This window comes from Carica papaya, chromosome 6 (genome assembly GCF_054855325.1).
Source record: "Carica papaya isolate Zhongbai chromosome 6, ASM5485532v1, whole genome shotgun sequence".
Classification (NCBI taxonomy): domain Eukaryota; kingdom Viridiplantae; phylum Streptophyta; class Magnoliopsida; order Brassicales; family Caricaceae; genus Carica; species Carica papaya.
The window spans coordinates 16,833,601-16,977,779 of NC_142314.1; the positions used below are offsets into that span (position 1 = coordinate 16,833,601).

Sequence of the window (144,179 nt, forward strand, 5' to 3'; positions counted from 1 at the left end):
TGTTAGTTGGTTAATAGATCTCCATCTACAACTATTAAGTGTAAAAATCCTTTTAAGGTATGATCTGGTTCACTTGTTGACTATTGTTAGTTGAGAGTGTTTGGTTGTCTTGTTTTTGTTCATGTGAGGGATGGTAAACTTGAGCCAAAGGCAAGAAATACATATTTCCAGGGTATGTCATGTGATCTTGAATTACTCAAATTTAAGTCCAAGAATGCAATCCTACATCAAGGAAGAATCACACGGTGATTAAGATTCTTGTAAGATAATTACCTGCGAGTCTACAACCATATGAAAAGAAGGATGTACAATATGCACGAGCATGCACAAGGATGTTGCGTAAGCACGCCACACAGCAGACGTATATAGACCCCCATGCACGTTGTGCATGTAAGAAAATGGATGATTTTTTTTACTGTAAAGATCCTCACGAGCCCCATTCCAAAAAGAAAGCAAAGACAAGCCTTGGCCCAAAAGGAAGAACTTAGTTGGGAAGCCCAAGAAAAGGCCCAAAGAGGGACATTCGACCAAGAAGGCCCGCGGACAACATGTGTCGTGCACGTGAGTCTTCTACCTTACACGTGCGGGCGGCCACATGTGCAGGAAGGATGACTCGCACATGCGACATAACATCACACACGAAAAAAACTAGACGTATGGGAGGATTTTCATGCATGCAGGGGGTGTGCACTTGTGCGAACAATAGCTACCGCATGCCTATAGGAGCTTGCACATGCCTAACCAAGAAAAAATGAGCGCTTGTGCAGAATGTTCCAGCCGCACGCACTAGATAGCCTCGTGCCCGTGCATGGAAGCTTTTTGTGTGCGCCAGTTGCATGTAGGCAGCCAGCTAGCGCACTTAAATAGCCTAGATAGTAGCTCTCCTAGGCTAATTCCACTTTTTTTCCCTTTTTTTCCCATATGATCAATATGTTGAATTCAAAGAAGAGTTCTATTCAAAGAATGAGATCAATTAAAAGGATTAAGATGGCTTAAGGGGTCGACTAATGGAGGAAGGACTCTGCTTCAAATAAATTAATATTATTTTATTAATTTAATCTTAGTTTTGGATAAGTATTTAATTATTTAATGAATTTCCAACAAGAGTTTTAGTCAAATTTTGTTTAAGTATTCAAGTAGGAAATTGTAATCCTGCTTCGCATTGGATTAGAAAATAAAGGTATATATATAAGGACCTTAGTCCTTAGGTTGTAATGAAAATTCACCAAATCAATAAAGTTCAAGATTTTGTTTTCTTTAAAATTAGTTTTGCTAATTTTGTGAGTGTTCTTTAACTTTTTTAAGTTGGGAAGCTTTCAAAAGTCTTGTTGAGATAGGGAATTATGATTGACTTATTAGGTAAGCTATGATGTTCTTTATTTTCCTTTTTATTTTTCTAATTATCTTGATTATTATATTCCATATTGGTGGGTGAAATTATCACATAGAGAGGGTGAATTAGATAGTTAAAGTCTTTTAATCATATGTGGTGTGAGATTCTAGGAGTATTACGATCCTTCCAAGTCCTTCCCGTGTCAGTATGCATATGGAGCAAAATGTTACAGATTATGGTATGGTAATCCAAAATCTCTAGGGTGTATTATCAATAAAGATGTGATATTAATAAGTTTACTTAATTAGATAATCAAAAGGAGAAAGTAATGGTACAATTAGGTCACAATGTTAGAGAACGAATAAAATTAAAGGTTGGTACTCTAACAATTTAGTCCAATAATTAAGAGAATGAGATGCAAGATCTTAATCAATAAGGTGATGATGGTGCACATGATCAACAACAATCATATAAGCATTGCAACGGGCAAGGAGAGAAGAAAACTTAGACCACTATAGATATATGAAAATCTAGTTGCATATGCCTTATTAGTTATAAAGACAGTTTATTTGCAAGAACCTACAAGTTACAAAGAAGTTATTTCTTATTCAAATGTAGATTAGTGGATTAGTATGATGGGTGAAGAAATTGAATCACTTCACAATAACTAGACTTGGGAACCTGTGTCATTATTTAAGGGGCAAAAGGTGGTAGGCTGTAAATGGGTTTTCAAGAATAATGAAGGTACTTCAGGGGTAGAAGTACCTCAATACAAGGCTTAGTATGTAGCTAAAGGATTTACTCAAAGAGAAATGATCAACTTTGATAAAGTGTTCTTTCTAGTTATGAAACACAGTTTTATCAGGGTCTTACTTACTATGATAGCTTTTTATGACTTAGAGCTTAAACAGTTAGATATGAAGACTGCCTTTTTACATGGTAAATTGGAGGAACATGTTTATATGACTTAGCTTGAGGGATTTTTCATTTCAAGTATGAAAAATCATGTTTGATTACTTAAGAGGTCTGATACATTCATGATATCGAATAACTTACTCGTAATGCTTATAACAATTTCTTTTATCACAAGAGGCTCTTACATCTTTTTTATCCATTTTTTATTGTATGTGGATGACATGTTTATTACTACTAAAGGCACGCCACAAATGATTTTTTGAAAAAGTAGTTGGGTGATAAGTTTGAGATGAAAGATTTAGTTACTGCATAGAAGATATTGGGAATAGAGATTAATTGGGATAGAAGTGTTACAAAGTTTTTTTTTGTCTTATCAATCCTATATTCAAAAGTTATTGTAGTAGTTCAACATGAGTAATGCCAAGCCCATGATTGTTTCATTTACTACCCATTTCAAGTTATCTATAGATATTTCCCCAAAGACAAATGAGAACATGGAGCATATGTCTACTGTTCCTTGGAAACAACATTGACAAGCAGTGAAATGGATTCTAAGGTACTTAAAGGGTATTACATATATGGGTTTGACTTTCAACAAACATAAAATAGGTGACTCAGTTGTAGATTATGTGGATTCAAACTATGTAGGGTATTTAGATAGGAGGAGATCTCTAGTACGTTACTTGTTTACTCTTTCTGGTAGTGTTAGTAACTGGAAGGTGACTTTGCAATCTACAGTTGCCTTGTCTGCGACAAAGGTTGAGTACATAACTCTAATGGAAGTAGTAAAAAAGGCTATTTGGCTATAGGGTTTGGTGAGTGACATTAGGTTGATACAAAAGATGCATTCAGTGATAGTTAAAGTATCATACATCTTACCAACAACCAGATGTTTCTGGGCGGACCAAGTATATTGATGTTAGATATCATTTCATTTAGGATATTGTATCATAAGGCACTATAATTGTGAAGAAGGTATCTACACATGAGAATCTTATAGATATGATGATCAAGGCAATCCTAGTTAACAAGCTTATACACTACCTAGACTTGGTTAAGTATGTAATACTAAATAACGCCATTATGAGGGTATTTTGGTAACAGTGTAATGAGATGGTTACTCTCTTTGTTGATGTTGATATAGGGAATTCAAAGTAAAGAAAAGATTTGTTGATGTGGTTTGATCCTATGTGGGAATACTCCTATATATTCTTGGAATATTTTAGTTGATGTAGCTTCATTCTGTGCATATTTGAAGAATATTCCTCTATATTCTAAAAATATGCTAGTATATTCTAGGAATATTATAGAAGAAATCATAGTAAGCATCCTTACCGAATCATGTAAACCTTGTAGTTTTTCTTCTTTTACTCTTTATGTGATTGTGTGCATGATTGACATTAATTTTCACAACAACAAAAAAATTGATTCTTTTGGAATTCAAAATTTCTCTACTTTATATAATATGTTTCTTCTAATTAGAAATAGGTAAAAAAATATATCCAATTTTAACACGATATTTCAAATGATATTTTGACAATAAATATTTAGCAATTTTGCGTATTTATTCTTTGAATTTTTTTCTTACTAAAATCACTACCAAATTTAATTTTTATCATTTTCTATTCCTTTGTTAGGAAATGATTTTTCAAGTGAATTTGTTTTTTGTTTAAGCATAGAGAGTGTATTATATTGTGGTAGAACATAATGACATTCATGCTTCTACCAAATCACCTACTTTCTTATTTGGGACATGGAGATCATTTATAATTACATCTTAAGTATCAAAACTCAAAATTTGAATAAAATTTTCATTCTAACTTTCTAATAATTATAATTTGTTATGCAAAAAAAGATGGCTTAGAGGTAGAATGATCTTCTTCAAACACGGTACTGTAAGGCATTTGTTGAAAGATAATTAAGTTAAAACCAAAATAAAGATTTTGTTTTGATACTAATTATTAGTTCAAGTATGTAAGTCAATTCAAAAATGGGGATTAATTAAAATTTGAAGATGTAAACAACTACAAGAAAAAAAGTAAGTAAAATAAGAGCGAAGTATTTAAACAAGTAAAACATAAATCACAACTTGTAATTCAAATACAATGTATAAATTTAAGAGAGTAAAAAAGAGGATTGCAAGTGTGGTTAATAGAGTTTTGACCACTATAATATGTTATTTAACTCTTTGCATGGAGTAGTAGCGATTCATTATGGCACATCACATAGCCTGCACTTTTGAAGTATATGGAAGTTGGAAGAAATTTTTTTGACCACTATAATATGTTATTTAACTCTTTGCATGGAGTAGTAGCGATTCATTATGGCACATCACATAGCCTGCACATTTCTCTATATGTGGAAATTGTATGACAAATTTCCACATGTTACATGGCTACATGGTCAAAAAAATTTCTTCCAACTTCCATATACTTCAAAAGATCTTTTTTAAAGTAAGCTACTCTTAAGCACTAAGAAGTACTAGTTCTAACAAATGGTAAGGGGGCATGAAAGCCAAATAGAGTCAATCGTATACGAATTAAGTGAAAATTTTAGCAGAATCACCCAAAAGAGATGAAAACTAGTAGGCACAAGTGGGTTAGGAAAATATAAAAAAGCATAGATAGAAATGTGAAGAAACTAAAACCGATTAAAATCTATTCATTTCTTATAATAACGACTTAATCATGACTATAAGATATAGCGCATTGATGAAAAAATACAAATGATACAATTAAAGGTTTTACATCCGCAGAATTGCGAAGTAGACGTTTTGGCATGGAAAAAATTGCATGTAGATAGTAATTAATCCATGATGAGACTTATATCCATTTATAAAACAAAATGGGTAAAAATTATATTTAAATTCTAAAATAATTACACGTATAATTCAATTAAGTATTTGAGTAACTCATAATTAAAAAATAAAAATATAATTTTATATTTTAAAATTAAAAATTAAAAATTTTAATGAAGTTAACTAAACCATACATAGAAAAGTACAAATTTATAGATAAATAATTAATATTAAAAATAGTCCTCATGGACTAAAACCAAAATGGCTTCTCTGTAAAAACAAAGGAAAAACCATTTGCGAATTACCGAACGCCTTGATTTAATTTTCGCCTCAACAGGATTTTTGACTTCTTTCTCGATCACAAATACAGCTAATCTCGTTCTTTTATTCAGAATATTTACTTTTACAAAACAAACGTAAGAGACAGATACAGATTACAGCATAGTATTATTACATACAAAAGAAATGTGAATTACCACACCTAAAGCATATTATATCTAAAAAGCACATGATACAAATTCCTGGGACAAGTTATCTTCTCAAACTGGTTAACGTCATATATATACCTATATTCCTTCTGGAATGGCCGGCCTCTTCTTGTTCAATTTGGGTGGATGTATCTTATATCTCATGGTTGTGACCCAAGTGCCACCAGACTTATAATATCAGCAAAATACTTAATTTTAGAATATATCCATATCCATGGAACTAACAAGCACGCCATCATCTTCCCACCCTACATCTTTGCCCTTCACATCTTTTCCAATTAATTTAAGAGGAGTCTCTAACGGTGGCGGCATCTGCACCAAAAAGGACATACAAGAAATACGCAAGTTCAAGAAGCAAATCAATATTGAGCAAAAATATGGGAAGTAGCACTACCATAGAGCGTATTAGAGGCCAATTAATTCCACGGAAGAAAGGATGTTGTTTAATTTCGTTTGCACCCATAATTGATCCTAAACGGCAGCTAGGATCTCGGTTCAATAATGCATTAATTAATTGCCTGGCTGCAAGACTAACCTGCAAAATAAAGGACTTCAAAATCAGCAGCTATCTTGATGAATGACTTCTGAACACTAAAATGTTAATTCTTGTGGCTTTAGCTTTGGCTGAAACCAAGGATAAAAGGCACCAAAACTTAGCATCACCAGAATGCTAGTTTTACCATCAATATATCAGCATCAATAAAATGAAATAATTCAACTTAAACAACAAGAACACAATTTAATGCACAAGTAGCAACTTGAATATTCAAAAAAAAAAATTACCGGGATGCTACTCGGAAATGTGAGATCTTTGTGCAAGATGTTGTAAAATGTTTTCTGCCTATTTTTTCCCCTAAAAGGTGTACGGCCATAGAGCATCTCATACAAAAGAATACCTGAACACCAATAACAAATGAATCCAAGCCAAGACTAGAAGCGACTAGCATAATTATCCATAACGACACCCAGCATTCAAGATCAAAAAGAAAATGCATTGACCTTCCATTGAAGTGAGAGAGAGAGAGAGAGAGAGAGAGAGAGATAGAGAGATAGAGAGAGAGAGAGAGAGAGAGGAGGTAAGGAAGAGAAGGAGAGAGAGAGAGAGTTAATTTAACTGCATCTTCACTCAATCAAATGAAAAAGCAATAGTATTGTTGCCATTTTCTTACCTAGAGCCCACCAATCAATAGCACTACTATGACCTGCACCAGTGATAATCTCCTGAAATCAAGTAAGTTATGAGAGCTCCAAAATGAAAAACATGGGGTAAAGAAGAAGTTAACGTGAAACATTTGACAATGAGTCCTGATTTTTAATCAAAACAAAAAAAAAAAATGGCTGGTGAAAACTAATACAGCAGCCAACATTATCGGAGCCAATATAATCTTTTGCTGAAATTTCCTAATACATAAAAATCCACCATTTCAACTTTCCATATCCACTTATTATAGTCTATAAATATTTTTCCAGCCACTACAAATTGTTTGTTGAATTTGGATTTTTCTTCAACCAGGACTTGTCTCGGATCCGCCAAAGCACACATTAAGTTGCAGTGGAAAAAATGACTGTATTTCTATGCATGATCTTGGATAGAGGCAAATAAATAGGAACGAGCATTTAAAACCTGTCTGAGCAGCCAACAATAAAAGAGTCCGAAATGGCCAAGAAGTATTGACTTTTTCCAATTCAAGCATGTTTTACTTCTATTGAATGAATGACATTAATTTCATACAGCATTAAAACATGTGCCAAACTTGTTCTGGAATTTAATTAGATATTGAAAAACTATACTTTTATCTGAAGCAATAATCTAGATGTTCAAAGAAATGTGATAATCATAAACATAAATGATTAACATATTCACCATACAGGCGCAATATATTCCTCGGTTCCAACGAACGAATTTGAATGAGTGTCTGGTTCTGCAACAAATATGGGTGGAGGTTGACTCCTAGATCTTCTTCTATTCGGTGCTGGAGGCTTTAATATCTGCATGGGGCAGACAAAATGATTAGAGTCCTATATATGGAGATCACATATCTCATTTTGCTAAAAGTACTACTGATCCAAACTTTTTGGGCCTAATGCACTGATCTTTAAGTTATTGATAATTTAAAATTTAAGTCTCTATATAAAATTCAACAATTACATATTCTTTTAATGTAAAATTAGAGTATTACAATATCCATCACCCGAATCCTTCACATCTTAATCAAGGTAGTACATCACAGATCCAAGCACGTATAAGGTCCAAGACCACATCAGCGGAATTTATGAGGCTGACATGTGCTCTGACATCATTTTAATATTCCCAGCACAATCACTGATCAAATTCAAATTGTTGCAGTAGGTATTTGAACTTTTATGTGTAACTTAACAATCATATAAATGTTTGATATAAGATTTGGCTATTATAACCATAAATAATCATTAAGTCAAGCTAAATCCGAGAAAAAAGAAATACATTCCCTTAATTGAGTAAAACACAAGTGGATTTCCATTCCGTATCATAGTCTCATAATTATTGACTAAATTATGATCTCAAGCACAAGTTTTTAAATGAAAGAATAATCTCATAAATCTTAACAATGAAAAAAATATGCTTTTCTGATAGGAACAGCATAACATACTTGGGGTTTGCAGGATGTCAAAAATGATAAATCAAAGTCAGTTAAGACAACATGCCCATCCTTCTGAAGCAAAATATTCTCAGGCTTCAGGTCCCGATAGACAATTCCTGTATGAATTCATCATAGAGTGGGGAAAAGAGGGTTAGAATTAGCACAGGACATAAGCAAGCCGTACCTATAATATAAAAAATGATTAAGCTATTCTCATTGAGAAATAAATAAGACAGAAAATGAGTAGCTCTTGCTGTATCATTTATATTCAATAATTATGAATGGTCATTTTAATTAGTAAAAGATATATGTTTGTATCATTAGAAAACTATTTCTTGTGTTTTTGGACAGCACTCCTTTCTCTTTGTGTTGACCAGAAGTCATATATTTATCTTCTCTTTCTATTAACCAAGTGGGTTCAGTGGTCAAGTAAGGATTTTGGGATCTGGGGTTCAATCTCCATGTTATAAAATGAAAATCCTTTCGTATTCCTCTTAGTTAACATAGCAGGCAGTGGCGGAGTGAATCCCAAATTAATATCTATATACCATGTACATATAAAATATTGATAGCCCTCTAATTTTTGTAAGATTAAGAATATATAACTAAATAAAACAAAAATTTCTGTAACCTCTTACTTTTCCCTAGTTTTTTCTTACATATGTTTTTCAAATGAAGTTATAGAAAATTATTAGTTAGGATAGTGAAATCATATAAACTGCAATTTATTTATTATAAAAAAGTAAAAATAATAGTTAAATACTATAAATAAATTAATATTAAATCTATTAATTAGAAAAAGGTGACAATTAGAGTTTACTGTACCGACCCATTTATTTTTTGACACATTTTTTTTCTTTTGTTCGCCACTTAAAAATTCTGTCTTTGGCACTGGTGGTAGGAATGGGGAAAAAGCTAATGAAGTGAATAAACTCTACATTTTCTACTGATCAGATTACCCAAACAATGAAGATATTCCAAGCCAATGACAACCTCTGCTGCATAGAACCTGGGGAAGTAATAACAGTGAAAAATGATAAAATTGTACATATACCAGGATTAATACTCAAAATTATGTAAACCTGCTTCTCAGTGACAAGTATTATGGGTCAGGAAAAAACCCAATGCTTGATACCATCAAAGAAATAAATAATGACTAAAAGCCAACCACATATGTTATGTTACAAATTGAGTTAAATTCCAAAATATGTGATTTTTGTATTCTGATGGGCAGAAGACTTACAATCTCTCAGTAATTTAAGGCAATAATTGGAATACCTGGCAGATTCCTCTTTAAATATTTTCATAGGCTGTCTGTCAAGCAACGCGAACAATTCTCCCCCAGGACAAAAGTCTGTTATCAAACAAACGTGCGTAGAAGTCTGAAGAGGTAAGGAAAAATCACTTACTTTAATTAGTATCTCTTGTCAGAACAAAAGAAAAGAGAAGACAAAGATCTTTGATGCAAGCATAAGTAGAAGCAAAAAAAAAAGTGAAAAATATATGAGAGGCAACACCTAAACGAGAGGGTTCAACTTCAAACAGAAAAGTGTTTAGACATTCTGATTGAATTTACTACTCTTAGGGTAATAATAGTTCTTGTATTTGGGCAAAGACTTCTTAGTTAGAGTTTTGCTCATCAATTATGAACTCAATTAACCAGTTAATATTCCATTTAAATCCTTCAGCACTTTTATGTGAAACTGCAACATATAGAACCCATCCCATAATACTAATGCAAGACATACCAAAATAGGCATGCGGTATGTGCAATATATCCTGTTTTATGGAAGGTGAGAACTCATGTTTATAACAAACAAATAATGGGTGAAAGCATAGAGCCTTTTGAGGACATAAAGAGAATAAAAGAAGATGCAAGAGATTTCTTTAAGCCATTTAGTATGTATCAGTAAAATGGACCAATATAACTCAAGAAAAAGGATTTTGCTAGAGGTAATAATGGAATTCCAGTTGCAGGTATCTGCTATGGTTAAAGAACTATAATACCTTAATCAGACATGCAGGCATGCTTATGTAGATAGTATTAAAAACACGCAATATTATTGAACAGAAAAAGAGACGTTATGGCAATGAAAATGAGAATACCTGAAAGGAAACATATAGTGTGGGAAGGAAAGGATGATCCAGTTGAGAAATAATTTCCCTCTCAATGCATGCACGATGAACCTGTACATCAATCAGTGGGATATTATTTTCCATAAAGAATTACTACGAACACTGATATTCTTCTCCACAAACCAAAACTGTTCTGGATGCTCAAAGCCCTTTTGGTTCAATGGCACCCTCCTCATTTCTGAAACTCAATGATGCAGTTCCAACCACCCTTACCATCCTGACCTAGCATTTGTGATCTGTGAATATTTATATATATATATATAGATAGAGAGAGAGAGAGAGAGAAGGAAGAGTTTATGGCTTCCACATGCAAATTAGAGTCTCACATGCAGGTGAGGCAAAGAGTTTCATGTGTGCTGCTTTATATGTTTAGTTTGTTTTGACTAAACCTCACAGTTTTTTGGATAATTGGCAAACTAGCAGAGCATTTCTTGCATATTAATTACCTTTCTGATCATATAAATAGATATAGAAATTCGCCTATATATAGACTTCCAGGGAAACTGACATGAAACAAAACAAAAATTTTACCTTGGAGAAGCAAATAATTTGTCCTTATATAGCAATACCTTGTTACGATTTAACATGACAGATTTCTCCATTGCCTTCATAGCATACAGTTCACCAGTTCCTTTTAGTTCAACCAAATGAACACTGCATCAGAAAAGAAAAAGAACAAGAGGTGATTTAGGTGAAGCTCAGGACGACTTATTTTAGTATTGAAAAGTAATAACTATAACATGGAGATGGTGAAGCTTAGAAAGAAGTAACAGGAATGTTGCTGAGCAGTCATAAAGCAATCATGCTAGGACACTGATGAATATGATAGTAGCATATATCAATGTAGATAAGTCAGGTAGTTCGAACAAGCTACAGAAGATACCTTTCTCTTATTTCTGTTACTATTGTGAATGTAAATAACAACCAATAACATAGAAGAAACCAGAAAGCAAGTTTCTCATAATAACAATGATTGAAAGGCACCATAATTAAGATTCTAAAGCTGCTCTCTCCACTATTGGAGGTTGAATGTGAGGAAGATTTTCAGAATGTAAATATACAAGTTCAAGCTTTGATGTTAAGAGAATATGTTACCACCTTTATTTAAAAGTAGCATAAAAAAACCAACTTTGAGAAAACAAGCGTTCATAGCAGATGGGTAATTATATATGTTGACAAGCTCTAATGTCAGCTTATGGAGGGAGACAAACCTAAAGCAACATTACTAAACTATCAGATCTCACTGTCAAATCCAGCAAAAATTTCTATGTGGAGTTACTTAAGTCAGTTAAACTATGCTTGAAATGTATGGAAATAGTACCTGCCAGTATCACCACAACCCAAGGGTTTTATGGGCTTGAAATTGTGTAGTCCAATTTTATCTCCACTTGCGCTTATCTAGAACGCTCAGGTCGATAAATTAGCCAGAGGGAGAGAGAGAGAAAGAGAAAGAGATAATTATACTAAGACTGCTCTGAGATGCAAACAGAGAGTCTACAGAGAAACTTTATACTGAGTCCAACAGACTGTAATCCCTGAAGTTTCAATTGCACCAAACAAAGTAAACATTCTAATAATAAGTTTGAATGGTATGCTATCAGATAAATTTAGAGCAGGATACTCGATCTGTAATTATTACCTTTTGCATTGCTATCCAGGAAGAGCTTTCCTTTCGGTGAGGCCGTGGGAAAACTGGTTGAGAATGGATTGCCCACAAGTCTTCTGGTCTCTGCAAAACAAATTAAATAAAGATTGCTTTAACTGTTCCCCAATGTACCGGCTGAAAATATAGCACTTTTCTTCAAAAGCGTAGTAATTTGTGTTCCTCTGCTGCAAAAATAAGAAGTAGCAATCAATAGTATTGAGTCAAACATCAACTATTGAAGATTGGTATTGTTCTCATAAAACTTCGATGATGCCTCTTTTTTTCTTCTTTAGAGAATATTAATATACACATATATTCTCTTAGTTGTTTCAAGTTGCCAATATTTGGAGGCTATTAAACTTAAGAAAATTTAAAACAATTGTAGAATGTACATATGTAGAAATATATATATACATGTATACTTACACTAGGGATAACTTAGTTTTTTTTCAAGTTGAAAGAACTGTTGGGTATTCTCTCCACTAACTTTTTAGCCTTTTGTTAGTACCTTTTTAATCGTTTTTGTTTTGGCCGAAGGCCTATATAATGGCACATTTGTGCCCATGAAATCACAAGGAAAATCAGAGGAATTCTCTTCTTTTCATAGAAACTTCTTCTTTTATTCTCTTCATGGTATCAGAGCAGCAACTCAGATCCAGAATCATTCACCATCCAACTCAAGCCAAAATGGCAATGGATGAGCAAAACTCCTCTCTCCCTGACGTTATCTCAGGTTTTTATAATCCAATGCCAATCTCACGTCGACTAAACACCCTCATTTGTCACTGGACACAGGCTGAATGGGAGTAATTATCTCCAATGCTCATCATCCGTCCTCATGTTCATCCGAGGAAAGCGTAGAGATGAATATCTTACAGGAGAAACCGTTCAACCATCAGCAGATGATCCAGGAGCCCGTTAGTGGAAGGTCGAAAACAACCTTGTAATGTCTTGGTTAGTCAACTCAATGACAACAGAGACTGGAGAGAACTTCTTACTGTATGAAACTGGGCATGACATCTGGGTGGTCGCACGCGAGTTCTACTCCAGCCGAGACAATACTTCAGCCATCTTTGAAATCGAGACTCACCAGCACGACTTGCGACAGGGAGAGCTCACCGTGACTCAATACTACAATGCACTTACTCGGAACTGGCAGCAGCTCGACGTCTTCGAAGAACATCGATGGAGCTGTTCCGAGGACTCCAAACTCTTCAAAACTCTCACTGAATGAAAAAGAGTTTTCAAATTCTTGATGGGTCTCAAGAAAATTTAGATGAAGTTCGTGGTTGCGTTCTAGGTACCAAACCGTTGCCAAGTCTCAAAGAAGTTTTCTCTGAAATCCATCAAGAAAAGAGTAGGAAGAAAATCATGATGGGGGATCCTTACTCTGGCCCGAACTCGACGGAGATGAGCTCTGCTCTTGCTGCTCAGAGGAAGTCGCTGCTAAGTGAATCCCAGCTTGCTGCGCTAAAACCCGAGCAGGCCTCTACTCTCGTCGGGCGTGCTTCTGAAATAGGAGGAAGGAAAGGGAGACCTTGATGTGACTATTGCAAAAAATCGGGTCACATTAGGGATAAGTATTGGAAATTACCTGGTAAACCAACAGATAAGAAGAATTACAAAAATGACACTTAGGGCAATATGGTAATTTCATAATCATCCCCTGCACCCATACCTACCAGAGCTCTCCTTTCAGTCCAGCTCAGAAGGAAGCTCTTCTACAAATGTTTTCTCAAAAAAGTATTCTCGGTAATGCATCCATTGCTCAGAGAGGTAATTACTCACTCAGTTTATCTGCTTACTCTGTGAAAAAGCAAATATGAATTATTGATTCAGGGGCATCCGATCATATGACCGGAGATATCACACTTCTTCATCAGTATAGTAAATGTAAGGATATTTTCTCCATCAAGATTGCCGATGGAACCAGTTCTAAAGTAGTAGGGGTTGGCTCAACCATTATATCACCAAATTTGATATTACAGTTTGTTCTTTATGTGCCTAATCTAAACTGCAATCTGCTATTTGTAAGCAAATTATGTAACGACATGAACTATGTTGTTAAATTTGACAGTAGTTCATGTGTTTTTCAGGACTTGACCACGAGGACGATGATTGGCAATGCTAAGAAGGAATCAGAACTTTATCTTCTACCAATCACAATCTCACCCCCATATGGACAAACTTCAAATGCAGTATGTGCTAACTCAGTATCTGTAGGATGTTCTAATGTTGACTAATCTATTATATTATGACATTATAGATTAGGATATCTAAACTTCATGTACTTAAAATAACTATTTCCTACTTTATTTAGAAATAAAAATTCAAATTTATTTTAATGTGAAGTATATCAATTCTCTAAACAAACCTATAATTCATATTCCAGTCTTGTTTACAAACCCTCAAAACCCTTTACATTAATTCATAGTGATGTTTGGGGACCAATACGGGTTAAAAATCTTACTAGCACAAAATGATTTGTCTCCTTTATTGATGATAACACTAGAGTAACTTGAGTCTATCTGATGAAAGAAAAATCTGATATTGGTCAAAAGGGTGTGAAGGTTTAACTTAGCTCGTTTGTAAAACTGAAAGTTGGTGTTAAACTCCCTAACCAGTTCCACGTAAGCGGCTACATCCACAACAAAGAAATTGGCTAGCCAATGGCATAGATCAATTTCAAAATGCCAATTATGATGTTGAGAGTGTCGAACGTTGGGTCATGGATGGATTTACCTGGAATAATGGGTAGTTTGCAGATTTCCTCATGTCGTACCTTTTTTAAATCATTTTTTAAATTAAGATATCCGTGGTGGTCTATTTCCGCTGGTTGGTGGATGGGTTATTCCAGCCGGACCTGAGCTCTCTTTGGGGCTCGTGCTAGAGTTTCTTCTTCTTCAGCGATCATACTAGAAGTAGGCAGTGGAGGGAATATTTTGCATCTAACCTAGGCAAATTGCTTACTGAACAAGGCATTATCCATCAAAGTCCTTGTCCTTACACTCTCCAACAGAATGCTGTAGCCGAAAGAAAAAATAGGCACATACTTGAAGTATCCCACTCACTTATTTTTACCACAAATGTCCCTAAATTTCTTTGGAGAGAGGCTATCCTCACTACGTAGATATCTTATCAACTGGATGCCCTCCCGTATACTTCAGTTCAAAACACCTTATGACTCTCTCTTTCAAGCCTTCCCAACATCACACATCCTTCACACAATTCTGTTTAAAGTCTTTGACTGATCTGCCTATGTTCACATTTACAGTCACTTTAGAGGGAAACTCAATCCTAGAGCCCTCAAATGTGTTTTTATCGGGTATTCTACTTCTCAAAAAGGTTACAAATGCTTTTGTCCAGTAACCCGCCAGTTCTATAACACTATGAATGTCACTTTTTTTGAAAACCGACTCTTTTATCCCACTCTTGATATTCAGGGAGAGACATCTGAAACTCAAGAATATCAATTGTGGGATGTGAATATACTTCCACTAACAGACTCCATTGACAACTTCAGAAAAAGAACATGTCCATAAAACCACCAAAGAACCTGAACCTACCACAGAGACTGATAGCAAATTATCTGCAGTTAGTAAGTTACGTGTATATACCAGGAGGAACAAAACTTAAGTTAAAGATAAAGTACCTGAACCAACTATACACTGTCATGACTCAACTCCTAGACCAAGCACCCAGAATAACACAGTTAATAAGATCTCTGACTAAACTGATGATATTAATTTACCTATTACTTTACGAAAGGGTGTTCGTTCTTGTACTATGCATCCCATACAGGATTATATCTCTTATGGCAAGCTGTCTTCAAAGTACCATGCACTTGTGAGTAAGTTTGACAATACTCTTCCTGAACCAAGAACAGTTCATGAAACTCTCAAGATTCCTGTATGGAATGCTGCTATCCAAGAAGAAATTTCAGCCCTTGAGAAAAATTGGACATGGGAGTTATCTGATCTACCTCCAGGGAAGGCTCCTGTAGGATGCAAGTGGATCTTCACTACTAAGTACAATTCTGATGGTAGTGTAAGCCGCTATAAAGCACGACTTGTCGCTAAAAGGTTTACTCAATCATATAGAATCGACTATCAAGAGACATTTGCTCCTGTTGCCAAGTACAATACAATTCGGGTATTATTCTCTTTGGTATCTAATCTTGATTGGCCTCTCTACCAACTTGATGTGAAAAATGTTTTCCTTAATGGTGATCTAGAGGAAGAAGTGTATATAGAAGTCCCACCTGAACTCGAAATGAATCTCCAAAAGGTGTGGAAACTAAAAAAGACATTGTATGGTCTCAAACAGTCTCCAAAGGCATGGTTTGACAGATTCACCAGGGCAGTGAAACATATGAGATATGAACAATGTCACTCCGATCACACTCTGTTTGTCAAGCATTGTACCAGATGAAGAAGAACTATGCTAATTGTCTATGTGGATGATATTATCCTAACAGGTGATCATAGTGAAGAAATTCAAAAATTGAAAGATTTTCTATCTAGAGAATTTGAAATAAAAAACCTTGGGATACTCAAGTATTTTCTTGGAATTGAAGTTGGCAGATCCAAGAAGGGAATTTCTATATATCAGCGGAAGTACATCTTAGATCTCCTAGATGAGGCAAGTATGCTTGGTTGTAAACCTACAGAGATTCATATGGAAATAAATGCTAAACTTGGTTCCAAAAATGACAGTAAACCTGTTGATAAAGAGAGGTATCAAAGACTTGTAAGCAAACTTATCCACTTGGCTCACAAAAGACCTGACATCAGTTTTGCTGTTAGTCTGTGAGTCAGTTCATGTCTCAACCTACTGAAAAACACATGAGTGCTGTCTATCGTATTCTGAGATATCTAAAGATGACACCTGATCAGGGATTATTCTTTCAGAAAACTATGATCAGAGATATTGAGATTATATTGATGCTGATTGGGCTAGATCTATGAAAGATAAGAGATCCACATCTGGTTATTGCTCTTATGTTTGGGGTAATTTAGTCACTTGGCGCAGCAAGAAACAATCTATTGTGTCAAGGAGCAGCGCTGAATCTGAATTACGATCACTTGCACATGGCATATGTGAAGGAGTATGGTTTAAAAAGATCCTACTTGAACTAAGATTTTCTGCTCCCACTGCAATGAGGATCTGGTGTGACAATCAATCAATTATTAGCATGGCCAAGAATCCTGTCCACCATGACAGAACTAAACATGTTGAGATTGATCGTCACTTCATTAGAGAGAAAATTGAAAGTCAAGATGTATCACTTCTATACATTCCGACAAATCAACAAACTGCAGACATACTCACCAAAGCTCTATCAGAAAGGGAGTTCAATAATCTTGTATCTAATATAGGGTTACTTAATATTTATGTAACCTAAATTGAGGGGGAGTGTAGAATGTACATATGTAGGAATGTATATATACATGTATACTTATACTAGGAATAACTTAGTTTTTTCTCAAGTTGTTAGGACAGCTGATATTGTTAGGACAGTTGGGTATTCTCTCCACTAATTTTTTAGCCTTTTGTTAGTACCTTTTTAAACATTTTTGTCTTGGCAGAAGACCGATATAATGGCACATTTGTACCCATGAAATCACAAGGAAAATCAGAGGAATTCTCCTCTTTTCACATAAACTTCTTCCTTTATTCTTTTCAACAATGATAAGTAAACTAGAAGATTGAATCATTTTCAAATAGGTCTAGGAAAAGTCTTGAAGCAATTTTAATGTCTTAAGTTGTTTATTGGTTCTAAAGATTAAACAGAAAAGCTATAGGGATCAATTAATTGCTCAGAATGACATATGCGGCCATAAGTCTAAAAAAGTTCATTGCCCTCATTCCTCATGTTACCTTCGGGTCTATTGGTGAGAGAGTAATAGCAGAGTTCTAGAGGGAGTCAGTCTGTAATATTGATGGTTTAAGAGGTCAATGCTTTCAAACTTAAGTATTTCTACAGAGGCTATGCTCTCATTCATCTGGAAGATCTTGGGGGTAACTCACTGATTTTGTTATATGATTCTATTTTATAAGGTTGCGTCTTTTATACTTAGCTGGCACGGCTGTTAATATGACAATTTTTTCCTCAAAGCAAAAGATTAAACAGAACAATCATGGAATTTTTTTCAAGTGGCATCCTACTTTCTACAGAGAATGGGACGAAAAGAAGGTAGATGGTTGACTAGGTCCAGTCCCATTGCTGCATGTGCTAAATAATTTGAGCCCAGTTCTATTATCATATTCTACCATACACGCAGAATAGTGGGAAGAAGAAAGAGTACCTTACCAAATTCGCATCAGGAAGTTCTCTAACAGCTTCATCAACATTTTCTGCAGTAGCTTTAACCTGAAAGAAGAGGATCAAATGTCAAAGCATCAAAGCCTGAGAAGAAAAGGAGCCATCTACCAAGTAAATATATAAATTGTAAACATTTTAGAAAATTTCCGGTATAAAAAGATGCACAGACATAACATTGAAGCATTCACATTCTTTAATCCCCTTAAAACTTAGGCACATCGGTGTCAAGTTAAAATAAGCAGGCAGATGCTAAGTCGACATTTAGATATGGAAATTATGGGTTAAAATGATAGTTGTATTTCATAGAGAATTTGAAAATATTGCCTACCAATTTGGCACTTTGCTGCTCTGTTTTTTCAGAGAGTCGGTTTCGAAGAGGTTCAACATGATCACTGCCATCAAGTTGGACACCAATGAAATATTGAAGCTCACCCTAGCAAAAACAAGGAAAGCAACAATAAGGGTTCCATTTGAATTCGCAACAATGTCCTCTTGAAATGGAGACAGCCATCTGAAATAAGCATTGTAGTACTACCTTCTGATCACGCATGGGTTGCAAATGGAATAAGTTCCAGAATTTCTTTCCTGCAAATCATTATAATCAGCGATCGACATTAGAAACATAAATCAAATGTAACATCTTCATAAGCTTTATTTGGTCTTAAAGGAAAACATACGTTATAATGAAAGAGAAAAAGATGTTATAGAACTCTTAACTAATTCCCGACTTTTTTTTACACAAAGCATTGAGAAACTTGGGTTAAATAATGGTGTAAATGAGCCGAACATAATTTTTCAATAATTCATATCATGCAAGCAGTGTAAGGATCTACAAACCACTCTTAGTGTAGTTGATCAGCTGAACAGTGATTTCCCTTTGTTCTCTGATAGCATCTCTTATCTTTGAGACAGTAGCTTGATCGGTTTCGGGGCCCTGGAGAAATCTGCAAAAAAAAAATTTACTCTGCTGTTTTCATTTGATCCATATAACAGTCAAGCACCAAAACTTATGGACGAGGTGACCAAACTTTACTATTGTATTTTAAATTTCAATTCTGGTTTTTATTTAAAAAGACGTGACTGCATAGACTTAATGTGGAAAAGGATAAAGAACAACCCTGATGCAATCTGGATATAACAGAGGCAACAACCCCAGAAATAATGCCTCTAAAGTAATCATTTTCATGTCACCCACACTATGGGGCACCCTAAAAAGGGAATAACAATAACATCAATACATGGAAGAACTTTAAAAGCATTCATATACTCAATATAAGATTCTTGCAATTCAACCACCACATGTAGAATAACATGGGTCTTCCTAGATACATGCAAAAGTCAGCAAAGTAGCAACAAGTTGAATATCATACCGACAGTTTCTTCCCAAAATTTCTTCGCGTGTGTACTCTGTCAATTCAAGAAAGGTATCAGATGCAAATATCTGCAAAAAATTTGACATTTATGTTAATTATTGCAGATGTACGCTGCACCAGTCCATGATTTCAACATACTTTACGACATGATGGATGAAAGTGTCATCAAGGTAAAATTCTAAAGAACTGCAGACAAGATACTAAAACTGGTTAAGGAATTAAGATCAGTAATCGAGCCTACGTAATATATATGCTCAATAATTTTGCATGAGATATGTTCAGAAAAATCTTATATGTCTTTAAGGCATTATCTTACAATAGGATTATCAGGAAGCCTTGGATCAGTGATCACAAAGTTCTTCTCGATCCGCTCCAAAGTGGTTGCTAGATCAATCCCTTGGCGTATATCTCTTTCTCTTTCAGAACGCTCCCAACTGTCGGAATGTTCTATATCTCTTGTCATCAAAATTTCTGGTTCAATTTTTGGTTGTTTTTCCTGCTTTGGAGCATAACTCATAGACTTGCTTTTAAACCTGCAAGGAATTACCCAACTCACAGCATAAAGTATTACACAAATTTAGAAATCATATACATGTGGTAAATATTTTCGTTTGTAACCTTGAGACTTAAACATCTAGGCACAAGAAGCCCATTGCTGATTATATCCTTGGTTAATTATCCATTCCTGCTTTTGAGCTTAAGCTTGGAATTTAGACGGATCAAATTGCTAAGGTGAATAATGGGTTAGCACTAAATCAATCTGTGGCAAATTGATACACCTATTTTCGTCATTATCAAAAAGAAGTAGGAAATAAATGGAGCCCAAGTTTTCCAAAGTGCAGTCTGTTGCGTTGTTGGCAAGGGTCAATACCATATTACGTCTATAGGAAGGATATTTGAGTTCAGAGAAAAACATGGATTTTGATCTGATCCTAGCAGCGGTAACGGAACCATTCAGTTGAAAAGGGAAGGAAGTAGAAAATAGTGTTGTTATTGAGGACAATTGAAAAGTTTGGTATGAAAAGCATGCATGTGACCCAAGTATATGGTGAATGGTGATGAAAAATTGGTGAGAGGTCCAGTTAGTGGAGAAGTGAAATAATCCATCAAGAAAATGCTGAATTAATCAGAAAAGAGAAATGGAAAAATCAAACTGCCGAGACTGACCCCATTAGGGAAATGCGCGCGGAATTTCTTGATTTCTTTGCTGAATCGTGTAAACAAGTTGAGGAGTCTAACAGAGGAGTTTGAGTGGCTGGCATGGGGAGACTATCGAGCTGAGCAGAGTTAGGCAGCACATAATCAAGGTTGAATTTCTCCAGCTCTTCATGCCTGCTAAGGGCATCATGACTTACAGTCCTTGTATGAGATCGAGGGTGCTTTATAGTTTGTACAACCTCCGTGATGGAACCCAAAGCCTCCTCCTTCTGACGAGCTGATAAATCAAAAAAGAAGTGAGCATGACTATAAAATAGAGAGCAAAATAAAATAGTAAACAAGAAAGCAAGAATACCATCATAGCGAATTAAAGACTTGGGCAACCCATTTGGCCTCAATGCGTTATCATTTACACCTTCGGTGTACTTGCTTACCTCCACCTGCATTCTGCACAAGATCCAGATGTTGACGATGCATAAGAGGAAGTCAAATTCGTTAACAGAATGAAGATGAAAATGGGGGGGAGGGAGAGAGAGAGAGAGAGAGAGAGAGTGAGAGAGAGACCCAATGAACTTGATGGTGTTGCCTTGATCGTCTTTGATGGGGGTGACAGTGAGGAGATTCCAGAAAGGAGTTCCATCCTTTTTGTAGTTCAACAGCCTGCCGCAGTAGCTTCTCCCATTCTTTACGGCTTCTCTGATCTTGTTCACCTCTCGCTGGTCTGTCTCTGGTCCCTGAAGAAATCGGCTGCATTACACATACATGAAAAAAATTACTCTCAATTTATGAGCTATGTGTACACAAAAACAAAATACAGGTAAATATGCGTTGCGTACCAGTTCCTTCCAATAACCTCCTTGGAAGAGTAACCAGTCATGGTGAAAAAACCAGTGCTAGCATACATTATAGGGCAGTCTGGTTTAGTAGCGTCTGATACAACAAATGTTTGCTGAAGATTTGCCAAAGCATCCTTTAGCTCCTGCGATACTCTTGGAAATGCACCTGAATCTCTCCCAAAATTGGATTCATCTGACGTTCTCGTTGACTCCCCTGCAAATCTCTCCGATAATGCCCTAAAATCCGACTTCACAACCACTCCCCATTCTGCAGTCCTCTCCTCTATACTTGCTCCTGTTAAACTATCATCACACGGCGCTCTCTTAGAATCATTCAACCTCTTACCTGCATCAAATGCCATCCACTTGTTCCCACTAGGAACTTCCTCTACTTGATGACTAGCTGTTGCTTCAAGTTCACCACCAGGATTAGCCTCTGCAGATGATTTTGAACTCGGTGTATCCATCTCCAAAAGATTATCTCCCTGTCCACTTCACTTGAACTAAGCAGAGTGAACGAGAATTTCATCCATTACAGCTCATTCCAGGTATCGGCTCTGGAAAGAAAGGAAAAGAAATTTTGAATGGATGTAAATTGAAGCCCGTAAGAAATAGAAAGAGTGGTGAAGAGCAGGGCGTTTTTTGAATTTTGACAGGTTGAGATCAAAAATGATTTTTCATGAAAGAAAAATGTGTGTCCGTGTCTGTGTGTGTGTATATATATTTGTAGATGTAAAGAAAACTGAAGAAATGGTTGGAAAAACTTATCACACTTTTGAGGCTACGAATACACAATATAGCATTTTTCTTCTTTCTTGTAATAGTAACAGCGCAGGACCACAGCACTATAAAGTACGACGCTCTGCACAACTTCCACGTCCAATATACGACGTCGTGTCCCAAATCTCAGGCTCATCCATCTCTTTCATGCCGTAACTCTGGCCTCTTACGCTTCTATAATTTACGGATAACACTGATTTTAATGCAATCATCATTATCCCCCTTGTTTTATACTAAAATTTGTTAAGTTTTATGTTTTATAATTACTACATGTCGTTTTTCTTAGAACATAAAAACTTTATGTCATATTAATTCTGCATATAAAGCAAGTGTTAGTTATGGTTGTCCTTGAAATTCATGTGAAAATTTTTATCTCAGATATTTTAAGTCCGAAATATTAGTCTTAAACTTATATATTATTTCATATTTTAATAATAAATCAACATTCACTTTTTTTATATTAAATTTTTTTTGCAAAACGTAATCAATTAGATATTTATAAAAGAAATGGGATTGTTGTGTTTCAAATGCTTTGGAGTTTATGATTTCTTATTATTATATATAGTTTTATTAAGTAAATTGAAGTTTAATTATTTTTATTTACCCATTACCATACATTACAATGACATGAAAAAGTAAAAATATACATATATATATATATAATAATAATAAGATAATGTTTAAGTGGGTCTATCAAGGACCCTGTGTTTGATGATAGAAAGAAGGTAGCAATTGCAGCCACACAAGCCACTAGCCTTCACGTGGATACGTGTCCACATGTAGTACTCAAACCTACACCAACAATTGCCACCCAAAACCACAACCTTCTTTCTTCATTTTACAAGGTACATTGACTAATATTCATAATATTTTGTAGACAACTAATTAAACTCCTTCTAAATAGCCTTGTTCCACCAACGATGCAATGCAATCATCAAACATCTCCTCAATCGATTTGAAATTCAAGCCTAACTTCTTAAGTTTTGACGTGTTAAATTCGTAGTAAGGTCTGTCCAATTGATCGAAACTGAAATTTCAAAATAATAAATAAAATAAAAAACTTTATTACTATAATGAAGTGAGTTTATGAAAATAGTAGTTGTTTACCTCTTAGGGATAGAGAGTGATGGATAACGTGTTATTAAAATGGATACTAGTTCAGTATTATCTACAACAGTTGAAGAACAAAGATACCGTCCTTTTGCTTTTTCATTCTCATAAACAAGGATGTGGGAGGTTGCAACATCATCTATGTGAACGTAACCCATCCTTCCATGCCATTTAAATCTTTCTGTTTCCCCTACACCAATTCACAATTTTAATATAGAATCATTTAGTAAGAATTATTGATGTGAGAGACCAATTCACAATTTTAAAATATATATATTTTTTATTATTCCTATCTTAATTATAGAATCATTTGGTAAGAATTATTCTTTTTCTTTTTGCCTAAATGAAAAAAAATACAGAAAAATAAATTATCGTTTGATTAATCAATTCTAATTGTTATTATAATTATTTATAAAGAAATATAGAATAAAGTTAGCCAAGACTTTTACCACTCTTATAGGGCCTAAAGAGATGCAATAAACTCATACTCCTAGGTGATTAGTGCATACTCCTAACTTGATTGATGTGAGAGATTTGGACTTTCCAACAACGAGAGAAAATCTCTCAAATATGAATATCAATGGGATTTATTATTCTTTTTACGCTTAACGTTAACCATAAAAATATAAATTCGTCTAAATAAATATTGAAAAGACTATCAATTTTTACCACCTCAACTACTCATTAAGTGGTTTGTTGTAATTTTTAGTATTTATTAAAGAAACATGTACCTTTTAATAAACCAAGCGCATCGGATGCTGTTGAACATAATTCCGGAGGCAAACTAGGCCCAACTACAAATGAGGGTAGGACGGTGACTAGGTCAATTCCATTCTCTTTGCAAAATTCCCAAGCAGCATGCTCAGCCATAGTTTTTGATAAAGCATACCAAACCTTTTTAAACATAAGTGTATATATGAATACAAAATATTAAAATAAATACATGTCATCTAAGTAAGTTCGAGTAAATAACTAATATGATATTTTATTAAGGCATATTTTCATTTTATAAGATTAATGTATAAGTAAGTTTAGGTTTTCTTACACGGAGGTACAAGTAAAAAAAGTTAAATATATTTTTATTTCTAAAATTATATTACTTAAAACTTGATAAGATTTAAGTAATCTCAAAATTAGAGTATGAAAAAGATATCACACCATAATTTTCAAAAATTTGTTAAAGTGAATTTAGATTCATATACAATTTCACGAGCCATATATTTTTTTCATATGATTTATTTTTGTTACTTGTTAATCGTGCAAAGAAAGTTATGTTCTATTAAAAATATACATCATCAATAAAACTAATTGAACAGAGAAATAATTTGTTAAAAAATTTTAAATTGTTCTTTTTCTTCAAATTATTAAACTTCATGGGATATTAATAAATTTAATCAATATTGTATTTAACAATTTCATTTTATATGTTTTAGAAAGAAACAAAAATAAAAATGAAAAAGAATAATTGATTAAAAACTTTGAGGAGAAAAAGTTGTATTATTTACCTGAAGAGTTTCACAGAGTTGCAGAGAGCTCCAAGATGACTCATCAAGAGGAATTTGAGGATCAAAATCATGTCTTACTCTTACAGCCGAAGAAGATGATGTGAAGACCACGCGCTTCAGACAAGAATTCTTCTTACAAGATCTCAGTACATTCAATGTTCCTTGTACAGCTGGTTCTAGAATTTCTGTCTATAAAATTTTGACTATTATTTCAAATTTTAAAAAAGTTGGGTAAATTATTATTTTTAATCTTCAATTATTTATCATGATATATTTTAAAAACTTTTTAAAAATAATTTTACTCTTATATTTATAAAATTATTCTCATTCATAATTTTTTTTTTTAACAAAAAATAATAATTTTTATTTTTTTAATAAAATCTTATGTTATTATGTTTCAAGATTAAACTTAATTAAAAAATAAACAATACTATAATAGTACTCAAGATTTAAGGACAAAAAATGTCTAGAATAGTAGTTTATAATTTTTTATTTAATTTCAAATTCTGAAAAAACATGATATGTTTTAAATTATTAATTTACATTACTCAAAAGTAATTCAGTAAGATTTTTATTACTTCTTTAAAAATATTAGTAAAAATTATATTCTAAACTAATTTTAGTATGATTAAAATTTTTAGAAGAAAATTACAACAAAAACTTAATAATGAAAATGAAGGAAGAATTTTGAAGGAATGCCTTTGGATCGAGAGTGAGTTTAAGAACTGGAGAAGCAGTGTGGAAGACTCCTTGGCAACCCATGACTGCTTCGTCAAAGCTCTCCTCTTCCATTAAATCAGCCTTCACCAACTTGAGTCTCTCCTTTGCTCCCTTCAGCCGCCATAGATGCTCTAATTTCTTCTCGTTCTCTGTTCGTCAGTCTATGCTGTAATGTAATATACATGCATATATAAATAAATATATATCTATTTATATATATATATATGAAGTGTGAACCTGGATCTCTAACTGTTCCGACCACATGATAACCCTCCTCCAGAAGCCGCTTAACAAGCCAGGACGCCAGGAAACCTGAAGCTCCGGTCACACAGACCTTGCCTTTTGTTTGCTCCATTATAAAATCCTATGGTCTTTCGTTTCCTCATATACACAAATATATAGCTGTGAGTGACTATAATGATTTTTTATTTTACTGTAAATAATATTTGAAAATTTTTACTATTTATGGAAAATAGTTTTGTAAACCAAAAAAAAAAAAAAAATGTAGGAACCATTTAGCCAATGGAAGAGAAGGTTGATCATCCCATCTTTATGCATACAATAAAATGTTACCGTGAAACTACAATTCAAGGTTGGCAGTAGGTTAATCACTCAATTGAGTCATGCGCAAAATAATAATAATAATTTGTTTACCATTGGCATGTTTATTTATGAATTAGGATGGATTATTCTTTTTCTCTCTCTCCTTTTTTTTTTTTTTTTTTCTCTTTTCTTAAACTCACACGTTAGTAACAATAACATATATACTAATAATATTAATACAAATAGTAATAATAATAATTATTATTCAAAACTTATTCACAACTAAAACAAAATTAATCCACATATATCACTTCTAAATAATTTTCCTTCATGATAGACATTTTCACTGATCTCATTTGAATATTTTACCCCAAATATTCTAACTTTATAAAATTAATTAAAATTAAGATTTTGTACTCTCATCTTTTTTGTTTTCACTAAAACTCCATTATTTTGAGAGTTTAATATATTTCTCTCTCTTTCGCACTAAACCTCGAATGATTAATGAGATAATAAGATTATTGAAAAACTCATTTATCATAACTATATGATAAATTAATAAGTTGACTAATAATAGACTGATCACTTTAATTGGAGTCTACTAAACCATTTACCTATTAGAAAAGTCATAACATAAGGTTATATTAAAATGATTTTTAATTAAAGAAAAAAAAAAGTCAAACATTAATATTTCAATCTACAATAAAGATATAAGTCTAAATATAAATAATCTTTTTATTTACATTATTTTAAATCATAGGTAAAATAGGTAAAACTCTTCTTCGTGTCTTGCTTACTCAAATTCTTCTTTATGGATTTTGTAAATTAAATAAAATTAACAAATAAAAAAATGTAAATTACACCATTTAATCTATCAAATAGAACATGTTCATAGTTAAAAAGTTTGTCTACTTTACATGATGAATTCGAAGAGTACTCATAATTTTTAGCACATAATTCCTTAATTGTTTCTGTTATACTATACTCAGCTCAACATATTTTTTGTCCAAAGCAAAGGTCTACTAACTTTTCAGAAAACACAAAATTTTGAGCAAATGTGAATCCTCATATTCATCATTATTTCTTCTAACACAATTTGTACTTTTTTTAACTTTGATAACGCATTTTGAAAAACAATTCACAACTTCTTGAACAATAAAAGCTTCTATAATTAACCCTTCAGGATGAGCTTTATTTCTCATATATGATTTCAAAAGGCGTACAAAAACATTCAATTGGATAGATCTATTGAGTTGCAATTGATTTTTTGAGTTGATCGAACTTATTCAGATATAAAGTCTTACCACATGATTCATAAAAAAATGATTACCTAAAGTAATGCTTCACAAACCTCTTTACTTAGCACACATTTTAGTCCATAAATCTTACGCTCTTTATGTTTACACACTAAGAAGTATTAGACAAATAACGATTTAGAACTTTCAAGTTGGCCAAAAACTCACAAAATACTTGGCTCATCAAGTGACAAAAAGGTACATATAGGATTAAACAAGTATTTACCATAGTAGTAAGAATGGCATGAAGTTCAAGTCGTATATCCATATATTATAAATCAAAACAAGCATTTATATGGTCTTTTATCTTTCCTTAAGTAGTGTTCCAAGAGACTTTTACACATGTTTTTCTGAACATGCACAACATCTAAATTATTTTGAAGTTTAAGATCCTTATAATATTTTTAGTTTAAAATAATTTTTTTCTTCCAATTACCTAGCAATAGTGATGTGAGCATGAATGGTTTGAACTATTCAAACAACCAACTAAGTCAACGAAAGAATCGGCCAATAAAGAGTCCAAAATTGCATAACCCATGAGAGACTTTTTCCTACTCAAGAGAGATCTTTCTCTCAACAATAAAATTTTTTTTTTCTCTCCATATATTTCTCAACTGGAAAAAAGGAAACCATGATCAAGGAATTTTAGAAATCCATCAAGGGAGAATTAAAGTAATATTTTTTCAAGTTTCCAAGACAAGATCATTTATAATTGTGTATTTCATACGCAATCAGGATTGTTTTTGCTTTAGTTTTTGTTAGTTTTGAGTAATTTTTATTAGTTTTTCATTTAATTTTAGTTTATTTAGTCACTTTAATTTATTTTATGAATTTTAGGTGATCTTGGGAGAATTTGAAAAGTTTTGGATGAAGGTACAAAAGGGTAGAAACCTGCACTGGCAGATGCATACTCATAAAGTTAGTGATGCACATCAGTCTTGGAGCCTCTCCACATAGAATTTTGAAGGTAGAAATTCGCATGAGCAGGTGCATGGTCATGCAGGAAAAGCAAAATTTTTACTTTTCCTAAATTGCATAGGATGCCTTATTCTCTTTCTTATTTCACTTAGGATTTGTATTTAGGGTATTCTGTTATTTACCCTAATATATATAGGATATATTATTAGTATTATAGAGAGCTGCACTTTTCTACTTTGAGAGATTGTTCTAAGTTAGAGAATTTCTTCTTCTTCTTCCTGAAAGACTAAAAACTCCATTAGAGAGGAGATCAATCTCAAGAAGAAGACACAATCTAGAGTTGGATTTTATTTTACCATTTTTTTAGTTAGTTTTTGCTTTCTAGATTTAATTATAGAGTAGATTTATTTTTATTAGAAAAAATATGATCTCTAAACTATGAGGGGTATTGATTTTGATTAATGATATTTGAGTTAGTTTTTATGTAAATTCATTGAGCTTAATGCTTGTATTGATATTTTGATGATTGAATTTTTTAATGATGTGTCGAATAGAGAAGTTCGAGTTTTTAATCAATGGAATATCAATGCATGGTTATTAATATTTGTATAACAAGTTTAATAATAGATTTTTTCGAATAGATAATCTAAAATTGACTTGTGGCATGTATTCGTGTTCCTAAATAAGGTCGAATAAATGGGTTGATTATATGTAGATTTCTATGGAAGTGTCTGAATAAGAGTTTCATTTAAATTTATGTCCTCGAATAAGTTTAATCAGATTTTAGTATTAACCCACCAATCTTAACTCAGATTTCATTATAAATATTGATATCTAGACAAATTTAGGAGAATTGTGGATTCTAACGTTATTTTATTGATTAATTTATCTTTGATTTACTGTGATTATTTAATTTTCTATAATTTTATTTAGTTTTTTATTTTACTTTAATTTACTTTCATTCAATTATTATTTCTCAAATAATAATTTTTAATATAATAATTGGTTTATAAAATTTGGTCGTCATGGGAGAATATTCGAATTCACTTATTTGTATTACTGATATGACTAATGCACTTATTAGTGTTGTTTAGGATACATCAAGTTTTTGGCGTTGTTGTCGGGGACTCAAGATTTATTTAGAAATTATTCTATTGTTATTAGTTTTTAATTTAAGATTTTTAATATTTAATTTGTTTTTCTTCTATCTCAATATTTGTTAGTGTATGACTAGAAATTCTAAGGAGCCACTAGCAAAATTTGATCCGAAACTTAAACAAACTCTTCATTCAAGAAGCAGAGCAAACCGTCAACTCAATATAGCAGAGAATCAAAACAATCATCTTGAAGGAGGCGAGAACAATAATGGTGCTAGAGGTGCTCAACCTATTCACACCATGAGAGACTATGCCATGCCATCATTGAAAGACACAAGTCCGAGCATTTTGAGACATGTTGTTCAAGCTTAACAACTTTGAGATCAAGCCAGCAATATCTATAGTTGATCCAACAGACTTGTCAATTTGGAGGATTGCCTAGTGAAGATCCACACCAACACATAGCTAGTTTCCTTCAAATTTATAATACTTTCAAGAACAATAGAGTTTTTGAAGATGCAAAGAGACTGAGGCTATTTCCTTTCTCTTTAAGGGATAAAGAACAACACTAGTTGCAATCACTACCATCGAACTCCATAACTACTTGGAATGCATTGGTATAAAAATTTCATAGTAGGTATTTTCCTCTTAAAATTGCACAATTAATTAATGAGGTTGTTAAATTTTTACAGAGAAATCCAGAGACCTTATATGAGGCATGGGAGAGATACAAGGATATGCTAAGAAGATGTTCTTAAGAAGAATTCTCTATTTAATAGAAAGTATAAATCTTCTACAATAGAATTAATAGCCAAGTCAGAAGTATGATAGACACTTCATGTGGAGGTTCACTATATATGAAGTCACCTTAAGAAGCTTATGAATTGATAGAGGAGGTGGCTACTAACTCAAGTGAATGGCTTATTGAAAGACAATCTACAAAGAAGGTAGGTGAAGTTTATAATATAGATATTTTCATAGCATTGATAACTCAAGTGAAAGCATTGGATAAGAATCTATAAAGGCTACAATTATAAAAATCAGTTGTAATGGCAGATGTTTGTGGTTCTTGTGGAAGAGGGCACTCAAATCAAGAGTGTCAAACAAGTAACACATTTACTCCTAATAATGTGCCTGAACAAGTTAATTTTGTTAATAATTTTTGCAAGAAAAATGATCATTTCATCAATACTTACAATTCTGATTGGAGAAATCACCCAAATTTCTTATGGAAGAACAATAATAATCAAGGGAGAAAACCATCACCAGGATTCTAACCTTAACAACATCCTCCACCATAAGAAAAGAAATCTAACTTGGAGGAGTTGATGAAAAAGTTCATTAACTCTATTGAAGCAAGGTCACAAAATTATGAGGCTTCCATAAAAAATCTAGAGACACAAATTGGACAGCTTGCCAATGTTATTGTGGGTCGAACTTAAGGGTCATTACTAGGCAACTCAGTGACAAATCCCAAGGAGCATGTTAAGGCCATTACACTAAGATATGGGAAGGTGTTTGAGGAGCCAAAGCAAAAAGTAAGAACTGATAAGGTGATTCAACCAAACCCAGTTGAGGTAAGTGTAGAAAAATAAGGTAAAAAAAATATTAACTCTACGATTCTCAATTCAAACTATAGTGTAGATATTAATAAGTTTCCTTTCCCATATAGAATTAGGAAGGATATGAATGATGCTAATTTTGCTAAATTTTTAAAGATCTTTAAGAAATTACAAGTTAACATTCCATTTGTTGAGGCTTTGATACAGATGCCACAATATGCAAAATTTCTTAAGGATATCATTTCTAATAAGAGAAATATTGAGGAATATGGCACAATAATACTTATGAAGAGTATAGTGCCATTCTACAAAATAATTTGCCTATAAAGCTTAAGGATTTAGAGAGGTTTTTTATACCTTGTGAACTAGGTAATTTTAAATTTAAAGAGGCCCTATGTGATTTGGGTTGTAGTATTAACCTAATGCCATTATCTGTTTGTAGGAGACTTAACCTTGGGGATATGAAGGAGACACATGTGGTTTTGTAGTTTATAGATAGAACTAAAAGACGTGGGAATCATTGAAGATATTTTGGTAAAAGTAGGAGAGTTTATTTTTCCTATAGATTTTGTTATACTTGATATGGATGTTGAGTTTGATTTATTATTGATTCTAGGTAGACCATTCTTAGCCACAACTGGAGCATTAATAGATATAAAAAGTGGTAAGTTAACCTTTAAGTTCAATGAGGAAGAAACAGTCTTGATATCAAGAAGGCAATGAAAAATCCTTATATTAATTTGGATAAGATGTGTTGTGCAATTGACATTATTGATAAGTTAGAGAGATGAATAATAACAAGCTATTTTCATAGAGGATAATTTAGAGAGATGTCTTGGACTATCAAGCACAACTAAAGATGAAGATCTTGGTTACAAAAGGAAGTGATAGAGTTAAAAAATGAATCTCTATCAAACATTGTGCTTGGAATAAAGAAGGAGCCATATGTGGAGACAACAAAAATAAAGCTTAAGTGATGTGAAGATAGATGAAGAAAAGACTTATAGAAAATAAGAGGTCCATGAGACTTCTAAAGGAAGAAAAAAGCTAAGCAAAATGAACTTCCTAGACATATCTGTAAGCAATCCTAAACAGACAATGACCAAGATAAATCGGTATAAGTTCTAGACTATAAATCATAGTTGAATATACCTGGGACCTTGGTCCCAAATAAAAGGTAGCATCGGAAGAGACGAGAAAATAAGAAGTTGTTAGGCTTAATAGTTAAAGAAAGACTCGACAAAAAATCCCGGTACAAGAAAAAGCCCAAAGAATAGTGTGGGTGTGGGTTCCCGTAGTCTGCACATGGATAAACATCTATCTGTATGACACATGGTTCCAATACATACTAGCATATAACCCACACATCCCAACACCATGGGCATCCGAGCAGTAGTGGCCACCTGCATCTTTGTCCGTGCCGACGACTACCAGGCGTAAGCTGCATGCACCGCCTGCAAGCATGCGTGGGTAAGATGTCTTGCACATCCCATGCGTGTGGGCCCACGTGCTGGGAATGCGCAACATGCATGCATCCCTAGCATGCACACTACAAATGGGTCACACGCCTCGCCCCTTGTGCATGTGCGACCCAAGCACAGTCAACAGGCCCGAGCGACCAACCACGAGCCTGCGACCCGGCCTACAAGGCCCAATGCCCAAACTGCACACAGTCCAGCCCATATGTGCTGTTGGGTTTTCTTAGTCATTTTTGGACTCCAAATCACTATTTTTCTTAATTTTACAAGGTATTCAAGTTTCTTAATTTCTCCATGTGCAAAATATGCTAATTATGAAGGTGGAATTCTACTCAAGGTTGGAGAGAAGACGCCCTTGAAGAATTAGGAAGAGAAAACCATTATTTAATATTATTTTTTTAGTATTTTAATGTGAGCCTTATCCATATGATTAATTTATTATTATTTTGGGATTTGGATAAGGATAAATATTTATTTTATGTATTTCAAATTCAAATTAGAATAGAATTTAATTATTTAATTAATTAAGTATTTGTTTTTTAGTTGGAATAAATCCTATAACTAGATAGAATTTCTAAATCCTATTCCATATAGGAGTAGTAATTAAGAGCCTATATAAAGGCCTTATCTCAAGCATTGTAAATACAATCTTTTGAGAATTAATAAAATTAGGCTTTGAACTTTTATTAGCATTGTGCTAATTTTTCTATTCAAATTCTTTCAAGCTAGGTGAGCTTGTCCAAGTCTTGATTGAGCCGAGGAGTTAGGATCAATTTATCGGGTAAGTTCGGGGTATTTTTCTTTTCCTCATTTTTATTTCCCTAGTTTTTGTTTTTACATTCCTAATTTTTAGAGTTGTGAATTCAATTGGAGGGAGGGGTTTAAATTAGGCAGTTTGAGTTAAGATTTTGTTAGTCAAAACAATCTTCTCCATACTCTCCTGTGTCAGGTCTTATCAGAGCTTAGACTTCTAGTGAACCTATTTATGCTAAATATTTTAGCATTCTAGTGAATTAATTAATAATTCAGATTAATTTTTGATTTGTTAATTCATATTGCATCCCACTTGAAGTTATATCTATTCGTTTAATTTAAGTGGTTCGTGTTTATTACAAAAATAATTACAAAATTAAAAATATAAAAATATCTCAATTGTATACCATAAGGCAATTGGCACGATGTTACATATTGCATTCAAAAGCAGAGCAACCACCTAGTAAGTGAGATTGGAAAACCTTTATAGATTTAAAGGCAAAGTAACTCACTTAATAGGTGCATGCGAAAGCTTTTGGTTTCCATTACTTTTTCATCATTCATTTACATAAAGAAAAAAGGAAGATTAGCCTACCCACTATGAGTGAAAACCTTTTCTGCTTCTCTAATTAATTGATCGTTTCGTATCTCGAAATTTTGGCTTAATGTTGCATAAAGAAACTCAACCATTCATAGAGCGTAATTGGTATTGGGTAGTGTAATTAGAATACACCTTCTGGTTATATCCATCGGGATTAATAAGATCCTTACACAGTAGATTTTAACTTGTTTTCTTTGTGTTCTACGTTTCTATTATTTCATTGTGCTTTTGTTCCATTACATAACTAAGTGACTAATGGATCCTACCTACTTAGTGTATAAATAAAAGTACACCCATCCTTCTTTTGTGTTCTAGTTCGAGTTTCTATAAAATTAGATTCCTTTTGGATTCTTTATGTGTCAAAAGAGACTAACGTGCAGATCCGATCTAAAACAAATTCAATTTCGAATGCTTAACTCGACAGAGAAACTACAATTTGAGGGATTGTGAGGTAAATCTGAGCAAAAACAAGGGAGTGTTTAATTGATTTAACTAATTTTTATCTTTGCAAGAACCACATCATGTCTCACCACAACACCCATAGTATGCCCATCCCCATAGAGGAAAGGGGCTTCGACATGTTTACTTAATTAAGTGTCCAGATGAGGAACCTGACTGTATGAATGGATTTTCTATAGCAAGGTAGCCATCATAACTAAGCTTGACGCCACATCATGCAAGAGGAGACAAGGTTTTGTGGCAATGATGCAGATGATCGACAGGGAGGTTGCTAAAAGGAGGCAGATGGGGATCTTCGTGATTTTAAATTGCAAGTACCAACCTTATAAGAAAAGAATGACACCGAGGCCTACCTTGAGTGGGAACAAAAGGTCGATCGCATTTTCAGCTATTAGAATTATAGTGAAGAAATAAAGCTCAAGTTGGCAGCCCTTGAATTCATAGAGTATGCCTCTGTCTGGTGGGATCAGTTAATAGCTTTTAGGGAGCAAAATAATGATGCACTAGTCACCACCTATAGATAACTGAGGTCCATCATGAGGAATTGCTTTATACCAACTTATTTCGATAAGGATATGAACATAAAATTACAGCACTTGACTCGGGGTTCCGAAATAGTGGAAGAATACCACAAGGAGATGGAATTGACCATGATTTGGGCTAGGGTTGAGGAACGCTCGAAGACCACCATGGCTTAGTTCCTATAAGGCTTGAACAAGGAAATTACCAATATCTTCGAATTGTAGAACTATGTCGACTTAGAAGAGATGACACACAAGGCTACTCAAATTGAGAGACAGTTGAAAAGAATAAGAACTAATAAGGGATTTATCAGTACCAACCCTTCAACGACTCAAAGATGGGTCCAAAAGGAGGAAGTCAAGAGGGTTGAGGATAGAAAGGGAAAACAATCTGTTACAAATCCCACCAGCAATCCTAAGGCACTAGCCATTAGGTAAAGCACCATTAAGTGTTTCAAATGTCTTGGGGTTGGACATGTTGCTTCTCAATGTCCTAATCAATGTGCTATGATCTTATGGATTGATGGGGATGTCATCAGTGGCTGTGAAGATGAACTGGAAGACATGCCATCATTCGAGGCCAGTGAAGAGAGTATCACCCAGCCAGTACAAGGACATGTGTTTGTAGCTCAACGAGTGCTGAATATACAGGTCAAGTTTGAGGACAATGACAAAAGAGAGACCATCTTCAATTCCAGATGCTTGGTGAACAGAAAATTTTGTAATATGATTATTGATGGTGGCAATTGTACTAATGTTGCCAGCACCTTATAAGTCGACAAGGCATAGTTGACGTGCGTTCCACACCCCAGTCCATATAAGCTACATTGGTTAGATGACAGTAATGAGATTAGTGTCACAAAATAGGTACAAATTTTGTTCTCTATTGGTAAATATGAGGATGAGATATTATGTGATGTCGTTCCTATGGAAACAGGACACTTACTACTAGGGGCAGCCATGGCAATATGATTGAGATATCTGTTACATTGGTGGGGCAAATCGATGTTCTGTACGCATGAGTGGTGTCACCCATGTCTTGATGCCCTTGTCCATAAACGAAGCGTACGAAGATCAACTTAAAATCAAGGAATCTTACGAGGAGTTTATAGGACAATAGACTAAGGAAGGAAGTGTCCCTATAGGGACTAAGAAATACTTCTTGGTACAAGATTAGACTCAAGTTTCTACTTTAACTGGAGATTACTTGGTATTTTCCTTAGCATCTATGTCATTAAATGTGAAGATACCAGAGAATATAGATTCGAGGGCGAATCCTCTCAAAAAAAGGGGATGATATGAAAATACCGACGAAAAGGCTTGCAAAAAACAAGAGGTCCACAAGACTTTTGAAAGAAGGAAAAAGCTAAGCATAGCTGAACTTTCTAAACATATCCATAAGTAATCTTGAACATATAGTGAACAAGATAAACTAGTACAAGTTTTAGATTACAAATCAGAGTTGAATACATGGGGAACTCAGTCTAGAAAAAGGCAACATTGGATAAGAAGAAAATATAAAGTTGTTTGAACTAACAATCAAAGAAAGACTCGATCCACAAATCCCAGTACAAAAAAAAAGCCCAGAGAATGGTGTGGGTGTGGGTTCCTATAGTCTATACATGGTTAGGCATCTATTTATATGACACATGGTTCCCACACATACCAGCTTACAAACCACACATCCCAACACCATGGGCACCCAAACAGCAGCGGCCACCTGCATCTTTATCCGCTCCTGAGAGATCCATGTGCAGGTTGCACATATCGGTAATTTTTTTCTTCAAGTTCTTCCAAGTTAGGTGAGGTTGCCGAAGTCTTGATTGAGCCAAGGATTTGGGCCCGACTTATCAGGTAGGTTTGTGGTGTCTTTCTTTTCCTCATTTTTGTTTCCATAGTTTTTGTTTTTACATTCTTAATTTTTAGGGTTGTGAATTCAATTAGAGGGAGGGATTTAAATTAGGCAATTTGAGTTTTGATATTACACGAGATTGGGTTAAGGTTTTAGGAGTCAAAACGATCCTCCCCATATCCTCCTGCATCATTAAGTTTTTACCTGATAATTTAAAATATATGTTTCTTGAGGAGGAGTCTAACCCAGTAATTATGTTTATTTCTTTGATAGAGTTAGAGAAAGAGATGTTGGTTGAAGTCTTGAGGAGGCATAAGAAAGCAATTGGGTAGCTGATCTCTCATATTAAGGGAATAAATCCAACTGTTTGCATACACAAGATTCTCATAGAGAATGATTTCAAGTTGACTATTCAACCACAAAGGTGTTTAAATCTAGCCATACAAAAGGTAGTGAAAAAAGAAATGATAAAGTTACTTGGTGCGTGTATTATCTATCCTATCTCTGATAGTTTTTGGGAGATTGTTGGGGATATAAGTGTCATGCTCACGATCTAATAATTCGTGTAATATATTGAATACATTATTATTTGATAATTTATTTTAATATATGATAATAATATTTTATTATCATATCGTTTAATTTATGTGATAAAGTTCTTAATTAAATTTGCAGGTTTTACATCAAGTTGGAGATCTTGATAATGAGAGTAAAATCTTTTATAATTTAATTTAAAATGTTCTTAGTCATTAGATCATCAAAATGGGACATTAATGATCCAAAAAGACTAATATATATGTGATAGTCTCTATAAGATAAAAATTAGTTGATCTCATTAATTAAATCATATATATATGATGCATATGGAGATATGATCATTGAACCAACCCAATTGAGAATTTATAATGGTTAATATTATCTTAAACTGTCAATAGAGTATTCTCTTATTTTGATAAAATGTAAGAATTTCTTTATACCTGAGATCATCATGGTAATTGATAATTCATTTATTATACTTTGATTCTGGATGTAACGGCCCCGGAAATTTAAAATGAAATGCATATTAAAAATATCAAATGCGGAAGCGAAGTCAAAATTCGATTAACATCCCTTACGCTAAAACCAAAAACGTGCTCACAAAATATAAAAGATCAAACTACCTAAAGGAGAAACTTGAAAGTAAAAGCTACGAATATGACTATGGAGTCTTCAGGCGTCCCCTTCGTCGTCCTCCTGTGGAACCGGCTCGGGAACGATGTCTTCCTGATCTGAAATGATTAAATAAGGAATGAGCTACACTAGCCCAGTAAAGACATCACGATATCTCACCGTCACAGAGGTAAAGGTGGGTAGAAAACACAAAAAGACCAATGGAGCATAATTTACAACAAATTCTTTTATCAATAATAAATCCTTCACCATCCACTTACCTCGATGGAATCCATAAAACAGTATACGAAAGCAATAACATTATCATCATCATGAAATCATATATGAACTGTATAACATAATACTTATCAAGTATTTTGTAATTCAATCGTTACACAACATATTTTTCCTCTTTTATCAGCCCACTAGTATCCATGGGGATCCATAGGGGTCCCGCTACCCGTTAACCCTTAACACTTGAAATCATATTCCAGGGCCGTCCCCATACCCCGTCCGGTATAGGCGCCAAAACTATAAACTTCATTACCTCGTCCGGTATGAGGGTGAAACGGGCCGTCCCCATACCCCGTCCGGTATGGGCGCCAAAACACATAAGATCTCCATACCCCGTCCGGTATGGGAGACCACAATCCCGGTAGGGTTCCCTACGGACCTGGTCCGTCCACCATCTCCCAGGATATCTAGTCAGGCTGACCACATTATGCAATTACCCATTTACATAATCTATCATTCTCTTTTCCCTCAGTCAGCATCATCAATCCACATACAAACAAGCAAAACAGTAATTTATGCCAAACAGACAACATACAGCATCAATATCCCAGTCATTCAATCCATAACCGGTAAAACAGTAAAATATACACACGAAACTATAAAATGAAAACATCAAACCTCATACTACTTTTAAAACTGTAAAACATGACAAATAATAATTAACTGACAACCACACTAGACTCGGGCTCCATTAGCGACCTTAAGCAATTTCACACATTCGTTGATTCATGAAATACCATTTTATCATTTATTGAACTTTAATACCATGATAGGAAATAGGGTGAAGGGTCCTTACTCGTTTCGGGGTCCGAACACAGCTTCACAGTGCGCCTACAGGCTGTCCCTAATTTTCTCTGAATTTTTTTCAGGGAACTGAAACGCACTACTGGTACCTGCACGTGTTCCAAAAAATCCCAAATTAGGCCCAGGGCCCCTTTTTGGCCAATATCGCAATTCCGGCACAGCGGCTCCGTCGTGCTCCGGCAAGCGGCGGCGATTCACCTCGGTTTGGCCGTTTTCGGCCGAATTCGGCCACACTTGCATCGATTCTTGCGATTAAACAACCCTAGGGCCCTCGGGGGGCCAAAAAATTACAGAAAACCGAAGCTTACCGGCGGCGGTGCTCTCGGGTGCGGCGGCTCTCCGGTGAAGTTCATGTTTTGGTGATTCGGCTCCAATCAACCTGTAGAGAAAAGAATGGTGATCATGGTGATATAAAAATTGCATTAAACGGAGGCTGGGAAGGGCCTCATCGGAGGCAAAAACCGAGGAGGGGCGCGGCAGTGCCGTTGGGTTTCGGCCGTGTTTTCAGGTCGTTTGGCCGGGATTTTGGCTCCGATTTGGCCACAGGGGAAATCAACGTAAAAAAAACGAGTCGGAGGTATGAAATTTACCTCGATCGACGGTCAGGAATCTCCCCGGTGCGGCGGCGGGTGGCGGCGGCCGGCTTCTGGTTCGTCTTCTCCGGTGAGGACAGGCGGCTAGGGTTTTGTGGTTTGGTGTGGGGGTTCTATTTATACCCTTTTGCCTTTTGATCTCAGCCGTCCATTTTGATTTAATCTGGGCCGTCCGTTTTTGATTGAATCTGGGCCGTCCGTGCGATTGCATATGGGCCGTCCGATCGCACGCTTGATCTGGACCGTCTAATCGCGCATACGCGGGTCGCCAACGTGGCCCGTCCCGGATTGACGTGGTCTTGCCACGTGGCAGGTCCCGGTTGGCAGGGACTGCTGACTGGGTCTGCTGACGTGGCCTTTTTTTTTTTTCTTCAATTTCCCGGGCGCTACACTGGACACCTATGATCATAGAACTGTAGTTGAAAAGATATTGAGTGTGATTAAATGCTTGTAGAATTAATGATTGGTCAAGACGAAATCTGTTAACTTGGGTAATAAGTTTAAGCTCTATGTTGTCATTTATTGTAATAACTAAATTAAAACCTTGACCAGAGCAGTTGAATGAAAGAAAAAAAAAGTTTCTTATATCATTCATCAGTCAATTATAATTGACATGAAACATAGTTGGTTACTTATTGGAATTTGACGGTTAAACCATATCCTAGAGTTAATCTGGAACAATAATTACGGAAGAAAATATTACATATTTTTTTAGCAGGTTCTTGAGAGTAATTGTACATTTCATACTATTCAGTCGTTGAGAATTGTTGCTAGATATCAACTTTAATTAGTAAATTAGTTTGACCAATTTGCTACCGGTTTAGTGTTAAACCTATGAGGTCGCACACTAATGAGTATTCTGACTTTTGTTAAATAGATTAATTATTTGAAAATTAAATTAGAGAATTTAATTTAATCAAATAAATAAAATTTTTGGTCTAAATAGAATATTATTATATTCTTTACTAGCACCGAGACTATAATTAATATTATATTATTAGTGTGTTATTAATGTAATAATATAATATGTGTGGTTATTATAATAATTGAGATTATTATAAAATTTAATTTGAAATTAAATTAGTTTATAAAATTATTTTGTTAAATAATAATAATTAAAAAGGATAAATATATATATATATATATACACGAGATATATATGTAAATATTTAGGAGTTATAAAAAAAAGGAAAGTAGAAGAGTGCAAATAAAATTTGGACGTTTACAGGAAGAGTCCAATAGGGACTCCTCCAGCCATGCCACCTATATATATATATATATATGATATATATATATATGTGTGTGGGGTTTTTGAAGAGTGAGAGAAAAGAAATAAAAATCTGGGGCACACTAAAACAAACATCGGTGAATTCTCTATTAAGATTTTGTTAGAAAATTTAAATATATTTATATTGTTTAATTTATCTGTAGGTTCTGTTAATAAAAAAATTGAACAAAAAATATTAATTTTGGTGTGGGTACGTATAAAATATTCAAAATTTTAAATAATTTTAATTTAAAAATTTATTGTTAAATATATTTTAAATTTAATCTTTAATTTATAATATAATTTTTAAATATAAATAAATCAAATTAAATTATTATTTTTATATTTTGCTGCATGTTATGCATATATTAAAATCCATCATTATAATCAGACCGTTCACCAATCTTTCTTTTTTTAGAGTTGATTTTTATTTCTTTTCTCTCACTCTTCAAAAACCCCACACACACACACATATATATATATATATAGGTGGCATGGCTGGAGGAGTCCCTATTGGACTCTTCCTGTGGACGTCCAAATTTTATTTGGACTCATCCACTTTCCTTTTTTTTCCATAACACCTAAACATTTACCTATATCTCATATATATATATATATGTTTTCCCTTTTTAATTATTATTATTTAACAAAATAATTTTATAAACTAATTTAATTTCGAATTAAATTTTATAATAATCTTAATTATTATAATAACCACACATATTAATACACTAATAATATAATGACCAAAATATAAATATTAATTTTTTATTTTAAAATAGAAAATTTTAATTTATTTACAATATTAATTATATTTTCAGTACTAATAAAAAATATAATAATATTTTTTTTAGATTAAAAATTTTATTTATTTAATTAAATTAAATTTTTTAATTTAATTTTTAAATAATTAAAATAATTAATCTATTTAATAAAAATTAAATCATTCGTTAGTATGCGAAGGTTATTAATTAATTTAATTTTAATTAGGATGACAGAGAATAAAATAAGTAATCAAAGACGTAAAATGTAAGCTTTGTGATGGCATTAGTAAAATTAAATAATAATTAGTGGATGACCATCCAGAGCAACTCTCCTAATTAAGCTGGCGGCAAATTATAATGGTATATATGTTTACAGACCCACAAATTATAATGGTGTGTGTGTATATATATATATATGGGGTGTATAGCAGGGACCCACATTTTTATCATTTTCCTTTTTCTCGTGACACATCATCAATCAATTCTTGTCAGAATTTTAATAATTAATTTTTTTAATGATGATTTTGAGGAGGAGGTTAAGATTACAATCAAGGGATTTTTTTTTTATTTTTAAATAGAATAAAAAAATCTAATTACACAAAAATATTTTTATAAAAGAAATATGAAGTGTTGTGCTATTATACGGAGGTTAAAAACATAATTGAATCTTAAGTCATTACTACTATTATAAGTAACAGAATTTACTTATATTAAAATAATTTAATTAATTTAAAAGTGTAATAAAATCGTTAATATTAAATTTAAATTAATTATTATAACATTATTAATGTGTTAATAAATTAAATTATTAATTTTATTTATTTAATAATATAAGACAAATTAAAATCAGAATTAAAATATGAGAAGGCGTAGAAGATGCATTTAAGAAAATGTGGATTTTATTCAATTAAAAACACTTTTAATCCTTAAAACACTAAAAAAAAATGAATTGATAATTTCAAACAACTAATAAAATTTTTATAAAAAATATTGGATATGGAAGACAGAGAGTAGTAAGAAATATTTTTAATTTAGAATTATTTATAAAATTTGTGTCGTAATATATAGTTTTGATGTGTATTATAAAATAGCTATAATCAAAATATGATATAAAAATTATATAATAATAACTTAAACTTTTAACTCTACTATCAACTTAATAATGTTTAATAAAATCTGGTTAATTTTATCTTTTTCGTTTCTAATCATATAATTTTGAATTAATTGCTAAGTGAATCAATTAACTTAGTTGATAGTTATCTTAATTTAGTTGAAGATATCTATACTTAATTTTTATGTATTTTTGAATTATGATAATTTAATATTTTAAAATTAATTATCAAACTTTATTAAACTACCAATTAAATTAATTATATTTTAAAATAATAATATATATTAAATTGTGCTCATATATTAAAATTTTTTTAACAAATTATTCATTAGATGTCTCAGTTAATATACACAATGTATATATACATATATATATATATAATTTAGGTTGAAATGGGTGATAATCAGTTTTGGTTTAGTGTTTGTTTATAATTATTAATAATGAAGATAAATAATTTATAAAAAAATAATAATAATAATAAATAATGGAGAGAAAAGAGTTTATGTTGGTCAAGGGATAAGGCAAAGGGAGACAGAGAGAGCAATTTGCGACAAGAAGAACTGTTGGTTGGAATGACATCCACCATTCCATTTATATCATGTTTTCTGTCTAATCACCATAAAAGCCGGATTAATCAGACCATGTATGAACCCTACTATTATTAATTAATTAATTAATCAATCATTTCTACACCCTACTTGTAATTAGATCTCAATTATTTATGCAATCTCTGACCTCATTACAAAATTTCCATCAAAATATATTTATGTATTTATAAGCATTTTGGGTACGTGAATTTTAATGATATTGAGTTTGCAAAATCAAAAATCTAGCAAGTAGGTTTATGATGATGTGGGGAAATCTTGGAGGTGTGAATAATGTAAATTGGGAAGTGGGAATTTTAGTGATTTAGGTAAAGTTAACAACTGGGTAATGGGAATATGCGGTCCAAATACTTTTTACTTTGTTTTTTAGTCGTGTGGTGAATTGATTGGGTTGTAAGTTTTATTTAAAACAAAGCAGAAATGAAAAGCAAAAGTAAAATTTGGGGTTTAAATTAGTAACTAAAGAAATGGGAGTCATTGTCCAAAAGTCTTGAAAATACCAGGCTAGATATGTTGGAAAAATAAAGGGTGATATGTAGAAATAGCATAGAGAAAGAGAAGGCGGTACTAAATTATAAGTGGGGTTTTAATCAATCAAAGACACAAATAATTAATTCCAGAAAATGAAAGGAAGGAAATGTTTGGAATATAAAATACCAACAATTTTGTACCAAAGATTTCATACCCACATCTTTTATTCCTTTTCATTTTATACATTATTATTATTATTATTATTATTATTACTATTACTATCATCATCAACAAATCACAAAATATATATTATATATATATATATATTAATGTAGATTCTTACTATTTCTTTCCGTCATTATTGTTCCGGATTAACCCTAAAATATGGTTTAACCGTCAAATCCGAGTAGGTAACCAACTATGTTTTATGTAAATTATAATTGACTAATGAATGACATAAGAAACTCTTTTCTTCTTTCATTCAACTGCCCTGACAAGTTGAAAGATTTCGTCTTGACCAATCATTAATTGTACAAGCATTTAATCATACTCAATATCTTTTCAACTACAGTTCTATGACCATAGGTGTCCAGAATCAAAGTATAATAAATGACTTATCAATTACCATGATGATCTCATATCTAAGAAAATTCTTACATCTTATCAAAATAAGAGAATACTCTATTGACAGTTTAAGATAATATTAACTATTAAAAATTCTCAATTGGGTCGGTTCAATGATCATATCTCCATATGTATCATCTATATATATGATTTAATTAATGAGATCAACTAATCTTTATCTTATAGAGACTATCACATATATATTAGTCTTTTCGGATCATTAATGTCACATTTTGATAATCCAACGACTAAGAACATTTTAAATTAAATTATAAAAGGTTTTACTCTCATTATCAAGATCGATGTAAAACTTACAAATTTAATTAAGAACTTTATCACATAAATTAAACGATATGATAATAAAATATTATTATCATATATTAAAATAAATTATTAAATAATAATGTATTCAATATATTACACGAATAATTGGATCGTGGGCACAACACTTATATCCCAAATAATCTCCCACTTGCACTAGATCTAATTTGTCATGTACTTCATTCCTAACTTCCACTTATGCTTGTCAAACTTTTTTGCACTAAGAGCCTTAGTGAACGGGTCAGCTGCATTATCTTTTCCATCAACCTTGTGAATTTTAGCGTCCTCATGTTCAATGATTTCTCTAATCAAGTAGTACCTATGTAAAATGTGTTTGGGCTTTTGATGCAATATCGGCTCTTTTGCTTGAGCAATCACTCCAGTATTGTCACACAATAATAGAACTGGACCTTTTATTAAAAGAACCACACCAAGTTTAGTTAAGAACTTCTTCATCCAAACAGTTTCCTTAGTAGCTTCACTTGCCGCTATATATTCTGCTTCAGTCACTGAATCAGCTACCGTACCTTGTTTGAAATTTTTCCAACTCACTGCACCACCATTTAAGATGAACATATAACTAGATATAGATTTGCTATTATCTTTATCTGAAGAAAAACTTCATCGGTATAACTTTTCAGTTTTAACTCAGATTCTCCATAGATGAGGAATTGATCTTTAGTTCTTCTCAAATGCTTAAGAATGGCCTTTACCACTTTCCAATGTTCTTCACCAGGATTTGCCTGATATCAGCTAGTTACTCCTAGTGCATAAGCCACATCAGGACATGTACATGTAATGGTATACATGATAGCTCCCACTACATTAGCATACGGGACTCTATCCATTCTTTCTCTCTCTTCAAAGGTCTTAGGGCAATTCTCTATACTTAGAGTGATTTTAGTGCCTATCAGTAGATAGCCCTTTTTAGAATTTTCCATATTAAACATCTTCAGAATGGTGTCAATGTACATAGACTGGGAAAATCCAAGCAACTTCTTAGATCTATCTCTATAGATCTTTATTCCCAATATAAAAACTGTTCTCCCAAGTCTTTCATGGAGAACTGTTCAGATAGCCAAATCTTTGTATTTTGTAATACTGGTATGTCATTCCCAATGAGTAATATATCATCTACATACAGCACCAAAAAAATAATTGTACTCCCACTAATCTTTTTGTACACACAAGGTTCATCTTCGCATCTAACAAAATTGAACTTTTCAATTGTTTTGTTAAAACGAATATTCTAACTTTGAGATGCTTGCTTTAATCCATAAATGGATCTTTGTAGCTTACAGACTTTGTCATGATCGGATGGGGACATGAAGCCTTCAGGTTGTGTCATATACACATCCTCTTCCAACTCACCATTTAGGAAAACTATTTTCACATCCATTTGCTATATCTCATAATCATAGTATGCAGCTACAGCAAGTAGAATCCGAATTGATTTGAGCATTGCTACAAGGAAAAATGTTTTGTCATAATCGATTCCCTCCTTTTGACGATACCCTTTAACAATAAGACAGGCTTTATAGGTCTCCACCTTTTCGTCTGCTATAATCTTTTTCTTAAAAACCCATCTACAACCAATAGGTTTTATATCTTTGAAGTTTCAATCAAAGTCCAAACTTTGTTGACCTTCATGGATTCTATTTCAGATTTCATGGCCTTTATCCATTTTTCATAATCAGAACTTTGCATAGCCTCTTCATAGGTCTTGGGGTCATCATTATCATGATTAACCTCATTTGTTACATCATCTTGCACTAAAAGATTTAACCTGTCTGATGCACGACATTGTCTACCAGACTTTCTAAGAGGTTCGTGTACAACTAGCTCACTTTATACTAGATTAGGTTGCTGTTCAATATGATTTTGAACAGGTTCATTAACTAGTCTTTGAACAACGTTTGTTTCTTGAATTTCAACCATTGGAGATGACAACTTCCTTGTCATTTTCAAATTATCTAGTAAAAGTTGCTCAACTTGCTTCTCATGATCCTCTTTTTGTATTGATTCATTAGTTTCTTGAACTTCATCAAGTTCAATTCTTTCACCATAATTTCCTTCAAAAAGAAATTCACTTTCCAAAAAGGTTGCTCCCTTGGCCACAAACACTTTATGGTCAGATGGATGATAGAAATAATATCCCATTGTTTCTTTAGAATACCCAATGAATCTGCACTTATCAAATCTTGAGTCAAGCTTATCAGTTTGTAATCTCTTAACATAAGCTGGACAACCCCAAACTTTAACGTGCTTAAGGCTCGGTTTACATCCTTTCCATATCTCATAAGGTATTTTAAAGACTGACTTAGTGGATACTTTATTTAAAAAATATGCTGTAGTTTTTAAAGCATATCCCCATAAATTAATTGGAAGATTTGTAAACCCCATCATTGATCTCACCATATCTAATAAGGTTCGATTTCTTCTTTCGGACACACCATTATGTTGTGGTGTTCCATGAAGGGTCAATTGTGAGAGAATCTCATTCTCTTTGAGATATCTAACAAAATCTTAACAGAGAATTCACCAATATTTCTTTTGATGTGCGGCTGATTTTTAATTATTTTCTCTCACTCTTCATAGGTCTTGTTCAAGTAGTTCCTAAGAACGGAGGTATGACTGTAGTTAAGAATGAGAATAATGAATTAATCCCTACTAAGACAATAACAGGGTGGCGAGTGTGTATAGATTATAGAAAATTAAATTCAGCCACTAAAAAAGACCATTTTCCTTTACCATTTATGGATCAAATGCTAGAAAGGCTAGTAGGTAATAGGTTTTATTGCTTTTTAGATGGTTATTCCGGGTATTTTCAAATTTCTATTACCCCAGAAGATCAAGAGAAAATAACCTTTACTTATCCTTATGGTACTTTTGCTTATAGGCGTATGTCTTTTGGATCGTGCAATGCACCGGGTATATTTTCGCAGTGTATGATGTCCAGCTTTCATGATATGATTGAAAAATTTATGGAGATTTTTATGGATGATTTCACTCTTTATGGATTATCATTTGACTCTTGTTTACATAATTTACAGTTAGTTTTGTAGAGATGTGAGGAGACAAACATGATGTTAAATTGGGAGAAACGCCACTTCGTAGTTACAGAAGTAATAGTTCTTATACATAAAATATCTAAAGAAAGAATTGATGTAGACATAGAAAAAATGGAGGTGATACTAAGGTTGCCACCACTAATAGATGTCCAAGATGTTCGGAGTTTCTTAGGCCATTCGGGTTTTTATAGAAGATTTATCTAGGATTTTTCTAAAATAGTCAAACTTTTAAGTAATTTACTTATGGAGGATATTAAATTTCACTTTGATAATGATTGTTTGTAACATTTAACATATTGACAAAGAAGTTAGTGACAATCCATGTGATTGAAGCATCGGATTGGAGTGAGCCTTTCGAGCTTATATGTGATGCTAGTGACTATGCAGTAGAAGATGTCTTTGGGCAAATGAGAGACAAAGTTTTTAGAACCATTTATTATGCTAGTCATACTCTAATAGGCCCACAACTCAACTATAGTACAATTGAAAAAGAGTCTCTATCAATTGTTTTTGCATTTGAGAAGTTTAGATTATATTCAATAAGTTTAAAAATAATTGTTTTCATTGACCATGCAGCTTTGAGGCATCTATTTGCTAAAAAGGACTCCAAATCGAGATTGATTCATTAGGTATCGCTACTACAAGAGTTTGATGTCGAGATTAGAGATAAAAAAAGAGCGAAGAATCTAGTAGCTGACCATTTATCGAGATTAGAGAATCCATTACCTACAAAAGAGGAGATTTCTGAACTTTTTCCTAATGAGAAGTTATATATTGTTCTATCTCTTCTAAGTTGCCATGGTATGTTGATATAGCTAATTTCCTTGCAGGAGGGTGGATACCAAAGGATTTTAGTTTTCAACAAAGGAAAAAAATAATTGCTGAAGCCAAGTACTTTATCTAGGATGACCCTACTTATTCAAACTTTGCCCAGATAAAGTGATTAGGAGATGTGTGCCTGAAGAGGAATTTAATTCCATTGTGAGTCATTGTCATGATAGGGAGGCAGATGGTCACTTTAGAGCAAATTGAATAACTACAAAAGTGCTTCAATCAGGTTTCTTTTGGTCTACTCTATTTCATGATGCAAAAAGGTATGTCTCTAGTTGTACTCATTGCCAACATACAAGTAATATCTCAAAAAGGGACGAAATGCCCTAAACCAATAATCTTGTGTGTGAAATATTTGATGTTTAGGGTATAGACTTTATGGGATCTTTGTTATCTTCATATGGGAATGAGTATACTCTTGTAGCTGTTGATTATGTGTCAAAATAGGTAGAAGCCATAACTACAAGAATCAATGACTCGAAAATAGTAGTTTAATTCCTTAGACGAAATATTTTTACAAGGTATGTAACCCCTAGAGCTATTATTTGATGGTAGAAAACATTTTCATAATCACCAATTCAGAGAGTTGTTAAAGAAATACGGGGTTAGACATACAATTTCTACACTTTATCATGCACAAACGAGTGGGCAAGTAGAAGTTTCTAACCGAGAGCTAAAAAGAATTTTAGAGAAAATTTTTATTACTTTTAGGAAAGATTGGGCAATCAAATTAAATGATGCATTATGGGCGTATAGAGTTGCTTTCAAAACACCCATTGGTACATCACCATTTAGGTTAGTTTTTGGTAAAGCTTGTCACTTTTCAGTTGAACTTAAGCATAGAGCTTATTGGGCTACTAAGTTTTAAAATTTTGATATTCAAAATGCAGGTGATAATGATTTATTACAACTAAATGAATTGGAAGAGTTTCATCAATGGGCATATAAAAATGCAAGTCTTTACAGGAAGAGGACAAAGAATTGACATGATAAGCAAATTGTTAAATAGGAGTTCATACCAGGTTAAAAGGTGCTACTTTATAATAGTAAGTTGAGGTTATTCCCTAGTAAAATTAAATCAAATAAAGAGGACCATATGAAGTGATAAGTACTTCTGAATTTGGAGCAATTGCGATTAAACATAAAAAATATGGAGATATTTTCAAAGTTAATGGGCATATGCTTAAGCCATATTTTGAAGGGTGGTTCAATCCAGCAATTGAAGCCTTCAAATTAAGAGATTAAACTCCAAAAGAAAGTCAAGCTAACAACTATAACTTAGAACTACTTCTCTACCCTTATATTTAATTATGTTTTTTCTTATTTTTTAATTTCTAGGAGTAATTATTCGTTGTTTTTTATACATTTTGTCAATTTTAAGTGTTATATTTTGGTTTACACATGGGATTGCTTCTTGGATTTGTCTTATGGGATAGTCTAAGTTTTTCTCACTTGGCAGGGTTTTAGAGGTGTTAGACATGATAAACAACATAGAGCAATAAGTTGCATGAGCATATACATGGTCATGCACACAGTCATGCAAAATGCGATGGACAATGAGTTTCGGGGCAACAAATGACATGGGCAACTACATGCCCATGCCATTCAACTTTTTTTTTTCAAAAAAAAAAACATAATTTAATTTAATTAAAAAATTAAAAATTAATTTTAAATATTCAAAAAAAGACAAAAACCCTACTATTCTTTTCCATTTTGCTCTTTACAGTTAATACCCACAAGACCAACAACTACCACCGTTAATTAATTCGACCGCCGTCCACTAACACCTCACAAATATTTTTAGGGAAGTATTCTATACTATTATGCTTCTATTTCTATTATCTCATTTGCTTATTTTTCTTAGAATTGTGGACAATGCTTATCCTAAAAGTGTGGGGTGGGATAATCGAAAATTTTGTGAATTCATGCATACTTAGCATTGTCCTTATCAGGCTTGAGCTTGTTGTTGAATTATTAAACTTAAGTGTTCGAGAAATTTTATCTGATAGCTAAAATCCTTTATTTCAATCTTGTAGGTCTAGTACATTCTATGGATTTCATCTTTATTCCAAGTGACTTAAATTTTCTGAAAGTTTTAGAATTTCTTGTATTATATTGATGTAGAGATTAACCTTGTGAACACTGTAAGTAGTATTAATTATACTTTTTAATAACTTTTGTGTTCCTTATACTTTATTAGTTGTCCCTCTATTCTAAAAAAAAAGATGAAAAAAGAAGCATTATAATAACTTACTCCATTAATCACTCAATTTTACACCACCAAGTGGCATAACTTAGTAGTTCGGCACTATGCTCCCTTAACCAGATGTCTCAAGTTTGAGCCCTGAGAACGCAACTGCCTTTGGTAGGGAGGGCTTACTCCTTAGTGGACTGATTTGGCTTAAAAATTAAAATGGTGGTTATGAGTAAAGCTAGTAGCCATCTAGAGTTGTAATTAACTGAGTAACTGGATGTCGGCATCACCAATGTATGTCCCCACGTCAAAAGATTGGATGACACTTTAAGCAAGCCAATAAGGTGCTAAAAATAAAAAATAAAAAAATAGAGACATCAAAATAAAGAAAAGAGGTTAATTTTGAAGGTTAGAGGGCATGACTATTAATGATTTGCGATTCTTGTATGCTTACATATGAATGAGGCTTTTTTTCTATGTTAATATAATCTTTTCATTCTCTAGCTTTCATTTAATTTAGTTTTTATGGAATTTTGTTGATTGAAGTTGAGTATGACTCCTATGTTATTGAATTTAAAAGTTTAATTTTGTGTTAAGATCTTCACTTTGGTTTAATTTTAACTTTACTCGACGACGAACAAAGAGCTAACTGTGGGGTGTTTGATAATTGTATATTTTATACACAATCAAGATTGTTTATGCTTTAAGTTTTATTAGTTTTGAGTAATTTTTATTAATTTTTCATTTAATTTTAGCTTATTTAGTCACTTTAATTTATTTTATGAATTTTAAGTATTTTTGGAGATTTAAAAAGTTTTAGATGAAGGCACAAAAGGGTAAAAACCTGCACTAGTATATGCATGCTCATGCAGGTGGTGATGCACATTAGTTCTGGAGTTTCTCCACGTTGAAGTTTGAAGGTAGAAATCTGCATGAGCAAGTGCATGGTCAGGCTGATGGTTTTACAGGAAAAGTAGAATTTTTACTTTCCCTAAATTACTTGGGATGCCTTATTCTCTTTCCTAGTAAATAACATAATACCTAATACAAATCCTAAGTAAAATAGGAAAGAGAATAAGGCATCCCAAGTAATTTAGGGAAAGTAAAAATTCTACTTTTCCTGTAAAACCATCAGCATGACCATGCACTTGCTCATGCAGATTTCTACCTTCAAACTTCTACGTGGAGAAACTCCAGAACTAATGTGCATCACCACCTGCATGAGCATGTATATACTAGTGCAGGTTTTTACCCTTCTGTGCCTTCATCTAAAACTTTTTAAATCTCCAAAAATACTTAAAATTCATAAAATAAATTAAAAATTCTATTGGAGAGGAGACCAAGCTCAAGATAAAAACACAATCCAAAGTATGATTTTTTTACCATGTTTTCTTTTAGTTTTTGTTTTTGTTTTCTAGATTTAATTATAAAGTAGATTTATTTTTTGATAGAAAAAACATGAACCCTAAACTATGAAGAGTATTGATTTTAATTAATGATATTTGAGTAGTTTTATGCAAATTCATTGAGCTTAATGCTTGTATTAATATTTTGATGATTGAATTCCTTAATGATGTATTGAATAGAGAAATATGGGTTTTCAATCAATGGGATTTCAATGCATGATTATTAGTATTTATATAATAAGTTTAATAACAGATTTCTTTGAATAGATAATATGAAATTGACTTGTGGCATATATTCATGTTCCTGAATAAAGTCGAATAATTGGGTTGATTATATGCAAATTTTTATGGAAGTGTTTGAATAAGAGTTTTATTTAAATCTGAAAGGTTATGTCCCTGAATAAGGCTAACAAGGCTTTAGAATTAACTCATCAATCTTAACTCAGATTTAATCATGAATATTGATATCTTTGTGGGATTGTGGACTCTAAAGTTATTTTATTAATTGATTTATCTTTCATTTACTGTGGTTATTTATTTTTCTGCGGTTTTATTTAATTTACTTTCATTCAATTATTATTTCTCAAATAACAATTTTTAGTACAATAACTGGTTTATAAAATTTAGTCTTTGTGGGACGACATTCGTATTCTCATATCTACATTACTGATATGACTAGTACAAATGTTGTCTAGGACAGACAATTATATCTTCCTAAAAGATCATATTCACATATGAAAAAAATCAAGAGAGATCATAGATGGATTTTAGGCATTTATCACAAAATCATGGATGAATTTACTTTCCTAAGGAATAAAAAAATATTCTTTAAATTAAGAGATTTTCAAAAGATCTTTTTAAATTAAGAAATCTTCAAGAGATCTTCCTTCAATTAAGAGATCCTTATTATTTAAGAGGTTTCCTCTAATGGATGACATATCTACATTATTATGGTTATAATCTTCCTAATTATAATTTTATCCTATTCTAGTTTTGATTTGATTTTTTATGTAATTTCTACAATTAGTTTAAGAAATTTCTTTTCTTGTAATGCACATGGCCTACAATTATAAATAGACACTCAATTCAGAATTGTAATTATTCAAGTTTTAAGAAAAAAATTACAAAACTTTAAACTTATCAACTTGTCAGGTGTCTTCATCCTTCTTGTTGAGTGAGAAATTGATGTTTACTTATCAAGTTCACTTATGGTATTTTCATCAGTCTCTTTATTGAATTGATTTCAATTTATCGAGGTTTTTCTTGTAGTATTCTAATCAATTCGTTTATCCTTATTACCTTAGTTCCAATTACAGGTAGATTGTATGTTAAGTATGGAGAGTTTATCTAGGGATTAAGTTTTTGGTACTAATTGTGTATGTGTGAGTTTTTGATCACATTATTGATCTTGGGTTCTACATCAAATAAATTATCCCAATATTCTCTTTTCCTTGTTTCTTTATCAAAGTTACTTAATTATTCAACATAAATGATGGAGATAGTAAAAATAGTTTATGATAGGCAATTAAAAGTTGAAACAATAAATAATGATTAATTCAAATTATTACCTGATCAAATTATTTGGAATGTTTAATGATGTCAAATCTTGATAATCATTAAAGAGTGAAATGTCATTTTCTTATACCATCAAATGATTTTGCATCATTTCTCCATTTATGATGTTGTAATAAGAAATGTTAATGACCCATATAAGATGCTTTTTGATGATTTAGAAGTCTAAAAGAGCAAGTTTCTGTTTGATAACAAAGACACGCTAATTTTATTTTAATACTCCATCTTGATAGGTTAGCATAGGCAAAAAAATCATTTATAGTCCAAAATCTAGCTGCATGCAGTTGAAAGTTACTTTTTGATTTTGCATCATAAGTCTCAACTCATTTTTCCCATAAATCCTTTAGTTCATCTATTAATGGCTGCAAGTACACATCAATATCATTTTCTAGAACTTTAAAACTAGGAAGTAACATTGATAGCATGAAATGAGGGCTCCTCATGCACATTTAGGTTGTTAAGTTATAAGTAACGAGAACAACTAGTCATATATTATAACAAGTACTCATATTCCCCAATGAGTTAAAACAATCACTTAAAAAGCCGAGCTTGATATTGCATGATTCTGCACTAAATGAAGGATAGTTTATATTCTCAATATGTAATCAATTTAATATACTTTTACAGGTGAAGATAGTTAATTCACTAAAAGGTATAATGCTAGCAAAACTCAAATCAAACCATGCATACAACCCTTCATGATTAGCATCATACTGAGAGTGAACAATTTTTTAGTTTGGCTACTGAACAAGAGCAAGAAATTGTTTAAGCAAATTTTTTTTAAAAATTCCTATTTTGTATAATTGTACACTAATTTTAAAATATATATAATTACCTTTGACAGGCAAGATGTGGAAGTTCTAGTAGCTCACAAGTTCCTTTTTTTCATTTTGCTAAACCAATTTTATATTTCTTATGTTTTAATAATGCAATATTAGTTTTAGTTAATTTCGAGTTATATCTTATCAACATGATATGCAAGATTTATACAACATTTTATCTTATGGTTTTTAATTTAGTCATGTGCATATGATAGGTTAGGTTAGTTTATAAATATATTCCAAATTTTAGTATTTTGAGAAATATAAACCTTACAATTAGATAGAAATAAATTTTAAAAATGATAAAATCTACTTTTCAAAGAGTGAAAAGAAAATAATTGAATTTCATCATTATTAAAGCCATTTGTCAATTCATGTCTATCTTAGTTTTGGTGTTTTATGTATAAATTAATTTTGTTAAATTTCTTAGTGGAACTATACGCCATTCGGTTTATTAGATTTATAAACATACTTAATATTTGTATGAAGTTTTGTGTTTTTTCTAAAGACTTTGAAATGTTTAAGAAGAAAGGACATGGACCTACACTTAATAGAAATTTTCATGAGAAGGACAAAGACATACACTTTCCCCAACATATGAGGAAGAAACATGCCCAGTTATTCAAATTAGAAGTAACAATATGCAATAGAAAAATGGCTCCTACTCAACTTAAAAATTAGAATAATATATCATATCAATATCGTCATGCAATGTGGAGATTTTTTAAGGATAGAATATCTTAATTACTATAAATATTTTTTATCATCTGATATAATCTAATACTTAATATTAATTAGTTTTGATTCGTAATTAATATTACACTTTTATATCTTTTCATACCAAGTGAAATTTAGAATAAGAGATATTCATGATTTGTTGTAGTACAATCTTAATATAGAAGTCATTTTTATAACTTACATGAAAAAAATATATAAAAGATAAGAGTTGTCTAAAGAAATCACTTATGAAGATTGAAAATAGTTAATAGTTAAGAAGTGGACAATAAAAGAGTTTAAGGTATATTTTTTTTCATGAATTTATTATCAAAATTAATTTCTTAGCAAATATTCTTAATGTAATGTCATTGAATTTACACACACGCACACACACACACACACACACACACACGCACACACACATATATATGTAATTTAGGATAGAAGTGCCAAAGATGCGGCTAGTAAAATGGAATAAGAGATTGGGTCTAGTACTAGAACAAAATCAATACATTGGATAGCTCACGAATCGGTAAGTTTTATATTTATTATTTCTTTTTTAATAACCAATAGAATTAAATTACTGTACTATATTTTTTCTCTTAAATATTTATTAAGATTAATTAGAAGGTATTAAGATTAGTTTGTGTTAAGCTAAAATTAGTTTATTGTTTGTAATGTAACTGTTTTTGTTTTCTTCTGCCATTTGTTGTACAATGGCAGTATATATTCCATTAGGCTGTAAAAGTGAACTCAGAGAGTATTTTTTTCTTCATCATGCTGCTCTCTCTTTTGCTCTCTCTTCTCTTTTTCTAACATGGTATAAGAGTGGATTAATTAATTAAACATCCTTAGCTCAGTGATTGAGCTTCAAACATTTAATCTTCAATGGCTAGAGAGCAATAAGATGATACCCAAAACCAGTTCTTCCTTCACAGTGCCAACCATCCCGGTTTAGTCTTGGTATCCAATCTTCTCAATGGCAACAATTACAACACATGGGAGAGAGCAGTCAGAATAGCACTGAACGCCAAAAAAAATTGAATTTCATAAACAGAACCTACGATCAATCGAACAACACTGACTCCACTACCGCAGCTTGGTTACGTTGTAATAACATGGTAACTTCTCAGTTTCTGAATGCTGTAACAAAGGAGATAGCCGATAGCTTGTTATATACCATGAAAGTGCACGATCTATCTAGACTGATTTGCGGCTTCGTTATCAGTAGAGCAATGCGCCGCATATCTACCAACTGAAACAGATCATGAATAACCTTGCTCAAGGGTCACTCAGCATCAACGCATATTATACGCAGATGAAAACAATCTGGGACGAACTCAAAACTTATCAACCAGCTCCAACCTGTCATTGTGGAAACATGAAGGCGTGGAATGATTATCAGGAGCAAGAGTTTGTCATGACCTTTTTAATGGGATTGAATCCTTCCTATGCTGCTGTTAGGGCCCAAATTCTGATGATGGAATGTTCTCCATCCATTTTGAAGGCCTTCTCGCTGGTGGTGCAAGAAGAGCGGCACCGTGCAATCGGCTTCGACGCATACACAGAAACAGCTCAAGGGTCTGGTTCTTCTGTTGCCCTAACTCAAGGTAGGAGATGACCCACCTGTTCACACTGTGGACTTGTGGGCCACACTGTGGACAGGTGTTACTGTCTGCATGGCTACCTACCGGGCCTCAAGCTCAAGCCCAAAATACACTCACCTGTTTTTAATGATGGACATGTCCAAACACAAGCCCAAGCCCGCAATGCCTCAGCTCAGTCTCGGCCCACTCCTGGAACCAGATCATTTAATTCAACTGGCCCTCAATCCAGGCCCGGTTTTTCTTCTACCCACTAAGCCTTGGCCCACGAAGAGTTTTTTCCAGAACACAGGTCTTCTTCCTCTTCAGGCACACACCCGATTATGCGACCAGCGCATAATTTCATTGCCTCCGTCGACGCCTGCTTACCGGCACTTAATTTTGCTGCTCCTGTCGATGATTTAAGCACATCGCAAATTCAGAACATTATTGCCCACTTAAGTGCACGTCTCCACCACCCGAGCTCCACCATCTCACCGGACAGCCTCTCTCACCCCACCAATCATGCCACTTCTAATCTTCACGAGGCAAGTATATCCTCCACACCCTTCTGCCTTTCCAATTTCACACACACACTTACCTCTAAATGCTCGATCATTGACTTTGGAGCCACACATCACATATGTTGCACACCCACCCTTTTCACAAATCTTAAACATATTGCACCCATCCCAGTCACTTTACCAAATGGTAGTTCAGTGCTAGTCAATCAACTTGGAAATGTACTCCTCACCGATACCCTAACTCTACATGATGTTCTATTTGTTCCTCATTTTTCCTTTAACCTTGTCAGTGTCAGCATGTTGACCACCACCCATAACTGTACGGTTAATTTTTCTCTTCATTCTTGTGTCATCCAGGACCGCACTCATGACTTATTGATTGGGAAAGGTAGACACATTAGCAACCTCTACTATTTAATTACTACATATTTTCTTTTTCCCGCTGTTCATTATGTTTTCACTAACTCTAAAAGTAGCCTATGACACTTTAGAATGGGTCATCATTCCTATGTAAAACTTCAGTATATTAATAAAGATTTACAGACTTCGAATATTTCTCATTGCGAAATTTGTCATTTGGCTAAACAACGTAAATTGTCTTTTATTTCTAAACATAAATTATCTGACCATCCATTTGATTTAATCCACATCGACATTTGGGGTCCCTTTTCTACACCCACTATCAAGGGATACAAATATTTTCTTATAATTATTGATGATTGCGCTCGAGCTACTTGGGTGAATCTCCTTCGTCAAAAGTCCGAAGTTCTTACCATTTTTCCTGACTTTTATACTTTCATCCTTAAAAAATATAAAACTCCCATTAAATCTATGAGATCTTACAATACGCATGAGTTGAATTTTCATTCATTTTTCATGTCAAAAGGCATTGTTTCTTATCATTCATGTGTTGAGACTCCCCAACAAAACTCTATTGTCGAACGCAAACATCAACACATCTTAAATGTGGCACGTGCCTTACTGTTTTAATCCCATGTTCCCATTGTCTATTGGGGCGATTGCATCTTGACTGCTGTTTACCTAATCAACCGTACACCTTCCCCCTTGTTGTCTAATAAAACTCCATTTGAACTATTAACTCACAAAAAACCATCCTATGATCATTTGCGTACCTTTGGTTGTCTATGCTACTGCTCCACTCTCGATAGTCATCGCCATAAATTTTCACCTCATTCTAGGGCTTGTGTCTTCCTCGGCTACCCTTCGGGTTACAAAGGATACAAACTTCTCGACATCGAGAACAATTAAATCATCATCTCTCGTAACGTTATTTTTCATGAACATATCTTTCTGTTTCTTTCATCCCACTCACCTAGGAATTCACAGTGATCTTTTTCATGACCGTGTTTTACCTCTTCCTCTCCATACACCTACATAATCATCAGTTTCTCTTGATACACCGCATGAGTCTTCCCAAACACTATCATTTCGCCCTTTGCGTGTAACACGACCATCTTCTTATTTGTCTGACTATCACTGCTACCATACATATATACATGCACTTTATCCCATTTCCTCATTCCTTACTTATACAAAACTTACACCTCAGTATCAAAACTTTATTTGTGCCATTTCCTCCCACACTGAGCCTACCAACTTTTCTGAGGCTATCCAGTCCGATGTTTGGATGAACGCTATGAATGTGGAGCTATATGCCTTAGAGAACAATAACACTTGGTCTATTGTTTGCCTCCTACCTGGGAAGAAAACTGTTGATTGTAAGTGGCTTTATAGAGTTAAATATCAAGCCGATGGGACCGTAGAAAGACACAAAGCCTGTCTGGTTGCTAAGGGCTACACACAACAATTTGGCATTGATTTCATTGACACTTTCTCTCCTGTTGCAAAATTGGTTACTGTTAAAATTTTGCTTTCACTGGCTGCTATCCATGGTTGGAGTCTGACTCAGTTGGACGTCACCAATGCTTTCCTTCATGGTGACCTTCATGAAGAAGTTTATATGACTATTCCTCCAGGCTATTCTCGTCGAGAGGAGGAGACTCTTCCACATCAACCTGTTTGCCGACTACACAAGTTAATCTATGGGTTGAGACAGGCTTCCCGACAGTGGTTTCATAAGTTCTCACAAGTATTACTTCAAGAAGGTTTCCATCAGTCACAATGTGACCACTCCTTATTTGTCAAGCAGCAGGGTAATGTTTTTCTAGTATTGTTGGTGTATGTTGATGATATTGTTCTTACTGGTAATGATAATCAGGTTGTCGAAGAACTCAAAGTTACATTCAAATAAAAATTTAAAATGAAAGATTTGGAGGACTCTCCGATATTTTATTGGACTTAAAATTGCAAGAAATGACACAGGAATCACCTTATGCCAAAGAAAATATGCGTTGGATCTGTTAACTGAAATTGGATATCTTAGTTGTAAACCCTCATCTACTCCCATGGAACCCAATATTACGATGTCTAAAGATGACGGAGAACTTCTGAGTGATATCACAAGTTATCGGTGACTGATTGAAAAATTATTGTACTTAACCATCTCTCGCCCTGACATATGCTATTCTGTCAATAGAGTGAGTCAGTTTCTTGCTGCTCCCAGGACCAGTCACCTTCAAGCTGCTTTACGGATTCTTCAGTATATCAAGAGGACACCTGGACAAGGTCTCTTCTTCCCTTCATCATCTATCATGCAGATTAAGGCATTTTCTTATGCTGATTGGGGCACATGTCCTGACACTAGAAGATCTCTAACTGGTTATTGTGTTTTTCTTGTCTTCATTAGTCTCATAGAAATCAAAGAAACAGCAAGTTGTATCTCGGTCATCTGCAGAAGCCGAGTATCATTCCATGGCCAACACTACTTGCGAAATAGTATGGATTCTGAAATTATTACGAGATTTAAGGGTGCAACATCAAGGTCCTGCATTACTTTACTGTGATAATCAGGCAACTCTACACATTGTTTCAAATCCAGTATATCATGAGAGAACAAAACATATTGAACTTGACTGTCATTTTATTCGTGAAAGGATTCAAGATGGTACCTTGAAGACGATACATATATCCACTCGGAATCAATTGGCAGATTTAATGACAAAGGTACTTCATCCTACGCAGTTCGACAATTTATTGAACAAGATGGGTACAATAAATTTGTACTCTCCATCTTGAGGGGGAGTATTAAGATTAATTTGTGTTAAGCTGAAATTATTTTGTTGTTTGTAATGTAACCGTTTTTGTTTTCTTCTGCCATTTGTTGTACAATGGCAGTATATATTCCATTAGGCTGTAAAAGTGAACTCAGAGAGTATTTTTTTCTTCATCATGTTGCTCTCTCTTTTGCCCTCTCTTCTCTTTTTCTAACAATATTAAGAGAAATAGCCACTCAAAAATGGCCAGATGTTGCAAAAGTTTGGACAAGTAGTTGACTAAAGCCAAATGAAACTTGGACTACTTCCATAAGGGAAGTTGTAAAGGTAAGTAGTATTATGCATTTTAATTTCAGTTTATCTTAATATATTATAGTTATTTCTTATCCCTTCAGTCATTTTGTAATAGTATTTATTTATGAGATAAAATTAATAAAATTCACTTTATGGATGATCAAAATGGTCAAGGCAACTTCTTAGCATTACGAATAAACTCCCAATTGTAATATTTTTTTTGAATTCGCTAAAATGTTTAATTAAACTTAATGATATTTAGTATTTTTTTCTACACACATGTTTTTGTTTTAATTTAAATATTCTAAAATATTCTTTTAAATATTTATTTTTATATTAAACAATTTAAGATTGTTTTGAGAAGAATAGTATTAGAATAACTATTTTCAATATAAAAAATAAATTCAATCACAAGTTGAAATTTTTTAAAAAAATAGATTATATTACTTATAGAAACTAACATATAACTTAAGGAAGAAAGAAAAGCCTATGGTGAATAAGAAGAAGCTTGATATACAAAATTATTTCACCATCAACATCTAAATAGCCGCTCTATTTTCATGTGGTGTTGGTGGTGAAATAATTCTTTCCATTCCTCAAATTAACCCTAGCATTAAATAGCTTTTTGCTAATATATAATGTTTTTCGTTTTTAGAGTTGAATTGCTTCATTAGCTTTAAAGATTTTATATACAATTTCATAATATACTGCCTAATAATAATTACCCATATTTTTCCTCTATATATTTTTATTTAGTTCTTAATATATAATACTCTTTAACACTTATTCTACTTATTCTACATATTAATATTAAGAGTTGCATAGACATAGAAAAAGCACGTCTATCTCCGTAATTGATAGCTAGTAATAATTATCCATATTTGCCTCATATATGGTAGACCTATATATTTATTTAGCTCTTTATATTTAATACTCAACACTCAGTTCTTTTTATCTCCATAATTTATTTTAAAAATATTGAAAAAAAAATATTTATTGAATACAATAAATAATCTAAACTAATACAAGAAAAATATCTTTAGAAATTAAATGTTATTAAAATAACATTTGTATCAGTATTTTAATAAAGCACTTTCGTATTATATATATATATATATATCTAAACCCACTTAAAAACTATCATCACCATTTTCTTCACTCTGGCCCGTTCCTCTTCTAAAATGAAAACCCGTTTAAAGCCCAATGCAGCCCAACTTAGTTGTTACTGTTAACTTATTCATAGAAAACCCCACCTTTACTCCAGAACCACTTGACCAACTTGAACTTGTAGTATTAAGCCACGCCGTTTTGGCAAAGCGAGAGACTTACTTCAGATGTTCTTCGAGAAACCAGAAGGCACGCGATAGAGCATGGCGGATGGAAGCACTGAAAACGGGGAAGGGGCAAGAATCTTGGCCGAATAAACAGAGCTGTTTGTAAAGATGATGATTAAAGCCGAGCATAGGGATTGAATGAGGACCCGGAGCAGAGGACCGCAACTTCAATGAAGAATATTGAGCAGTTATGGGAGAGTTGACATGCGAGAATCCGGGAGGAGGATCAGGGTTTGGAAAATTGAAGCATTGCCTTCAACCAAGGGCAGCGAATTGAAGAAAAGGTTTAAAAGGCGGTAAGCTGCTTATTTTGGGGGACTTGATTCGGGAATTGGGGTTTTTATAGAAATTTCTTTTGAGTGGAAGTAGGGAAAAAAGTTAGGAGTTGATCTGGGCCTGACTAGGAGCCTAACAGGGAGAGAGAAAATTAGTAGTTTTTCTGAACAGATAAGAGCTTGGGGCATGTTACCTTTAGAATTAAATTGCAGCTTTCTTGATTGATTGTGGACTATGTATGGAAAATTTGAAAAGTTAATCTCATCTGTAAATCATTGATAGCATTGACTGCTACAGATAAAAATTTGGTGCCTGTAGAGTTTATACATGGATTGGGGGCGACGGTAGCATGAAATCTCACTATTGAACTTTTTTATTTTGCTGATAGCTGTGAAGTTGTTGTCATCATGCTATGAACATATCTTGGGCATTTTCCAGTATATGAACATATATGATCCATACTGCTTGGTGAAAATGATTTCTTTTGGCATCATTAATGTAATTTTTCATAGTCTTGTAAGCCATTTTTCATAAATTTGAAAGTTATGTTTCTCTTTAATATCATTGAGAAGATTTCATGAACTTGCACGGATTCAAATAAAAAATCACTTCAAAAAGTGACTCACAAATTGTTTGTTACTATCTTTTGAGTTTTAAGCATTATGACCTCATTCGATATATGTTATGTTCCTCCAAGCACAAGAAGACTGGTGTACCTTGTTTCATTTCTATTTATTACCGTCCTAGCCTGTTCTGCTCGTTTTTATTGAATCTTCTATTTGCTATTCCGCCGCATTCATTCTACTTTGCAAGTTTCTGGACTGCTGGCCAGAGGATAACCAGAGAATATTAGATCCATCTGTGCAGATGCCTTGTGAATGATATGTAAAGACGGGTTTTGCTTCAACTGGCAGGAAGTAAGGTGATACATACTGCTTGGTGAAAATAATTTATTTTGGCATCAATGAAGTAAATTTTCATGGTCTTGTAAGCCGTTTTTCATAAATATGAAAATTATGTGTTTTTAATTTCCTTTGGCATCATTCAAGTAATTTTTCATGGTCTTCTAAACAGAAGAAGAGCTGATGCAATTTGAGCAGGGAGTACGGCTGGTGTACCTTGTTTTGTTTTTATTTATTACCATCCTAACCTGTTCTGCTCGTTTTTCTTGAATTTTCTATTTACTATTGTGCTGCATTAATGCTACTTAGCAGGTTTCTAGATCATTAGATCCATCTGTGCAGGTGCCTCCTGAATGATGTGTAATGACAGGTTTTGTTTCGACAGGCAGGAAGTAGGGTGTTTTCTTCCTTCTCTGCTCCTGCAGGTTGTCTTGGGAGGTTACATCTTTCTTTGGGGTTTTTTGTTATGGTCTTTATTTCTCTGTTCGTACTTGGGTTTGGAAGAGGTGCCTGGTGTTATATTTTAGCCTCCCCCGAATTAAGAAATGTGATGAGTTCTACGTGGGTGTTGTGATGTCTGTTTGTGGGTGGTTTTGGTCAAGGTGTGTCCTATTTGAGCTTGTCTTTGTGCAAGTGAGTCGAGATGAGGTTGTCACCTATTGTCCATCGATGTTATGCTCTTTCTTGAGGGACCTTTTTTTTTCTTCCTATGACTGTCTATCCTTTTTGGAAGTTTCATATTTGGCCTCATCATTGAGGTTGGGAAGGATTTAATGTCTGCTGCCGCCTCCGATCATCCTGCTTTACGCCCTTGATCCTTAGGCCCTAGCTCCTCGTTCACAGTTTCCTTGCAGACGTTGTAGTTTCAATGCCAGTCATCCAAAAGCTTCATAAGAATGGGTTAAAGTTGACAGTTAATAGCTTTAACGACTACCTTTTATGGCCGAACTCCTATTCGATATCAACTCTAGCTGCAGCTGCTAGACATATATGTTGTAACACCCCGCTTATTACCATGCTAAAATGTATTTGGAAAACCTTATTTACTCAAGTTTTAAGGTCACATTGAACTCATTTAATTTTATTTCGCAATTTTATATCGTAATTCATAAAATTATGCCGATTTTGTTGTTTTATTTTATTTTTTATTTTATATAATTTTATCTAATTTTGTTTTAATTTATTATTTTATTATTATTATTTTTAAAATAAACAATTTTCAAGAGAAAACGGAAAAAAGGGAAAAAATCCTGCGAGATGTGCGCACAGTGTGCATGTCTCATCTGTGCGAGGTGCGGGGCTAGATTTGTGCGCGCGTCGTCCACGCAGTAGGCCTGTGCAGTTGGGGCCTGTGCCCCATAGGCCCTGCGTGGGGCAGGGTAGCCTGGTGCCTATAGGCTAAGCTTGCAGTGAGTGCTAAGTGCCACCGCTTGGGGTGTGCTGCAGCCGTGGAGGAAAATTCTCCTTTTTTTTGTGCCACGTCAAATCAAGCAACTTTTTCATTTTCAACACTTTCTTTCACCGGATTTTGCTACTTAGCGCAAATCTAACTGTTACATCCCAAATACTAATTAAGACATGTGAATGTCAGATACACAAACAGAATTACTAGTGTATGATGAAAATTATATGCATTGGAGTAAGTTAATATAAATCTTTTACAAATATATGAGTTCCAATTACATATATATAACTGAGGTTAGAAGTAGCTACAAAATATAATGTTAAAATACAAAGAGGATCACTTCTTTCACTATATTATTTGAGTCATCAGAGTGCGAGAACGATCGTGCACTCAAGTTTTGCGGATCCCCAAGATCCTCATAAACTTAAATGGGATCCTCATAAACTTCAATGGGTAGGTCAGCTAGCGATTCCTCATTATCTTCCTCATTGGGGGGCATGGAAAGAGTGAGTTACATATGCTCAGTAAGGAAAACAGTATTTAAATAACATTGTAAAGTTCTAAAAGGTGAATTATTTAAACATAAACATAAACATAAACATTTACTATTTAGTTACGCCATAAACCTATCTTGCCTCATGAAAATAATTTATTTATTTAATAAAAACATCACGTTATAATCAACAATCAAAATAAACACACAACATACTAAATAATAGAGAAAATCAAATAAATAATGAAATGCTCAGATTTTCGTGTCATATTTTGCGAAGTCGTTACAACTTTTATCTCTGAAGGTAGATATAGAATTTTGACTACCCATGTGAAATGACCAGATCATATACAGGTAACGACAATTTGTTCAGGTATATTTCCAGCTTGCTAAACCATGACATAATCTATGACCATGGCCTTATCAACTATAGTGGTCATATCAGATATTTTATGGTCACGACAGTACTTAGTCAAAGGTGACCCCTAACAGATATTTGCATCACCACTGTCGTTAGAGGGTATGCCGCCATCACAGGAAACGATTCTCTTACGTCTTTGTAGATCAGATGGGAGAGGAAAAAACATACCTTGGATGGAGATAGGGGAACAGATATCCATCAGAGATAAAAAGTCTGACGAGACACTTGATGCGTTATGCATGTCAATACAGATACATACTTCGGGTCATTTATGCTTCATTCCACTTTTTTTTTTATTTTTTTTTATTTTTCAGATAAATTTATCGGTTTTATATTATTTTAATTACATACAAATTATCAAATGCCTATCACTCACATAACATGTTTGAAATGATGAACAATTCAACTTATTAAGTATACAAACACAAAGCATGCAAAACAGGTAAAATTACAGAATTATCAATTTAATCTTTTCTTTTTTGTTTAAAAATACCCCTCAAGACGTTTAAAAAAATACTAAATTCTTTATTGAAATCTTGATAATTTCATATACACTGTTTTTCTTATCTTCATCTCCTTCTCTCTCTAAATTACTTTCTCTATCTCTCTCTAACTCTTGAACGGTGGAAGAATAGAAGTGTGGTGTAACGGCTCCGGAAATTAAAAGGAAATATATATATATATTTATTCTAAGTGTGGAAGCGAAATAAAACAGATTATGATTAACATCCCTTACACAATAACCAAAACGAATTAAACTATGAAAGAATAAACTAACTTAAAGGAAATACTATGAAAGAATACTGTAATGAAAACTAAATAATTCTTTTGCTTCTACTCGCCGTCTTCCTGTAGAACGGGCTCGGGAACCAAATTTTCCTGATCTGAAATGGTTAAGTAAGGAATGAGCTACACTAGCCCAGTAAAGACATCACACTATCTCACTGTCACAGAAGTAAAGGTTGGTAGAAAACGAAAACGACCAATAGAGCATAATTTATAACAAACTTATTTACCAATAATAAAATTCTTTACTGTCCACCTACCTCGGTGAGATTCATGAAAACAATTACATCATAAATATCATAAGATCACGCACACTCTGCAACATAACATATATCATGCTTTTGTATTTCAATTATCAGGCAACAATTTTCTTCTTTATCAGCCTACTAGTATCCATGAGGATCCATAGGGAGTCTCCGCTACACGTGAACCGTTCATATTAATAACTTAATTCCAGGGCCGTCCCCATACCACGTCCAGTATGGGCGCCAAAATCATAAACCTCAATACCCCATCCGGTATGAGAGTGAAACGGGTCGTCCCCATACCCTATCCGGTATGGGCGCCAAAACACATAAAGTCTCCATACCCTGTCCGGTATGAGAGACCACGTTCTCAGTAGGGTTCCCTATGGACCCGGTCCGTCCACTATCTCCTAGGATATCTAGTGAGGCTATAGACATTATCCATTATCAATTCACATACATTTTTACCATTTTTCTTAATCTCAATTATCCATTCAAAAACAAACATGTAAACCAGTAATGAACACCAAATAAGGCAACATAACATCGGGTTCACAATAATTCAAAGCATAATAAATGAAACCGTGATTCATGCATACGAAACCATAGAATAAACACATCAGGCACCATACTGCATTCAAAACTGTAAAATAAATCAAACAACACTTGACCAAAAATATATCAGATTCGGGCTCCATTAGCAACCTTAATCAATTATACATATCTATTAATTCATAAAATATCGTTTTATCATTTATTAGGCTTTAATGCCATGATAGGAAATAGGGTGAGAGATCCTTACTTCGGAGTCTGAAATCGGTTTCTCACTGCACCTACGGGCAGTCCCTAAATTCCCTGAATTTTTCTCCGAAAACTGAAATACACTTCCGGTACCTGCACGTCTCCAAAAAACTCCAAATCAGACCCAAGGCCCTTTCGGCAAATTTCAGAATTTCGGCACGGTGGCGAAGCTCTCGGGTACGGCAGCTCCTCCGGTGCGAGTTACGATTCGGTATTTTACTTCGGTCAACCTGTAGAGGAAAGGACGGTGGTCACAGTGGTATAAAAATTACATCGAACGGAAAATGAGAAGGGCTTCATCGGAGACAAAAACTGAGAAAACCCGCGGCGGCGCCACTGGACTTCGGCAGTGTTTTTTGGCCAATCAACTGGTGGTTTGGCTCTGATTTCGCTACAGGGAGGTTCGACATCGAAAAACGAGCAAATGAGAGAAATTTTACCTCGTTTGGCGGCCGAAAAGTCCTCCGATGTGGCAGCGGGTGGCGGCGGCCGGTTCCTCCGATGGCTGGGTCGTCTTCTCTGGCGAGGGTTCTGGCGGCTAGGGTTTGGGGTTGGGTGTGGATGCGATTATTTACAACCCTCCCCTTTTAATCTGAGTCGTCCACCATGATTTAATCTGGGCCGTCCGATCGCAATTAAATTGGGAATAAATCTAGGCCATCCGCACGCGTGAGATCTGGGCAGTCCACGCGCGCCTTTGATCTGGGCCGTCCGTGCGCACGGGAACGGATCTGGACCGTTTGATCGTGCACACGCGGATCGCCAACATGTCTCCGTCCCGCGTCAGTGTCCCTGCCATGCGGCGCGTTCTGCTTGGCTTGGGCTGTTGACCGGGCTGATGCCGTGGCTGCTGATGTGGCGCTATTTTTCTAAATTGTATTTTGACCCCCGATTTTTGATTTTCTTTTCAAAAACACCAACAGAATCTAAATTTTCACCCATTTTCTCCAAAATCAATTTCAATTAAATCCCAAAAATAATTTTACCATATTTTATTATTATTATTATTTTTATTTCTATTAAATTAAATTAAATTAAATTAAAACCTTATAAATTAAATATTTAAATAGAATAAAATTAAACAAAAATTCCAATAAAATTAAAATAAATTAAAAAAATAAAAATAAAATAAAATACAAATTTTTTGGGTGTTATAACTCTCCCCCCCTTAAATAAATTTGGTCCCCCAAATTTGCCTCTTACTCTTGGTCGAACAACTGTGGATACTGAGCTCTAAAATTTGATTCTAGCTCCCAGGTAGCCTTCCTTAGCGAGTGGTTCTGCCACACTACCTTTACAAATGATAATTTCTAGTTGCGGAGTATTCTGCTCTTTCAGTTCGTGATACCAACTGGGACTTCCTCATAAGATAAGTCATCTTGGAGTGGGAGCGATTCATGAGCCAAGACATGAGAGGGGTCTGGGTTGTACTTACGTAGCATGGATACGTGAAACACATTGTGGACCTTGGAGAGCTCTGGAGGCAGTGCTAGTCTGTAAGTGGCAGTACCAATCCTATCTAAGACTTCATATGGTCCAATAAATCGGGGGTTCAGTTTTTCCTTCCTACCGAATCTACTAATTCTTTTGAAATGAGTGACCTTAAGGAACACCCGGTCATCTTGTTCAAACGCTATATCTCTCCTCCGGGTGTCTGCATAACTCTTCTGCCTGCTCTGAGCCGTCTGAATGTTCTTTCTGATTTTACTATTTTAGACGTGGTCTCCTCCACCAACTCTGGGCCGAACAATTTTCTGTCGCCCACTTCTTCCCAACAAATCGGTGATCTGCATGGGCACCCATATAACGCCTCATACGGAGCCATGCCAATGCTCGCTTGGTAACTGTTGTTGTAGGTAGATTCTATCAGGGGTAGATGGTCGTCCCAATTGCCCCCAAAGTCAAGAACACAAGCTCGGAGCATATCCTCAAGTGTACGGATTGTCCTTTCTGATTGTCCATCCGTCTGAGGATGAAAGGCAGTACTGAGAGACAGCTTTGTTCCCATGGCCTGCTGAAAGCTACTCCAAAATCGAGAAGTGAACTTGGGGTCCCTGTCGGATACCACTGTCACTGGAACTCCATACAATCTGACTATTTTCCGGATATATATTCTTGTCAACTTGTCAAAGGGATCGGTCATCCTGATGGCCAGAAAGTGGGAAGACTTGGTAAGCCGGTCAATAATTACCCAGATGGCGTCATGTCCTGAACGTGCCTTGGGTAATCCCGTTACGAAGTCCATGGTGATATGTTCCCACTTTCACTCCGGGATCGGTAAGGGCTAAAGTAACCCGCCTGGGCGTTGATGCTCTTCCTTGACTTGCTGACATACCAAGCATTTAGATACAAAGTCAGCTATGTCCCTCTTCATCCAATTCCACCAAAACCGGGGTCGTATGCTTTAGTACATTTTGGTGCTTCTGGGATGCATGGCAAACGTAGAGCTATGGGACTCTGCCATGATGTCTCTCTTTAACTCACTGTCGTCTGGAACACACACTTTGTCCTGGAACCGGAGTAACCCATCAGTAGAGACTCGAAATTCTGAGCTTACTCTCTGTTCTGCATCATTCTTACGGGCTACTAGGGTGGGGTCGACTGACTGGGCTTCCCTTATTCTCTGTATTAACTCGGGCTGGACGGTCATACGGCCCAAACATGCGACTCTCTTCAGGTCCTGAAGTCGAACCTGTTGTGTGGCCCCAATTTGCCTGTGTTCTGAAACCATTAAGTGGGCTAAGATACTTGCACTTTTCCTGCTGAGGGCATCTGCCACCACGTTGCCCTTACCCGGATGATACAAGATATCACAATCATAGTCTTTAAGGAGTTCCATCCACATTCTCTAACGCATGTTGAGATTCTTTTGAGTGAATATGTGCTTCAGACTCTTATGATCGGTATAGATCTGGAAGGTCTCTCCGTATAAATAATGGCACTAGGTTTTTAAGGCGTGTATGATTGCAGCAAGTTTCAAGTTATGGGTGGGGTAATTCTTCTCATGATTCTTTAACTGTCTGGACCCATAGGCTATGACATTCCTATGCTGCATCAGGACACAACCCAGGCCTAGATAGGAGGCATCACTATAAACTGTATATCCCCCCAATCCACTCGGTAAGGCCAGTATGGGTGCAGTGGTTAGCCACTCCTTTAATTCTGAAAAACTTCTCTCACAGTATTCATTCAACTCAAACTTGGTATTTTTCTTTGTGAGCAAGGTTAGGGGAGCCGCTAGACTAGAGAATCCTTCGACGAACCTGCGATAATAACTTGCCATCCCCAGGAAGCTACGGATCTCCTTAACTGATGTCAACTTTTCCAAGCCAAGTACCGCTTCAACCTTTTCGAGATTCACTAATACTCCTTCCTTCGATATAATGTGTCTTAGAAAGGCAGTCTGCTCAAGCCAAAATCCACACTTACTCAACTTTGCATATAGCTTCTTTTTTCTGAGGACCTGCAAAACTTGGGCTAGATGGTGAGCATGCTCTTCTCTGCTTTTTGAGTATACCAAGATGTCATCGATGAACATAATAACAAATTAATCCACGAATTCTCTGAAGACTCTGTTCATCAGGTCCATAAAGATGGCTGGGGCGTTGGTTAGCCCAAATTGCATGACTAGGAACTCATAGTGTCCGTACCTGGTTCGAAAGGTCGTTTTGGGGATGTCTTTTGTTCTTATTTTCACCTGATAGTAACCTGATCGTAGGTCTATTTTGGAGAAGACCTGCGCACCCTGCAGCTGATCGAAGAGGTCGTCAATTCTGAGGAGGGGATATTTGTTCTTAATTGTGACCTTGTTCAATCCTCTGTAATCAATACACAATCTTAACGTTCCATATCTCTTTCTGGCAAACGTGACTTCGGTACCCCAAGGAGACACACTGTGTCTAATAAAACCACTCTCTTGCAATTCAGTGATTTATTTCCTCAGCTCTTCCATCTCAACGCGGCTCATGCGGTAAGGAGCAACCAAAATGGGCTGGGTGCCTGGTTGTAGGTCTATAGTGAACTCAACTTCCCTGTCCACTGGCAGTCCAGGCAGTTCGTCTGAAAATACATCTGAAAGTCTTGGACTACTAGAATCTCTTGGATACAAATTTTCTTCTTGGGCTTGCCTAGTTAGAGAAAATAGCAAGGTTAAAGTACTTGAAAATTAAGAAAACTTGCCATCAAGGAATAAGTATCAAATGATTTTATTAATTTGTAAATGGCTCCTCATTAGGAGGATTGAATACAATCTTCTTATTAAAGCAATCTATGGTAGCGTGATACGCCGCTAGCCAATCCATCCCTAAAATTACATCAAAATCCCCCGTGTCTAACCCTATTAGGTTTACACTCAGTTTCCTATTTGCTATCTCCACGGCACAAACAAGCCCTATAGACAACTTCTCCTAATAGTGTTTCACCCCCAGCATTAGACACAAATAACATTGAATCAAGTTTATTTGGTGATACATTAAGTTTGGATGCAAAAACATGTGAAACAAATAAATGCGATGCACTAGTGTCAAACAAAACATGAGCAATATAGTCACAAATAGTGTACATACCCTGTACCACGTCCGAGTCGGCGTCGGCATCTTACTGGGTGAGGTTGTAAACCCTGCCCTTAAAAGGAGGTTTTCCTTGGTTCTGGTTCCTCAGACACTCTCTCGCATAGTGTTGGGCACTACCACATATGCGACAGGTGTTGCTGAGGCGATAGCATGGTCGGTCCCCGTGGTCCCTGCCGCAGTGCTGACAGATCTTGCCACGTACTGCCCCTGGAGCCTGAGGGGGAGCCTGGATCACCGGTCTGGGTCTCTTATTTTATTGGACAGGCGTAGTAGGTGCTGGTTTGCGGGGTGGAACTGAGGGTCTGTGACTCCCTGATGACTGGGAAAGGGTGTTGAAACTCCTCTCCACGATCTGCGCCTTTGCCAGAATAGTTGAATATGTCTTGAGCTCTAGTACCAACAAGTGCAGCTTGATCTCTGGACGGGGGCCCCACTGGAACCTCCTAGCCTTTCTGCCCTCATCCATCAATGTCTCAGGGGAGTATCGGCCCAGCTCTAGGAACTTACGAGCATACTCCGACACTGTCATGTTTCCATGGACCAGCTGAACAAACTCCGTATCCTTTAAATGTCGGATGTGCTCGGGGAGGTACTTAACATGAAAGGCTGCTAGGAACTGCTCCCAAGTGACAGGTGTGGGCAGGGTGGTCTGCTTGAGCTCCCACCAACGATCTGCTTCCCCCACAAGCATGTAGAAAGTAAGAGTAACCCTCTGCTCAGGAAACACTCCTAAGGTCTTGAAAGCCTTCTCTGTCTTTGCCAACCAGTACTGGGCATCTTCGAAAGAGAACTCTCCTGCAAAAGTGGAAGGGTTTAGTCTCATGTACCTCTCTATGTAGCCTGGGTCAATCAGGGAAGGAGCTGGGTCCCGTGGAAGAGGGACTAGGGGGCCTTGTGGTGGCACCTGCTGATATAGTGGGGGCACCAGATCATACTGTGGTGGTGCCGGGCAATACTGTGGCTGAGGCACCAGATTATACTGTGGCAGTGGTGCCGGGTGGTACTGTGGAGGAGCAGGCTCTTCCCGGGGTGGCTCGGGATCCGCCCGTTGTAGCGGTGGCTCAAACTGTGGTAGTGGGGGAGGGTCGGGTAATTCCCTTCTCTCCTCTTGACCTTGTTGAGCAGCCATGATCTTTTCGAGCATCTCAAATATTCTGTCAACATCCTCCCGAAGCGAATCATCTCGGGCTACTCGGTTTAGTGGGGGTCTCCTTCTCCTCATCTCTCTACACCTGCATTTCACAAGGAAGGGTTGAGTAATAATTCTCAGTTTGGTATTCCTCTAAGTATTATTGTGTAAGGGACGGGTCCGAGGAACGCGGCTCTGATACCAACTGTAACGGCCCCGGAAATTAAAAGGAAATGTATATATATTTATTCTAAGTGCAGAAGCGAAATAAAACAGATTATGATTAACATCCCTTACACAATAACTAAAACGAATTAAACTATGAAAGAATAAACTAATTTAAAGGAAATACTATGAAAGAATGCTGTTAGGAAAACTAAATAATTCTTTTGCTTCTACTCGCCATCTTCCTGCAGAACGGGTTCGGGAACCAAATCCTCCTGATCTGAAATGATTAAGTAAGGAATGAGCTACACTAGCCCAGTAAAGATTGGTAGAAAACGAAAACGACCAATGGAGTATAATTTATAACAAACTTATTTATCAATAATAAAACTCTTTACTGTCCACCTACCTCGGTGAGATTCATGAAAATAATTACATCATAAATATCATAAGATCACGCACACTCTGCAACATAACACATATCATGTTTTTGTATTTCAATCATCAGGCAACAATTTTCCTCTTTATCAGCCTACGAGTATCCATGGGGATCCATAGGGGGTCCCCGCTACACATGAATCGTTCACATTAATAACTTAATTCCAGGGCCGTCCCCATACCCCGTCCGGTATGGGCTCCAAAATCATAAACCTCAATACCCCGTCCAATATGAGGGTGAAACGGGCCGTCCCCATACCCCGTCCGGTATGGGCGCCAAAACACATAAAGTCTCCATACCCCGTCCGATATGAGAGACAACGTTTCCGGTAGGGTTCCCTATGGACTCGGTCCGTCCACTATCTCCCAAGATATCAGTGAGGCTGTAGACATTATCCATTATCAATTCACATACTTTTTTACTATTTTTCTTAATCTCAATTATCAAATCAAACACAAATACGTAAACCAGTAATGGATACTAAATAAGGCAATACAACATCGAGTTCACAATAATTCAAAGCATAATAAATGAAACCGTAATTAATGCATACAAAACTATAGAATAAACACATCAGGCAGCATACTGCATTCAAAACTGCAAAATAAATCAAATAACACCTGACAAAAAATATACCAGATTCGGGCTCCATTGGCAACCTTAATCAATTATACATATCTATTAATTTATAAAATACCGTTTTATTATTTATTAGGCTTTAATGCCGTGATAGGAAATAGGGTAAGAGATCCTTACTTATTTCAGAGTCTGAAATCGGGTTCTCACTGCGTCTACGAGTAGTCCCTAAATTTTCTAATTTTTTTTCCAAAAACTGAAACACACTTCTGGTACCTGCACATGTCCCCAAAAAACCCCAAATCAGACCCAGGACCCTTTCAGCCAATTTCAGAATTCCGGCACGCCGGCAACTGCCTTGGGTTGGCCGTTTTAGGCCGAATTCGGCCAAAATTGCATTGGTTCCTGTGATAAAACACCCCTAGGGCCCTCGGTGGGCCAAAAAATTCCAGAAAATCAAGACTTACCGGCGGTGAAGCTCTCGGGTATGGCGACTCCTCTGGCACGAGTTGCGATTCGGTGTTTTGCTCCAGTCAACCTGAGAGAAAAGGACGGTTGTCACAGTGGTATAAAAATCACATCAAACGGAAAACGGGAAGGACCTCATTAGAGGCAAAAATCGAAGAAACCCGTGGCAGTGCCACTGGACTTCGGCGGTGTTTTCTGGCCAATTGGCTGGTGGTTTGGCTCCGATTTGGCCACAGGGAGGTTCGACATCGAAAAACGAGCCAAGGAGAGAAATTTTACCTCGTTTGGTGGCCGAAAAGTCCTCCGGTGCGGCGGCAGGTGGCGGCAGTCGGTTCCTCCGGTGGCTGTGTCGTCTTCTTCGGTGAGGGTTCTGGCGGCTAGGGTTTGGGGTTGGGTGTGGATGCGATTATTTATAACCCTCCCCTTTTTATATGAGCCGTCCATCATGATTTAATCTGGGCCGTCCGATCGCGATTAAATTAGAAATAAATCTGGGCCATTTGCACGCGTGAGATTTGGGCCGTCCACGCGCGCCTTTGATCTGAGCCGTCCGTGCGCACTGGAACGGATCTGGACTGTTCGATCACGCACACGCGGATCGCCAACGTGTCTCCGTCTCGCGTGGCTTTCCGCGTCAACGTCCCTGCCACGCGGCCTGTTCTGTTTGGCCGGAGCTGCTGTCGTGGCTGCTGACGTGGTACTATTTTTTTAAATTACATTTTGACTTCCGGTTTTCGATTTTCTTTTCAAAAACACCCCCAGAATCCAAATTTTCACCATTTTCCCCCAAAATCAATTTTAATTAAATCCCAAAAATAATTTTGCCATATTTTATTATTATTTTTATTTTTATTTCTATTAATTTAAATTAAATTAAATTAAAACCTTATAAATTAAATATTAAAATAGAATAAAATCAAATAAAAATTCCAATAAAATTAAAATAAATTAAAAAAATAAAAATAAAATAAAATACAAATTTTTTGGGTGTTACATGTGGAGAAAATGGGAGGAAGAACCCGTATTTATAGAAATTGTAAGCTATTGGATTTGCGCTATGAGGTGAAATCCGGTGAAGAGAGAGAGTAAAAGATGTTTGGCATAAAAACAGAGGAAAAAACCCTCCCCCACCGGTGGCGGCACGCAACTCGAGGTTGGCGGTGGCAATGGCCTTAACCCACCGTCGTGCGCGCTACAAGCCTAGCCTGCAAGCGCTGAGCTGCCCTGCTGCGTGCAGGCCTATTTGCATAGGCCTGTTGTGCAGACGGCGCGTGCACAGTGTGCGGTGCCCGCCTGTCTGCCCTCGGACGAGTCTTGCCCGTGAGCGAGAAGACGCATGCGCAGGTCTGTCCTCGGCATCGCGCGCGATGGGAAGTGCGCACATTTTGTGACAATTGCGTGCGCGCACTCGCTCACAGGCACCCACATAGGCAGCCCATTCTCGTGGGATTTTTCTCGTGGGCTTTTTTCCCCTGTTTTTCATTTTTCCTGAAATTTGTTTATTTTAAAAAAATTGACAATTAAATAATTAACTAAAATACAATCAAATAAAATTAAATAAAATCAAATTAAATAAAAATCGACATAATTTACGAATTACGATAATAAATTGCACAATAAAATAAATGAGTTCAGTGTGGCCTTAAGGCCCGAATATTTAGGATTTTTCAAATACAAATTAAACACAATGGTGAGCAGGATATTACACTAATAACCCCCATTTTTTATAAATAAGGGGCCACTTCTCCAATTTTCTCCTCACTTTCATTCTTCCACATTTCAAGAGTTTAGAAGGAGAGAGAGAAAAAGTGATCTAGAGAGAGGAGAGGAGGAAAAACTATCGAGGTTTCAGTAAAAAATCTAATATTTCTTTAAACGTTTTAAGGAGTATTTCTAGAAAATTAAAATAATGGATATGTGATTTTGTGTAATTTGCATGTTATATGTTTAGTAGTTGTTAATAAAGTGAATTATTCTTGATTTCAATCATGCTATGTGATTTCTAAGTACTTGATGATTTACATGTAAATAAAATAATATAAAACTGGTAAAGTTATTTAAAAAATAAATATACAAAAAAAAGGAAAAAAAAAGTCAAATGAAGTCTGAAAGGTCTTAAGAATGTATCTGTATTGACATGCATAATGCATCAAGTGTCTTGTTAGGCTTTTTATCTATGAGGGGTATCTATTTTTTCAGACCAGATAACGTAAGAAAATCGCTCCCTGTGGATGATGGTGTACTTTCTGACGAGAGTGCTGACGCAAATATCTGTTAGGGGTCACCTTTGTCTAAGTATTATCGTGACTATAGAATATCTGATAGGACCACTATGGGGGGTACGGTCGTAATCATAAATCGTATCATGGTTTGACAAGCCGAAAATGTGTCTGAACAAATTACCGTTATCTGTATCTAATCTGGTCATTCCACATGAATAGTTGAAAATCTGTATCTACCCTCAGAGATAGAAGTCAGAATAACTTCGTGAAGCATGACACGAAAATCTAAGCATTTCATGATTTATTTGATTTTCTCTATTGTCAAGTATGCTGTTTGTTTTTAATTATTGTGATTATAACATGATGTTTCCTTAATAAATAAATTATTTTTATAAGGTAGGATAGGACTCTGACGTGACTTAATAGTAAGTGTTTATGATATAATTATTTACCTTTTAAACCTTACGATGTTATCTAAATATTATTTTTCTTACCTCCTGGATGAGGAAAATGGCGAGGGACCGTTAATTGACCTACCCATTGAAGTGTATGAGGATCTCGTGGATCCGCAAACCTTGAGTGCATGATTATTTTTGCACTCTGATGAGTCCAATAACATAATGATAGTAGTGACATTTTTTTTTTGCATTTTGACATTTGTATTTTGTAGCCACTTTTGGTCTCAGTTATATGTATATTTGGAACTCATATATTTTGTAAGAGATTTGTATTAATTTACTCCGTTGCATATAATTTTTATCATCCACTAGTAATCTATTTATATATCTGACACCCACATACCTTAATTAGCATTTGGAATGTCACATATGTTGTACTTTTTTTTTGTTGTTGGTGAAAGCTATTGGTTGTGCCATTAATTGTTTTGGTCTAGGGCTATTATATATACAAAAAAACTGTACTTACAATTGGTAATTGCTCTGTGTTGTCTTCCTTCACCCTACTAGTTGTTTACTGCTGACTATCACATGTGGTTTCACATTTCACCTTTTGGTGTTCTTTGGTTAGTTTTATGGGCTTTGTTGTGCTTTAGATGCATTTATATTGAAGATGGGCGTTTGAGCATGTGTTTTATACCTTGGTGTGTGGTCTTGTCTGTTTAGGCATGCCAATGGTGTGAGTTTTGAGCTAGTTTTACCCAAATTCAAATTCAACTCCTATGAAGAGCAAATTTGAACTCGCCTCGAACTCAGAATGAATTTGAATTTTTTATTTTTTTGAATTGTGTTGGGTTCATAGGTTATTCGACTTGAATCTGATTCAATTTTTTATTATATTAATATAAATTATAGTTATAGTTATATTAATAAAAAAAATTAAAAATATACTTATTGATGTAAATATAAATTTATGTATAATAATAATAAATCAATATATATATATATATATATATATATAACGGATCAGGTTGAGATGAGTTTTCGAAGGTCAACTTTGAACCCTCTGAGTCTTAAACAGACCTTTCATCGCCAACTTAAATCCAAACTTTAATAAAAAATTTCATACCATATTAAGTTTGAATGGGTTGGATTAAGTAGATTTTAGTGCAAAATTTTGTTCCTATATAATTTAAGAAGCTTGTGCAGTTTTGGTAAATGTTTGATATGGCTATATGTGATGTTATATTTCTTTATGTATTGAACTCATTTTTTTTTTAAAGTAAATTATTATTTTAGTTCTCAAATTTTGATATATTTTTTATTTCAATTCTAACCGTATTTTTTGTTTCGAATTAGTCCTTAATTTTTTAATGTTTTTTAAAATACTAATGTCATTAAAAAATAAATGAAAAAACTCAAAGCCAATGGGGCATTGTTTGGTTTTCTCTCCCTTCTTGTGTATCATCTCTTTTAATAACAGAAAAAAGAAAAACCCAAATTTAAATTTATAGTCTCTTTTTAATATCATCATGTAACTCTCTCCATTTTAATGTATTCAATAGGAAATTTTCTCCAAGCAAAATTCTTAAATTCATTGTTTTTATTTTTATTGTAAACATCATGAATACTAGTTCAATATCTTATAAGTTGTTTCTCATAATTTAAAATATGAGAAAGTTAAAAAATTGTAAGAAAACAAATTAAAAAATGTTTTAAACCCCTATAATTGGTATCAAGTGATTGCCAAAATGTTGGTATTAGCGAGTATCAATCATTGGACAGTACATAATTGTAATTGAATTATACTAATATCTAAAATGGTATGGATCAATATGATATTTAGTACATTTGAACTTGTTTTGACTTCATACTTTTGGGTCGTCATTTATTATCCTCAGAAGATATTGGAGAGGTTGTTGATATGCTCATTGATATATAAAATCCTTTCCTAAATGGGCAGTATCCCTTTGTTCTTTTTTACACTATTCTAACTTTTATCTAAAAAAATGATATTTACTACCTTATTCTCGAATTTAAATTAGGACTAGAGATTCCTAGTTTTAAGAGCTTCACACAAAATAGTAAGTATAACACCGACTAGATTTGCATGTGTTGTTATATCAGAAATTTTTTGATAGTCTGATTATTTGCTCTATTATGTTATATATACAATATTACTAAAATAACTAATTTCATCCTCAACTTTTAAAAAATGTTCAAATTACACTTTGGTTTTCTTTTAAATTAGTCTTGAACTTTTGGAAATGTTCGAGCGACCCTTTTGATGATAGTACCAATTAACACTATTAAAGAAGAATGCACGCGAAGATGATGTGTATAAACCAAATTCATGTGGATGCCATGTCGATCACACATGTGATCCACGTGGACTCACTTAAAAACCATGAACTTCTTCCCCACGTGTGCCCTAGAATGAAAGAAGCTCCATCCCCAATTGGCCACCATCTTCTTCCTCACCAAAGAGTGTCACATTGATCACTTCACCGGTTGCATATGGAGTAGAGTTTCCATTAGCATCATCAACTTTGATTCCAAGGAAACCCAGTTTTAAACCTATTGCTACCCTTTGCTCTTGAGGAAAACCACTTATTTCCTTGTTGTCGGGATCTTCATGCTTTTTTCACCCGAGGAGAACACACCTAGAAACTCAGTGGGGATCAATGAAGTAGAAAGAAGTGGAGCTTGGAATTTTATTTATGTTTTACTCCCTTTTTTCCATATCTACTTTGTGCAGGAAATCCATGTATTCGTAAGCAAAGTTTGGAATTTCAACTATGAGCCCCGAACTCGAGTCTGCTTCTTCATATGCTTCAAACTCAAGATTTTTCTTAACAAGTTCAAAAATTGAGTACTTTGATGATACCACTAACATTTATTTTTTATATTTCTAGAGAGACAAGCTCCTTTTTAGCTATCACAGTGAAATGGATCTCTAAGCCTAGTAACTTAGCCATGTCCATAGTGATTGTTATTCTATACATGCTTGGCTGACCCGCTACCAGGACAAAAGCAAACTTTTTTATGGCATGACGATGGAAGGTGATTGACGAAAAGAGAAGAAAACATTAGCAAAGGCACAATCTAAGAGGTAAAAGAAAATTCCTTTGTGACATCGCAATAGAAGTAGCTGAGTGCTTGGTGATATCTGGGGTCAAGGCATTAGTTAGGGCATGAGATTCTGAATTGGTGCACGTGAATGCCATGTGTTGATGATATGACATCCATGTGGTATCTATTTACACACGATAACAAACACACGTGGCCACTACTGACAACATAATGGGTGATAATGGTCAAGAATGCAATTTGAGTATTTTCAAAAGTTGAAAGTTAATTTTTTTCAAAAAGTTCATAATGCAATTTGAATATTTTTTAGAAGTCAAAGGTGAAATAATGTATTTTGGCATATAGGATATTGTACACACATAATAATACTAATAATAGAACTATGTAATAATAATTTTTTTGAAAAATAATAAACTAATTAATTTGACAATATATGTTAAACAAAAGTAACATGTTTTTAACATAAATCATGAATATCTAAGTAAGTAGTTTACAGAAATACCTTATAAAGGTAAAATATAAGATTTAAAAATAAAAATTAATATTAGAATATATAAAAAAATTAACCTAAGATTTTAATTTTTAAGTAGAAAAATAAATTCAAAATTAAAGTTTAAAATTTATAGTATTTAGTTGGTATCAACAATACTAATATTGGCCAGTCAAACATAATTTGTCAGTATTGACTAATGTTTAACTCCATACATAATTCCATATGTAATCTTACCTACATTAACTAGTCATTTTACATTGGTTATTCTAGCCAAGTTTTCTCCTTGCTTCTCTCCTCATTGTTTTCTTACTCTTTATAAGGATTTTGGCCTCTCTTCTTCTTCTTCTCTTTTCCTCCATATATAACCCTAGCTACCACCTTCTATAGTCCTATTTCCTCATTTCTAGCTGCTCACTCAAAATTTCTTTTTCAAGGTGTTGTTCGTTGTGAGAGCCTCACTTACAAGGTCAAAACGGTGACATTAATGCTGTATTTTGTTATATAAATTCATTGCATATCGTGTGTCATATCACCATATCATTGTATTGTATGTTCTATCTACTCTTACACCATCATCAATCTCCTTGCATGTGTAGTCGATGAAAATTCAATTTTTATCTCGAAGCTTACAAACTAAAGGTCTACATATACCTTAGTCATGTTTTCTTCTTTTGTGCTTTACGAACAACAATATTGTGTAATGATGAGAGAGTTCGCAAGTGTACAAAATAGTTCAAGTAATATAGTAATGAATAGAGTACGTCCCACAGGGATTGCGTACCAAGTGCCAAAATTGTAGAAATTATATAATAATCTAGAAATCAAAATTAAATTTATCAAGAAATTTTTTTTAAAATAATTTAATCAAAGCAGAATAATTAAATTTAGGAAAATTTATCAACAGAAACGCAATAAAATAATTGATTTCACCTAAATCTTTGGTATATTCGCGTTTTTGATTTCGCAATCGATTTAATCTAGTCTGCAATGGTCGATTATCCTAATGTATTTTTAGTTTCCTTCCTAATATTTCCTAGGTTTATCAGTTAACAACTGTTAATCTTTTATAACAATTATTAATTTGATTCAATTAAATATGTGATAATTTGATTGATCTGCATTAATTTAACTATATTAGTCCCGTTTAAGTCTTTATTAATATTTAACAATATATATCTAATTGATGAAATTTCACTCCCATTACTCTAAAACCATCACTCACTAATAAAGTTATGAGCTATCTATTTCTCACATTCTAATTAAGTTCAATATTACTAAATTGCAACTAAAATAAAATTAAAAATTAAATCTCAAATTTACCTTTGATTTAGGTTATGCCAATTATTATTGCAAAAGAAATTTAGGTAGACATGGTGGTTTGAGCAACACAAAGTATATTTGAGAAAAAATAACTCATGTAATTAATTAAAAATAAATGTATGAAAAATATCAAACGTTAGCATTCATATTTCATCATAACATCCTAAAAATGTTTACACAAAAATAAGTTAATTGAAAATAAAATAAATAAATTACAAGATAATTTTTCTTAGCTTCTCTCTCTCTCTCTCTCTCTCTCAACCACGTCTGCTTCCTTTCACCTCTGCTTGTGCTTGCAGTGCTGCTTTCTCTCTCTAACCCTATCTCTTTTTGTCCAAGTTTTCTCTTTTTTTCATCCTTTTTGTTGCCTCCCCTTTTTAATAGGTGGCTGCAAGAGAGATGTCGTTTTCTCTTTTTTTTAAACCTTTTTTTCCTTTTCAGCCCCTTTTCCTTCTTAATTGATTATTATTCTTTTTTTTTTTTGTTAGTCTTCAACCGCTTGTTTATTTTCCTCTTATGCTTTCTACAATTTTTTTTTTCTTCTTTTCTTTGATTGATGTGGTTGCTGGGATGAAGTGTTGAATATTTGGCCTTGGGCTTTTGGCTTCTTATTCTCTTATCAGATTCTTTTTTCTCTTTTCTTCAACAATATCACATGCATCAAAATTTTACTAATTAATTTATTTTTAACTTAAAATTATTTCAAAAATTATTCCAAATTTAAGTAAAAATGATATTAAAAATATTATAAAAATACGATACATCAAATTACCCCAAACTTAAATTTTTGCTCATGCTCAAGTAAAAGACTGAAAAGAAACAATTACAAGCAAACTTTTCTATCATGTTCATCTATTCAGCTTGATAGTATTAAAATTCTATTTTTTTTCTTGTAATTGTTAGTTAGTTAAAAATTCAAAAGGAATGTTGTAAAATATAAATAGACTATTAGCTCTTATACTTGTAACGGCCCCGAAAATTTAAATGAAATATATGTATTAAAAATGTCAAATGCGGAAGCGTAATAAAATTTTTGATTAACATCCCTTACACAATAACCAAAACGTACTCAAAACATGAAAGAACAAACTAACTAAAAGAGATACTCGAGATAAGAACTATAAATATAACTATGGAGTCTTTAGGCGTCCCCTTCGCCATCTTCCTGCGGAACGGGCTCGAGAACAATGTCTTCCTGATATGAAATGGTTAAATAAGGAATAAACTACACCAACCCAGTAAAGACATCACACTATCTCACTGTCACGGAAGTAAAGGTGGGTAGAAAACAAAAATGAGCAATGGAGCATAATTTATAACCAACTCGTTTATTAATATAAAAACCTTTACTGTTCACTTACCTCAGTGAGAATCATGAAAACGACATATGAAAGCAATAACATTATCATCATCATGAAATCATATAAATTGTATAACATAACACTTACCACACCTTTGCATTTCAATCATTAAACAACATATTTTCCTCTTTTACCAACCTACTAGTATCCATGGGGATCCATAGGGGGTCCCCGCTACCCGTGAACCATTAAGATTAATAACTTGATTAAAGGGCCGTCCCCATACCCCGTCTGGTATGGGCGCCAAAACCATAAACCTCCATACCCCGTCCGGTATGAGGGTGAAACGGGCCGTCCCCATACCCTGTTCGGTATGGGCGCTAAAACACATAAGGTCTCCATACCCCGTCTAGTATGAGAGACTACGTTCCTAGTAGGGTTTCCTATGGACCCGGTCCGTCCACCATCTCCCAGGATATCTAGTCAGGCTGTCCACATTATCCCATATCAATTCACATAACCTTTTTGCCCTTTTCATTGGTCTCAATCATTCAATCATACACAACATGTAAACCAGTAATTGACACCAAACAAGACAACACAGTATCGGCTTAATCATAATATCAACCATAATAAAAGAAACCATGATTCATGCATACGAGACCATAAAATAAATACATCAGACATCATGCTGCATTTAATAATGAAAAATAGATCAAACAATAACAGACCAACACTGTGTAAGACTCGGGCTCCATTAGCAACCTTAATCAATTATACATCTATAAAGTCACAAAGTACAGTTTAATTATTCATTTAGCTTTAATACTGTGATAGGAAATAGGGTGAGGGGTCCTTACCTGTTTTGGGGTCTGAATTCGACTCTACAGTGTGCCTACAGGTTGTCCCTAATTTTCCTGAATTTTTTTTGGAAAACTGGAACGCACTACCGGTACCTGCACGTGTCCTAAAAAAATTCCAAATGAGACCTAGGGCCCCTTTCGGCCAATATCAGAATTTTGGCACGGCGGCGATTCGCCTCGGTTTGGCTGTTTTCGACTGAATTCGGCCACACTTGCATTGGTCTCTGCGATAAAACAACCCTAGGGCCCTCGTTGGGCCAAAAAATTACGAAAAACTAAAACTTACCAGCGGCGGTGCTCTCGGGTGCGGCGGCTCCTCCGGCGTGAGTCGCGTTTTGATGTTTGGTTCCTATCAACCTGTAGAGAAAAGAACGGTGATCACAGTGGTATAAAATTTGCATCGAACGGAGGCCGGGAAGGGCCTCATCGGAGGCAAAAACAGAGGAGGGATGCGGCAGCGCCGCTGGGCTTCGGCTGGGTTTTTCGGCCGTTTGGCTGGTGGTTTGGCTCCGGTTTGGCCATAGACGGACTCAACATTGAAAAATGAGCCAGGGAGAGAAAATTTACCTCGATCAGCGGTTGAAAACTTCCCCGGTGCGGCGGCGGGTGGCTCCTCCGGCGTCTAGTTCTTCTTCTCCTGCGAGGCACTGGCGGCTAGGGTTTTTGTGGTCAGGTGTGGGTGGGGTTATTTATACCCTTTGCCTTTTAATCTCAACCGTCCATCAAGATTAAATCTGGACCGTTCGATCGCTATTTTGCACGCACAAGGAAACAAATGACGGGAGGGGGAGGGAAGGAGAAGGAGTGTATGTATTTGCAGCGCAAAATGAAACATTTGCGATCATACCATCACTAATTCACCGAATCAAATCAGTACTTCGGAGTTAAGTGTGATTGGGCGAGAGTGGTACTAAGATGGGTGACCTCCTGGGAAGTCCTCGTGTTTCACCTATTTTTTTACAGATGGGTCATTCGACGTTACGCGCGACTGAAACTATGGTCTGCTGGTTTATTCGCAAATGTGAGTGACGGCGCCGGAGTATTTTACTTGATATTAGAACGAGAAAGAGAGGTGTAATTTGCACGCAAAAGGAAACAAATGACGGGAGGGGGGAGGGTAGGAGAAGGAGTGTATGTTTTTGTAGCGCAAAATGAAACATTTGCGATCATACCATCACTAATTCACCGGATCAAATCAGAACTTCGGAGTTAAGTGTGCTTGGGCGAGAGTAGTACTAGGATGGGTGACTTCTTGGGAAGTCTTCGTGTTTCACCCATTTTTTTATAGATGGGTCCTTCGACGTTACGCGCAACTGATACTATGGCCCGCTGGTTTATTCGCAAATATGAGTAACGGAGCTGGAGCATTTTACTTGATATTAGAATGAGAAGGAGAGGTGCAGTTTGCACGCAGAAGGAAACAAATGACTGGAGGGGGGAGGGAAGGAGAATGAGTGTATGTATTTACAGCGCGAAATGAAATATTTGCGATCATACCATCACTAATTCACCGGATCAAATCAGAACTTCGGAGTTAAGTTTGCTTGGGCGAGAGTAGTACTAGGATGGGTGACCTCATTAGAAGTCTTCGTGTTTTACCCATTTTTTTACAGATGGGTCCTTCGACGTTACGCGCACTGAAATTATGGTCCGCTGGTTTATTCGCAAGTGTGAGTGACGGCGCCAGAACATTTTACTTGATATTAAAATGAGAAGGAGAGGTGCAGTTTGCACGCATAATGAAAGAAATGATGGGAGAGGGGAGGGAAGGGAAAGGAGTGTATGTATTTGCAGCGCAGAATTAAATATTTACGATCATACCATCACTAATTCACCGGATCAAATCAGAACTCCAAAGTTAAGTGTGTTTGGGCGAGAATAGTAATAGGATGTGTGACCTCCTGAGAAGTGCTTGTGTTGCACCAATCTTTTGTGGACATGGCATCAAATGTTACGCGCGACCGGAGCCATAGTTTGCTGGTTCATTTGCCGGTGTGAGTCGCCGCGCCGTGGCATTTTGCTTACTTTCTTTTGTGCACTCATTTATAGTCCACCACGTGATAAGAGAGTCAATACAAGCATCTTACACAGTAGAACAACAAAAAAAAAAGGTGTCACAGGTGGTCCTTTAATCTTGGCATAATCCGAGGCGCTGGGGCATTTTGCTTGATATTAGAACTAGAAACAGAGATGAAGTGTGCGCGCACAGCAAAAAAAATGACAGGAGATGGGAGGAAATGAGAAGGGGTATATGTATTTGCAATGGGGAATGGAAGGGGTGCAATCATACCAGCACTAATGCACCGGATCCCATCAAACTATGCAGTTACGCATGCTTGGGCGAGAGTAGTATTATGATCAGTAACGTCCTGAGAAGTCCTCGTGTTGCACTGTCTTCTTGCAAACGGGGCGTAAAACGATACATGTGGTCGGAGCCATAATCCGCTAGTGTGAGTCGCGTCGCCAGAAAATTTTGCTTACTATTTTTTCGTGCATTCATTTATAGTCTACCACATGATAAGAGTGTCATTACGAGCATCTTACATAGTGCAATAAAGAAAAATGAGGTATGGCGGGAGGTCCTTTCTTCTGGGCGTGAGTCGAGGTGTCAGGGCATTTCGCTTGATATTAGAACTATAAACAGATGTGCGGTGTGCGTGCATAGCGAAAAAAAGACGGGTGGGGGAAGGGAATGAGAAGGGGTATATGTATTTGCAGCACGGAATGGAAGGGGTGCAATCCTATTAGCATTAATACACCGAATCCCATCGAACTCTGTAGTTAAGCGTGCTTGGGCGAAAGTAGTACTAGGATGGGTGACCTCTTGGGAAGTTCTCTTGTTTCACCCGTCTTTTTGCAGACGGAGCATCAAACGTTATACGCGATCAAAGCCACAGTCCGCCAGCATGAGTAGCGACGTTGAAACATTTTGCTTAATATTTTTCGTGCATTCATTTATAGTTCACCATGGGATAAGAGTGTCATTACGAGTATCTTACATAGTATAACAATGAATAATGAGGTACGGCGGGTGATCCATTCATCTGGGCATGAGTCGAGGTGCCAGGGTATTTCGCTTGATATTAGAATTAGAAACAAAGGTGTGGTGTGTGCGAACAACAAAACAAATGACATGAGGGGGGAGGGAAGGAGAATGGGTATATGTACTTGCAGCGTGGAATTGAAGGGGTGCGATCATACCTGCACTAATGCACTGGATCCCATCGAATTTCGTAGTTAAGTGTGTTTGGGCAGAAATAGTGCTAGGATGGGTGACCTTTTGGAAAGTTCTCATGTTCCACTCGTTTTTTTGCTGACAGGACGTTAAACATTATGCGTGATCAAAGCAGTTGTCCCTTGGAGTGAGTTGCAATGCCAAGACATTTTTCTTAATATTTTTCGTGCATTCATTTATAGTTCGCCACGTAATAAGAGTGTCACTACGAGTATCTTACATAGTAGAATAACGAAAAATGAGGTGCAGGGGGTAGTCCATTAATCTGGGCGTGAGTCGAGGAACCGGAGCATTTTGCTCTATATTAGAACTATAAGCAGAGGTACGGTGTTCGCTCATAGCGAAACAAATAACGGGGGGGAGGGAGGGATAAGGATATATGTATTCGTAGCGCAAAATAGAAGAGGTGCGATCATACTAGCACTAATGCACCGGATCCCATCGAATTCCGTAGTTGAGCGTGTTTTGATGAGAGTAGTACTAGGATGGGTGATCTTTTGGGAAGTGCTCGTGTTGCGCCCGTCTTTTTACGAATGGGGTGTTAAACGTTATGCGCAATAGGAGCCATAGTCCGCCGGCATGAGTCGTGGCGCCAGAATATTTTGCTTAATATTTTTCGTGCATTCATTTATAGTCCACCACATGATAAGAGTGTCATTACGAGTATCTTACATAGTAGAACAATAAAAAATAAGGTACGACAGGCGGTCCGTTTATCTAGGCATGAGTCGAGGTGCCCAGATATTTCGCTTGATATTAAAACTAGAAACAGAGGTGTAGTGTGCATGCACGGCGAAAAAAATGACGGGAGGGGGGAGGGAAGGAAAAGGAGTGCGATCATACCAACACTAATGCATCAGATCCTGTCGAACTCCGTAGTTAAGCGTGCTCTGGTGAAAGCAGTATTAATATGGGTGACCTCCTTCGAAGTCCTCGTGTTCCACCCGTCTCTTTATAGACGGGGCGTTAAATGTTCCTCGTGATCGGAGCGACAGTCCGTCAATGTGAGTCGCGGCATTTGGACATTTTGCTTAATATTTTTCATGCATTCATTTATAGTCCATCACGAGATAAGAATGTCATCACGATTATCTTACACAGTAGAACAATAAAAATAGAGTTGTGAAGGGCGGTCTGTTCATCTGGGCATGAGTTGAGATGCCTTGGCATTTCGCTTGATATTAGAACTAGAAATAGAGGTAGGGTGTGCGCGCACAACAAAATAAATTATGAGAGGGGAGAGGGAAGGAGAAGTGGTATATGTATTTGCAGCGCAGAATTATTTGCAGCGCAGAATGGAAGGTGTGTGATCATACCAGCACTAATGCATCGGATCCCATCGAACTTCATAGTTAATCGTGCTTGGGCGAGAATAGTACTAAGATGGGTGATCTCCTAGGAAGTTCTCATGTTGCACCCTTCTTTTTGCAAATGGGGGATTAAATCTAGGCCGTCCATCGCAATGCAATCTGGGCCGTCCGTGCCTGATTGAATCTGGGCCGTCCGTGCGTGTGAATCTGGGCCGTCCCTGCGCACGTTTGATCTGGGCCGTCTGTGCGTGCGGGAACGGATCTGGGCCGTCCGATCGCGCGCACGCGGATCGCCAACGTGGCCCGTCCCCTGGTCAGCGTTTCCTTACCACGCGGCGTGTCCTGGTTGGCCGGGGCTACTAACCAGGCCTCTGACGTGGCTGCTGACATAGGTGCTGACGTGGCATAACTTTTCTAAATTGCGTTTTGACCCCTAGTTTTTGATTTTCCTTTCAAAAACACCCCCAGAATCTAAATTTTCACCCATTTTTTCCAAAATCAATTTCAATTAAATTCAGATAATATTTTTATCCAATTTTATCATTATTATTATTTTTATTTTCATGAAATTAAATTAAATTAAATCAAATTAAATTAATTAAAAATCTAAAAAATTCAAATAATTAAAAAATAAAAATAATAACACTTGGGTGTTACAACTCTCCCCTCTTTAAGAAATTTGGTCCCCGAAATTTGCTTCTTACTCTTGGAAAAACAAATGGGGATACTGGGCTCTAAATTCTGATTCTAGCTCCCAAGTAACCTCCCTGGGCGTGTGGTTCTGCCACACGACCTTTACAAATGATATTTTCCGGTTGCGGAGTATTCTGCTCTTTCGGTCCGTGATACTGACTGGTACTTCTTTATAAGACAAGTCCTCTTGGAGTGGAAGCGGTTCATGAGCCAAGACATGAGAAGGGTTCGGGTTGTACTTACGTAGCATGGATACGTGGAACACGTTGTGGACTCTGGAGAGCTCTGGAGGCAGTGCTAGTCTGTAGGCAGCAGTACCAATCCTGTCTAAGATTTCAAAGGGTCTAATATATCGGGCGTTTAATTTTTCTCTCTTACCGAACCTACTAATTCCCTTGAAATGAGTGACCTTAAGGAATACTCGGTCGCCTTTCTCAAACGCTAGGTCTCTCCTCCGGGTATCTGCATAACTCTTCTGCCTACTCTGAGCTGTCTGAATGTTCTATCTTGGACGTGGTCTCCTCTACCAACTCCGAGCCGAACAATCTTCTATCGGCCACTTCCTCCCAATAAATCGGTGATCTGCACGGGTGCCCATATAACGCCTCATATGGAGCCATGCCGATGCTTGCTTGGTAGCTGTTGTTGTAGGCAAACTCTATCAGGGGTAGATGGTCATCCCAATGGCCCCCGGAGTCAAAGACACATGCTCAGAGCATATCCTCAAGCGTACGAATTGTCCTTTCTGATTGTCCATCAGTCTGGGGATGGAAGACAGTACTAAGAGACAACTTTGTTCCCATAGCTTGCTGGAAGCTACTCCAAAACTGAGAAGTGAACTTGGGATCCCTGTCGGATACTACTGTCACTGGAACCCCATGCAATCTGACTATCTCCTGGATATACATCCTTGCCAACTTGTCCATTGAATCGGTCATCCTGATGACTAGGAAGTGGGAAGACTTGGTAAGTCGGTCAACGATTACCCATATGGCATCATGTCCTGAACGTGCCTTGGGTAGCCCTGATACGAAGTCCATGGTGATATGTTCCTACTTCCACTCCGGGATCGGTAAAGGCTGAAGTAACCCACCTGGGCGCTGATGCTCTGCCTTGACCTACTGACATACCAAGCATTTAGATACAAAGTCGGCTATGTCTCTCTTCATCCCATCCCACCAAAACTGGGGTTGCTTGCTTTGGTACATTTTGGTGCTTCCTGGATGCATGACAAACTTCGAGCTATGGGACTCCATCATGATGTCCCTTTTTAACTTACTGTCATATGGGACACACACCCTGTCTTGGAAACGAAGTAATCCATCGGCAGAGATTTGGAATTCTGAGCTCCTTCCCTGTTCTGCATCCTTCTTGCGGGCTACTAGGGCGGGGTCAACTGTCTGGGCTTCCCTTATTCTTTGGATTAACTCGGGCTGGACTGTTAGGTGGTCCAAACATGTGACTCTCCTCAAATCATGAAGTCGAACCTGTTGCGTGGCCCCAGTTGGTCTGCATTCTGAAACCATCAAATGGGCTAAGATACCTGCACTTTTCCTGCTGAGGGCATCTGCTACCACTTTGCCCTTACCCAGATGGTATAAGATGTCACAATCCTAGTCCTTAAGGAGTTCCATCCACCTTCTCTGACGGATGTTGAGATCCTTCTGAGTGAATATGTGTTTCAAATTCTTGTGATCAGTATAGATCTGAAAGGTCTCTCCGTACAAATAATGGCGCTAGGTTTTCAAGGCGTGAATGATTGCGGCAAGCTCCAAGTCATGGGTGGGATAGTTCTTCTCATGATTCTTTAACTGTTCGGACCCGTATGCTATAACCTTTCCATGCTGTATTAGGACATAACCCAGGCCCAGATAGGAGGCATCACTATAAACTGTATATCCTCCCGATCCACTCGGTAAAGCCAGCACGGGTGCAGTGGTCAGCCGCTTCTTTAATTCTGAAAAAACTTCTTTCGCAGTCTTCCTTCCACTCAAACTTGGCATTCTTCTTTGTGAGTCGGGTTAAAAAAGCTGCTAGACTGGAGAATCCTTCAACGAACCTGCGGTAATAACCTGCCATTCCCAGGAAGCTACAGATTTCCTTAACTGATGTCAGCTTCTCCCAGCCAAGTACCGCTTCTACCTTTTCGGGATTCACTGATACCCTTCATTCGATATGATGTGTCCTAGGAAGGCGGTCTGCTCAAGCCAGAATCCACACTTACTCAACTTCGCATATAATCTCTTGTTTCTAAGGACCTACAAAAGTTGGGCAAGATGGTGAGCATGTTCTTCTCTGCTTTTTGAGTAGACTAAGATATCATCGATGAACACGATGACAAATTGATCCAAGAACTCTCTGAAGACCCTGTTCATCAGATCCATAAAGATTGCCGGGGCATTGGTTAGCCCAAATGGCATGACCAGGAACTCATAGTGTCCGTACTTGGTTCGGAAGGCCGTCTTGGGGATGTCTTTTGTTCATATCTTCACCTTATGGTAACCTGATCATATGTCTATTTTAGAGAAGACCTGTGCATCCTGCAGCTGATCAAAGAGGTCATCAATCTGGGGAAGGGGATACTTATTTTTGACCGTAACCTTGTTCAATCCTCTGTAATCAATGCACAGTCTCAACGTTCCATCTCCCTTCCTTGTAAGAGTGACTCCAGCACCCCAAGGGGACACACTGTGTCTAATAAAACCACTGTCTTGCAATTCAGTGATCTGTTTCCTCAGCTCTTCCATCTCAATGCGGCTCATGCGGTAAGGAGCAACCGAAATGGGCTGGGTACCTGGCTGTAGTTCTATAGTGAACTCGACTTCTTTATCCACCGGCAGACCGGGTAGTTCATCTGAAAACACATCTGGGAAGTCTCGGACTACCGGAATCTCTTGAATACAAATTTCCTTCTTGGGCTTGCCTAGTCAGAGAAAACAGCAAGATTAAGGCACTAAAAGTTAAGAAAACTTGCTATCAAGGAATACGTACTGAATAATTTTATTAATTTGTAAATGGCTCCTCGTTAGGAGGATTAAATATAACTTTCTTGTTAAAGTAATCTATGGTGGTGTGATACGCCGCTAGCCAATCCATTCCTAAGATTACATCAAAATCCCCCGTGTCTAACCCTATCAGGTCTACACTCAGTTTCTTATTTGCTATCTCCACGGCACAAGCCCTATAGATAGCTTCCCCTAGTAGTGTTTCACCCCCGGCAGTAGACACAAACAACAATGATTCAAGTTTATCAGGTGATACATTACTTTTGGAAGCAAAAGCATGTGAAACAAAAGAGTGCGATGCACCAGTGTTAAATAAAACATGAGCAATATGGTCACAGATAATATACATACCCTGTACTATATCTAGGTCAGCGTCAGCATCCTGCTGGGTAAGGTTGTAAGCTCTGCCCTAGATAGGAGGCCTTCCTTTATTCTGGTTCCTTGGGCATTCTCTGGCATAATGCTGGGCACTGCCACAAATGCGACAAGTGTTGTTGAGGCGGTAGCAGGGTCGGTCCCCGTGATCTCTGCCGCAGTGCTGATAGATTGTCCCACGTGTTGCCCCTGGAGCCTGAAGAAGGACCTGGATGGCTGGTCTGGGCCTCTTATTTAGTTAGGCAAGCGCAGTAGGTGCTGGCCTGCGGAACGGAGTTGAGGGTCGGGAACTCCCTCCTGGCTGAGGACGGGTGCTGAAGCTTCTTTCCACGATCTGTGCCTTTGCTAGGACTGCTGAATATGTCTTGAGCTCCAGTACTAAAAAGTGTTGCCTATTTCTGGGCGAAGACCCGATTGGAATCTCCTAGCCTTTCGGCCCTCATCCATCAATGTCTCCGGGGAGTATCGGCCCAGCTCTAAGAACTTACGAGCATACTCTGATACTGTCATGTTTTCTTGAACCAGTTGAACAAACTCCGTTTCCTTTAGGTGTTGGATGTGCTCAGGGAGATACTCCGCATGCATGGCCGCTAGGAACTGCTCCCAAGTGACTGGTGTAGGCAGGGTGGTCTGCTTGAGCTCCCACCAACGTCCTGCTTCCCTTACCAGCATGTAGGAAGCAAGGGTAGCTCTCTGCTCAGGAACTACTCCCAAGATCCTGAAAGCTCTCTCAGTCTTCGCCAGCCAGTACTGGGCCTTTTCAAAAGAGGATCCCCCTGCAAAGGTGGAGGGGTTCAGTTTTCTGTACCTCTCTATGTAGCCCGGGTCGATCAAGGAAGGAGCGAGGTCCCATGGAGGAGGGACTGGACCCGGCTGGGGATAGACTGGGGGGTCCTGTGGTGGCACTTGCTCATATGCTGGGGGCACTGGGTCGTGCTGTGGCGGTGCTGGGTAGTACCGTGGCTGGGGCACTGGGTTGTACTGTGGCAGTGGTGCCGGGTGGTACTGAGGAGGAGTAGGCTCGTGCCGAGGTGGCTCGGGATCAGCCTGCTGTAGCGGAGGCTCAACCTACGGTAGTGGAGGAGGGTCGAGTAACTCCATTCTCTCCCCTCGCCCTTGCTGGGCGGCTATGAATCCTTCCATCATCTCAAAATAACCTGTCTACATCCTCCCGAAGTGAATTATCCCGGGCCGCTCGGTTTAGTGGGGGTCTTGCTCTCCTCATCTCTCTGCACCTGCATTTCATAAAGAATGGTTGAGTAACGGTTTATCAGTGAATATTTCTCTAAGCAATATTGTGTAAGGGATGGGTCTGAGGAACGCGGCTCTGGTACAACCTATAACGGCCCCAGAAATTTAAATGAAATATATGTATTAAAAATGTCAAATGCGGAAGCGTAATAAAAATTTTGATTAACATCCCTTACACAATAACCAAAACGTACTCAAAATATGAAAGAACAAATTAACTAAAAGAGATACTCGAGATAAGAACTGTAAATATAACTATGGAGTCTTTAGGTGTCCCCTTCGCCGTCTTCCTGCGGAACGGGCTCAGGAACAATGTCTTCCTAATCTGAAATGGTTAAATAAGGAATGAGCTACACCAGCCCAGTAAAGACATTATACTATCTCACCGCCACGGAAGTAAAGGTGGGTAAAAAACAAAAATGAGCAATTGAGCATAATTTATAACGAACTCGTTTATTAATATAAAAACCTTTACTGTTTACTTACCTCTGTGAGATCCATGAAAACGACATATGAAAGCAATAACATTATCATCATCATGAAATCATATAAACTGTATAACATAACACTTACCACGCCTTTGCATTTCAATCGTTAAACAACATATTTTCCTCTTTTACCAGCCTACTAGTATCCATGGAGATCTATAGGGGGTCCCCGCTACCCGTGAACCATTAACATTAATAACCTGATTCCAGGCCCGTCCCCATACCCCGTTCGGTATGGGCGCCAAACCATAAACCTCCATACCCCATCCGGTATGAGGGTGAAACGGGCCGTCCCCATACCCCGTTCGGTATAAGAGACCACGTTCCCGGTAGGGTTCCCTACGGACCTGGTTCATCCACCATCTCCCAGGATATCTAGTCATGCTGTCCACATTATCCCATTATCAATTCACATAACCTTTTTGCCCTTTTCCTTGGTCTCAATAATCCAATCATACACAACATGTAAACCAGTAATTGACACCAAACAAGACAACACAGTATCGGCTCAATCATAATATCAACCATAATAAAAGAAACCATGATTCATGTATACGAGACCATAAAATAAATACATCAGACATCATGCTGCATTTAATATTGAAAAATAGATCAAATAGTAACAGACCAACACTGTGTCAGACTCGGGCTCCATTGGCAACCTTAATCAATTATACATCTATAAAGTCACAAAGTACAGTTTAATTATTCATTTAGCTTTAATACCGTGATAGGAAATAGGGTGAGGGGTCCTTACCTATTTTGGGGTCTGAATTCGACTCTACAGTGTGCCTACAGGCTGTCCCTAATTTTCCTGAATTTTTTCCAGAAAACTGAAATGCACTACTGGTACCTGCACGTGTCCCAAAAAAATCCCAAATCAGACCTAGGGTCCCTTTTGGCCAATATCAGAATTTTGGCACGGTGGCTCCGCCGTGCTCCGACGAGGGCGCCGCCGCTTGCGGCGGCGATTCACCTCGGGTTGGCCGTTTTCAGCTGAATTCGACCACACTTGCATCGGTCCCTGCGATAAAACAACCCTAGGGCCCTCGGTGGGCCAAATAATCACGAAAAACGAAAACTTACCGGCAGCGGTGCTCTCGGGTACGGTGGCTATTCCAGCGTGAGTCGCGTTTTGATATTTGGCTCTGATCAACCTGTAGAGAAAAGAACGGTGATCATAGTGGTATAAAATTTGCATCGAATGGAGGCCGGGAAGGGCCTCATCGGAGGCAAAAACAGAGGAGGGTCGCCGCGGCGCCGCTTGGCTTCGACAAGGTTTTTCGATCGTTTGGCCGGTGGTTTGGCTCCGGTTTGGCCATAGGCGGACTCAGCATCGAAAAACGAGCTAGGAGAGAAAATTTAACTCGATCGACGATCGAAAACTTTCCCGGTTCGGCGGCGGGTGGCGGCGGCTGGCTCCTCCGTCGTCTGGTTCTTCTTCTCCGGCGAAGCACTGGCGGCTAGGGTTTTTGTGGTCAGGTGTGGGTGGGGTTATTTATACCCTTTGCCTTTTAATCTCAACCGTCCATCAAGATTAAATCTGGGCCGTCCATCACGATGCAATCTGGGCCGTCCGTGCTTGATTGAATCTGGGCCGTCTGTGTGCGTGAATCTGGACCGTCCGTGCGCACGTTGGATCTGGGCCGTCCGTGCGCGCGGGAACGGATCTGGGTCGTTCGATCGCGCTCACGCGGATCGCCCATGTGGCCCGTCCCCTGGTCAGCGTTTCCTTGCCACGCGGCATGTCCTGGTTGGCCGGGGCTGCTGACCGGACCGCTGACGTGGCTGCTGACATAGGTGCTGACGTGGAACAACTTTTCTAAATTGTGTTTTGACCCCTGGTTTCTGATTTTCTTTTCAAAAACACCCCCAGAATCTAAATATTCACCCATTTTACCCAATTTTATCATTATTTTTATTTTTATTTTCATGAAATTAAATTAAATTAAATCAAATTAAATTAAGTAAAAATCTAAAAAATTCAAATAATTAAAAAATAAAAATAATAACACTTGGGTGTTACAATACTACTAAACAAAATTTGTATAATTACAATACATAAGTTCCATCTCTAAGTCTCTACTCTTGATTCATAAATTATATTTTGTTTAACCTTACATTTTTGCTAATTCAACGAAGGTAGAGAACTTAACACTTTTTACTATATGTCTATATATATATATACACATATATATATTTTTACTTTTTTTTTCTTTTGAGTTTTACGCTCCATCTCACACTTTTGCCTCAAATATATTTTCACGAGTGAGTGTGTTTTACGTTCCATCTCACCATTTTACTTAAAGTATTTATTATTGTATTATTATTATTACTTTTTCTCTAGTGAGTGCATTTTACACTCTATCTCAACCGTCACATGTTAACTAATTTATCTTATTCCCTTAAACCTTAATTTATGACTAGTTAAAAGGTAGAATCAAACTCAAATTTTCTGTCACAAGTGTAATGCCTTAAATTAGGTTCCTATGCAATGGTCCTTAATCGATTAAGCTAAGGGAAATAATTGCTAATTAATCTAATTATTATTTGCAAACATATCATATTTTTTTTTTAAAATACTACAATTTTGTCAGGATAAAATCTCAATTCCATCATGCTTCATGAACTACTTATGGTGGAAAGCTTAGCCCTTTAGTGTATAAAAAACAAGAGATAAATTAAAAAAAATGACAATTTAAACCCTAAAGACCAAATTCCTCTAAACTTATTTCAAACAGTGTTCTCTCAGTTTACAAACACATTATGCTCAGGAAAATAAAATTAAATAGTGAAGAAACTAAATACCCCCCTTACATGGTGCCTATGTAGCCTCCTCTGAAAGTAATCGCTAGAATTTTTTCCTGAGAGCTGTTTTAATCAAAAGCAGATATCATCAACATCGAAAAACATATTGGCTGTGTAACACACCGCTAACCTTCGCGCTAAATTTGTATTTGAAAACTCTTATTTATTCGGGCTCTAAGACTACTTGAACTCTTTAAATTACCTTGTAATTTTTATATTGTAATTCGTAAATTTAAATTCATAATTTTAATTTTATTTTTAAAAAATTATATTTTATGATTTTGTTATTTTTTTTAAAAAATAATTTTTAGGAGAAAAGACAGAAAAAGAGGTAAATCTCGCGGGAAAAACCCATGCGCGCGGGCATCGTGCGCCGTGTGCACATGCGTGCACACGTCCCATTACGCAGCGCTGTGTGCACGTGCATGCGCACGTCCCATCACGCGGCACCGTGCGCCCTATGCGCGCACCATTAGCACAGTAGGCCTGCGAGGGGCAGGATAGGTCGGCACGCCTGTATGCTAGACTTGCAACGCGCGACCGACTTGGGGAGGCATGCTGCTGCCTCGGGCAGTGTGTTGCTGCCCCTTGAGCGTTATCAGCGGCCATGGGCAGTGTGTCACGGCCGGTTGAGAGGTTCTTCCTCTATTTTTTGTGCCGCTATCGCGTCGCATAACATCACTCTTTTCACATCAACTTTCTCTCTCCTCACAAGATTTTGCCACTTAGCGCAAATCTGACGATCCCCATTTTCTATAAATAGGGACGCATCTCTTCCATTTTTTTCGTCACTTCCATTTCATTCTTTAGTTCTTCAAGAGCTTAAAGAGAGAGGGAATGATCTAGAGAGAGAAGGAAATGAGAAAATGAAGAAAGGTGTAGGAAAACTTTAAAGTTTTGGTAAGAAATTTAGTATTTTCTTAGACATCTGAAGGGAAATTTCTAGAAATTAAAACTATTAAGCGTGAAATTTATGATTTGCATGTTTTATGTTCAATTGTTCAAATAAAGTGAATTTTACTTGATAAAGCATGTTATAAGATTATATAGGCATTTGGTGATTTGCATGTGATTTAACTAACATGAATTTGGTGATAATTTTCTAAAACAGGTAAAGGAGATTGAACATGAAATGGTATAAAAAATATGTATCTGTATTGACATGCATAATGCATCAAGTATCTCGTTAAGCTTTCTATCTCTAAGAGATTTATGTTTTTCCCTCCCCTATCTGGTTTAGAAAGACGTGAGATGACCCCTCCCTATAGATGATGGGGTACTATCTGACAAGAGTGTTGACGCGAATTATCTGTTAGGGATCACATTTGGCTAAGTACTGCCGTGGCTATAGACTATCTGATAGGACTACTGTAGTTGACACGGTTGTGATCATAGATCGTGTCATGGTTTGGCAAGCTAAAAATATGCCATGAGCAAATTGTCATTATATATATGATCTGGTCATTCCACTTGGGTAATCGAAAATCCATATATGCCCTCAATAGATAGAAGTCGGAACGACTTCATGAAGTATGATACGAAAATTTGAGTATTTTATGATTTATTTAATTTTTTCTATTTTTACCATGATTGATTTAATTGTTGTGACTATGAAATGATGGATATGATATTTTCTTTAATGAATAAATTATTTTTCATAAAGTAAGAAAAGATCCTGACGTGACCCCTGATGATAAGTATTGATGATATAATTATTCATGTTTAAAATCTTACAATACTATTTAAATACTATTTTTCTTACTGAGTATATGGAACTCACCCCTTTCTATGTCCCCCTCAGATGAGAAAAATAGTGAGGAACCGATTACTGATCTACCCTTGAAGTTTATGAGGATCCCGTGGATCCACAAACCTTGATTTCATGACCTGTCTCGCACTCTGATGAGTCCATTCACATAATGAAAGAAATGACTCTTTTTGTATTTTGATATTTTGTATTTTGTTATCACTTCTGACCTCAGTTATATTTGTGCAATTGAAACTCATATATTTTGGTAAGGGATTTGTAATAATTTTCTCCGCTGCATATATTTATTTATTATGTACTCGTAATCTGCTTCTATATCTAGCACACTTATGCCTTAATTAGTATTTGGGATGTCACAGATGGTATCAAAGCAGTTACGCATACCAAATCCCTTACAACTGAGGGTATAGATAGAAACCCTTAGGTTATCTAGAAAAATAAGTAATCTTTTCTAAAACTAAACCGCCAGCTCATGTCTTCATTTTCTTTTATAGGAACGACATGAGGGAGACCTTCTGTAGAGCGAATTGAAAAACTTGAGGCCCAGGATCATTCGAGCAGGGCCGAGTTTACCAAAATCTTCTGAGCTATCCTACTAACTGTAGCTGTAGGACAAAACTAAGCCAACCATTGTCAACACCCTGCGCCATAATACCATATAGTTGAAAGTTCTATCTCTCATAACATAACAGAGTTTAGGAAGCTTAATTCGCTACTCTTCGAAAGTGGCTCTAACCCCTTAGTAGCTAAAACCTGGATCCTCTAGATAGAGAAGCTTTTATCTGTTCTAGATCTAACTGAGGAACAGAAAGTCCCCTTAGCAGCCTTTATGCTGACCAGTGAAGCAGGACACTGGTGGTGATTTAAGAAGGAAGTCCTACCTACCCCTACCACCTGGGAAGTTTTCATGAATGGTTCTTTGATAACTTTTTTCCAACCTATGTTCGAGAGAAGAAGGAGGAGGAATTTCAGGACCTCTGTAAAGGAAATCTGACGGTTGCCCAATATATAGTCCGATTTATCCAAATGTCTAAGTTTGCTTCTCTAATAGTCACCCCCAAAAATTGTAAAGTTAGGAAGCTTTTGAAAGGCCTTTGTGCTGATATCTATAATTGCATCGCGATGTTGAGAACTGGCTCGTATGTTGATGTGCTAAAACATACTCAGTTGGCCAAAGACCTTATCTTAGTTAGGCACTATGCATTGCCCAAGTCCGTACCCAGCAACAACAACACCAACCCTAATAACCCAGAAGAAGACTACCCGACCCAGTAAGTAGTTATCTCGATAAACGAACCAGATTTGCCCCTCCCATGCTCTGTCTTCACCTACTCAACAGCCTGCCCAACCTTTTCAACCATGTCAGTATTATGGTAATTTGAATGGTGAATTACTTAGTAAGTAGCCACCTATTATCAGTACGGAAGCACCTAACACCTTATAAAAAACTGGCCTCAACGGCCGAAGGATGTGACCAGACCTGTAGCCCAAGGTTATGTGTATCACTTCAATGAGCCCGGTGCCCTCTCCACTCTTGTCCTTATCCAGGGTATGCTTTCTATCTATGATACTTTTGCCAGAGCTTTGACCGATACAAGTGCTACCCATTCTTTTATCTCTTATGCATTTATTTGTAAATTAGATATTGGGTTTAAACCTTTAAAAGAAACTTATGTCTGAGAGAAGAAGGAGGAATTTCAAGATCTCTGCCAAGGAAATCTGACGGTTGCCTAATATACAACTTGATTTGTCCAACTGTCTAAGTTTTCTCCTCTAATGGTCCACCCCAAAAATCATAAAACTAGGAAGTTTCTAAAAAGCCTTTGTGCTGATATCTATGATCGCGTTGCAATGCTGAGGCCCAGCTCATATGTCAAGGTGCTAGAACTTGCTCAGTTAGCCAAAGACCTAATCTTGGTCAGGTACCAACGCACTGCCTATGTTCGTACCCAATAACAATAACCCCAACAACCCAGAAAAAGATTGTCCGACCCAGTAAATAGCCACCTTGATAAATGAAACTGAGTTGCTCTTTTCCCTGCTCTACCTCCACCTACTGAATAGCCTGCCCAACCTTCCCAACCATGTCATCATTGCGATCATTTGCATGGTGAATTACCCTGTCAGCGTATCAATCACGTTTGTTATCGGGGTAGAAGCACCCAACACCTTATAAAGGATTGTCACTCAAAGATCGAAAGACATGGCCAGACTTATAGCCCAGGGTCGTGTGTACCACATTGATGAACCCGGTGCCCTCCTAACTCCTGTCCTTATCCAAGGTATGCTTTCTATGCATGATACTTTTGCCAAAGCTTTGATTAATATAGGTGCTACCAATTCTTTTGTCTCTTGTGTATTTGCTTGTAAATTAGATATTAGGTCTGAACCTTTAAAAGAAATATTAACTATAGAGACTCCCTCTAGGGGATTATTAGAAGCTCGCTACATGTATAAAAATTTTCAAGATAAAATCTTCAAAAATATAAGTATTTATAGACTTAGTGCTTTTAGATTTCTTAGAGTTTGACGTTATTCTAGGAATTGATTGGTTAGAAAAATATAGGACAATTATTAATTCTGAAAATAAAGTTATAACCTTGCGAACTTCGAAAAAGAAATAAACTCTATTTTTATACTCTAATAATTGAATAAATAGGAATATGAATTTTCATCCTACTGTGTATTTTATTCCCATTATTTGCAACTTTTTAGGAGTGTTTCCAATCAAATTACCTGGTTTACCTCCCCCATGAGGGATAGAGTTTTCTATCGAACTGCTTCCTAGAATCCAACCAATCTCGAAACCTACCTATCACATGAGTCGTGCTGAGCTCATAGAACTAGAAGACCAATTTTTTGAGCTTCTTGGCCAGAAGTTTATTCACCATCCTCACTCCCCTTGGGGAACTCTAGTGTTATTTATGAAAAAGAAAGATGGGTCCCTCAAACTATGCGTAGACTACTGAGAACTCCACTGAGTAACAATAAAAAGCAAGTATCCTCTACCTCGTATCGAAGATTTCTTTGATCAGTTGCAAGGAGTCACAGTCTTATCCAAAATTAACCTTAGATTGGGATACTACCAGCTGAGAGTCAAAGAAGAAGATATTTCAAAGATCATTTTTCAATATAGATATGACCTATACAAGTTCAAGGTGATACCATTCAGGTTAACTAATGCCCCTGCTGCCTTCATGGATCTCATGAATAGGGTTTTTCAGCATGCACTAGATCAATACATCATCGTATTCATTGATGACATCTTAGTGTACTCCAAGAGTCTGGAGGAACATGCAGTTCACTTGTCTGAAGTATTGAGGACACTTAGTTGGAACCAACTGTTTGCTAAACTTAGCAAATGCTCATTTTGGTTGGATCAAGTTTTGTTTCTTGGTTATGTGATTTCAAGTGAAAGAGTTTCTGTGGATCCGGCGAAGGTTGAAATGGTGATCAATTAGAACTCGCCCACTAATGTAGCTGAGGTACGTAGTTTTCTTGGCTTGGCAGGTTATTACCGATGATTCATCAATAAATTTTCTAAGATTGATACATCATTGACTCGACTCACTCGAAAGGGCATACCTTATGTATGGGATTACGAATGTGATGAAAGCTTTATAGGATTGAAGCATCATCTTACCTCTGCTCCGGTGTTGATCCTCCCTAACAACATTGTAAGATTTTAGGTTTAATGTGATGCATCTCATATTGGTTTGGGATGCATTTTGATGTAGCATTATAGAGTTGTCACTTATGGATCTAGAGAGTTGAAACCCCATGAGCGAAACTACCCTACTCACAACTTGGAGCTGGCGGCCCTTATCCTTACCTTGAAGATATAACTTCATTACCTGTTTGGTCAGACCTTTGAAATTTATACTGACCACAAAAGTTTAAAGTATATTTTTTTTGTAGAGGGAGTTGAACATGAGACAGAGATTTAGGATGGACCTCCTTAAGGACTACGACTATAAGATCATTTACCATCCCAGTAGAGAAAATGTAGTCGTTGATGCACTTAGCCAAAAGAAGTCAACTGTGTTGGCCCAAACCATGGCCTCTAGTTGGAAGTTAGTAGATGCTATGCAGGCACTCTGCCTCAACCACTATGGCAATGGTGCCTATCTCGCTCAGATCCAAGCTTTGACTTATCTTTTCATGAAGATTTGGGAAGCTCAGTCCACAGATTAAGAAATCACCAAAATTTAAGTTCTCTTTTAATGAGTTTTCTAATTTCAGACTCTCAGATGATGGGTTGTGTAGATTTCAGGACTGAATTTGGGTCCCTGTTGCTGTCAGGACAAATGTTCTAAAGGCTTCCCATGCCTCTAAATTATCCATCCACCTTGGGAGTACCAAGATGTATCGGGATCTAAAGCGTCAATATTGGTGGTCGGGAATGAAGAAAGACATTATTGATTACGTCTTCTGATGACTTATTTGCCAGTGAATTAAGGCTGAACACCAGAGACCCGACGGTTTGGTTTAGGAACTCCTGATCCTAGAATGGAAGTAGGAGAATGTAACCAAGGATTTTATCATCGGCCTACCCAAGACCTATTCTAGTCGTAAGGCTATTTGGGTCATCATTGACAAACTAACCAAGACTGCCCATTTCTTACCCATCAAGATTACTGACTCCACCAGCAGATTAGCCCACCTTTATGTTGATGAAATTATTCGACTCCATGGTGTTTCCTCATCTATTATATCCAATCAAAATCCTCAATTCACCTCCTACTTTTGGGACAGCTTTCAAGAAGTGCTTGGGTTTGGATTGTACTTCAACATTACTTATCATCCCTGAACCGATGGTTAGTCTGAATGCACTGTCCAAACGTTGGAAGACATGTTGCATGCTTGCATCCTCAACTTTGGCGATAACTAGTATGAGTATCTTCCCTTGTGTGAATTTGATCATAATAACAGTTATCACTCCAACATCGGCATGATTCTGTATGAAGCCTAGTACGGTACGCCCTATCATTCTTCCACTTGCTGGAGCAAAGTTGGAAACCAGCGTCATTTGGGACCAGACTTGATCCAAGAGACTATTGAGAAGGTTGTAATCATCCATAGGAACTTAGCTACTGCCTAGAGTTGGCAGAAGAGTTATGTTGATGATCGTAGAAGAACTCTAGAATTTGTTGTTGGAGACAAAATCTTCCTCAAGATTTCCTCTTACAAAGGAAAAATACGGTTCAAAAAAAGAGGAAAGTGGAGCCCCAGTTATGTGGGACATTTTCAGATCGTGGAGTGTATTGGACCTGTAGCGTACTGTCTTACTGTGCCTCGAGAGTTTGTGGGTCTACATGATGTTTTCCACGTCTCCATGGTCAAAAGGTACCACCTTGACCCTTCTTATATCATTCGTCATGATGAGATGCAGGTACAACCGATATGACTTACAAGGAACTCCTTGCAGAAATTCCTGGTTAGACTGATAAAGTTTTACACCACAAGATGATCCCCACAGTGAAGGTGCAGTGGCAGCACGACACTCCGGAAGAGACAATGTGGGAGTTGGAGGGCGAGATAAGAGAAAAGTTCTTAAAGTTATTCAAAAAACATTTAGGAGACCAAATTTTTTAAGGTTTGGGGGGTGATGTAACATCCCCCTCACAATCGCGCTAAATTTTTACTTGAACTCATTTAAATTTATCTCGTAGTTTTATATCGTGTTTCGTAATTTTAATTTATTCTGATTCTATTATTTTATTTATTTTTATTTAATTTTATTTACTATTATTTTTTTATTAAAAATGATTTTCATGAAAAAGACAGAAAAAATGGGCAAAATCCTGCGGGAAAATACTCACGGGAAATACTAACCCACCCGAGCATCTCACTTTGTGTGCGTGTGTGCACGCACAGCCACCACAAGGTGTGCGCACTGTGCAAATGTCCCATCTGCGTGCGGATAGGGCAAGGTATTGTGTGCCTTGTGCGTGCACTATCCACGTAGTAAGCCTGCACGCAGACTTTATGCACGGTCGGCCTGGGGAGGCACACTGCTGCCTCAGGCAGTGTGTCGTCGCCTCTTGGACATTGTGTGCCACCTTAGGCGGTGTGCCGCCATCGCCTTTGGTAGAGAGACACTGTCGGTTGAGGATTCTTTCTCCATTTTTTGTGCCATCATTGCGTCACGTCAAATCACTCAACTTTCTCTCTGCTCACCAGACTTCACCACTTGGCACAAATCCAACGGTCCCCATTTTCTATAAATAAGGACCACTTTCTTCCATTTTCCTCATCACTTCCATTTCATTCTTTCGTCCTCCAAGAGCTTAGTGAGAGATGGAGTGATCTAGAGAGAGAAAGAAATGAAAAGAAGAAGAAAAGTGTAGGAAAACCTTAAGATTTCAGTAAGCAATTTAGTATTTCCTTAAATATCTTAAGAAGTATTTCTAGAAAATAAAAAATTATGAAGTATGTGTTTTGTGTTTTGCATTATTTATGTTTAATAATTCCAATAAAGTGATTTATTGTTGATTTTAAGCATGCTATGTGATTTTATACGCACTTGATGATTTACATGTAAATTAAATAACATGAATCTGATGATAATTATCTGAAAAATATATTAAAAAAAAAAAGAAAAAGAGAAAGGGAATAAGCCTGAAATGGTCTAAAAATAAATGTATCTATATTGACATGCATAATGCATTAAGTATCTCGTTAAGCTTTTTATCTCTGAGGAGTTTATGTTTTTCCCTCCCCCATTTGGTCTACAAATGCGTGAGAGGACTGCTCCTATAGATGACAACGTACCCTCTGACGAGAGCAGTGACGTAAATATCTGTTAGGGATAACCTTTGGTTAAGTACTACTGTGGCTATAGAATATTTAATAGGACCACTGTGGTTGGTACGGCTGTAGTCATATATTGTACCATGGTTTGGCAAGTTGAAAATGTGCTTAAATAAATTGTCGTTATATATCTGATATGATCATTCCACATGGGTAGTCAAAAATCTGTATTTGCTCTTAGAGATGGAAGTCAGAACGACTGTGAAGCATGACACGAAACTATGAACATTTGATGATTTATTTGATTTTCTCCCTGACGTGCCTCGATGGTAAGTATTAATGACATAATTATTTACTTTTAAAATCTTACGATATTATTTAAATATTATATTCCTTATTAAGTTATGAACTCACCCTTTCTATACCCCCCTAGATGAGGATCATAATGAGGAACCGATTGCTGACCTATCCCTTGAAGTCTGTGAGGATCTCGTGGATCCATAAAACTTAAGTGCATGACTTGTCCCACACTCTAATGAGTCCAATCGGATTGTGAAAGAAGTGACCCTTTTGTATTTTTATATTTTATATTTTGTTGCCACTTCTTGCCTCAGTTATATATATGTGTAATTGGAACTCATATATTTTGATAAGAAATTTATAATAATTACTATGCTGCATACAATTTTTATCTTGCACTCATAATCTGTTTCTGTATCTGGCACCCTTATGCCTTAATTTGCATTAAGGATGTCACACAAACAATGGCCTCCAGTTAGAAACTAGTTGATATTATGCAAGCACTTCGCCTCCACCACTATGGAAATGTTGCCTGTCTCGCTCAAATCCGAGCTTTGCCTGATCTTTTTTATGAAGATTTAGGAAGCTCAGTCCACATATCAGAAATCACTAAATTTGAGTAAGTTCACTTCTGACGAGTTTTCTGATTTCAAGCTTTCTAATGATGGGTTGTGCAGATTTTGGGACCGTATTTGGGTCTTTGTCACTATCAGGATGGATGTTCTCAAGGTTGCTTATGCCTCCAAATTATCCATCCACTCTAGAAGTACCAAGATGTACCGGAACTTGAAGCGCCAATACTGGTGGTCGGTAATGAAAAAAGACATTGTCGACTATGTCTCTCGATGCCTTACTTGCCAATAAGTTGAGGCAGAAAACCAGAGACCCGACGGTTTGTTATAGGGTCTCCCGATTCCGAAATTGAAGTGGGAGCATATAATCATGGATTTTGTCACTGGTCTACCCAGGACCTGTTCTAGCTGTAATACTATTTAGGTCATCGTTGACAGACTAACCAAGACCACCCACTTTTTACCCATTAGAACCCCTGACTCCACCAGCAAATTAGCCCGCCTGTATGTTGATGAAATTGTTCGACTCCATGACGGTCCCTCATCCATTGTATCCGATCGAGATCCTCGATTCACCTCCCACTTTTGGGATAGCTTCCAAGAAACGCTTGGGTTTTGATTGTACTTCAAGACTGCTTATCATTCCCAAATTGATGGTTAGTCTGAATGCATTACCCAGACATTAGGAGATATGTTGCATGCTTGTGTCCTTGACTTTGGCAATAACTAGTATGAGTATCTTCTCCTGTGTGAATTTACTTATAATAACAGTTATCATTCCAACATCGGCGTGACTCCGTATGAAGCCTTGTATGGTATGCCCTATCGTTCTCTCACTTACTGGATTGAAGTTGGAAATCAGCATCGTTTAGGATCAGACTTCATCTAGGAGATTATCGAGAAGATCGCTATCATCTGTAGGAACTTAGCTACCATCCAAAGTTACCAGAAGAGTTACGCTGATAATCGTAGAAGACTTTTCGAATTTGTCGTTGGTGATCAAGTCTTTCTCAAGGTTTTTCCCTATAAAAAAAAATGCGGTTCGAAAAAAGAGGATAGTTGAGCTCCTGTTATGTGAGACTTTTTCAGATTGTGTAGCGTGTTGGACCCATGGCGTACTGCCTTCCTCTGCCTCGAAATTGTGCGGGTCTACATGATGATTTCTATGTCTCCATGCTTAAAAGGTACCACCCTAACCCTTTTCATATCATTACTCATGATGAGACACAGGTGCAAACTGATATAATGTATGAGGAACTCCCTGCATAAATTTTTGGTTAGACCGATAAGGTGTTATGCAACAAGAGGATCCCCATGGTGAAGGTGCAGTGGTAATACCACACTCCAGAAGAGGCTACATGGGAGTTGGAGAGCGATATGAGAGAGAAATTCCAAGACCTATTCATGACAAATTTGGAGGACCAAATTTTCTAAGGTGTGAGGGATGTAACACACCACTAAACTTCGCACTAAATTTCATTTGGAAACCCCCATTTATTCAGGCTCTAAGGCCGCTTGAACTCTTTAAATTATCTCGTAATTTTAAATTATAATTCGTAAATTTAAATTCGTAATTTTAATTTTATTTTGAAAAATTATACGTCTTTTCAGACCAGATATGGGAGAGAGAAAATAAATATCCTGGATGGAGATAGGGGAACAAATATCTCTCAAAGATAAAAAGTAAAAAAATACTTGATGCATTATGCATGTCAATACAGATACATATTTCAGACCAATCATGCTTCATTCTACCTTTTTTTTGTTTTTTTTTTTATTTTTCAAATACCTTTACCGATTTTATATTATTATAATTACATGCAAATCATCGAGTGTCTATCATTTATATATCATGCTTGAAATCAACAACAATTTAACTTATTAAGCCTACCAATACAAGGCATGCAAAAAAAAGGCAAAATCACAAATTTATCAATTTAATCTTTTCTTTTTGTCTAAAAATTTCTTCTTACGACGTCTAAAGAAATACTAAATTTCTTACCAAAATCTTGATAATCTCTTCTACACTGTTCTTCTTTTCTTTCTCTCTTTCTCTCTCTAGATCACTTTCTATATCTCTCTCTCTCTAATTCTTGAAAGGTGGAAGAATGGAAGTGTGGAGAAAATGAGAGAGAGAGAGAGAAAAAAAGAGTCGTTGGATTTGCGCCAAGTAGCAAAATTCGGTGAAAAGAGAGAGAGAGAGAAAAAAAAGATGCTCAACACGAAAACGGACAGAAACACCTCCTCAACTGGCGACGGTGCCAGGATTGGCGGCACGCTGCCTAAGGTGGGCAATGGCACACTACCCGAGGTAACAATGGCCTCACCCGCCTAATGTACTGCAGGGCTACCCTGTAGTCGCATGGGCTAACCTGCCATGCACACAGGCCTACTGCATGCAAGCCCCAGGCCCGCTAGGCCCTATTTGCGCAAGCTTACTACACGGACGAGGTTGCACAGTGTGTGCTGCCTGTCCGTGCGCGAGGTGACGTGCAGATGACCTGCTTGCGTGAGACGAGATGCGCACAGGATTGACTCGGTGTCGTGCGCGTGGATGGGACGTGCAGGCAGCCCTTTCTCGTGAGATTCCCTACATGATTTTTCTCCTTGTTTTTCCATTTTTCCTAAAAATCGTTTTATTCAAAATTTAAGGATTAAATAATTTAATCAAAATAAAATTAGATAAATATAAAATAAAATAAAATAAAACAAAAATTGGTAAAATTTTACGAATCACGAAAATAATTTATGAAATAGAATAAATAAGTTCTGTGTGGTCATAAGGCATGAATAAATAGGGTTTTTCAAATACAAATTAAGTACAGTGGTGAGCAGGGTGTTACATGCACCCACTGCTAGCTACTATATGGTACGTATGTATGCTGCCACATGGCGCACGTGCAATTTCTTCCTTTGGTCTATTTAAAGTCCTCTTTCACCTCTCCCTTTTCATTTTTTCCTTCTCCTTTTCTATTTTGCCAAGAGTGAGAGAGAGAAAGTAGAGAGTAAGCTAGAGAGAGAAAGAGATGAAACGAAAGGAAACTGAGAAAACTTTCCCATCCACATGGTAAGCCTTTTATTTCTCAATTTTTTTTCTTCTCTACAATTTCTAAGAACTCGTTCTTAGATTCTCTTTTCCTTAAGCTTTTAGTAACCTCTTCTAAAACCTTCGATTGCTGAACAACCTTTTCATCTCCTTCAAAATACGTAAACAACCTTGTTATGGGAAAACCAGAAGCTTGGATTTTGATAAGGGATCTTAGCATTTCTACGTACTCTTCTAAATTTGTTTTCTAGATAATAAGAACATTTAAGGAACAATGAGATGTATGAATTCTTGGTTGTTATTCTTACATGAATTGGTAATGTATGTACGGATTGTAAATCACATGATTTTAGAGTGCTTACTTTTAGATAGTGTATAGACATGATTTACTTGTTGAGATTATTTTATATGATATGCCATATGTGCGGGTCGGAGTCTCAACTTCGTTTTAGGAGCGATGGTTGAGAGGGTTACTCATTTGAGGCCTTAACTCAGAGGGTAACTTGATGGTCTAATATGGGTATATGGGTCTTTATATGCCAAGATTGGATTGTGGACCCCCATCGGGTCTAGACAATAAAAATAAATGATGATTTGAACTAGTAAGCAAACTAAAAAATTTAAAAATTTGTTTGACTATTATCACTGAGGCAGGAATCACTTCTCAAACTGCTCCTTAAAGCTTGTTTGAATACATTCACGAATTTTAGTGGATTGTTGAGTGCATTTGGATAATTGTACTATGATAAACTATTCCTTTTGTGACGAAAGAAGTGGCTCGATGATGTTGTGTATATTTTTATCAGCCATCTTCCTGGCCTCAGGTGTATTTGAACATCAAATATTTTGTAAGGGATGATTTTCTTTTGTTGTATAATTTATTTTGCATTCATATCTGTTATGTTATCGGACTCCTTTACCCATCGGGTAACGAGATGTTTATGAACCAAAGGAACTCTAAATTTTATAAATATTCACTTGAAACCAACTTAATCACCAAACTAAGTCATGTAGGCAAGTTACTACTTATGCAGTGAGCCAAAGAATCTACCTTATCACTTTTGGGTTCCCTTTATTGATGTGATCCTCGAAAGCCTTGAGTTAATGTCTGAAGAAGTGTCCCAAGATGAGTAGGACAGCTAGGAGATTCAGAGTGCCTTTAGGAAGATTACCTGTATGCCTGCGTGTATGCTAAAAAGCAAGCCCACCCGGTAACACACCCAGTAACACGCACGCTCACGACAACGCATAAAGCACCAGTACAAGATAACACTTAAATTTTGAATCATTAATTTTCTAGAATTAGTTACATTAGCTTTCTTATTGTTAGTGAAAAGACTCATTTTACATTTTTTTTTATAAATTTCACACTCTTTGTGTTTCTCAAAATTTCTTACCAAAAAGTATTTAACATTATCAACTTGCCTTAAGTAAAAATAATTACTCAAGTGTAAAGAGAGTGCACATGATAAATTAAAAACCTTTTTATCGATGAATTTTGTTCGTAATTGAATTGAGACTATAATGTATATTCATTATAGACTTATGCAATTAACATAACAATGTATTCATAATAATAACAAAAATATGATGAGATCTTGTTTGAATTCTTCTATGAGAAAATTCCTATTCGAGAGGTTTCTATATATTAAAGAAAAACTTAGAAGTACTATAAAATTTTCATATTGTGAAAAAGAAAAATCAAGTGTAGATAACATTGTATAAATAAAAGGAAAATAAGAATATAATATTCTAGACTTCATTTATTAAGACTTTTTTCTTGATTACCTTATAATATGGTTTCTAATTAATTTGGTTTGAGACAAGGATAACATGTTTTGAAGTTGTTTATTGCAAATCGAATATTGAGATTATTAATTTTAGATATATTTATTATCCTATATTGAAATTTTCTTATGTTTCCCATTTATCTTACCACCAATCATTTTATTGCAATTGCAATATTTCGTTTTTACAATATGATATTTTTCTATACTATAAGTACTAATGAATCTTTAATGGATACACGCAATATAAATATAGAGCCAATCAAATCTTATAATAAATAATTTGGATACTTTTTTAAACTATATATATGTTTTGTTGCCCATGCTAAGAAATAAAAAACTTTCAACTTTATTTCAATATCACTTTCTTTAGCTTAACATAGTCAGGAAGAAGATATAACTCAGCGATTTTCAACCAAAGAAAGAAAGAATTGTTGAAGAAGGTAAATGAACTAACCACTTTCTATTGAGTTACTATCGGTAATATCCTTTATAGTTCTTACAATGTTGAATATGAGGCTTAACATTTTTTTTATAGGAGATCAGCAAGTCCTCATGGAATTCAAGGGGATGTCTAAGATCAAGCATAACTAAGAATTGCTAGGCCACGAGGCATTCTTCGAAGAAAGGCTTAAGAAAATCAAGGATCAACTTGAAAAAATGCGTAGGAATAATTATAATAGTAAAATTATGTTAATGATATCTAAACATCTGACAAGGAAGTCCTCGGACAATCCAACCATAAGAAATTTTTTTTAAAAGAAAAAACTGAAAGATTTAAAAGATTTTCGATGTATGATCGAATAATTTATAGAAGATACTCAAGAACTTAAAGATAAAGTTACAAAAACTTCTCAAAATCCATAAGAGGCAAGAGAGGATGTCCGAGAAAACGGTGAAGACAACAACCCAGATGCAGTATAAATCAAGCCATGAATATTCATTGAATTATGGTTTATGAAGATGTCTTTGCTTACAAATGATAATAGTATCAACAATGTAATTAACTTTGTTAGTTAATACCTTTTTTTTTAATCGAATAAATGTAGTTTACTATTAAAATTTAAGCATTATATCGATATTTAACTCTTTTGTTAATTTTGAATTGTTTAATTTTAAATTTCTATGTATTCATATTTCAAAGACTAAATATATCTAGATATTCTCTAAAATTAAGAATTTTTATATAACATGATAAAAAGTCAACTAACAAAAAAAAAACACTTAAATGAATTGAAATAAAGATAAATTACATGAAATAAAATTGTATGTTTAAACTAAAAAACAAAACAAGTATTTAAAAAAGTAATTCTTTATTTCTTAAAATAATTTGTAACATCCTGACCTAAGTAAGCAACCCGACCCATTTCTTTCAAAATGACACCATTTTGAAAGTTGGGTACCAGAAGCTCAAATAAAACAACCCCGTTTGGAGAAACATTTAAACGATGACGTTTTGATGAAAAATAAATAAATCAGCGGTGAGTTGATGGTCCAGATTTAATGACGACCATTATATAATAGGATTAAGGTTTCAAAATTTAATGAAGAAAAACCCTAGCCTCCATTTGACTAAGAAAGAAGAAAGGAGAGGGAGCTGTTGGCATTGTTAAAATTAATGATTTTTTCTGTTAAAGTTTAAATTCAAAAAATGAAATCCACCGTGAAGTTGAATCACAGTAGGATACGTAAATTTCATGCGATGTGTATGCATGATTTTCTGAGGATTTGATTTGATCGGTTGGTTGATGTAATCAATTTAAATTTGTATTTCTTATATATATATGCTGAAATAAAAAAGAAAATAACACTTCTTCTCTCCAGCAAAAACACGTCTCTGCAGAACAGTAAAGCAGAGGCAGCTGCATAAGCTTGCTCTGTTTTGCTGTCGTCTCTCTCTTCAACCTTCTCTCTCTAAGTTTGTTCAATCACAGAGCTTCCCTTCAAGCTTATTTTCGCTTCCGATCAACAAGTGGTATCAGAGCCAGGTTCTCCTACGTCTCAGGTGAATTAAAAATTTCTCAAACCCGATGGCTACCTCAAGAACTACCCCTGCTCCGCAGTTCAATGGAGAAAATTACCATGTGTGGGCAATAAAGATGCGAGCTCACCTCAAAGCTCTGGGTTTATGGGATGTTATTATAGACGATAGCGAACCAAACCCACTACAAGAAACTGCTACGTTGAACCATATTAAAAGGCACGAGGAAGAGAAGGCCAAGAAACCAAAAGCAATTGCCTGTCTCTTCTCAGCAGTTTTGGACAGGGTTTTCTCTAGGATTATGAACTATGAATCACCCAAGGAAGCGTGGGAGAAACTGAAGGAAGAGTTTGATGGAGGAGACAGAAGCAAGAAGATCAAACTACTGAGGCTAAAAAGTGAATTTGCTTTACTTAGAATGCAAGAAAATGAGTCTGTTAGGGACTATGCCTCCAAACTCTCGGATATTGTTAATAAAATGAGATTGTTGGGGGAGGACTTTCCTGAATCAAGGGTGGTAGAACAAATTCTTATAAGTTTACCACCAAAATTTGAGTCTAAAGTCTCAGCCTTGGAGGAACTTGCAGATATTGATAAGATTTCTTCAGCTGAACTAATCAATAAGCTGCAATCACAGGAGCAACGTGTCAACATGCATGCTCGTGTACCTATTGAAGGAGCCTTATTCTCGTCTCAAACCAAAGCTACCCCTTCAAATCAGTATCAAGGCAGAAGGAATGGAGGAAATCAAAGTTCCAGAAAACAGAAGAAGTATCCTCCTTGCAACATCTGCACCATCACAAATCATTTAGAGAGTGAATGCTGGTATAAGGGAAAGAAAGCTGTTCAATGCAACTTCTGCAAAAGACTTGGCCATAAGGAGAAGTTCTGTAGGCAAAAACAAAAGCTGTAAGCTGCACAATCTAAGCAGGAGTTGCAATATGTAAATGTCACTGAGATATCCAGTGAGCAAAGTAATACAATTCTTGTTGCTTCAAGTGAATTGACAGTGGAAGACGACAGCCTCTGGGTTGTTGATAATGGTTGCACTTCTCACATGTGCAAGAATGAAGCCATGTTTGTGTCACTTGACAAATCAGCAACAGGCCAAGTAAGACTTGGAAATGGCATGCTGGAAACCATCAGGGGCAAAGGCAACATTGCCATTGAAACTAAGGAAGGCAGAAAATTTATCACTGATGTAAATTTTGTTCTTACACTCTCACAGAATCTTCTCAGTGTGAATCAGATGACTGATCGAGGCTACTCGGTTGGATTCAAGGATAACTGTTGCAGGATATATGATCCTGAGGATCGCTTGATTGCTTTCATCCAAAAAAAGAATCAAGTCTACTCCTTAAAACTCAGAGAAGTAATTGAGAGAGCCAGTGTTGCCTCTGTAACTGAGGGTGAGATTTGGCACAGACGCCTTGGGCATTTTCATGCAGTTGGGCTACAACAACTGCAGAAGGGAGGTATAACCAAGGACTTCCCAAATATTGCAGTCACTGAGACAGTATGTGGTGCATGTCAGCTAGGGAAATTGGCAAGGAATTCATTTCCTTCGCAAGCAGATTGGAGAGCAAAAGAGAAGCTGGCACTTATCCATTCTGACATTTGTGGTCCAATGATAGAAAACTCCATGAGTGGTTGCAGGTATTTTGGCTTGTTCATAGATGATTTTTCCAGGATGATTTGGGTTTGTTTCCTGCAGAATAAAGCTCAAATTTTTGGTGAATTCAAAAAGCTCAAGGTTATTGCAGAGAAGGAAAGTGGCAGTGTACTAAGGTGCCTAAGGACAAATAATGGGCTTGAATTCAATTCCAGCCAATTCAATGATTTCTGTTCTGAGAATGGGATAAAAAGGCAGCTCACGTCACCATATTCTCCTCAACAAAATGGTGTCTCAGAGAGGAAGAACAGAACCATTATGGAAATGGCAAGAAGTATGCTTGCTGACAAGCACCTACCTAAAGCCTTGTGGGCTGAGGCAGTGAACACTGCTGTGTTCCTGCTCAACATGCTGCCTACAAAGGCTGTAAAGCAGATGACACCAGTAGAGGCCTGGAGTGGCATCAAACCATCAACAAAATATCTAAAGGTGTTTGGATCAGTGTGCTACTGCCATGTCTCGGATGACAGGAGAACCAAGCTAGAAATGAAGGCTGAGTTGGGAGTATTTTTGGGATACAGTACTGAAGCAAAAGCCTACAGAATTTTAAACCTGAAAACCAACAAGCTAATGATTCGAAGAAATGTAACGGTGGATGAAAACAGCTACTGGAATTGGGAGAAACAGAAAGTCGAACGAGACTGTGTCACATTTGAAGAAGGAAATAAATCAATGATAGTATCAAACCCAACTCAGAGTGATGAAGAAGATGAAGAATGTGAAGCAGAAGGGAGAATAAAATTGAAAAGTCTAGCTGACATCTATAAAAGGTGCAGTTTTTCCTCAAAAGAACCTTCCTCTGTTGAGGAAGCACTTCAGTAGCAAGAGTGGAGACTTGCTATGGAAGAGGAAATCAGGATGATTGACAAAAATAATACTTGGCCTCTGGTAAAATTAAGTACAAACAAAAAACCAATTGGAGTAAAGTGGGTGTTCAAAGTGAAACTCAATCCGGACGGGACAACAAACAAGCACAAGGCACGGCTTGTGGCAAAGGGATACTCCCAGCTTCCAGGAATCGACTACACAGAAACCTTTGCTCCTGTGGCCAGATATGAAACAATTAGACTCATTCTGGCCATGGCAGCTCAGTTTGGTTGGAGTGTGATGCACTTGGATGTGAAATCGGCCTTCTTGAATGGTAAACTGAATGAAGAAATTTATGTTGAGTAGCCACCGGGGTTTATTCAACTTGGAAAGGAGAGTCACGTCTATCTTCTTCACAAGGCCCTATACGGCCTCAAACAAGCTCCACGAGCCTGGTATGATAAGTTAAATACATACTTACTTCACTATAGGTTTGAGAGAAGCATGACAGAAAATACACTATATGTGAATAAAGATGAAGACCGACTTATCACTGCAGTATATGTTGATGATATACTGGTGACAGGCAGCAACAAAAGGAAAATGATAGAGTTCAAGCAGAAATTGGAAAATGAATTTGAGATGTCTGATCTTGGGGAAGCTACCTACTTCCTAGGAATGGAGATTCAACAAAGCAGCTTGGGTATTTTTCTTTCACAAGGCAAGTATGCCAAAGAAATACTAAATAAATTCAACATGAATCACTGTAAATCAGTATCTACACCACTGGTGTCCAACCTGAAATTGTCAAAGGACGAGAAAGGTAGCAAAGTCGAAGAGGGGAATTACAGAAGTCTGATTGGGAGCCTTCTGTATCTCACAGCTACCAGACCAGACATTTTGTTTGCAGTGAGTTTACTTTTAAGGTACATGGCTTCACCGAGAGAATCACACTTACAAGCTGCCAAACATGTGCTGAGGTACCTGAAAGGAACCTGGAATTTTGGTGTTCAATTCAAAGCAAGAGCTGAAGGTGGAGTAGTCGGCTACAGTGACAGTGACTGGGCAGGAAGTGTAGAAGATGCACGTAGCACAACTGGGTATTTGTTCAAATTAGGCTTCGGTGTTTTCTCATGGGCATCTAAGAAACAGGATACTGTGGCTCAGTCCACAGCTGAGGCTGAGTATGTAGCCGCAGCTACAGCAACTAACCAAGCAATTTGGTTGAGGAAGGTATTCAACGATCTAAAGCTGGAAAAACAAACACCTACAGTGTTGTATGTAGACAACAAGTCTGCAATTGCCATTGCTAAAAATCCTGTAATGCACGGGAGAACTAAACACATGAACGTTAAGTATCATGCTATACGTGAGGCTGAGAGGAATCAAGAAATAAAGCTGATACATTGCTCCTCCGATGATCAGCTTGCAGACATTCTAACCAAGGCCATGTCTAAAGCTTAATTTGAGGATTTGCGGGAAAAGGTGGGGATTGGTGAAAAAACTCATTAAGGGGGAGTGTTAAAATTAATGATTTTTTCTGTTAAAGTTTAAATTCAAAAAATGAAATCCACCGTGAAGTTGAATCACAGTAGGATACGTAAATTTCATGCGATGTGTATGCATGATTTTCTGAGGATTTGATTTGATCGGTTGGTTGATGTAATCAGTTTAAATTTGTATTGCTTATATATATATATATATGCTGAAATAAAAAAGAAAATAACACTTCTTCTCTCCAGCAAAAACACGTCTCTGCAGAACAGTAAAATAGAGGCAGCTGCATAAGCTTGCTCTGATTTGCTGCCCTCTCTCTCTTCAACCTTCTCTCTCTAAGTTTGTTCAATCACAGAGCTTCCCTTGAAGCTTATTTTCGCTTTCGATCAACAGGCAGCATGAGAGTGAGACAGAGAGAGAAGATGACTAGATTTTTGAAGAGGAAGAGAGGAGATAATCAAACAACGCGTATGTTGAACAACCATGGTAGGCTGCAGCGAGGCTAGCCTTTTGTGGGTAAGGCGTAATCACACCCTTCCTTCTTGTTCACATTTTCTTTAATAAGTATGGGCAGATCTGATGGGTTTTTATAGTCTAGATAAAGAAGAATCGTCGAACCAACCATGAATTTCCTCTTCAAGGGTAAGAATAGTTTATTACTCGACATCTCTATATTTGAAATAATGTAGTGATTTGGATTCTTTGACTGAGTAGATGATATGATATTGTGCGGAGATTAATTATTTTGAGAATATTTTAAAATGATAATATTGAAAAAAATCTGGACTGCATTATGTATATGACGATGTGGAGAGATAAGCTTGAAATCTGGTGAAACAAGGAGCGATTCAGGGTTCCTGTATGTCCCAAGCATTGGCAAGAAGAAGATGATTTACTTGGGGCGGGTAGCGGGTCAGGTTGACAACCTGTTAGGCCCAGATTCGAGAAGTTTTAGTAGCTCGAGTGGGACAGAGCCTAGTAAGTTTCTAACAGGTTGGCTGGGTAAAAAAAAAAAAGAAAAGAAAATTTTAATGAGTAAATAAAAAGAAAGAAGAAGACCCTAAAAGGGAATCTAAGCTGTGATTAGGTCAAATTAGAAAAAAATAATTAATAGGTAAAAAATATATACAAAAAGGGAAGAGGAGCTAAAATCCTTGGTGGACCAAGCCCATATGAAGGGTTAGAAGGGAAATTAAATTTTGGTGGGCCACGTTTCTCTAAATGGGTTAGAAGTGAAGAATTTTTTATAGATTAAAGGATGGGACAGAAAATAAAACTTAATTTAAGATGTTAAACAAATTCACAACAAAATGAAATAGGAATAAGTTAGAAGTAGTGGGAATGGGTTCTCTTATTGGGATTTTGACCTAAAAACAAATAAGATATATGAGAGTTAACAATTATTTGGATCCAAAGGTCAACAAAGAATATACCAACCCATTAGGTGAATATTCTAGTAAGGGTTATGTGAACATAAATTACGGTATAGGGCTAAATGATTAGGAAAAATAATAATTTAAATTAATAAAAGAAGTTTAGTTAAATATATAAATAGGTTTAGAAATGGTTAATCCTGAAAAATAAATGTAGTTGGAATGCATAAATAATTATGTGGTTGAATAAAGAGTATGGGTATTTGAGGATAATAGGAAATCCCATCATAGGAAATCATAGTAATCGCCCGATGCAATTGAATTAGCAAGGTTAAACTCTATTTTGTGAATTAAACACCTTGGGTTTAAATGTAAAGATATAAATCATTGGGTAAATTTTGATACCAAAGTGATTAAGGAGTTGAATAAATTCAGTGATGGGTAAATTTAGAAATTAGGCTTTTGAAAATAAAGAAATAAGATTGTATGAAAAATTTAATGAAGGTGATTAAATTAGAAGATTAAAATGTAATCCAAATTCAGAAAAAAAATTGTATCGTGGAATACATAAGACAAACAATTAAGATTTTTTATAAGTAAGAATGTGTGGATGTCAGTCCAGGATCGGTAGGAATGATTGTGAACTCTATCTCATGGACCATTTATTTGCTTCGTAACTATGATTGTGTCCTTGAGGGATAATGTGAATTGTAACCATGACTGTAAATATGATTATGTCCCTGAGGGACGATGTGAATCGTAATTATGACTGTAACATCGTAATTATGACTGTAACTATGACTATGTTATTGAGGGACGATGTGAGTAGTAACTATAACTATAATTATGATTGTGTTCTTTAGGGATGATGTGACTCATAACTATAACTGTAACTATGACTGTGTCCCTAAGGGACGATGTGAATCGTAACTATGACTGTAACTATAACTTGTGGAAGCTACGATTTGGTCCACGTTGATAGTGTGAATTATTACCTCATTATGAGATTTGTGATTGAATGATATTATGTGATATGATATGATAATGAGTCTATATGCATACGTGATTGGTTATGTTAGTGAATGATGAGAATATGATGTTATGTGAGTATGTATATGAGATAAGGTATTCTATGTGTTTAAGAAAAGATATTATATGTGTGACTATGTGTTTAAAGAAATATATTATATGTGTGAATTTGTTTAAGGAATGACATTTTATGTGTGAATATATGTTTAAAGAATGGTATTCCATGTGTGAATATGTGTAATTAATGTGAATATGATATTGCGTTTATGAGATAGAAAATAAACAAATTAATTTATGAGAATGGAGTTATATAATTGTGGATACCTTTTGGATGATTTGAAATAGACGAGAATGATATATATGCTATATGGGAATATGTGCAATCAATATGATTATGACGTTTTGCTATTGAGAATAAAAAATTTTGGATATCCTTTGAATGAGATGTGGTATATGAGAAGTGAAAATATGTGACTAGTAAGATCAACGTTGTTGTAGTAGGGTGTGGTAAATTTGACGTAAAGTTAATGGTTCGAATCAGTAAATTGTATCAGATCCTTGGATTGGAGTTTTAAATTATTCTTACTGAGCAATTGGTGGTTCACCCCTTTTTTATCAATTCCAGAGTAGGAAAACCAAGAGCAAGTGTAAGGTCAAATGAAGACTTAGAAGAATCCTCTTATGATTATGGGATATCGTTTTATAAAGTAGATCTAAAATTTATTATAGTAATATTATTAAAGATTTCGTACGCCTCATGAATTGTAACTTTGCACAAGAGATATATGAGCGAGTTTTAAATTTTAGTATATTGCTACGCAATTTATTAAGTTTTATATGTGTAGAAGCACTCATTTCTCAATAGAGAAGGCGGGTCATTATAGTTAGTATCAAAATATATGTTTTTTCGGAAACATCCCTTGTGACACAAGGTTTAGGATTCTTATGAGATTTTGAGTCAAAGGATATTTGGTAATATGCACTTTAGGAGATGCTTGAGACTTCCTTTGGAAACCTCTGCGAATGTGAGAAAGTAAGATTATGATTATGAAAGTCCAACTAGATAGGAGTTGCATTGGTTTGAAGTGTTGAAGGTCTATGAAGTAAAATGTTAGGGCTTCACTTTGAAGCCAATTGGAGATGATGAAAGCAACAAACATAATCGATCTTAACAAATGAAACCTTAGAAAGCTTAAATTGTTACCGAAGAAAACACCCAATAGGAGCAAGTGAATAAAGAGAGTTTTTAGGAAGATAATGAATTTCCCTTGAGTTGGGGGAGAAATCTTAAAGGAGGGAAGATCCTCCAAAGGAAAAAAAAAGCTTAAAAAAAGAAAAAAAAAACAAGCCATAGTGGAAACTATAAAGTGACTTAAAAGCTAAGCAAAATTTGAGTGCAAGTCCTTAAAAATACTATATAACCCTATCAAAGGACATTTGCCTAAGTTCACTAGATAATAACAACCAGTATGGAACAACCAATCGAGACCAATTTGCCATTCCTAGGTCGAAGTAGATGATCAAACATTTCTTGGGGTCCTACCTAAACTAGACTTCTGTGTTCCCTAGATATCCTAAACGAATATGTCTAAATGAACAAGGTAAGTTAGCGGAGATCACCTAAGAAATCTAATGTTGGATTTTTTTGGACATGTGGGCTTAATGTGGGTTTTGGTGTGCGTATCAGACTATCAATTTAATGAGCCGATTTAAAAATTATCAAATACGGTTAAACAGTATTGGACCTTAATGCATTGAGTTTAAGTATGGACTTGTAACGTGCAGATACTAATTTTATAATATTATTATTTTATGATGAGTAAAATAGAAATTGTAAAAATTTGTCGATATAAATATGAGAATATAGTTTTCAAATCACAAGTTTGTTATTTTATTTTTTTTAAATTCCATTACCAGAAAAATTTAGCTTTTGAGGCGTCATGTTAATTTGAAAGATTTTACCGTCGGATGTGAATAATTCCTTCGTGATGGATTTATGTATATATTCATTTACATTTCTCATTGATTCAGTACGAGATCACATGTTTAGATTTACAGATTTATTGATTTAAAAAATATTTTTATTTTAACAATTGGTATCAGAGTTATTTTTCGTATTGAATTTTTGAGATTCAAGTTTTTTTTTTATGATTTTGGATTTTGGATTTTGAATTTTAGATTCAAATTAGAAATATATATGTATTTTTAAAGCAGAAAATAAATATATATATATGAATTTCTAAAAAATAAATCATAAAGTATATATGTATGGATTTTAGAAAAGCACAAAAAATATATATATATATGGGTTTAGGATATATATATATATATGCAGCAGATAAAACAAAAAAGAAAAGCAGCAGCTGACCGCGGTTGCATGAAGAAGAAAGCTCCATGGTAATGTGACTGTTCGGCAGCTGAAACAGCTGTCGAATCTTGCGTGTAACGACTGATTTTTCTAGTTGTCATGGTAGCACCTCATATGCCCCTTTGAGGAAGAAGAGGGTGAAAGAAAAAAAAGCCTTTTTTTTTTCTAGTTGTTATAGTAGCATCTCATATGCCCCTTCAGGTGTGAGGAAGAAGAGGGTGAAAGAAAAAAAACCCTTTTTTTAAAGTTATGGACTTATGGGTTTTAGGTCCAAATGGGTTGGGTTTTTAAGGTTTAAGTTTGTTTTTAAATTTAAGTTATGTGGGCATGGTCCACAAAAAATTAAGAAAAAGAAGAAATGAAGTAAACGGAAAAAAGGGAGAGGCCTATTCGGGTGGGCCAAAGCCCAGATAGGTTTGGGTTGGGCCAACCTGATCCAGACCCAACTCGGCTCAAGACTTGATCCGATGTTAACCCAATTCGATCAATTGGTTGATCAATCAAAGGTTAATGTTGACTTTGATTGGTCAACACTAAATCCTTTGACCCAAAAAAAAATAAAAATTTTAAAAGGTATTTTTGGTTATTTTGTGGTTGATTTTCTTTTTAATTTTGTTTAAATTTGGTTGAAATTTTAAATTTTAATATTGTGCATATACATGTTGAAATAAATTGATTTACATAATATGTCATCAAAATGACATCTCTTGTGGATAATTTATTTATTTTATAATGTAAATAATTTTATGGGTGTCATTTATGTGAATGTTAATCAGTTCAAAGTAAGGTTAATATTTAAAATTATTGTAGTTCTTTTTTGTAGTAATGAATACGTGACAGTTAGTCAGTATAAATGTGAATTTAAACCGGTCCAAAAGAAGGTTTATGATTTGATGTGTTCTTATTATTTATATTTAAGTACTGTTATAAAGTATCACTTATAAGTTAATATTTTGTCCAAAGATAGAGTGTTAATGGAGTGCTCGGTATCTTAAGAATGTAATATACCTTTATTTAAATTTTGTTATTAAATTTTATGATTTACAGTTTTATGTGGTATTAATTAATTTGTTTTTGTATGTTCTCTGTTCAGCTTCTTTTTTTACTGGAAGTATCATCACGAATGTTAATTCCATCCCAATGTTGAATGGTACAAATTTCAAGTAATGGAAGAATAATGTTCAACTTGTGCTTGAAGTTATGGATCTGGATTGGGGTTTATGGGTTGATCAACCCGATCTGATTACTCTTGACAATACTCCTAAAGAAAAGAAAAAGTGTGAAAGATGTGGCTGGTTAAACCGTATGAGTATGTTTGTTATGAAACATGCCATTCCAGAGATTTTTCGAGGCATTATGTCCGATAAAATCATAAAAGCAAGAGATTTCTTTCATTCTCTAAAACAACGTTTCATCAAAAGTAATAAGATCGAAGCATGTACACTTCTATTGATTCTTGTTTTTATGAGGTATAAAGTAAATGGAAACATTGAGAGCACATAATGGAGATGTCACATGTACATGCAAAGCACAAGGCACTTAGAGTGGAATTATCAGAAGAAGTACATATGTACTTTGTTTTGATTTCTTTTCAACCACAGTTCAATCATTTCAAAGTGATATATAATTGTTAGATAGAATTTTGGAATCTGAATGAACTTATTTCACACTATGTTCAAAAAGAGGAGAGACTCAAGTTTGAGAGGCAAGAGAGCGCTCATTTTATAGCGATCTCAAATGATAAGAAAAATAAGGAAAAAAACAGGTAAATTTATTGCGGTTTCAGTGCAATAGAAGGTTCAAACTGAAAATATTTGATTCTTCTGTGAAGTTCTGGGATATTAGAAGAAACAATGCGCTTGGCACACAAAGAAAGATTTATTTCTTAACTTTGTTTGTTTTGAGGTTAATTTAACTTTTGTATCTACACACTTAGTGGATATATTTTGGTGCCACAACTCATATCAGTGTCTATGCAGGGTTGCCTCCATCGCTGCAAGCCAAGTGATGGTACCAAATTTATTTATGTAGTTGATGGCAAACCAGTTGAGGTGGAAGATTTTAGAAAGTTTAGATTATTGTTAATGACTAAATTTTATTTGAATTTAGAAGAGACTTTTATTGTAATTTAGATGGAATGTAATTTATGGTTCTATATTGGGACAAATTTGGTTATTTATTAGTTCTTTATCAGTCATGATAACTTTTATTTGCTTGATACAATTGCTTTTTATAATGAATTCTTACATGTTGGTACAAGAGGTATAAAGAGAAAATTAATCAAGGAGAATTCTACTTCATTATAGGTCTCATCTCCCAAAAGAGAATTGAGGACTTGTGTAAGATAGAATTCTAAATTCTATTGATTTTACAGATTTTGACACATGTATCTATTGTATTAAAGGAGAACAGACAAATATTAAGAGATTCAGTATCAATAAGGCTATGAATTTATTAGAATTCATTCATATAGATATTTGTAGACCGTCCCTACGGTTTCTTGGAATGATCAACAATATTTCATAACGTTTATAGATGATTATTTCAGATATAGCTACTTATATCTCAATCCTTAAAGGTGTTCAAGAGTTTTAAATCAGAAGTTGAGAACCAACTCAACAAAAAGATTAAGACTGTTAGATATGACGGTGGTAGTGATTACCATGTTAGATATGACGGATCATGTGAAAAGCATCTAGGGCCATTTGCTCAATGCTTAGAGGAATACAGTATTGTCCTATAGTACACCATGTCACATTCTCCTAGCATGAATTGTGTTACTAAAAGATAAAACAGAACACTTAAGAACATAGTGATGAGTATGATTAGTCATTTTACCTTACCTAAATCACTTTGGGGAGAAACATTAAAGACTGCAACATATTTACTCAACAGAGTTCTAACTAAAGCAATTACAAACACCCCTTATGAGCTTTGAACTGGCAAGAAGACTAATTTGAGACATTTACACATTTGGAGATGTTCACCTAAAGCCGAGCCTTATAGGCCACAAGAAAAGAAACTGGACTTCAGAACTGTTAGTTGCTATTTTGTTGGTTATTCTGAATGATTCGAGAGTTAAAAGCTTTATGATGCCAAATGTAAGATAATTTTTGAGGCAAAAACTGCTCAATTCTTTAAGGATGTTGAGTTTGCGAAGGGGGGAAGGGAAAGAGTTCAAGACTTTATCTTTGAAGATGAATGGGTCAATATTCCTATTCCCTCAGTTACTCTTGACAATGATTAGGATCAGGTTCTTATACCTAGCATTGTTCAAGAAGCAAATTCATATCAAGACAATGTCATAGTATCTCCTGTTCCTGTTTAGAAAACTGTTATTCAAACGCAAACTTTACACTCTCAAGAACTTATGCGATTAAGGAGATCCACTAGATAGAGGAGAAGTGTAATTCCAGATGATTATATTATAATCTTCAAGAACATGAGTTTGACATTGATACGGTGGAAGATGATCCTATCAACTTCCGTCAAGCCATAGAAAGTTCTAACTTTCAAAAGTGGATTGATACCATGAATGAAGAGATAAAGTTCATGAGGGACAATGGCATTTGAAATCTTGTCCCATTTCCTAAGGATGTGAAACTCATTGGTTGTAAATGGATATTTAAAACTAAGAGTTATTTAAAAGATAATGTGAAGAGGCACAAGGTCTCTCTTGTCACTGAGGGCTTTACACAGAAAGAAGACATCAATTATAAAGAGACTCTCTCCAGTTTTATCTAAAGACTCTTTCAAGACTATAATGGCTTTAGTGGTACATTTTGATCTTGAGTTATATCAGATGAATGTTAAGACAATATTTCTTAATGGTGATATTGATGAGACAATTTATATAGCGCAACCAGAAAATTTTGTATCCCGAGATGTAAAACAAATGGTTTGCAAATTAAAGAAATCCATCTATGAACTTAAGCAGACTTCCCGTCAATGGTATCACAAATTTTATCAAGTCGTCATCTCGTTTGGTTTTGAGATGAATTTAGTAGAAGATTGTGTATATCACAAGTTCAGTGGAAGTAAATATACTTTTTTGATTTTATATGTCGATAACATACTACTTACCAGTAGTGATATAGGCTTATTGCACGAAACTAAGAGATTTTTAACAAAACGATTTGAGATGAAAGATCTTGAGGATACCTCTTTTGTATTAGGGATCCAGATACACCAGGATCGCCCTCGGGGTATTCTTGTATTATCACAAAAGATCTATATCAAAAAGTTTCTAAAAGGTTTGGTATGTAAGATTGTAAATTAGGTGATTTTTCTGTGTCTATGAAGACAAGTTTACTCTAAGTCAATACTCTATGAATGACCTAGAGACTACAGAGATGTAAAAGATTCCTGACGCTTCAGCTGTAGGGAGTCTTATGTACACACATGTTTGTACACATCCGGATATTGCTTACATTATTGGAATATTAGGTAAATATTTAAGCAATTTAGGTATGAATAATTGGAAAACAGCCTAACGTGTCATGCAGTATCTACAGAGAACAAAAAGTTATATGCTCACATACAGGAGGCAAGATCAGTTGGAGATCATTGATTATTCTAATTCTGATTTCACCGAATGTCAAGACAACAGAAAATCTATATCAAGCTATATCTATTTGTTTGCTTAGGGAGTTATTTCTTGGAAGAGTGATAAGCAAACACTTGTAGCCTCTTCTACTATGATAGTAGAGTTTATAGCTTATTATGAGGCATCCAATCATGGAATATGGCTACGAAATTTTGACACGGAGTTACGTATTGTTAATGGCATAGAAAGACCATTAAAGCTATTTTGTGATAGTAAGTCTGTAGTTATGTATTTCAACAATAACATGAGCTCAACAAAGTCAAAGTATATAGATATCAAGTTCCTCATAGTTAAAGAAAGAGTTTAGAGTAAGCAAATATCGATAGAGCACATTGGAACAAACTCTATGATTGCGGATCCCCTCACTAAGGGATTACCACTTAAGATCTTTCATGAGCACACTGCTGATGTGAATGTTGTATCTTTAGATAATGTATAGGTTCAGTGGGAGTCTTGTACCATAGTTGCATTTATTTTATAAGACACATCATAAAATATGTACTTTAGTTTTGGTTTATGTATATATGGTTTCATTCCAGTTTTTGTGTCTTATTTTTTGTTTATATATATTATCTTTGAGTTTTCTTATAGTTGATCTCACTAAGATTGAAGTACGACCAGTTAAAAATAAACATGTTAAGATCACATAGCATGTAATTTTCATATTGCACATCTATGCTTGATTTATGTTGTTCGGTTATATTGATATACGTGACCATTGATGGGTTTAGCTACATTAGCTATAGTGAAGGCCACTTTGATCCTAAGTTGTTATGATCAGTGGATGAGATAGTTTGGTGATGCATTCAAGTATTGATGGTATATTTCTAAGTACTCCTACGGTTATTTAACGCATAGTTAAGATGTCACATAAAGCCCAAGTGGGAGATTGTTGGATTTTTTTTCGACATGTGGGCTTAATGTGGGGCTTAGTATGCGTATCAGACTATCAATTTAATAGATTCATTTAAAAGTAATCAAGTATGGTTAAACAGTATTGGGCTTTAATGCATCGAGCTTAATATGAGTTTGTAATGTGTAGTTATCAATTTTGTAATATTCTCGTTTTATGATGGACGAAATAAGAATTGCAAAAGTTTTTCGATATAAATAGGTGGTTATGGTCCTCAGATAACAAGTTCGCCTTTTTTTTTTCTAAAATCTCGTCACCAGAAAAAAGTAGCCTTTGAGGCATCGTGTTGGTTCGAAAGACTTTATCGTCAGATGCAAACAATTCTTCCACGACGGATCTAGGTATACTTCCACTTATATTTATCATTGATTCAGTACGAGATTGCGTGTATAGATTTACAGATCTATTGATTTGAAAATTACTTTTATTCTAACACATAACATTTACTGGTCGTGCCATTTAGGAATGATCATTTGAAATCTTTGGGAGTGCATGGTACTTAATATTGGAGAGACGGAATTAATTGTCGAGTGTAGCTGACCATAGCTAGACGTTGGTGGAGCCCATTTCTAAAGGATCCTAATCAGTCCTAATGATAAGGAATTCCATACCTAAACCTTAGAAGAACCCAATCAATGAGTGAAATTTTAGTATCACCCAAACCTTGACAAGTTTTAAGGTTAATAAAATAATTTTGCTTAAAAACTATGTAAAGAAGAATAGAGAGTTCTGGATTATGTTACAGTCAGACCACTTAATTTTTGAATTTATGATATTGAAAAAAAAAATGAACCACTTTGGAGGTATGCGTGAGTCGTAGAAAATTGTAAGCTTGAGGATGATATTTAAAAGAGATGAAGGAGTCATGATGAAATTTAGAACTGACAAGGGGATTGTCTCGAAATTTTATTAAGTCTTAGGACATACATGGTTATCTGTGGTTCCTGGAACCATCTAAGGATCAGTGTAAGTGAACCAAAGATGATAAGAAACCTGTGATCAACCCTACTACTATTATAGACTAGTTCCAATATGAGAGCATTCGATCTTGTTACCTGTGCATCCATAAAAGATCTTAAATTTACTCTCAGTAGTAATTAGCCAAAATGGTCTGTTCCCAACTCATAATCGAGCACATGAAGAAATAAGTGTACATGACTAGGGTTCTCTATAAAAGAATGTTACTCCTAAATTAATACTTAAAGAGAGAGTATTCCTAGCAACATGTTCTAATGATAAGGCCTTTGGTGTGACAACCTTCGTATATCTTTTTCTTGCTCCCAAGTTGGAATGTAAAATTGCATGTTATATAAGATATATCAAGACGGATCCTCAAAGTAGACACAATCAAACTAAGAACTAAACATATAAAAGAATTCTTCTTAAAATTAATAAATACTAAATAATAATACGACAAACTCATCAGTTATATCTTAGGGCCATACCTAAGAATAAATCACTCGAGACCTTGGGAAGCGAAAGGTGTAATACTTAGACCTGAAATGATTGAAATAAGTGAAGAATATAATCAACTTTAGCAAGGCTATTATTTGACTCTTGATCAAACACCCTTGATAATTTCTATTACGAATTATAGATCCCTCATAATTATTAATATAAGTTATGGACTCCATAACTCGAGATTGAAATTTTAAAAGATCTTTGGGGGAGCTAAATCAAGTATTAAGGTACTTCAGAGATTATTCAAATTTTGATGACCTTAGAGGGACAATATGATTTAGCTATGAAGCATTTACTAGGATACCAACTCAATAGAACAAAAAAAAAGGAAGTCTTGAAAAACTTAACATTGTATCAAATCCATAAATAATACTTGGAAGTTAGAAAATCACCATGCATGTTAAATTTTAATTGTCACCCATCCTAAAGGGTTTAGAGCATAAGATGAAACACTAAGATTAAACCCTCAAGTCATTAAATCTTCACATTTAAGTACGACCAAACCAAACATAGTTTAGCATTCCAAATTTTGAAGGACAATGCTTATGTTTGTGTATTTGAAGAGTATATAGAGAACATATTCCAACTAATCACAAATTAAATTTTGAAAGTTAGAAATTAATTACAATAATTTAGACACATGAATCTCGGGAGGCCTTAAATTTATCATGACATCGAGGTTGCTTAGGTAACTGAGTGATAATGTTTATGGAAAATAGAGGATATGACATATGTTATTAAGAAATTGGTCATGTGCTATTGCATTCAGTTTACTTAGGGGATTAAGAAATTGTTCTTGGGATGAATTTAAGATTTGATATATATGGTCATTGAGAAATTTTTAGGATGATAATTAAACTAGGAATAATGTCCCCAAGCCATGTCGGATAGAAATGACAATCCCATCTAATATAACGGTGAGACATTAGGCTTTAATGCATTTTGAAGATAAGGATAGTCCTAGATGATATTAGAGAATTTTATCAAAGATTATAGATGGTATATCCATAATGATTACGTATTACTTTTCAGAAGTTGAAAAAAAATCAGTTCAAATGATACACACGAAATGTAGGGAGATTATAAATGTTTTATGTCGTTGAGGTTTGTTAGACAATTGGGATTCATTCTTGTTGTGAAATTTGGACATGATACATATTTTTGAGAGATTATTAGAATGATGGATAAACTAAGAATTATGTTTTCAAGCATGTGGGATAGTAGTGACATTTGCATGTAATATAAATTGGAAGACATTAGGCAATAAGGAATTTTGAGGATCACTATGGCCCAAGATGGTATTCCTTTTGTCATGTCAAATATTCTTAAAGAAAATATAGGAGATACCAACAATCCCTAAGTGTTATTTTTTTATTGAAAGATGCCCTCTTAGCAATTATACTATACTTGTGTGAGTTAAAAAAGAAGACATACGAATAAGAGGGATCCTGTAACACCCCAAAAACTTCCACACTTAATTTGTAATGTGAGCTCCTATTTATTCGGCTTTAAAGCCATTTAAAACTCATTAATATTTCGTATTTTTAATTTCTAAGATGAATATCATATTTTTAAATTTTGTACTTTATTTGATTTAATAATTCTTAAAATAAATTATTTTATTTTGTTGTAGAAAAAATATTTTATTTATTTTAAAAGATTTTAGGAAAAACAGAAAAAAAAAATGTAGAAAATCCTACAGGAATGCTCGCAGGAAGGATCCCATCTGTGCAGGCTTCGCAGATCGCGTGCGTGGCCAGTGTAAGACGTGCGCACTGTGCACACATTTCATCCTCGTGGGCCGCGAGGTACAATCTGCTCACGCGTCCCATCATGCACAAATGGGCGCGGCTCCATGCTCCCTATGCGCGCGTCCCATCGTGCGTAAACGGGCATGACTCCATGCGCGCGCCGTCCACGCAGTAGGCTTTCATGCGGCAGGCTAGGCTTGCAGCGCACAACTAGCTAGAGCAGCGTGCGCTCCCCCTGGGTGCCGTGCGCCACCTATTGGCGACATGCTGCTATCGTTTAGGTGGCATGCCTATGTTTTTTCGGCTGTCGTCATGTCGCATTGTCCATCCATCGGTCACATCCATCAGTCATCACATAACTTCTTTTTCATTGACTTTCTCTCTCCTCACCAGATCTTCCCACTTGGCACAAATCCGGTGGTCTCCATTTTCTATAAATAAGGACCCTCACTTCACCATTTCCTCATCACTTCTATTCCATTCTTCCATCCTCCACGAGCTTTAGAGAGAAAGGGAGTGATCTAGAGAGAGGAAGAGGAGAAGAAGAAGAAAATGCATAGGAAACATCAAAGTTTCGATAAGAAATTTAATATTTACTTTTAAACATCCTAAGAAGTATTTCTAAAATAAAATTTATAAAGTTTAAATTAGTGATTTTATGGTTGAGTTTTATGCTTACACGAAGTAATTTTCATGTTAATACATGTCTTATGATTGTTTATGAACTTGTTAATTTTGATGTATAACTTAAATGACTTAATGCTTGAAATAAATATTGATGTGTAGCAATTGAAGATGGAAAAATAATTAAACATGAAATGATGTATAGACATGAGGAATATGTATTGGTATTGGCATGCATAATTCATAAAGTATTTTGTTAGACTTTTTATTTCTGAAGAGTTTTTGTTTCTCCTCCATCTAGTTTGAAAAGATGTGAAAGGACTGCTCCCTGTAGATGACGACGTAGCCTCTAACGAGAGTGGTCACGTGATATGATTATAGGGGTCACCTTTGGCGAAGTACGACTATGACCATAGTTAACATATAGGACTACTGTGGTTGACACGGCCGTGGTCATAGATCGTATTATGGTTTGGAAAGCCATAAATGTGCTATTAGTTTGGCAAACCATAAATTGCTATTATAAATTATATGAATTGGTCATTCCATATGGGTAGTTAGAAATCTATATTGTCCTCAGTATATGAAAGTCGAAATGACTTCCTAAAGAATGACACGAAAAATAGTACATATTATGATTTGTTTAATTTTTTTTATTTCCAGCATGATATATTTGATTCATATGATATGACTATGATATGATGGATTCAATGATTTCTTTAATATAATAGATCGTTTTCATAATTTAATCAAGGATCTTGACATGACTCTTGATGTTAAGTAATGATGATACCTTTAATTATCCTTAAAATCTTATAATTGTATTTAAATACTCTTTTTCTTACTGAGTATATGGAACTCACCCATTTTCATGCCTCCCCTCCAGATGAGGAAGATAATAAGGAACTGATCGCTAACCTACCCCTTGAAGTTTTTGAGGATCCTGTGGACTTATAAACTTTTATGAGTGCATGATTTGACCCGCATTCTAATGAGTCTTTTTATATAATAATAGAAGTGGTCTTTTTTGTATTTTGTTGTCATTTCTGGCCTTAGATATATATATAATTGGGAACTCATATATTTTGTAAAAAATTTGTAATAAATTGCTCCGCCGCATATATTTAACTATTATACACTCGTAATCTATTTCTGTATCTAGTACCTTTATGTCTTAATTAGCATTTGGAATGTCACAAATGGTATTAGAACAGTTATACGTAATAATCCCTTATAACTAAGGTTGTAGTTAGGAAAAACTCTTCTAAGATACTTAGGAAATATGTCATCTTTCAAAAACTAAACCATCAACTCGTGTCTTCCTTTTCTTTTATAGGAATGATGTGAGGAAGACCTTTTATAGAGCATACTGAAAAATTTGAGGCCCAGGATCATCCAACTAAGGCCGAGTTTACCGAACTCTTCTAAACCATCCAAGGTCTAACCGCAGCAGTAGGATAAAACCAAGCCAACCCTCGCCAACATTCTCCTGCTCCTGACGACCGACCAGCCAAGAGGGAGATAAGCTTAACCCAGCTTACTTTGAAGGAGCCCTCGACCTCGTAGTAGCTGAAACCTGGATCCTATAGATAGAGAAATATTTTTTTTGTTTTAAACCTAATCGAGGAGCAAAAAGCCCCCCTAGCAGCCTTCATGCTAACCGGTGAAGCCGAACATTGGTGGTGGCTTAAAAAGGAAGTCTTACCTACCCCTATCACTTGGGAGGTTTTTAAGGACACATTCTTTGAAAACTTCTTTCTAGTCTATGTCTAAGTTAAGAAGGAGGAGGAATTTTAGGACCTTCGGCAGTAATAATTTGACAGTTGCCCAATATGCAGTTTGATTTATTCAGTTGTCTAGGTCCGCCCTGTTAATGGTCACTCTTGAGAGTCACAAAGTTAAGAAGTTTTTGAAGGGCCTTTGTGTCGATATCTACAACTAGGTAGCAATGCTGAGACTTAGCTCGTACGCCGAGTAGAACATGCCCAGTTAGCTGAAGACCTTATCTCGGCCAGACACCAACGCATCACCGAGACGGTACCCACCAACCCCAATAACTCAGAAGAATACTGCCTAACCTAATTAGTAGATATCCGTATAAATGACCCCGAGTTGCCCTTCCCCTACTCTATCTTCACCTACTGGACAACCTATTCAACTTTCCCAACCATGACAGTATTGTGGTCACTAGCATGGTGATTAGCCCTGTCGGTGTTTGAACAACGCTTGCTATAAGTGTAGAAACACTCAACACTTTGTGAAGGATATCCCCCAGCGACCAAAAGACATGGCCAGACCAGTAGCTCAGGGTCATTTGTATCACCTTGATGAACCCGGTGCCCTCACCACTCCTGTCCTCATCCAGGGTATGTTTTCTATTTATGATATTTTTGTCAGAGCTCCAATTGATACAGGGGCTACCCACTCTTTTATTTCTTGTTCATTTGCTTGTAAATTATATATTAGGCTTGAACCTTTAGGTGAAGTGTTAGTGGTAGAAACTCCCTCTAGGGGTTTATTAGAAGCCCATTGTGTGTATAAAAATTATAAAATAAAAGCTTCGAAAGTAGAATTACTAGTAGATTTAATCTTTTAGATTTATCAGGATTTGACATCATTTTAGAAATGGATTGGTTAGAGAAATATAGAGAATTCATTAACCGTGAAAGTAAAGTTGTAACTTTGAGATCTCTGAAAATGAAATTAAAATCTAATTTTGTTATTTTTTAACTCTTGAATAAATAGGAATATGGATGCTAATCCTGCTGTGTACTCCATTCCTACTATCTATAACTTTCTGGAAGTCTTTCTACAAGATCTACCTATTCTGCCTCCCCAACGGGAGGTAGAGTTTTCTATTAACCTGCTTCCTGGAACACAATCCATCTCAAAACTTGCATATCACTTGAGTCATATTGAGCTCGTAGAATTGGAAAACTGGCTTCTGAACTTTTTGGTCAGAAATTCATCCGCCCCAATCATTCTCCTTAGGGTGCCCCAGTGTTATTCGTGAAGAAAAAGGATGACTCCTTCAAACTATGCATAGCTTACAGAGAGCTCAATCAAGTGACAGTGAAAGGCAAGTACCATTTACCTCGTATCGATGACCTCTTTGATTAATTGTAAGGAGTCACGGTCTTTTCAAAGATTAACCTCAGATTAGGATACTATCAGTTGCGAGTCAAAGAAGAAGATATTTTAAAAACTACCTTCGGATACCAATATGGTCTGTATGAGTTCAAAGTTATGCCTTTTAGACTAACTAATGTCCCTACTGCTTTTATGGATCTTATGAACATGGTTTTCCGGCATGCACTGGATCAATACGTCATCGTGTTCATTGATGACATCCTGGTGTATTCTAAGAGTCTGGAAGAGCATGCAATCCATTTATCTCAGGTATTGGTGACTCTTCATCGAAACCAGCTATGTTAAGTTTAACAAGTGTTATTTTTGGTTAGATTGAGTCTCTTTCCTTGACCATGTAATTTCAGTTGAAAGAACTTCTGTGGATCCCTCCAAAGTTGAATTAGTGATTAATTGGAATCTGCCAACTAACATAGCAGAGGCACGTAGTTTCCTTGGTTTAGCATGTTATTACCAGTGATTCATCGATCGTTTCTCCAAGATTGCTGCTTCATTGGCCTATCTCATCAGGACATGTGTACTTTTTGTTTAGGATCTGATTTCATCCAGGAGATTATCGAGAAAGTTACTATCATTTAAAAGAACTTAGCCACCACCCAGAGTCGCTAGAAAAGCTATGTCGACAATCGTAGAAGACCATTGGAATTTGCGATCAACAATCAAGTCTTCCTTAATATTTTCCCTTATAAGGGAAAAATGCAATTCGGTAAGAAAAGAAAGTTAAACCCCTATTATGTGGGACCTTTTCAGATCGTGAAATGTGTTGGACCCGTGGCATATCGCCTTGCTTTACCCCGAGAGTTTACAGGTCTGCATAATGTTTTCCATGTCTTCATGCTCAAAAGGTACCACCCTGACCCTTATCACATCATTCCTCACCAAGAGATGTAGGTTTAAGCCGATATGGCCTACGAGGAGCTCTCTGCGAAAATTTTTGGTTGGGCCGACAAGGTTTTGCGCAACAAGAAGATCTCCATGGTGAAAGTACAATGGCAACACCACACTCCAGAAGAGACGACGTGGGAGTTGGAGAGCAAGATGAGAGAAAAGTTTCTAAATCTATTCATGACAAATTTAGGGGACAAAATTTTCTAAGGTGGGGGAATGTAACACCCTGAAAACCTCTGTACTTAATTTATAATGTGAGCCCCTATTTATTCGGGCTCCAAGGCCATTTAAAACTCCTTAATATTTTGTATTTTTAAATTTTCGGGTGAATATTATATTTTTAAATTTCATAATTTATTTGATTTAATAATTCTTAAAATAAATTATTTTATTTTGTCATAGAAAAAAATATTTTATTTATTTTAAAAGATTTCAGGAAAAACGAAAAAAGGTAGAAAATCCTGCGGGAAGGATCCCGCCCATGTGAGCTCCGCGCGTCGCCCGTACTGTGCGCGCACGCGACCAACGTAGGACATGCACACTGTATAAACATCCTATCTGCGTGGGGTGCGAGGCACGGTCTGTACGTCCTATGTGGGCACCGTCCACATGGTAGGCCTGCGCAATAGGCCTACGCGCAGAAGGGTAGTCCTGCAGCGCATAGCAAGCTGGGGTAGCGCGCACTTACTCGGGTAGTGCTGGCGCACCCTTAAGTGTTGTGCATCACCGGTTGAGCGACGTACCGCTATTGACTTAGGCGACGTGCTGCCACTGTTTGGGTTGCGTGCCTTCATTTTTTGCACCACCACATTGTGTTATCCATCCATTAGTCACATCTGTTAGTCGTCACATCACTTCTTTCCCATTGACTTTCTCTCTCCTCACCAGATCTCGCTTCTTGGCACAAATCTATCAATCTCCATTTTTTATAAATAGGGACCCTCCCTTCACTATTTCCTCATCACTTACATTCTATTCTTCCATCCTCCAAGAGTTTTAGAGAGAGAGAGAGAGATGAAAAGAAGAAGAAAACGTGTAGAAAACATCGAGATTTCGGTAAGGAATTTAATATTTACTTTTAAACATCCTAAGGTGTATTTTTAGAATAAAATTTATAAAGTTTAAATTAGTTTTATGCTTAAAACAAAGTAATTTATTGTGTTAATGCATGTCTTATGATTGTTTACGAGCTTATTAATTTGGATGTATAACTTAAATGATTTAATGCTTGAAATAAATATCGATATGTGATGCAATTGACGGTGAAAAATTGAGTAAACATGAAATGATGTATAGACATGATGAATATGTATTGGTATGGACATGCATAATTCATAAAGTATTTCGTTAGACTTTTTATCTCTAAGGTGTTTCTGTTTCTCTACCATCCAGTCTGAAAAGACGTGAGAGGACCGTTCTCTATGGATGACAACATAGCATCTAACGAAAGTGGTGACACGATATGATTATAGGGGTCACCTTTGGTGAAGTACAGCCGTTGCCATAGTTAACATGTAGGATTACTGTGGTTGGCACGATCGTGTCATGGTTTGGCAAGCTATAAATGTATTGTTGGTTTGACAAGCCGTAAATGTGTTGTTGGTTTGGCAAGCCGTAAAAGTGTTGTTGGTTTAGTGAGTTACAAATTGCTGTTATAAATAAAATGAATTGGTCATTCCATATGGGTAGTTGGGAATCTGTAATTGCCCTCAGTATATGGAAGTCGGAATGATTTTGCAAAAAATGACATGAAAAATAGTGCATATCATGATTTGTTTGATTTTCTCTATTCTTAGCATGATATATTTGATTGATATGATATGACTATGATGGGTTCAAGGATTTTTTTAATAGAATAAATTGTTTTCAAAATTTAATCAAGGATCCTGACGTGACTCTTGATGGTACGTAATGGTGATACCTTTAATTACCCTTAAAATCTTATAATGTTATTTAAATATTATTTCTTTTACTGAGTATATGGAACTCATCCATTTCCATGCCCCCTCTAGATGAGAAAGATAGTGAGGAACCGATCACTAACCTACCCCTTGAAATCTTTGAGGATCTCATAGATTCATAAACTTTTATGAGTTCATGACTTGTCCCGAACTCTGATGAGTCCTTTTACATAATGATAGAAGTGACCCTTTTTGTATTTTGATCTTTTGTTTTTTATTTCCACTTCTAGCTTCAAATATGTATGTAATTGGAAACTCATATATTTTGTACGGGATTTGTAATAAATTACTCTGCTGCATACATTTAACTATTATGCACTCGTAATCTGTTTCTATATCTGACACCCTTATACCTTAATTAGCATTTGGGATGTCACAGATCACATCAATGATGACCTTACAACAACACCATTTAGTTGAAGAGGAAATGTGGAAATAGGTAAAGATATTTTGAATTAGTATCATTGCAAATTTGGAGGACTAAATTTTTTTTAAGGGGGGAGATTGTAACATCCTAACCGAAGTAAGCAGCCCAACCCATTTATTTCAAAACGATGTCGTTTTAAAAGTTGGGTAGCAGAAGCTCAAATAAAATGATGTTGTTTTGAAAAAGAATAAATCAACGGTGAGGATTTTCTCTTCATATTTAACAGTTTGGATTTAATGAGGACCACTATAAATAGGATTAAGGTTTTAAAAGTTAAAGAAGAAAAAACCTAACCTCCATTTGACTATGAAAGAAGAGAGTAGAGGGAAGTTTTTGGCGGAAGGAGAGTGAGACAGAGAAAGGAGACAACCAGATTTTCGAAGAGGAAGAGAGGAGATAATTAGACAATGCACACATTGAACAACCGTGATAGGTTACAACGAGGCTAGCTTTTCGTGGGTAAGCCTAATCGTACTCTTCCTTCTTATTCAACGATTTCTTTAGTAAGTACGGACAGATCTCAAGATGGGTTTTTATAGGCTAAATAAAGAAGAGTCGTCGAAGGCACCGTGAATTTCACCGTCAAGGGTAAGAGTAGTTTTTTACTCTAAATTCCCATATTTGAAATAATCTAGTGATTTGGATTCTTTGACTATGTAGACAATACGATAGTGTGTGGAGATTAGTTATTTTGATAATATTTTAAAATGACAATATTGAAAAAAAAATTAGACTGCATTATGTATATGACAATATGGAGAGATAAGTTTGAAATCTTGTGAAATAAGGAGTGATTCAGGATTCTTGTATGTTCTAGGCATCAATAGGAAAAAGATGATTTACTTGGGGCAGGTAGTGGGTCGGGTTGAGAACCCGTTAGACTCAAATCCTAGAATTTGTAGTAGCTTGAGTGGGACTAAGCACAATAAGTTTCTAATAGGCTTGGCTGTGAAAAAAAAAAGTAAATAAAAAAAAGATATTAAAAGGGAATCTAAGTTGTGATTGGGCCAAATTTAGGAAGAAATAATTAATAAATAAAAAATATACACAAAAAGAGAAAAAGAGCCAAAATCCTTGGTGGACTAAGCCCATATGAAGGACTATAAGGGAAATTAAATATTGGTGGGCCAAGTTTCTCTAACTGGGTTAGAAGTGAAGAATTTTGGATATATTAAATGATGGGAAAGAAAATAAAACTTAATTTAATGTGTACACAAATTCAAAACAAAATGAAATAGGAATAGATTAGAAGTAGTAGGAAATTAATCAAATGGGTTGTCTTATTAGGCTTCTACCCAAAAACAAATAAGGTAGATCATAGTTAACAATTATTTGGATCCAAAGGTCAATAAACAGTATACAAACCCATTAGGAAAATGAATAGTATGGGCTGTGTGAACAGAAATTATGTTATGGGGCTAATTGACTAGAGAAAATAACAACTTAAATTAATAAAAGAAGTTTAGTTAAAACTATAAATAGGTTTATAAATGGTTAATCCTAGAAATTAAATGCAGTGGGAATGCAGAAATAATTATGTGGTTGTATAAAGAGTATGGGTATTTGAGGATAATAGGAAATCCAATCGTAGGAAACCATAGTAATTATCCGGTGCGAGTGAATTAACAAGGTTAAACTATTACTTTGTGAATTAAACACCTTGGGTTTAAATGAGAAGATATAAATCATTGGGTAATTTTTGATACCAAAGTGATTGCAGAGTTGAATATATTCAGTGATGGATAAATTTAAAAATTAGACTTTTGGAAATAAAGAAATATGACTTGTACGAAAAATTTAATGGAGGTGATTAAATTAAAAGATCAAAATGTAATTCAAATTCAGAAAAAATAAATTTTATCGTGGAATACACATGATAGGTAATTAAGATTTCTTATAAGTTAGATATGTGTGGATGTGCAGTCCAGGGTCGGTAGGAATAATTATGAACTCTGTCTCATGGACCATTTATTTGCTTTGTAACTATGACTGTAACTATGATCATGTCCCTGAGGGATGATGTGAATCATAACTATGACTGTAACTATGACTTTTTTCCAAAGTGACAATGTGAATCGTAACTATAATTGTAACTATAACTTGTGCAAGCTATGATTTGGTTGATGTTGATAGTGTGAATTATCACATCCTTTCGTGATTTGTGGCTGAATGATATTATGTGATATGATAATGAGTCTATGTGCATATGTGATTGGTTGTGTTTGTGAATAATGAGAATATGTTTATGAGATAGGGTATTCTACGTGTTTAAGAAAAGATAATATATACGTTAATACATGTTTAAAGAAATTTATTATATGTGTCAATTTGTGTTTAAAGAAGAGCATTCTATCTATGAATGTGTTTAAGGAACGATATTCCATGTGTGAATTTGTGTAATTAATGTGAATACGATATTGCATTTATGAGATTGAAAATAAACAAAGTAATTTACGAGAATTGAGTTATATAATTGTGGATACCATCTGGATGATTTGAAATAGATGAGAAGGATAGATATGCTATATGTGAATATATGCAATCAATATGATTATAATATTATGCTATTGAGATTGAGAATTTATGGATATTCTTTGAATGAGATGAGACATATGAGAAGTGAAAATATGTGATTAGTAAGATTAAAATAGTTGTATTAGGGTGTGAAAATCAAATGATTGTGAAGGGTGTGGTAAGTTTGAGGTAAAGGTAATGGTTTGAATCAATATGTTATCTTTAATCTTTGGATTGGAGTTTTAAATTATTCTTACAGAAGAAAGTGGTGGCTTACCCCTTTTTTATCAATTTCAAAACAGGAAAACAATGAGTAAGTTTAAGGTCAAATGAAGACTTAGAAGAATCCTTTTATGATTTTAGGAAATCATTTTATAAAATAGATCTAAAATTTATTGTAGTAATATTATTAAAGATTTTGTGTGCATCATGAAATTGTAACTTTGCACAAGAGATGTATGATTGAGTTAAATTTTAGTATATTCCTGAACAATTTATTAAGTTCTATATGTGTGGTAGTACTCCTTTCTCAATAAAGAAGGCGGATCGTTACTGTTAGTATCAAAGCACACGTTCCTCAGAAACATCTCTTGTGACACAAGGTTTAGGATTCTTGTGAGATTTTGAGTTAAAGGAGATTTGATAATATGCACTTTAGGAGATGCATGAGACTTCCTCTGAAAACCTTTGCGAATGTGAGAAAGTAAGATTATGGTTATGAAAGTCCAAGTAGATAGAAGTTGCATGGGTTCGACGTGTGAAAGGTTTATGAAGTAAAATGTTAGGGCTTCATTTTAAAGCCAGTCAGAGATGATGAGTAAGCAGTAAACATAGTCGATCTTAGCAAATGAAACCTTAGAAAGCACCCAATAGAAGTAAGTAAATAAAGAGAGTTTTTGGGAAGATAATGAATTTTCCTCGAGTTGGGGGAGAAATCTTAAATGGGGGAAGATCCCCCAAAAGAAAAGAAAAGCTTAAAAAAAAGAAGAAAACATTAAAAAAAACAAGCCATAGTGGAAACTAAAGAGTGACCTAAAAGCTAAGCAAAACTCGAGTGGAAGTCCTTAAAAATACTGGATAACCCTACCAAAAGACATTTGCCTAAGTTCGCCAAAGAACAATAACTAGTAATGGAACAACCTATCAAGACCAATTTGACATTCCTAGGTCGAAGCAGATGATCAGACATTTCTCATGGTTCTACCTAAACTAGACTTCTATGTTCCCTAGATATCCTAAGTGAATATGGCTAAGTGAACAAGGTAAGTTAGGGGAGATCACCTGGAAACTTAACATTTACTAGTCGTGCCCTCTAGGAATGATCATTTGAAATCTTTGGGAGTGCATGGTACTTAATATTGGAGAGATGGAATCAATTTTCAAGTGTAGCCGACCTTAGCTAGACGTTGGTGGACACCATTTTTAAAAGATCCTAATAAGTCCCAATGATAAGGAATTCCATACCTAAACCTTAGAAGAATCCAATCAATGATTAAACTTTTAGAATTACCCAGACCTTGACAAGCTTTGAGTTTAATAAAATAATTTTGCTGAAAAATTTTGTAAAGTAGAATAAAGAGTTTTGGAGTATGTTACAGTTAGATCACTTAATTTTTGAATTTATGAGATTAAAAAAAAACATTAACCACTTTAGAAAATTGTAAGCCTGAGAATGAGATTTAAAAGAGATCAAAGAGTCATGACAAAAAAATCTTGAACTGACAAGGAGACTGCCTCAAAAATTTATCAAGTCTGAAGACGTACATGGTTATCTGTGGTTCTCGAAACAATCTAAGGGTCAATGTAAGTGAACCAAAGATGATAAGAAACCTATGATCAACACTACTACTACTATAGATTGGTTCCAATACGAAAGCATTCAATCTCATCACCTGTGCATCCAGAAAAGATCTTAAATTTACTCTCAGTGGTAATTAACCAAAAGGGTCTGTTCTTAACTCATCATCGAGCATCTGAAGAAATAAGTGTACATGACTAGGGTTCTCTATAAAAAAACCTTACTCCTAAATTAATACTTAAGGAGAAAGTATTCCTGGCAACATGTTCTAATGATAAGGCCTTTAGTGTGATAGCCTTCGTATATCTTTTTCTTGCTCTCAAGTTGGAATGTAAAATTGTATGTTATACAAGATATACCAAGATGGATCCTCAAAGTAGACACAATCAAACTAAGAATTAAACATATGAAAGAATGCTTCTTCAAATTAGAAAATACTAAATAATAATACGACAAACTCATTAATTATATCTTAGGGTCAAGCCTAAGATTAAATCACTCAAGACCTTGGGAAGTGAAAGGTGTAATACTTAGCCCTGAAATGATTGAAATGAATGGAGAATATAATCAACTCTAGCAAGGCTATTATTTGACCCTTGATCAAACACCCTTGATAATTTCTAGTACGAATTATAGATCCCTCATAATTATTAATATAAGTTATGGACTCCATAACTCGAGATTGAAATTTCAAAAGATCTTTGGGGGAGCTAAATCAAGTATTAAGGTACTTCAGAGATTATTCAAACTTTCATAACCTTAAAGGGACAATATGATTTAGTTATGAATAATTTACTAGGATACTGACTCAATAAAACACAAAAACGAAGTCTTGAAAACCCTAACATTGTATCAAATCCATAAATAATACTTGGAAGTCAAAAAATCACCATGCATGCTAAATTTTAATGTTTGCCCATCCTGAAGGATTCAGAGTGGGAGATGATTAAATTTTAATGTTTGCCCATCCTGAAGGATTTAGAGCGGGAGATGAAACACTAAGATTAAACCCTCATGCCGATAAATCTTCACATTGAAGTACAACCAAACCAGACATAGTTTAACATTCGAAATTTTTAAGGACAATGCTTATGTTGATGTATTTGGAGAGTATATAGAAAACATAGTTTGACTAATCACGAATTAAATTTTGAAAGTTAAAAATTAATTAAAATAATTTACACATATGAATCTCCAAGGTCCTAAATTTATAATGACATTGAGATTTCTTAGGTAATTAACATTTACGAAAAATAGAGGATATGACGTATGTTATTAAAAAATTGGTCACGCGCTATAGCATTG

General features: G+C 35.6%; 4 protein-coding genes, 1 long non-coding RNA gene and 3 pseudogenes across 9 annotated transcripts; 5 read left to right on the plus strand and 3 right to left on the minus strand.

The window, feature by feature from the left end:
* Positions 1-5,410: 5,410 nt before the first annotated feature.
* PHOT2 (phototropin 2) lies at positions 5,411-22,419 on the minus strand. 3 transcript variants are annotated; one of them, XR_015812763.1, is made up of 22 exons: positions 21,628-22,418; positions 21,356-21,538; positions 21,147-21,238; positions 20,801-21,068; positions 19,950-20,166; positions 19,631-19,701; positions 19,098-19,204; positions 18,796-18,845; positions 18,589-18,693; positions 18,249-18,308; positions 11,930-12,019; positions 11,612-11,688; positions 10,860-10,944; positions 10,261-10,341; positions 9,433-9,536; positions 9,114-9,163; positions 8,164-8,270; positions 7,403-7,522; positions 6,703-6,754; positions 6,317-6,429; positions 6,069-6,157; positions 5,411-5,845 (listed from the first exon to the last, which is right to left on the minus strand). XR_015812763.1 is itself a non-coding variant. In XM_088206210.1 (22 exons), exons 1-22 carry the CDS (start codon positions 22,092-22,094, stop codon positions 5,729-5,731), a joined length of 2,757 nt encoding a protein of 918 aa, XP_088062336.1. In that variant the 5' UTR covers positions 22,095-22,400; the 3' UTR covers positions 5,411-5,728. The 3 variants fall into 3 exon arrangements, 2 of the variants coding, with proteins under 2 accessions (XP_088062336.1, XP_088062337.1); XM_088206210.1 differs by lacking the exon at positions 6,069-6,157 and adding an exon at positions 5,928-6,068 and having other exon boundaries at positions 21,628-22,400; XM_088206211.1 differs by lacking the exons at positions 5,411-5,845; positions 6,069-6,157 and having other exon boundaries at positions 6,367-6,429; positions 7,398-7,522; positions 21,628-22,419.
* Positions 22,420-23,035: 616 nt separating this feature from the next.
* LOC110826424 (dihydroflavonol 4-reductase-like1) lies at positions 23,036-26,246 on the minus strand. Its single transcript, XM_088206212.1, has 6 exons — positions 25,980-26,246; positions 25,722-25,891; positions 25,023-25,211; positions 24,249-24,411; positions 23,515-23,707; positions 23,036-23,434 (listed from the first exon to the last, which is right to left on the minus strand). Exons 1-6 carry the CDS (start codon positions 26,095-26,097, stop codon positions 23,293-23,295), a joined length of 975 nt encoding a protein of 324 aa, XP_088062338.1. The 5' UTR covers positions 26,098-26,246; the 3' UTR covers positions 23,036-23,292.
* An 18,740-nt stretch (positions 26,247-44,986) lies between these two features.
* Positions 44,987-45,765, minus strand: LOC148253347 (secreted RxLR effector protein 161 pseudogene; annotated as a pseudogene).
* A 10,789-nt stretch (positions 45,766-56,554) lies between these two features.
* On the plus strand, positions 56,555-57,057 carry LOC148253348 (uncharacterized). Its single transcript, XM_088223333.1, has 2 exons — positions 56,555-56,581; positions 56,668-57,057. The coding sequence occupies exons 1-2, from the start codon at positions 56,555-56,557 to the stop codon at positions 57,055-57,057; spliced, it is 417 nt and encodes a 138-aa protein (XP_088079459.1).
* A 5,087-nt stretch (positions 57,058-62,144) lies between these two features.
* LOC110814866 (uncharacterized) lies at positions 62,145-64,619 on the plus strand. 3 transcript variants are annotated; one of them, XR_015812764.1, is made up of 2 exons: positions 62,145-62,601; positions 63,395-64,619. It is a non-coding gene; the product is annotated as an uncharacterized LOC110814866 (long non-coding RNA). The 3 variants fall into 3 exon arrangements; XR_015812766.1 differs by having other exon boundaries at positions 63,435-64,619; XR_015812765.1 differs by having other exon boundaries at positions 63,449-64,619.
* A 20,880-nt stretch (positions 64,620-85,499) lies between these two features.
* LOC148253349 (5S ribosomal RNA) lies at positions 85,500-85,618 on the plus strand (annotated as a pseudogene).
* Positions 85,619-89,203: 3,585 nt separating this feature from the next.
* On the plus strand, positions 89,204-89,321 carry LOC148253350 (5S ribosomal RNA; annotated as a pseudogene).
* Positions 89,322-94,135: 4,814 nt separating this feature from the next.
* LOC148253351 (uncharacterized) lies at positions 94,136-104,034 on the plus strand. Its single transcript, XM_088223334.1, has 4 exons — positions 94,136-94,262; positions 102,870-103,048; positions 103,518-103,672; positions 103,902-104,034. The coding sequence occupies exons 1-4, from the start codon at positions 94,136-94,138 to the stop codon at positions 104,032-104,034; spliced, it is 594 nt and encodes a 197-aa protein (XP_088079460.1).
* The last annotated feature ends 40,145 nt before the right edge of the window (positions 104,035-144,179 follow it).

What these genes read in the sequence shown, in the direction of transcription:
- PHOT2 (XM_088206210.1), bottom strand. Translation starts at nt 22,094, where the DNA reads ATGGATACACCGAGTTCAAAATCATCTGCAGAGGCTAATCCTGGTGGT. An exon ending in GGAATATCTTCATTGTTTGG is followed by an intron (nt 8,271 to 9,113) that starts GTAATCTGATCA and finishes GAATTCATACAG; the next exon opens with GAATTGTCTATCGGGACCTG. An exon ending in TATTGATTGGTGGGCTCTAG is followed by an intron (nt 6,430 to 6,702) that starts GTAAGAAAATGG and finishes ATTGGTGTTCAG; the next exon opens with GTATTCTTTTGTATGAGATG.
- LOC110826424 (XM_088206212.1), bottom strand. Translation starts at nt 26,097, where the DNA reads ATGGAGCAAACAAAAGGCAAGGTCTGTGTGACCGGAGCTTCAGGTTTC. An exon ending in AACTCTGTGAAACTCTTCAG is followed by an intron (nt 24,412 to 25,022) that starts GTAAATAATACA and finishes ATGTTTAAAAAG; the next exon opens with GTTTGGTATGCTTTATCAAA. An exon ending in TGCGCTTGGTTTATTAAAAG is followed by an intron (nt 23,708 to 24,248) that starts GTACATGTTTCT and finishes GAATTGGTGTAG; the next exon opens with GGGAAACAGAAAGATTTAAA.
- LOC148253348 (XM_088223333.1), top strand. Translation starts at nt 56,555, where the DNA reads ATGGTAACTTCTCAGTTTCTGAATGCT. An exon ending in CTTCTCAGTTTCTGAATGCT is followed by an intron (nt 56,582 to 56,667) that starts GTAACAAAGGAG and finishes CGTTATCAGTAG; the next exon opens with AGCAATGCGCCGCATATCTA.
- LOC148253351 (XM_088223334.1), top strand. Translation starts at nt 94,136, where the DNA reads ATGGAGGAGGGACTGGACCCGGCTGGGGATAGACTGGGGGGTCCTGTG. An exon ending in CGTGGCTGGGGCACTGGGTT is followed by an intron (nt 94,263 to 102,869) that starts GTACTGTGGCAG and finishes ATGACATCTTAG; the next exon opens with TGTACTCCAAGAGTCTGGAG. An exon ending in ACCATGGCCTCTAGTTGGAA is followed by an intron (nt 103,673 to 103,901) that starts GTTAGTAGATGC and finishes TGTTGCTGTCAG; the next exon opens with GACAAATGTTCTAAAGGCTT.